General features: G+C 40.1%; 1 protein-coding gene and 1 long non-coding RNA gene across 2 annotated transcripts; one reads left to right on the top strand and one right to left on the bottom strand.

The window, feature by feature from the left end:
• Window positions 1-12,374: 12,374 nt before the first annotated feature.
• On the bottom strand, window positions 12,375-101,763 carry LOC133097457 (uncharacterized). The gene is made up of 3 exons (XR_009702011.1): window positions 101,712-101,763; window positions 97,561-97,706; window positions 12,375-13,232 (listed from the first exon to the last, which is right to left on the bottom strand). It is a non-coding gene; the product is annotated as an uncharacterized LOC133097457 (long non-coding RNA).
• A 3,882-nt stretch (window positions 101,764-105,645) lies between these two features.
• LOC133097366 (NUT family member 2G-like) lies at window positions 105,646-113,067 on the top strand. Its single transcript, XM_061199227.1, has 7 exons — window positions 105,646-105,661; window positions 107,581-108,295; window positions 109,250-109,378; window positions 110,427-110,566; window positions 111,052-111,347; window positions 111,745-111,861; window positions 112,348-113,067. Exons 1-7 carry the CDS (start codon window positions 105,646-105,648, stop codon window positions 113,065-113,067), a joined length of 2,133 nt encoding a protein of 710 aa, XP_061055210.1.
• The last annotated feature ends 3,385 nt before the right edge of the window (window positions 113,068-116,452 follow it).

Genomic DNA, 116,452 nt, shown 5'->3' with positions numbered 1-116,452 from the left:
TTCTTCATGACCTTTTTTTTTTTTCCCTTAGATTCCATATATATGTGTTAGCATACTGTATTTCTTTTTCTCTTTCTGACTTACTTCACTCTGTATGACAGACTCTAACTCCATCCACCTCATTACAAACACCTCCATTTCATTTCTTTTTATGGCTGAGTAATATTCCATTGTATATATGTGCCACATCTTCTTTATCCATTCATCCGATGATGGACACCTAGGTTGCTTCCATGTCCTGGCTATTGTAAACAGAGCTGCAATGAATATTTTGGTACATGACTCTTTCTGAATTATGGTTTTCTCAGGGTATATGCCCAGTAGTGGGATTGCTGGGTCGTATGGTAGTTCTATTTTTAGTTTTTTAAGGAACCTCCATACTGTTCTCCATAGTGGCTGTATCAATTTACATTCCCACCAACAGTGCAAGAGTGTTCCCTTTTCTCCACACCCTCTCCAGCATTTATTGTTTCTAGATTTTTTGATGATGGCCATTCTGACCAGCGTGAGATGATACCTCATTGTAGTTTTGATTTGCATTTCTCTAATGATTAATGATGTTGAGCATTCTTTCATGTGTCTGTTGGCAATCTGTATATCTTCTTTGGAGAAATGTCTATTTAGGTCTTCTGCCCATTTTTGGATTGGGTTGTTCGTTTTTTTGTAATTGAGCTGCATGAGCTGCTTGTAAATCTTGGAGATTAATCCTTTGTCAGTTGCTTCATTTGCAAATATTTTCTCCCATTCTGAGGGTTGTCTTTTGGTCTTGTTTATGGTTTCCTTTGCTGTGCAAAAGCTTTTAAGTTTCATTAGGTCCCATTTGTTTATTTGTGTTTTTATTTCCATTTCTCTAGGACCTGGGTCAAAAAGGATCTTGCTGTGATTTATGTCATAGAGTGTTCTGCCTATGTTTTCCTCTAAGAGTTTGATAGTGTCTGGCCTTACACTTAGGTCTTTAATCCATTTTGAGTTTATTTTTGTGTATGGTGTCAGGGAGTGTTCTAATTTCATACTTTTACATGTACCTGTCCAATTTTCCCAGCACCACTTATTGAAGAGGCTGTCTTTTCTCCACTGTATATGCTTGCCTCCTTTATCAAAGATAAGGTGACCATATGTGCGTGGGCTTATCTCTGGGCTTTCTATACTGTTCCATTGATCTATATGTCTGTTTTTGTGCCAGTACCAAACTGTCTTGATTACTGTAGCTTTGTAATATAGTCTGAAGTCAGGGAGCCTGATTCCTCCAGCTCCATTTTTCGTTCTCAAGATTGCTTTGGCTATTCGGGGTCTTTTGTGTTTCCATACAAATTGTGAAATTTTTTGTTCTAGTTCTGTGAAAAATGCCAGTGGGAGTTTGATAGGGATTGCATTGAATCTGTAGATCGCTTTGGGTAGCAGAGTCATTTTCACAATGTTGATTCTTCCAATCCAAGAACATGGTATATCTCTCCATCTATTTGTATCATCTTTAATTTCTTTCATCAGTGTCCTATAATTTTCTGCATACAGGTCTTTTGTCTCCTTAGGTAGGTTTATTCCTAGATATTTTATTCTTTTTGTTGCAATGGTAAACGGGAGTGTTTTCTTAATTTCACTTTCAGATTTTTCATCATTAGTATACAGGAATGCAAGAGATTTCTGTGCATTAATTTTGTATCCTGCTACTTTACCAAATTCATTGATTAGCTCTAGTAGTTTTCTGGTAGCATCTTTTGGATTCTCTATGTATAGTATCATGTCATCTGCAAACAGTGACAGCTTTACTTTTCTTTTCCAATTTGGATTCCTTTTATTTCTTTTTCTTCTCTGATTGCTGTGGCTAACACTTCCAAAACTATGTTGAATAATAGTGGTGAGAGTGGGCAACCTTCTCTTGTTCCTGATCTTAGTGGAAATGGTTTCAGTTTTTCACCATTGAGGACAATGTTGGCTGTGGGTTTGTCATATATGGCCTTTATTATGTTGAGGAAAGTTCCCTCTATGCCTACTTTCTTCAGGGCTTTTATCATAAATGGGTGTTGAATTTTGTCAAAAGCTTTCTCTGCATCTATTGAGATGATCATATGGTTTTTCTCCTTCAATTTGTTAATATGATGTATCACGTTGATTGATTTGCGTATATTGAAGAATCCTTGCATTACTGGAATAAACCCCACTTGATCATGGTGTATAATCCTTTTAATGTGCTGTTGGATTCTGTTTGCTAGTCTTTTGTTGAGGATTTTTGCACCTATGTTCATCAGTGATATTGGCCTGTAGTTTTCTTTCTTTGTGACATCTTTGTCTGGTTTTGGTATCAGGGTGATGGTGGCCTCGTAGAATGAGTTGGGGAGTGTTCCTCCCTCTGCAATATTTTGGAAGAGTTTGAGAAGGATAGGTGTTAGCTCTTCTCTAAATGTTTGATAGAATTCGCCTGTGAAGCCATCTGGTCCTGGGCTTTTGTGTGTTGGAAGATTTTTAATCACAGTTTCAATTTCAGTGCTTGTGATTGGTCTGTTCATATTTTCTATTTCTTCCTGGTTCAGTCTTGGCATGTTGTGCATTTCTAAGAATCTGTCCATTTCTTCCAGGTTGTCCATTTTATTGGCATAGAGTTGCCTGTAGTAATCTCTCATGATCGTTTGTATTTCTGCAGTGTCAGTGGTTACTTCTCCTTTTTCATTTCTAATTCTATTAATTTGAGTCTTCTCCCTTTTTCTCTTGATGAGTCTGGCTAATGGTTTATCAATTTTGTTTATCTTCTCAAAGAACCACCTTTTAGTTTCATTGATTTTTGCTATTGTTTCCTTCATTTCTTTTTCATTTATTTCTGATCTGATCTTTATGATTTCTTTCCTTCTGCTAGCTTTGGGGTTTTTTTGTTTTTCTTTCTCTAATTGCTTTAGGTGCAAGGTTAGGTTGTTTATTCGAGATGTTTCCTGTTTCTTGATGTAGGCTTGTATTGCTATAAACTTCCCTCTTAGAACTGCTTTTGCTGCATCCCATAGGTTTTGGATCGTCGTGTCTCCATTGTCATTTGTTTCTAGGTATTTTTTGATTTCCCGTTTGATTTCTTCAGTGATCACTTCGTTATTAAGTAGTGTATTGTGTAGCCTCCATGTGTTTGTATTTTTTACAGATCTTTTCCTATAATTGATATCTAGTCTCATAGTGTTGTGGTCGGAAAAGATACTTGATACGATTTCAATTTTTTAAAATTTACCAAGGCTTGATTTGTGACCCAAGATATGATCTATCCTGGAGAATGTTCCATGAGCACTTGAGAGAAATGTGTATTCTGTTGTTTTTGGGTGGAATGTCCTATAAATATCAATTAAGTCCATCTTGTTTAATGTATCATTTAAAGCTTGTGTTTCCTTATTTATTTTCATTTTGGATGATCTGTCCATTGGTGAAAGTGGGGTGTTAAAGTCCCCTACTATGATTGTGTTGCTGTCGATTTCCCCTTTTATGGCTGTTAGTATTTGCCTTATGTATTGAGGTGCTCCTATGTTGGGTGCATAAATAGTTACAATTGTTATACCTTCCTCTTGGATCGATCCCTTGATCATTATATAGTGTCCTTCTTTGTCTCTTGTAATAGTCTTTATTTTAAAGTCTATTTTGTCTGATATGAGAATTGCTACTCCAGCTTTCTTTTGATTTCCATTTGCATGGAATATCTTTTCCCATCCCCTCACTTTCAGTCTGTATGTGTCTCTAGGTCTGAAGTGGGTCTCTTGTAGACAGCATATATATGGGTCTTGTTTTTGTATCCATTCAGCCAGTCTGTGTCTTTTGGTGGGAGCATTTAATCCATTTACATTTAAGGTAATTATCGATATGTATGTTCCTATTCCCATTTTCTTAAATGTTTTGGGTTTGTTATTGTAGGTGTTTTCCTTCTCTTGTGTTTCTTGCCTAGAGAAGTTCCTTTAGCATTTGTTGTAAAGCTGGTTTGGTGGTGCTGAACTCTCTCAACTGTTGCTTGTCTGTAAAGGTTTTAATTTCTCCATCAAATCTGAATGAGATCCTTGCTGGGTAGAGGAATCTTCATAGTAGGCTTTTCTCCTTCATCACTTTAAGTATATCCTGCCACTCCCTTCTGGCTTGCAGAGTTTCTGCTGAAAGATCAGCTGTTAACCTTATGGGGATGCCCTTGTGTGTTATTTGTTGTTTTTCCCTTGCTGCTTTTAATATGTTTTCTTTATATTTAATTTTTGACAGTTTGATTAATATGTGTCTTGGCGTGTTTCTCCTTGGATTTATCCTGTATGGGACTCTCTGTGCTTCCAGGACTTGATTAACTATTTCCTTTCCCATATTAGGGAAGTTTTCAACTATAATCTCTTCAAATATTTTCTCAGTCCCTTTCTTTTTCTCTTCTTCTTCTGGGACCCCTATGATTCGAATATTGGTGCGTTTAATGTTGTCCCAGAGGTTCTGAGACTGTCCTCAGTTCTTTTCATTCTTTTTTCTTTATTCTGCTCTGCAGTAGTTATTTCCACCATTTTATCTTCCAGGTCACTTATCCGTTCTTCTGCCTCAGTTATTCTGCTATTGATCCCATCTAGAGTATTTTTAATTTCATTTATTGTGCTTTTCATCGTTGCTTGGTTCCTCTTTAGTTCTTCTACGTCCTTGTTAAATGTTTCTTGCATTTTGTCTATTCTATTTCCAAGATTTTGGATCATCCTTACTATCATTATTCTGAATTCTTTTTCAGGTAGACTACCTATTTCCTCTTCATTTGTTAGGTCTGGTGTGTTTTGTTTGACCCTGCTCCTTCATCTGCTGTGTGTTTTTCTGTCTTCTCATTTTGCTTATCTTACTGTGTTTGGGGTCTCCTTTTCACAGGCTGCAGGTTCGTAGTTCCCGTTGTTTTTGGTATCTGTCCCCAGTGGCTAAGGTTGGTTCAGTGGGTTGTGTAGGTTTCCTGGTGGAGGGAACTAGTGCCTGTGTTCTGGTGGATGAGGCTGGATGTTGTCTTTCTGGTGGGCTCGTCCACGTCTGGTGGTGTGTTTTGGGGTGTCTGTGGCCTTATTATGATTTTAGGCAGCCTCTCTGTTATTGGATGGGGCTGTGTTCCTGTCTTGCTAGTTGTTTGGTATAGGGTGTCCAGCACTGTAGCTTGCTGGTCGTTGAGTGAAGCTGAGTCTTGATGGTGAGATAGAGATCTCTGAGAGATTTTCGCCGTTTGGTATTACGTGGAGCTGGGAGGTCTCTTGTGGACCAGTGTCCTGAAGTTGGCTCTCCCACCTCAGAGGCACAGCCCTGATGCCTGGCTGGAGCACCAAGAGCCTTTCATCCACACGGCTCAGAATAAAAGGGAGAAAAAATGGAAAGAAAGAAAGAAAGAGGATAAAATAAAATAAAATAAAGCAATTATAATAAAAAAGAAGAAAAAAATTATTAAGAATAAATTTATTAAGAAAAAAATTTTTAATTTTTAAAAATAGATTTATTTTTTATACTAAAAATAAGAAAAAATTATTAAGAAAAAATTTATTAAGAAAAAAAATTTTTTTAATTTTTTAAAATAAAAAATATGAAAAAACTTGTTAAAAAATTTTTTTTAATTTTTTAAAAATAGAAAATAAGGAAAAAATTATTAAGAAAACATTTATTAGGGAAAAAAAATTTTTTTAAGTAAAAAACAACAACAACAACAAAAAAAACGGACAGACCTAACCCTAGGACTAACGGTGAGAGGAAAGCTATACAGACAAAATCTCACCCAGAAACATACACATATACACTCACAAAAAAAGGAAAAGGGGAAAAGTTAATATATCCTGCTCCCAAAGTCCACCTCCTAAATTTGGGATGATTCGTTGTCTATTCAGGTATTCAACAGATGCAGGCACATCAAGTTGTTTGTGGAGCTTTAATCCGCTGCTTCTGAGGCTGCTGGGAGAGATTTCCCTTTCTCTTCTTTGTTTGTACAGCTCCCGGGGTTCAGCTTTGGATTTGGACCCGCCTCTGCATGTAGGTCGCCTGAGGGCGTCTGTTCCCCGCCCAGACAGAACGGGGTTAAAGGAGCAGCTGATTCGGGGGCTCTGGCTCAGGCCGGGGGGAGGGAGCGGTACGGAGGAGGCGGGGCGAGCCTGCGGCGGCAGAAGCCGGCGTGACGTTGCAGCAGCCTGAGGCGCGCCGTGCGCTCTCCCGGGGAAGTTGTCCCCAGATTACGGGAGCCTGGCCGTGGCGGGCTGCACAGGCTCCCAGGAGGGGCGGTGTGGAGAATGACCTGTGCTCGCCCACAGGCTTTTTGGTGGCGGCAGCAGCAGCCTTAGCGTCTCATGCCCGTCTCTGGGGTCCGCGCTGATAGCCGCGGCTCGCGCCCGTCTCTGGAATTCGTTTAAGTGGGGCTCTGAATCCCCTCTCCTTGCACGCCGTGAAACAAAGAGGCAAGAAAAAGTCTCTTGCCTCTTCGGCAGCTGCAGACTTTTTCTCGGGCACCCTCCCGGCTAGCTGTGGTGCGCTAGCCCCTTCAGGCTGTGTTCACGCAGCCAACCCCAGTCCTCTCGCTGGGATCCGACCGAAGCCCGCGCCTCAGCTCCCAGCCCCCGCCCGCCCTGGCGGGTGAGCAGACAAGTCTCTCGGGCTGGTGAATGCTGCTCGGCGCCGAGCCTCTGTGCGGGAATCTCTTCGTTTTTCCCTCTGCATCCCTGTTGCTGTGGGATCCGCGCTGATAGCCACGGCTCGCGCCCGTCTGTGGAGCTCGTTTAGGCGGTGCTCTGAATCCCCTCTCCTTGCGCGCCGCAAAACAAAGAGGCAAGAAAAAGTCTCTTGCCTCTTCGGCAGCTGCAGTCTTTTTCCCGGACTCCCTCCCGGCTAGCACCGAAGCCCGAGCCTCAGCTCCCAGCCCCCGCCCGCCCCGGCTGCTGAGCAGACAAGCCTCTCGGGCTGGTGAGTGCTGGTCGGCACCGCTCCTCTGTGCGGGAATCTCTCCGCTTTGCCCTCCGCACCCCTGTGGCTGCGCTCTCCTCCGTGGCTCTGAAGCTTCCCCCCTCTGCCACCCGCAGTCTCTGCCCACGAAGGGGCTTCCTAGTGTGTGGAAACCTTTCCTCCTTCACAGCTCCCTCCCACTGGTGCAGGTCCCGTCCCTATTCTTTTGTCTCTGTTATTTCTTTTTTCTTTTGCCCTACCCAAGTACGTGGGGATTTTCTTGCCTTTTGGGAGGTCTGACGTCTTCTGCCAGTGTTCAGTGGGTGTTCTGTAGGAGCAGTTCCACGTGTAGATGTATTTCTGATGTATCTGTGGGGAGGAAGGTGATCTCCGCGTCTTACTCTTCCGCCATCTTGCCCCTCCCTTGATCTAATAAACATTTTAATTAAGAAAAGGAAAAGCTGTTAAACTCATGGTATGGTTTATTACAGTGAAAGGATGCAGATTGAAATCAGAAAAGGTAAAGGGCACATAGGCCAGAGTCCAGGAGAAACCATGCAACAAGTTTCCAGTTGTATTCTCTGAGTGGAGGCTATGGACATCGTTTAATTACCCCAGCAATGATGTGTGACAATACGCATGAAACCCAGGAAGCTTACCTAAGCCGTGGTATCCAAGGTTTTTATTGGGGGTCAGTCACATAGCATGGAGCACCAAGTGACTGACCTTAGGTACTCAGTCCTCAGCCCCCCCAGAGATGACATTGATACCAAGTGGCCCAAAGACCCCCATCATAAATCACATTGTTAGCATAAGCTTCCTACCATACCCAAAGGCCCCAGGTAAACAAAGCCGCCATTATTATCAGGCTTATAGGGATATTCCAAGGGCTTAGAGGTTATCTCCCAGAAGACAGTCACGGGCCAAAACTTTGTTTTGGGGGTTTTTTTTCATCTTTATTGGAGTATAATTGCTTTACAAGGGTGTGTTAGTTTCTGCCTTATAACAAAGTGAATCAGCTATGCATATACATATATCCCCATATCTCTTCCCTCTTGCGTCTCCCTCCCCCCACCCTCCCACCCCTCTAGGTGGTCACAAAGCACTGAGCTGAACTCCCTGTACTATGAGGCTACTTCCCACTAGCTATCGGTTTTATATTTGGTAGTGTATCTATGTCCATGCCACTCTCTCACTTTGTCTCAGCTTAACCTTCCCTCTCCCCGTGTCCTCAAGTCCATTCTCTAGTAGGTCTGTGTCTTTATTCCTGTCCTGCCCCTAGGTTCTTCATGACCTTTTTTTTTTTTAGATTCCATACAAATGTGTTAGCGTACAGTATTTGTTTTTCTCTTTCTGACTTACTTCACTCTGTATGACAAACTCTAGGTCCATCCACATCATTACAAATAACTCAATTTCGTTTCTTTTTATGGCTGAGTAACATTCCATTGTATATATGTGCCACATCTTCTTTATCCATTCATCTGTCGATGGACACTTAGGTTGCTTCCATGTCCTGACTATTGTACATAGAGCTGCAATGAACATTGTGGTACATGACTCTTTTTGAATTATGGTTTTCTCAGGGTATATGCCCAGTAGTGGGATTGCTGGGTCATATGGTAGTTCTATTTTTAGGTTTTTAAGGAATCTCCATACTGTCCTGCACAGTGGCTATATCAATGTACATTCCCACCAACAGTGCAAGAGGGTTCCCTTTTCTCCACACCCTCTCCAGCATTTTTGATGATGGCCATTCTGACTGGTGTGAGATGATATCTCATTGTAGTTTTGATTTGCATTTCTCTAATGATTATTGATGTTGAGCATTCTTTCATGTGTTTATTGGCAATCGGTATATCTTCTTTGGTGGAATGTCTATTTAGGTCTTCTGCCCATTTTTGGATTGGGTTGTTTGTTTTTTTGATATTGAGCTGCATGAGCTGCTTGGAAATTTTGGAAATTAATCATTTGTCAGTTGCTTCATTTGCAAATATTTTCTCCCATTCTGAGGGTTATCTTTTCGTCTTGTTTATGGTTTCCTTTGCTGTGCAAAGCTTTTAAGTTTCATTAGGTCCCATTTGTTTATTTTTGTTTTTATTTCCATTTCTCTAGGAGGTGGGGCAAAAAGGATCTTGCTGTGATTTATGTCATAGAGTGTTCTGCCTCTGTTTTCCTCTAAGAATTTTATACTGTCTGGCCTTACGTTTAGGTCTTTAATCCATTTTGAGGTTCTTTTTGTGTATGGTGTTAGGGAGTGTTCTTATTTCATTCTTTTACAAGTAGCTGTCCAGTTTTCCCAGCACCACGTATTGAAGAGGCTGTCTTTTGTCCACTGTATATTCTTGCCTCCTTTATCAATGATAAGGTAACCATATGTGCGTGGGTTTATCTCTGGGCTTTCATTCCTGTTCCATTGATCTACATTTCTGTTTTTGTGCCAGTACTATACTGTCTTGATTACTGTAGCTTTGTAATATAGTCTGAAGTCAGGGAGCCTGATTCCTCCAGCTCCGTTTTTCCTTCTCAAGATTGCTTTGGCTCTTCGGGGTCTTTTATGTTTCCATACAAATTATGAAATTTTTTGTTCTAATTCTGTGAAATATGCCAGTGGTAGTTTGATAGGTATTGCATTGAATCTGCAGATTGCATTGGGTAGTATAGTCATTTTCACAATGTTGATTCTTCCAATCCAAGAACATGGTATATCTCTCCATCTATTTGTATCATCTTTAATTTCTTTCATCAGTGTCTTATAGTTTTCTGCATACAAGTCTTTTGTCACCTTAGGTAGGTTTATTCCTAGGTATTGTATTCTTTTTGTTGCAAAGGTAAATGGGAGTCTTTCCTTAATTTCACTTTCAGATTTTTCATCATTAGTGTATAGCAATGCTAGAGATTTCTGTGCATTAATTTTGTATCCTGCTACTTTACCAAATTCATTGATTAGCTCTAGTAGTTTTCTGGTAGCATCTTTAGGATTCTCTATGTATAGAATCTTGTCATCTGCAAACAGTGACAGTTTTACTTTTTCTTTTCCAATTTGGATTCCTTTTATTTCTTTTTCATCTCTGATTGCTGTGGCTAAAACTTCCAAAACAATGTTGAATGATAGTGGTGAGAGTGGGCAACCTTGTCTTGTTCCTGATCTTAGTGGAAATGGTTTCAGTTTTTCACCATTGAGGACGATGTTGACTGTGGGTTTGTCATATATGGCCTTTATTATGTTGAGGGAGGTTCCCTCTATGCCTACTGTCTGGAGGGTTTTTAACATAAATGTGTGTTGAATTTTGTCAAAAACTTTCTCTGTGTCTGTTGAGATGATCATATGGTTTTTATCCTTCAATTTGTTAATATGTGTATCACATTGATTGATTTGCGTATACTGAAGAATCCTTGCATTCCTGGGATAAAGCCCTCTTGATCATGGTGTATGACCCTTTTAATGTGCTGTTGGATTCTGTTTGCTAGTATTTTGTTGACGATTTTTGCATCTATGTCCATCAGTGATATTGGCTTGTAGTTTTCTTTCTTTTTGACATCTTTGTCTGGTTTTGGTATCAGGGTGATGTGGCCTCATAGAATGAGTTTGGGAGTGTTCCTTCCTCTGCTATATTTTGGAAGAGTTTGAGAAGGATAGGTGATAGCTCTTCTCTAAGTATTTGATAGAATTCACCTGTGAAGCCATCTGGTCCTGGGCTTTTGTTTGTTGGAGGATTTTTAATCACAGTTTCAATTTCAGTGCTTGTGATTCGTCTGTTCATATTTTGTATTTCTTCCTGGTTCAGTCTCAGAAAGTTGTGCATTTCTAGGAATTTGTCCATTTCTTCCAGGTTGTCCATTTTATTGGCATAGAGTTGCTTGTAGTAATCTCTCATGATCCTTTGTATTTCTGCAGTGTCAGTTGTTACTTCTCCTTTTTCATTTCTAATTCTATTGATTTGAGTCTTCTCCCTTTTTTTCTTGATGAGTCTGGTTAATGTTTTATCAATTTTGTTTATCTTCTCAAAGAACCAGCTTTTAGTTTTATTGATCTTTGCTATCGTTTCCTTAATATCTTTTTCATTTATTTCTGATCTGATCTTTATGATTTCTTTCCTTCTGCTAACTTCGGGGTTTTTTTGTTCTGCTTTCTCTAATTGCTTTAGGTGTAAGGTTAGGTTGTTCATTTGAGATGTTTCTTGTTTCTTAAGGTAAGATTGTATTGTTATAAACTTCCCTCTTAGAACTGCTTTTGCTGTATCCCATAGGTTTTGGGTCATTGTGTTTTCATTGTCATTTGTTTCTAGGTATTTTTTGATTTCCTCTTTGATTTATTCAGTGATCTCTTGGTTATTAAGTAATGTATTCTTTAGCCTCCATGTGTTTGTATTTTTTACAGATTTTTTCCTGTAATTGATATCTAGTCTCATAGCATTATGGTTGGAAAAGATACTGATACAATTTCAATTTTGTTCTGTTTTGATCTGTCCATTGGTGAAAGTGGGGTGTTAAAGTCCCCTAGTATGATTGTGTTACTGTCGATTTCCCCTTTTATGGGTGTTAGTATTTGCCTTATGTATTGAGGTGCTCCTTTGTTGGGTGCATAAATATTTACAATTGTTATATCTTTTTCTTGGATTGATCCCTTAATCATTGTGTAGTGTCCTTCTTTGTTTCTTGTAATAGTCTTTGTTTTAAAGTCTATTTTGTCTGATATGAGAATTGCTACTCCAGCTTTCTTTTGATTCCCATTTGCATGGAATATCTTTTTACATCCCCTCACTTTTAGTCTGTATGTGTCCCTAGGTCTGAAGTGGGTCTCCTGTAGACAGCATATATACAGGTATTATTTTTGTACCCATTCAGCCAGTCTACGTCTTTTGGTTGCAGCATTTAATCCATTTACATTTAAGGTAATTATTGATATGTATGTTCCTATTGCCATTTTCTTAATTGTTTTGTGTTTGTTATTGTAGGTCTTTTCCTTCTCTTGTGTTTCCTGCCTAGAGCAGTTTCTTTAGCATTTGTTGTTAAGCTGGTTTGGTGGTGCTGAATTTTCTTAGCTTTTGCTTGTCTGTAAAGGTTTTAATTTCTCCATTGAATCTGAATGAGATCCTTGCTGGGTAGAGGAATCTTCATAGTAGGCTTTTCTCCTTCATCACTTTAAATATGTCCTGCCATTCCCTTCTGGCTTGCAGATTTTCTGCTGAAGGATCAGCTGTTAACCTTATGGGGATTCCCTGGTGTGTTATTTGGTTTTTTTCCCTTGCTGCTTTTAATATTTTTTCTTTGTACTTAATTTTGGATAGTTTGATTAATATGTTTCTTGGCCTGTTTCTCCTTGGATTTATCCTGTATGAGACTCTCTGTTCTTCCTGGACTTGATTAACTATTTCCTTTCCCATATTAGGCAAGTTTTCAACTATAATCTCTTCAAATATTTTCTCAGTCCCTTTCTTTTTCTCTTCTTCTTCTGGGACTCCTATAATGCGAGTGTTGGTGTGTTTAATGTTGTCCCAGAGGTCTCTGAGACTGTCCTCAATTCTTTTCATTCTTTTTTCTTTATTCTGCTCTGCAGTAGTTATTTCCACTATTTTATCTTCCAGATCACTTACCCGTTCTTCTGCCTCAGTTATTCTGCTATTGAGCCCTTGTAGAGAATTTTAAATTTCATTTATTGTGTTGTTCATCACTGTTTGTTTGCTCTTTCGTTCTTCTAGGTCCTTGTTAAACGTTTCTTGTATTTTCTCCATTCTATTTCCAAGATTTTGGATCATCTTTACTATCATTATTCTGAATTCTTTTTCAGATGGACTGCCTATTCCCTCTTCATTTGTTAGGTCTGGTGGGTTTTTGCCTTGCTCCTTCATCTGCTGTGTGTTTCTCTGTCATCTCATTTTGCTTAACTTACTGTGTTTGGGGTCTCCTTTTCACAGGCTGCAGGTTTGTAGTTCCCATTGTTTTTGGTGTCTGTCCCCAGTCGCTAAGCTTGGTTCAGTGGGTTGTGTAGGCTTCCTGGTGGAGTGGACTAGTGCCTGTGTTCTGGTGGATGAGGCTGGATCTTGTCTTTTCAGTGGACAGGTCCACGTCTTGTGGTGGGTTTTGGGGTGTCTGTGGCCTTATTATGATTTCAGGCAGCCTCTCTGCTAATGGATCGGGTTGTGTTCCTGTCTTGCTAGTTGTTTGTCATAGGGTGTCCAGTACTGTAGCTTGCTGGTCGTTGAGTGGAGCTGTGTCTTGGCGTTGAGATGGAGATCTGTGGAAGATTTTTGCCGTTTGATATTATGTGGAGCTGGGAGGTCTCTTGTGGACCAGTGTCTTGAACTTGGCTCTCCCACCTCAGAGGCACAGCCCTGACGCCTGGCTGGAGTACCAAGAGCCTGTTATCCACATGGTCACAATAAAAGGAAGAAAAGAAAGAAAGAAAGAAAGAAAGAAGATAAAATAAAGTAAAATAAAATGAAACAAAGTTATTAAAATAAAAAATAATTATTAAAAGAAAATTTTAAGTAATTAAAAAAAAAGAAAAAAGAGAAAGAAAGAAGAGAGCAACCAAACCAAAAAACAAATCCACCAATGATAACAAGTGCTAAAAATTATACTAAAAAAATAAAAAATAAAATTATTCACAGAACCCTAGGACAAATGGTAAAAGCAAATCTATACAGACAAAATAACACAGAAGCATACACATACACACTCACAAAAAGAGAAAAAGGGAAATGATATGTATATATCATTGCTCCCAAAGTCCACCTCCTCAATTTGGGATGATTCGTTGTCTATTCAGGTATTCCACAGATGCAGGGTACATCAAGTTGTCTGTGGAGATTTAATCTGCTGCTCCTGAGGCTGCTGGGAGAAATTTCCCTTTCTCTTCTTTCTTTGCACAGCTCCTGGGGTTCAGCTTTGGATTTGGCCCTGCCTCTGCGTGTAGGTTGCCAGAAGGCATCTGTTCTTCACTCAGACAGGACAAGGTTAAAGGAGCAGCTGATTCGGGGGCTCTGGCTCACTCTGGCTGGGGGGAGGGAGGGGTACAGAGTTCAGGGCGAGCCTGCGGCAGCAGAGGCTGACATGACGTTGCACCAGCCCGAGGCATGCCGTGTGTTCTCCCGGGGAAGTTGTCCCTGGATCACGGGACCCTGGCAGTGGTGGGCTGCACAGGCTCCTGGGAGGGGATGTGTGGATAGTGACCTGTGCTTGTACACAGGCTCCTTGGCGGCTGCAACCGCAGATTTAGCATTTCATACCCATCTCTGAAGTCCGCGCTGGTAGCCGCGGCTCGCGCCAGTTTCTGGAGCTCGTTTAGGCGGTGCTCTGAATCCCGTCTCCTCGTACACCAGGAAACAAAGAGGCAAGAAAAAGTCTCTTGCCTCATCGGCAGCTCCAGACCTTTTCCCGGACTCCCTCCCGGCTAGCTGTGGCACACTAGCCCCCTTCAGGCCGTGTTCATGCACCCAACCCCAGTTCTCTCCCTGGGATCTGACCTCTGAAACCGGAGCCTAACTCCCAGCCCCCACCTGCCCCAGTGGGTGAGCAGACAAGCCTCTCGGGCTGGTGAGTGCTGGTTGGCACTGATCCTCTGTGCAGGAATCTCTCTGCTTTGCTCTCCGCACCCCTGTTGCTGCGTTCTCCTCCATGGCTCCGAAACTTCCCCCCTCCACCACCCACAGTCTCTGCCCGAAGGTGCTTCCTAGTGTGTGGAAACCTTTCCTCCTTCACGGCTCCCTCCCACTGGTGCAGGTACCATTCCTATTCTTTTGTCTCTGTTTTTTCTTTTTTCTTTTGCCCTACCCAGGTATGTGGGGAGCTTCTTGCCTTTTGAGAGGTCTGAGTTCTTCTGCCAGTTCAGTAGGTGTTTTGTAGGGGTTGTTCCACATGTAGATGTATTTCTGATGTATTTTTGGGGAAGAAGGTTATCTCCACGTCTTACTCTTCTGCCATCTTGAAGCTCCTCCAGGCCAAACCTTTGTTTGGAATATGTAGGCTTTGGGTGAGCCAGGCCTGCTGAGTTAGTCCTTCACTGCACAGAATCTAATAAAACAAACAACTTAAATGTGATTTCTCCAAACCAAAATGTTTTATAATGTGTGCTAGAACCAAGACTCTTGCTACTCAATTTGTGACTTCTAGAAGTAAATTGTCAGATTAATAAGGATACCCCCATCACAATTTGTAACTCAAAGAATTAGGAATGGGAGAAGAGAGACAGGCAGAAGTAGGTGAAGACTTATGCATGCTATCAAAGCGCAGACAGTCTAATAGGAGAGACATGATAATAACACTGGCTACCATTTAGTGAGTGATTGGTGATAAGTGATTTATATATTACCTTTCATCTTCATCTTAACTTTATAAGGTAGGCATTTTAATCTTCATTTACATATGGAGAAAACCAAGTGAGGTATATTTAGAAATTTACCTTTGCTTTGCTGCCAGTAAATGGTTAAACAAGATACAAGTCTTGGTAGTCTACTGCTGGTGGGAATTTAGGCTGGTAAGCCCTTTCTGGAAAGAAATCAGGTAATTCTTATTGATGTTACTATACATTGCTGAGCAACCAAACAAACCATACTTATGTATCTCAGAGAAATTCTCACATCAACACATAAATGGATAGTGGCAGGAATTTGTATTGTACCATTATTTGTGGGACGAGGGTGTTGGAGACAATCTAGGCCTCCATGGATGGATAAATTTAATGTGACAGATGCATACTATAGAACACTATGCAACAGTGAGAAGTAAGAGACTATATGCATACAAAAATTTTTGAGAGACACTTCTATATTAAAAAGAAACTAAAGGTACCTAACAACCAAATATAAACAACCTTTATTGGATCCTTAGTTAAAAAAATAATAAATAAAGGCAGCAATAAAATATATTTTGGGGAGAAAATATGTAACATAGAGGGCAGTGAAAAGGTTAGTATCTGTATTTTACTAAGAGTTCTATATATCAATTTTAAAAAGACACATAATCTTCTCTTCCCCCCAAATGAGCAAAGAATCATGAACAGCGCAATTTCAAAATAAGAAATACAAACTGTTAAAAAACATAAAAAGATATATTCACTCTGATTAGTAACCAAAGAAATGTAAATTAGAATAATGAAACATCACTTTCCATTTTAAGAAGAGCAAAGATTAAACAGAATAATAATAATATTCAAAGTTGGTGAAGGTGTAAATACTGGTGAAGTGTAAATTAGTTCAACTTTTTGGAGGTAATGAATTAGACAATATGAGCAAAATTTTGCATAAATATTCCTTTGACCTACCTATTCTACAAGTTTAACAATTTGTAGAATCTGCCCAAAGGCAATAATTAAACAAATGGATAAAAAATCTTTTGGTAGCTTTGTAGGCAAGAACAGAAGGAAGAGAACCAGGTACAGGGCTACTTCAATAGTCCAGGTAAGATATGGTGGTGACTTGAATAGGGGTGATGGCAATGGGGATGGAGAGAAAAGGACGGATTGGAAACAGGACCAAAAGGCCTTGCTTATGGACTGGATGTGGGAGCAGTTAATAAAGTGCACTTAAAACAGTCAGATTGCTCAGCTCTCTATGTAGAAGTGGAACACCTAGAATGGTGAAATTTTCACTGAGGCTAAAGTCTGTGAACTGTTTACTAAAAACACTGGGCTTCTGGTAGATTCATGGGGCTTGAAAGAGAAATAGAGAAATTGTTGAAGTTCTGTGAGTGAAGTGCCATGGCAGACATTAAGAAAACAAAAAGTAAAAGGAACTGTACTTGGAAGTGCAGGAGTGAAACATACTAGGATTCCACCACCACTGTAAGCCTTACTTACTTTGATATCCCAGCATTCCTTCCCACTCCCCATTACCCTCCCCTTAACAAACACATAAATATAAACATGTCCAAAAGAACTTCTTCAACCACATACACAGACCTGCAGTATTCCTTCTAGGCAGCTCCTAGAAGAGCTATTCAAAGACAAGGATCCTGGTAAAACACCAGTGCTAAAGAAATTTGTCATATCTACCACATCTCTTCTAAGAAGAATTATAGAATCAGCCATCCAAGTTACACAAAGAAATCCTGCTTTGGTTTTTTTTTTTTTTTTAGAGGTACAAAGGATTATTATTAAATATAGATCTATTCTCATACAGAATTAACATTCCTCGAACTTCAAACATTGGTTGGTTTGCAAATAGCAGTAACATTTTATTTTTTTGTGGCTTAATAGCTCTTTTTCTATTTGAGTTTTATTTTATTTTTTTATACTGCAGGTTCTTAGTTATCTATTTTATACATATTAGTGTATGTATGTCAATCCCAATCTCCCAATTCATCCCACCAACCCCCCGCTACCGCTTCCCCTCCTTGGTGTCCATACATTTGTTCTCTACATCTGTGTCTCTATTTCTGCCTTGCAAACCGGTTCATCTGTACCATTTTTCTAGATTCCACATATATTCATTAATATATGATATTTGTTTTTCTCCTTCTGACTTACTTCACTCTGTATGACAGTCTCTAAGTCCATCCATGTCTCTACAAATGATCCAATTTCCTTCCCTTTTATGGCTGAGTAATATTCCACTGTATATATGTACCACATCTTCTTTATCCATTTGTCTGTCAATGGACATTTAGGTTGAGTCCATGACCTGGCTATTGTAAATAGTGCTTCAATGAACATTGGGGTGCATGTGTCTTTTTGAATTATGGTTTTTTCTGGGTATATGCCCAGTAGTGGGATTGCTGGGTCATATGGTAATTCTTAGTTTTTTAAGGAACTTCCATACTGTTCTCCATAGTGGCTGTATCAATTTACATTCTCACCAACAGTGCAAGAGAGTTCCCTTTTCTCCACACCCTCTCCAGAATTTGTTGTTTGTAGAATTTCTGATGATGCCCATTCTAACTGGTGTGAGATGATACCTCATTGTAGTTTTGATTTGCGTTTCTCTAATAATTAGTGTTGTTGAGCAGCTTTTCATGTGCCTCTTGGCCGTCTGTATGTCTTCTTTGGAGAAATGTCTATTGTGGTGTTCTGCCCATTTTTGGATTAGGTTGTTGGTTTTTGTGATATTGAGCTGCATGAGCTGCTTGTATATTGTGGAGATTAATCCTTTGTCTGTTGATTCATTTGCAAATATTTTCTCCCATTCTGAGGGTTGTCTTTTTGTCTTGTTTATGGTTTCCTTGGCTGTGCAAAAGCTTTGAAGTTTCATTAGGTCCCATTTGTTTATTTTTGTTTTTATTTCCATTTCTCTAGGAGGTGGGTCAAAAAGATCTTGCTGTGATTTATGTCAAAGAATGTTTTTCCTATGTTTTCCTCTAAGAGTTTTATAGTGTCCGGTCTTACATTTAGGTCTTTGATCCATTTTGAGTTTGTTTTTGTGTATGATGTTAGAGAGTGTTCTAATTTCATTCTTTTACATGTAGCTGTTCAGTTTTCCTAGCACCACTTATTGAAGAGACTGTCTTTTCTCCATTGTATGTCCTTGCCTCCTTTGTCATAGATTAGTTGACCATAGATCCGTGGGTTTATCTCTGGGTTTCTATCCTGTTCCATCGATCTATATTTCTGTTTTTGTGCCAGTACCATAGCTTTGATTACTGTAGCTTTGTAGTATAGTTTGAAGTCAGATGGAGTTAGTAATATAATACAATATCTAAGATAAAAAGTACACTGTATGGGATTAATGACAGTTTCGACCTGGCAGAAAAGATTAGTGAACTTGAAAACAGCAATAGAAGCTATGCAAAATGAAATACCGAGTGAAAAAAAGATTGGAAAAAAGTAAAGAGTGCCTCACTGTGTGACAATTTCACACACACTGGTCTAATTTATAGTTTGAGTCCCCAAAGGAGAATAGGGAGGGGCATAGAAAGTATTTGAAAAAATAATGACCAAAATTGTATAAATTTAATGAACCCTATAAACCCATAGATCCAAGAAGCTCAATAATACATAAGCACAAGAAACATGAGGAAAACAACATCAAAGTACATCATAATCAAATTGCTTAAAACTAATTGTAAACAGAAAATCTTAAAATCAGCCCAAGTAAAAAAACACATTATGTACAATTATGTACAGAGGAACAAAGTTAAGAATGAGACCATATTTTTCACTGGGAACAATGCAAGGTAGAAGACAGTGGAGCAACATCTTTAGAGTACTGAAAGAAGAAAAAAAGTCAACCTCACCCTAGAATTCTATCATTATTTATTTTGTTGTTCAAATTGTTCCATCTTTGGCCATTGGGGGCTCTTTCAGTTTTTCTCCTGTGTCCTTTTGAGAAATCTTTTTTTTTTTCTTTAGAACTTTGTTACTTTCTGACACTACAGGATGCTCCAGGTTCCTTTAGTATGTTCTCAGCCCAGCCTTAGGATCAGCCATTTCTGGTTTCTTTTATTACAGAATGATTCTTAGAAACCAAGATTTGGGTGGTGGGTGTGCTCATTGTCACTGAGGTGTCAATGCTTTTAGGTCATTTCATGTAGACACAAATCTATATTTTTGTATTTGTCTGTTTGAAAGGATTCACTTTAGTTGGCTTTTTTTCTCATGGAGAACTATCCTTACTTAATCTTTTCAATTCCTTACATTCCATCCAGCAAAGCATTCTATTTGGGAAATTTGGCTAAAAGGCAAATGTGATTTACCTTCTGAAACAAAAATGTTATGCTGTTATGCATACTAGGATGATTCAGAATCAGATCGAGTGAGCAAACATTCCATAAGGAAGGATGGAATTTTGAGTAATCCAGGCAGACAAAGAGTTTATTCTACAATGTATGTGAACTATGCAAAAAGTTAGAAATTTAAAGCCTTTTCCCCTTGCCCTACTTCTATGTGTTTCACATGCTAGATATTTGTGTTCCTGCCACCTGATACAATTCTATGCCTCAAGCAGTAATTATTGCTGATATGGGTCAGCTCCTCCTGCTCCTTGCCACCCCCTCATAATCAATTATCAAATGTTACCTATGCATTTTCTCACCTCCTATCTCTCTTTCCCCACCCCCACATCGAAGCAACGATCGTGTCCTATTTATTCTGTATCGCAAATCATTCTGCACCTGCTCGTTCCTACTGACACTGCCACAGTTCATAACCTTCTCATCTCTCAGTAGTTTAGTGTCTTTATCTTTGGGTTTATTTCCACCTATGCATGCTCTCCTCAAACAAAATTGGTCTTTATAATACAAATCCATCTTATTATGTCACTTTGTTGCTAAAAATTCTTCAAGGTCTCCTGTTTTTATGCAAGACAAGGCTCCAACCCATTAGCATGATATGCATGGCCCAGGATAGCTTTTTCCCACCTCTCAGCCTGATCATCTAGTACATTCTACAACCATGCCACTGTGCTCCCAAATCTGAGGCTCTTCCTGTGTAGAAGAGCCTCCTTTTCTCCCTCAACTCAGGTATCATCTCTACCAGGTCTTCCTCATATGTCGTCTTCTGTATCACATACACTTTCCTTGCAACTTGTTTGTACTTTGTGTATACTTTTTCTGTCAAAATGTAATTCTCTAAATGTTAAAACATAATTCTCATGCTAATATTTCATTATCTCATTATTAAGGGAACCCATAAAATGAGTTCAAAGAGAATTTGAAAAACTGATTGTTACAATGAATGAGAACGAAAAGGAATAATGAATTAAGATTGCTAAATTAGATGCAGCCCTACTTTATGTCCTATAGGGTAATTAAATGTAACATTTGGGCTTATCTTATTTTCCCACCATTAAAAAGAAAATCGTCTCGTCAGTTTCTTATGGGATAACTTCTAACTTTGCAGGGCTGCAAAATATCTGGGCTTAGTCAATAATAAATAGTTAAAAATAAATAATCAAACTTTTCCCTAAAGAGTCAGATGACCCTTAGATGGACTTTTTCAACAATGTCTTCTAGCATGATGTATTGATATGGCATCTTCTTGCTTTATTTCCAAGTTTGGAATAATTTTTCTTAGTACTGTTATTGACTACTTTGATAGTGTACTTTTTAATTCATTCAATCCTGACACACACGGAACTTGAGGGAACTTAGATTATTGTTATTCAGACTAGGATATGTGTACCCCTTGTGATATGGGAAGACTTTCCAGGGGTTATATGGCCATTGATAGTTTTAAATACCTAATTTCCAGATTCTCACCTTAGGCAGGTACTCTTTACTACAGATAGCTTGTTCCAAAAAGTGTCACTGCTTTGCATATTCTTCTTTCCCACATCCCCTTCCATAGTCATCCTTCACCCACTTCACTAAAGCCTCTCCACCCATTCCAAATCTGATCACAGACCCTGGTTTCAAATACTTCCAAGGGCCAAACAAGGGGACAGTTTGAGAAAGCTTCATCCCTGAGAGAGTGACATTTCATTTAAGCAACAGGCTCTTGTCAAGTCTTAAGTCACAGAGACTCCTAACACCATGTTTATTTGAATTAAACAGTAAAATAAGAATTTTTCTGTCAGAATGTGAGTTGGATTTGGCTGACTTGTTTGATAATGAGGATTAGTTTTGGCAAATAAGTCAAAGCGTGTTTATTTTCCATAAAGTGAAAAAGCCAAATTGACCCCAAGAACTTTACAAAAAATTTTAAAATCCTGTCTGCAATATCCTGGAAAATATATCCTTTGTATCTGTAAACTAATGACCCCAAGAACTTTACAAAAAATTGACCCCAAGAACTTTACAAAAAATTTTAAAATCCTGTCTGCAATATCCTGGAAAATATATCCTTTGTATCTGTAAACTAATGATAAAGCAATTTAAATGTCAACCTAAAAATGTATGTGAGGTTGAATAGGTTTTATTTGTTTGTTTGTTTAATATTGTTTTAAGAGGCAACAAGCAAAAAAATGAAGACCACTGCCTAGGAAGAAAATTCTGGACATCCGAACTCCAGTTGAAGCCACAGTCAAGACCCTCATCTTTTTGTTGTTGACTCGCTGAGCATAGTGGTGCCTCCCTAGTTTAGTGCTGCCTCTCCCTTCAGCCTGGTCAGCTGATATTTTTTCCACTGATTTGATTTTAGCACTCTGAAAGTTGGCTCAAAACTCACATATCTGTCCCCATTACTTAATGCCTCTAGTTGAATGGGTGGAAAGGTCCTAAAACCTGATCTCATCCTGGCTTCCCGTGGTATGTGTTTGGGAAGTGTAGGTCAACCAAGGTAGCTTGGATTATATTACTATTGATATAAAATTTAGATTTCCTGGCCACTTTCCCTGTGTCTGCTACATTTTTCCTTGTGCACACTTCTTTTTTATTGTCCTTATTACAATTATTTTTGTACCAAACAGCCTCTCTTTCTTTGTAGAGTTTTATATTTTTGAAAAAAATACTTTGTGTTATTCATCTATTAACAAATAATTGAATTAAAATAAACTCAACTGACCCAAATAAATCCAAGTAGACTAGAAGCATCTTGAGGACAAATCTGTGTCTTAGTCACAATTGCCAGTGTTAACAGAAAGAATAATAGCACATTTATTGATAGCTAACTGAAAATCAGGCTTGTACCAAGCCCTTTCATACACAGTTATTGGTGCATCAGGATAAACCTGTAGGCATTGTCTGCATTTTAAATGCAGGGAAACAGAAATAAAGAGATTAGTTATGACACCAAAAGCCACACAGCCAATGAGTGGTGGTGCCAGGATTCAACCTGAGGGAGAATGACCCCAGAATTATTGACCACAGGTTGATATTATCTCACAAATTTGATTTGTAAAATTGGATGAGTAATGAACCAAAATAGCCTTGTGCTACTGACATGGTTTCAATAGACTTTGGGAGGATCAGGGACCAGATGACCCACCTTGACCTGGAGTGAGAGAGGAACATTCTTCCCATCTGGGGGCTATGGGGCAACAGGGAGGCTGAGCCTCTACAACTGGGCTCAAAGGGCATGAGAACATCACAGCGAAGGACGCCACCACCAGAGAGAGGCCCAAGAGTAGGAGAGGCTTGCATTTGAGTCCACTGATGTGCCTTTGGGGACTTATCCACAAGAGTGGGGGGGAGTTTGGTAGGGACTGAGTGCCAGCATATGTAGATGTGTATGATTGTGGTGGCAGGGAGCTCAGAGCTGTGAGATTATAGCATTTGTGTTCATGTGGTAGCACTGTTAGTAACAGGCTGAGAAAGCTCGGGATAATCTTGTTTCACTATGATTCTTTAAGGAATTATGAAAATAGGGCTTCCCTGGTGGTGCATGGGTTGGGAATCCGCCTGCCAATGCAGGAGACACGGGTTCGAGCCCTGGTCCGGGAAGATCCCACTTGCCACGTAGCAACTAAGCCCGTGTGCCACAAATACTGAGCCTGCGCTCTAGAGCCCGCGAGCCACAACTACTGAAGCCTACGTGCCTAGAGCCCATGTTCTGCAACAAGAGAAGCCACCGCATTGAGAAGCCCGTGCACCGCAGCGAAGAGCAGCCCCCACTCGTTGCAACTAGAGAAGCCCGCGTGCAGCAACGAAGACCCAACGCAGTCAAAAATAATAATAATTAAAAAAAGAAATTATGGAAGTATTCCACAGTTCTCTTAGTGCATCAATCTTATTTACTCTTATTTTAAATCTTTTGCAAAAAAATAATAAAGTGCTGAATAAAGTTGTCTCTCATTTCCCCTTAGAACGTTTTTGCTGTTAAGTTTCTGAAGTCCTTGCCCTCATACATTGACTCAGCAGTTTGAAATCAGATTACAACACCATTGTAAAGCTCCAACAATGCTCCCATTGTTTTCCAATTCCCACAGATTTAGCCACTAAAACCAGTGTCACTTTGACCGAAATACTTCATCTCCATGGGACACAGTGTCCTCATCTACTGTATTAAACATGAACTGTTTTCTACTCTCCTTTCATAATCTCAAAGACAATGACAGCATGACTCTTTAAATGCTCAAAGTGGGATACTGTAGTATTTTTGCCTTTAAGACATTACTTACCGGGTTATCACTTACTTGCTGTTAGTCAGGTTTTGGTCTGAGTGCAATTTAAACTTTAGCTTTATTTCCATAGAAATGCAACTACCATGACCTGAATTTAGACCAACGGCCAATTGTACCCTGTGTGAAAAGCTAGGGCTTCTTTTAATCCAACTTGAGAACCACTGACCCATAAAACAGAGAGGATAAACTCAGAGGAAAATGCAATCTAAATCACCAAAGCAGACAGATGTGCAATACATCAATTAATGAATACACTTCAACCAAATTGATGTATTGGAAGATTACACATAATAAAATATTGAATGATCGAGAAATTATCAGGGATTTTATCAATTTATCAAAGAGTGATACAGTTTCATTGGCACTGCAGTATAAGAAATATAACAGCCAAAAGATATTGTCTCCCACCTCCCCTGTCCAAAAAATTCTCAGTCATAGAATTTCATAGTAAGTTTTTAGAAATAGTATGTGGAGGATAAAATTCTTTGTACAAATGTTTTCATGGGAGTGTATTAAAAATATTTCATCACTTAGTGATCTAATAGTAGAGACAAAAATGAAAAATCATTGTGATATTTGGTGTCATTGTATAATGGAAATAAAGTTATCATGCAGACTATATATAGTCCCATTTAATTACCAAATATGAGCAACCTATTAATTCAGTGTCTGCCTTTCTTATAGAAATTGTCAGGTATATTAAACAGCATCTCATAATATCAGTGTACAGGGAGGGAAGGTGATGCAAAACCCATCTCCTACCTCACAACCTCTAATTAGGTGACCAACTGGCCTGGTTTGCCTAGGATTGAGGGTTTCCCAAGACATAGGACACTCAGTGTTAAAACCAGGGCAACCCTGGGCATACTGAAATTGTTGGTCTATTATACACCTCTAAGTTCTTTTAAAATGTATGGAAGATTTGTACATCTTTATCCTGGGACTTTTCTGCTTGCTTAAAAGGCTCTCCCAGGCAGTCACAGGGCTACATGGTGAAGAGTCATGCCTCTGGGACATCCTGCTCTTGCACTGGAGTTGTCTTGAACTATAACCCCAGGTGACCTTGCTTCATGAGGACTGGAGGAGGCTGAAGCTGGGCAGCTGGGGCAGAGATTTCCTGGTTGACTTTTGTCTTCGGTACTCTTTCCCTTCCCTGTTGACACCCCTCACCTCCTATCCCTGCACCCTCACCTCTATTTCCTGTGACTCATGCCCATGGACAGTCCATACAGGGATTTGCTTGCTCTCAGCATGATGTTAACTGGTTGACAACAATGCCAAATACTGAAGTTCTAGGTATGACCTCTTCCAGGGGTGTTGAGATTTATATCTGATCACCCTGACCTGCCTTCAGTAGGAATCTTGTTAGGTTGGTTAAGACAGAATCCCCTCTTACTGAGGTTTCCTCTCAGTAATTTTCTATCCACTGAGCTGCTTTGTGGCTATAAATTCCCACTTTTCCTTGTTGTATACTGAGTTGAGCCCTATCTCTCTCCCCTACTATAAAACCTCATTGTAGTAGCCCCCTTGAATAAAGTCTTCCTTACTATCTTTAACAAGTGTCATAAATATTTTTTTCTTTAATAACACACACACACACACACACACACACACACACACAAACTCACACATGCTCAGTTTTATGCATGTGAAAAACATTTATCACTATGTGTGCATTCTTACAATGGACATTTTTCTTTTTAGTTTACAGTCCTTTCCTCCCCCTTATCTCTCCTGCCCACTCTGTGCTCAGGGAGACCAATTTGATCACTTTGGTGTGTTATCTTTTTTTCTTCCTCCGTGTATTGATTCCCTATTGTGAGCTGGGCATTGTTCTAATCATAAGCCAGAGTCCTGCCTATAAAGATTCATATTGTGCCAAAAAGATAGGGAATAAACATTTAAACAAACAAGATCATTAAGGATATTGATAATTACCATGGAAAAGATAAAGTAGAGAATTTGTGAGGGTGGTTTTGCCTGATGTTTGAGGTATATCCTCTCTGAAAAGCAGACATTTTAGTTAAGATCTGAATGATGATGAGGAAGCAGCAATGGGGAGATCTGAGAGGCAAGCAGTCAGAACAGAAGAAACAGCCTGTGTAAAAGGCCCAGAAAGGAAATGAGTTTAGGGTGGTTGAGAGGCAAAGGCCAGTGTGACTGGAGCATCATAACTAAGAGCAATAGAGAGAAAGATGAAGCCAAGAGGTGTAGCCTCCATGAGGCAATGTCAATGTCCAAATGTGCTGGAGGCCATCAAAGGTTTCAAGAGCAACACAATGATTTTTGTTTTGCAATGATTTCTCCAATTCTAGTACAGTGAATAGAGTGTAGGGGCCAGAGTGGACACACAGACCAGTTAGGAGGCTGTTGCCAGAGTCCAGATGAGAAGTGGTAGTGGGGATTGTGAGTGGCTGAATTCTAAAGTGTTGTGAAGGAAAAGTTTGATGGATGGGGTATGAGGCTGAGACAGACCAAAGCAGAGTACATGAACAGAGCTTGTGGATATGCGTTGTATGAGGATACTGGGATCCTGTGATATGACAAAGGTGAGCAGGACATGAGGGACAGTCTGGAGGTCAGAGCAGGATGGTCTCAGCAAGGAAGCAAGCACCAAGTTATCTGAAAGCCTGGTGAAGTCATTACACTTTCGACAGCAAGCCTTGGGCAGCCAACATGGCCCCAACCCATTCTTGGGAGCCTCCACATATCTCACAGTCTGCATAGATCATGACTGACTCATCTTTCTCCTGTGGATAGGCATTAACTTATTTTCAATTTGTTTTTCATCTTTTATTTTGGGGTTTTTTTTTGTGGGGGAAAGGACAAAATCAGTAAGGCTGCACATACATTTTTAGAGTGCCTGAAATGGATGGCTGGGTATAAGGTTATGTTATCAGTTATAATTAATTAACAGTGTCAAGTTACCTTCCAAAAATGTAGTCATGGAAATCTTATGGATTTACCAATATTCTATGTACAATGTTTAATAATAAAAATGTAGATATTTTGGCTGAGAAGGGAGCAGAGGATGTTTTGGAGCAGAATATGACACAGAATCCCATATCCTTGGATGCTAGAAGCTGACACACCACACTGTCTGGTGCATGAGTTTCACCTTTGACGTCAAAGAGGACTTAGCTCCTTCATACTATCTAAAGGAATTTCTCAACCTCCTTGAAGGTCCCCTTCATGTGAAAATTAGGGCTAATCCTATGGGGTTGTACTAAGCTCATAGCACTTGGTACCTACTGAGAACATTTTGTCACACTTTTGCCTTCATGGTGTGTGGCCAGTCAATCCCACAGCTGGAACTTATCCAACACTTAAAGTAAACTCTTGTTGCACCTTGTGGAGTATACTAGAAACTGCTAGAAGGGGACACACATAGTAAAACTCCTTAAGCCATATTTTTCTGATTCCTATATTTTTTGTGTGTGAGGGAAATTTTTATGGACTTAAATGACAAACAAACTGAATCTGAATTTTGAGAGATTTCTATCTTAAAATAGAGGTGCTACACACAAAGCAATCCAAAACAACTTGAGTGAAGGAACTGCAGTGATGATCCCCATTTTGGGTTGAGATGGAGTTGGGTTCTTTCTGACTTAGGAGCTTTCTTTTTAGTGTTTCTACATAGGAGGTTGTTTTTTTTGTTTGTTTGTTTTTGGTTTTGTTTTTTTTTAAATGAGGTCTTTTAGTTTCTAGCTGGGATCAATTCCTCTTCCCTACCTCTCACTCATTCAGATACATACAATTATTTTTTTCAGCTACTATGTGCCAGATAGTGTTCTCAGCACTAGGAACACTGCCATGAACAAAGCCAATGACCTATCCACATGGGGTCTGCGTTTCATGTGTCTCCCCAACTGTACTTTGGAGTCATCATCAGAAGTCCTGGGCATGTTGTCAAACCCAAGATTGTGTGCCCCACTCAGAGTGAGACCAAACTGAAACATCGGCGTTTGGAGCAGAAAAAGTTTTATTTCAAGGGCCAAGCAAAGAGAACAGGCAGCTCTTGCTCAAAAAGCCCAAACTTCCCTAATTGGTAACTGGTTGAATCTGCCCTTTGGAACTCAGGGAAGGTCTAGGAGGCTGACAGACCTTTTGCTACAAACAAGAAATGGGGGAAACGTAAAGGCTTTTGTATCCATGAGGGACCCACAGGGTCCTGCTTGGTTTCAGGCACTGGAGAGTTTCATGTGCCTGGTGCTGGGACAAGCTGTCATCCCATACTTGCCTCCAACCAGAACAAATGACAGTTTATACCAAGCCCCCACCTTCCCAGGAAACTCCTGTTGTGACACTTTTTGTACCATTTTCCCTGCAACTTTTAGGATTTCACCCTGTACCCACAAGTGCCATCAATAGGCAAGGATGGTTAAGCCAGATTTGGAGAAGTTGCTCTGACCTTTATGTGAATTCCCTTCCCTGGGTGTTATGGGAGAGTCCTTGCCTAGATAGAGAATTGACACTCTTTCAGGATTGGCAGGTGCTGTGCCTGCGAGCATGCATTATGTTTTGGGCCATGATCTTTTCCAGAATTCCACTTCACAGGAAAACTTCTGTATATGTGTTTTTCAGTATAAACCAGATGACCTCAGCTTCTCTAGTCTTTAATTTCTATATAACAAGAGTTTAGCCCCCTTGAGTGAATGCTGGAAGTCTAGCCCTTTATCAGGCCCTGAAATTGTGCTTGTCCCACAGGTCTTTCCTGAAGGTTGCCTAAGCTCTCTTTTGCTCTGCATTCTTGCTCTCAACTTTTGCTCCATTTGCTGCATATCACTTCTTGCTCCCTATTCCCCAGTCTGATGCTGTTTGCAACACACAGTTCCTTGCTGTGGTTTTCTAAGGATTTTGGTTCTGAAGGTAAGATATTGGTTGCAATATTTAAGAAAACATTAGTATAGGCTTGCGGATAACACTGGTACTTATGACAAGAAAATAACAAAATAAAACCAGGGTTTTGGATAAGGATGACATGGTCAATAACTGTGCTATTAAGGAAGGCTGGCCGGTCAAGCTCCTAGCCTGTACACCTGCATCACTTGCATTGCATTGAAAGTCTCTTTTTTTCCCTCTTTTTCATGATCTGCACACTGGTCTACAGGCCTTTGCTAACCCTGAAGGTGCCTTACCTGCATTTAAAAAAAATTGAGGTGAAATTCACGTAACATAAATTAACCATTTTAAAGCATACAGTTCAGTGGCATTTAGAACATTCACAAGGTTGTGGAACCATCACCTCTATCTATTTCAAAAACCTTTTGTATCACACCAGAGGAGACCCCCATATCCATCAAGCAGTCACTCCCTAATCCCTCCTCCCCAGCTTCTGGCAATCACAAATCTGCTTTCTGTTTCTGTGGATATCCCTACTTGATATTGCATATAAATGGAATTATGCAACATATGACCTTTTGTGATTGACTTCTTTCACTTGTCATAACATTTTCGAGGTTCATCAACATTGTAGTATGTAGCATACTTCGTTTCTTTTTTTTAAATTGTGATAAATATACATGAAATAAAATTTTATCATTTTAACTATGTTTACAGTTCTGCACCATTAAGTATTTTAGCATTTCTGTACAACCATCACCACCATCCATCTCCAGGACTTTTTCATCTTCCCAATGAAAGATGAAACTGAAACTCTGAATCCACTAAACAATAACTCCTTACTTCTCCCTCACCTCAGTCCCTGACAACCACCATTCTACTTTCTGTCTCTATCAATTTGACTACTCTAGGAACCTCATGTAAGTGGAATCATACAGTATTTTTTTTGTGTGACTGGTTTATTTCACTTAGCCTAATATCCTCAAGATTCATCTGTGCTGTAGCATATTGCAGAATTTTCTTCTTTTTTTAACTGAATAATATTGTATTGTATGTATACCGTACATTTATTTATCTGTTCATTTGATGGGCATTTGGGTTGTTTCTACCTTTTGACTGTTATGAATAATGCTGCTATGAATATTTGTGTACAAATTGTTGGAACACTTCTCAATTCTTTTGATTTTATACCTAGGAGTTCAATTGCTGCATCATAATTCTATGCGTAACTTTTTGAGAAACTCTCAAACTGTTTTCCCCAGTGATGAGACCATTTTTACATTTCCACCAGCAATGTAGGAGGGTTTCAATTTCTCCACATCCTTGCCAACACTTACTTTCTATTTTTGCTTTGTCTTGTCACAGTTATCATCTTGGGTGTGAGGTGGTAACTCTTTGTGGTTTTGACTTGAGTTTCCTTAACAACTAATGATGTCGAACATCTTTTAGTGTTTATTGGCTGTAATCTTCTTTGGAAAAATATCTATTCAAGTCCTTGGCCCATATTTTGATTAAGTTGCTTGTCTTTTTGTTGTTGAGTTGTAAAAGTTTTCTTTTTTTAATTCTTAAAAAATGATTTTTCCAGAGTTGACATATATATTGTGTAAATTTAAGGTGATGATTTGATGCATGTATATACTGCAAAATAATTGCCATTTTGCTGGATCAGTTAACATCTCCATCACCTCACATGATTACCTTTTTTTGGTGAGAGCATTTAAAATTTACTCTATTAGCAACTTCATGTATATAAAGTGGTATTATTAACTGTTATCATCATGCTTTATATTACATCCCCAGAATTTACTCATCTTATAAATGGAAGTTTATGCATTTTGACAAACCCTCCCCATTTCCCACACCCCTTGACCCTGGCAGCCACTGTTCTATCCTGTAAGAGTTCTTTATATATTCTGCATACTAGACCCAGGATCTCCCTTTAAAGGAGATCTTCGACCACATGTTCCTCCTCAGGAGTCCAGACTTTCCAAGGGTCTTCACAAGGCCTGATAAAAGGAGAAAAACTTTCCTTTCATTCATAAAATCTTAAGACAAGACAGAGTCTTGGTAGAGTCCCCCTCCTTTTCCACAGAAGTCTTGGTTGCCTTGACTTCTTCTGAGAGTGGCTAGGAAATACAGTCTAACCATCCACAAATGTTAGCTAGATGGTAAGCCCACAATTCTGGATAATGAGCCTGATTACTAGGGAAACAAAACCAACTCCAAATATATTTTAGACTGTATCAAATTGTCCTCTGTTACAGCCTTTGTTACCTTAGATACTGGTGAAGCTCACAGAACTGGGACCCAGAGAAACCTGTTGAGTCGGAGGCCCAAGACACTAGCCCCTCCACACCTTTTGCATTGCCTAACTCTGCAGAGGCAGGGAAACTTCTTCCTGATGCTGCAATCAATCCTGGTCACAATTTCATATGCAGATCACTAAATGTCATTCTTAGATAAGCTGCTTATTGATTCTGTGAAGTTTCTGAGGAAGTAAAACTGTCTGAGTTACAGACTGTAAGTGGCTTCTAAGCAGAACTGTTCTTCCCACGTACCATTGCAGTTATGACCAGAAATGGGGTATGGAAACATCTTTTCAACAAAAGTGGGTCACTTGTTACAAGGAATTCTATTATGCAGTGAAAACAAGAAATGACAATGCTAAAGTTTTGACAGCAAATCATTAATATTCTTAATCTCATCTAATGAAAATGATAAATGAAATATTGCCTGCCATATCAGTAAACAAAGGATGTTGCAGCAATTGCAGCCACCCAAAACAGTGGGCTCTGAGGGAGTTCAGGATGGCAACAAGGAATGCCCACCATCTTGCAGCCATCAGACTGCAGCCACCCCTGATGGTGCAGCCTGAGGAAACTTAGGATGAGAAAACTCAGGATACTGGCCCCAGATAGCTGAGGTGCATATCAAGGGAATGATTTCAGTGAGCCTAGACTCTTGCATCTTCCCATACATAGAAAAGCAATAAATTCTTTAACTTGAGATATCTAGTTTTGTTTTTATCAACAGTAGCCTTTTATTCTGACTATGTGGTATTGTTGCAAAAACTCCTATATATTCTGGCCTCCCCCCTTTCTCTTCGGAACAGTTTTCTCAGCATTTATCTGAGAGGCTCTCTTCAGGGCCTGAAGTCCTAAGAATGTCTGCTGAATAAAACATAACTCTCAACTTTTAGGTTGTGCTTTTTTTTTTTCAGTTGACAGTTATGGTGTTATGGCAACCATGAAGGGACCAGAGCAGACTTCTCTCCTTTGCCTGAACTCTATGAGGATCCAGAGCCTTGGTACCAGCAGAGGCCTCTTGGGCCCATCCACTTCCTTCCATGAATTTGGGTGAGTCTCTCCTGGTTCTAGGATCAACTAGATCTCCTAGGTGGATGATCTTAAGTTTTATTCAGTTATGTTAAACTCCTCTCTGGGGGAGTAGGTCTTCCTTGAAACTTAGTGTCAAGAAGAGGTACCTGGTTTATCCTCAGTGTAAGAGACAATGGGAAGATTTTTGCTTAGTTTAGACACTGAGTGGGTTATCCTCAGTGAAAGGCACTGGGAAGGTTTTACTCAGTTTAGACACTGAGTGGTTTATCCTCAGTTGAAAGACGGGGAAGACTTTGCTCAGTTAAAGGCTGAGTAGTGTTGAACTGGGTAATTAGGGGGAAGACTGGCCTGTTGTTTTTCCTTGAATTGGCTATACTAGTGATGGTAATTCAACAAACCAACCTCTGAATGGGGTATAAAAGTTTTCAAAGAAAAAGAAAAAGAAAGAACAGATTGCCAGCCTCCAACTAACACCCCAGTCAGGTTTATGTATGTACAAAACTTAAACTTACAAGTACTTACTTAGTTGGGAATTAAAGGAAATCTCACTCTAAAAATGAGGGGCCTCTTTTATTGCATACACAGTTAAGTTAAATTAAATCAAGTTTAATAAGCTGGCTTGATAAAAATTTCTTTTCAAAATTCTGACTTTAAACGAAGGCCTTCAAGGGGGAACTTACATTTCTCTTTCTGTGTCTTTGAGATGTAAATGTTCTACCTGATGATCTTCTTAGGGTGTTCTGTTTGTGTGTGTATGTGTTTTGAAAACTTGATCTCTGCCATACTATTTTTGGGAGTAAACTTTCTTATTAAGGAGGCATTCTCCCCCATCCTCTTATGGGAAAGACTTTTGCATCTTATTGGTTTGAATCACTATTAATATATATTTCATTAATGGCCAAATGACGGATGGAGCCTTGAAATTGGAGAAACTTCTAAACAGGTAAATTTTTAGAGAGCTCTTATTATAAACAGCTGTTTTATTGGTACCTATATTTTTAAAAAATCAAATTAAATGTGGAAAAAAGAATTATATCTAACGGTTAACCTAAGAATACCTTTAGATTAAAACAAGCAAGAAAAACCAGTTTGGGAAGCTTTATTTGTTGTCTTTGTTTCCCCTCAATGGGTCTTATGGATGCTAATAAAAACATTAGAGTAATTAATGTTAATAGGAAAAAAAAAAAAACCTGTAAGGAAAGTCTAGATACTTTTCCCAACAAGATAAAAATTTTTAAAAAGACTTATCTCAAATAAATAAAGAAATCTTCAGATGGTTATTTAAAATGGAATAAATAAAATGGACATGTATGAGATTAAAACACAAGGTTTTGATATTACACTACCTAAGGTTAAATGGGCCAGAAGGGACCCCCTACTGGTCCCCAATACTAAAAGTCAAACAATTTCACTCTATTTACTCCAGTTTTTAAAACTATATATTTAAGGGGCTGGAAAAAATTTTACAATGAGATACCTGACCAGCTATTACTTGGGGCAATAGTTAGGCCAAGGGCCTGAGTTCCTTGGCTCAAACCCCCTCTGGGGATCCCTGAACCTTTTATATAAAAATAGGTAAATTGGACAAGGAATAAAAAGAAAGAAAAACTTCTAGAACTCCTCCTGTAAGATCAAAACTTGTTGATTGGATCCTAATGAAGGTTAAAGTTAAAGGTATAAAAGTAGATAGGATTGAGATAAAGTATATAAAAATTCATATATATATATATATATCAGTGGGCTTTATATAAGATGGTTATATCTCTTTTGTTTAATTATATTGCAAGATAGACATGTTTCATGGGGGAATGCTTCCTCTGCATGGTATTATAAGACAAGGCATATAGATCTGCCCCTGAGGAAATATGAATTAAATTACATTCTAAAGGAAACCATTAGGGTTACCTAAGCCATACAAATAAGTAAAAACTGGGAACTAACATTCAGGGGTTAAGAAGAATAAAAACAGTGATTTTGCTCCAGGTTTAACTTGTAAACTCATAAAGGTCTTTGCTGAATGCCGTATACAAGATTTTGAATGCATGATAAATTAAACTTTAAAGTTCTAGAACATAGAACTCATAAATTTCAGTTTAGTTAGACATCTTCTCACTGATATAATATATAGTGGGCAAATCAATCTTTTAACATCATTTAGATGACAGACCAGTTCTTTGGGGGAACTAGAAGCAACTGTCTTTCTCTTGCAAAGCTCTACAAAACAGAAATGTAAATATAGGCCACAGGACCTGAGGCTGAGCTTAATTAGCTCAATTAGGCAGAACCTGAAACCAAGGGAAAAAAATGACAGAGTGGCCATTTTAAAATTCAAACCACTCTGAATGCTCCATCTGCCAAGATTTACAAATAATAGAACCTTAGTCATCTGAGCAAGCAACTTTAATGTATTCCAATTGTTCACTGTAAACTAGTAAGTTTATATTGTAATACCTGATTCATAACTAAGTTTTTTTTTTTAAGTGAAGCCATGAGATCTTTAGTTTTTCCTGTTCATATGTCTGTGTACACATTATATATATGAGATATCGCTACCTCTGGAAAGTATTATCAAAATTGAAGTTATAAAGAGCTCAATTTAATTTAAAAGTAAGCACTTACAAATTAAACATAAGAGAAACCAGCCAAAATGACTTTCAGGTTCACATTAACTGGGAAATATTTAATATAAATTGACACCTGGTATTAAAGTTAGTTTGTTGATGTAATTAATGTAGACATGTCTTTAGGTTTAATAGAAGTCAAATAAGACTTATTATATCTGTTGCAAGGAAAATAACTTGATATGATGAAACTTTAAAGTAAATGTAAATGAGATAAGAGCTTTGGGTAAACTCTTTAAAAATAATTACATTTTAGAAATGCCTAGTTAAAATGATCTCTCTAGATATTTGGTAACTTAAAGTGCTAGAGTTGTGCTAATATAAGTGATGGAAGTTTATTGAATAACTAGGTCATTCCCAAATAAAATAAGATACTGAGACATCAGTTACTAAACAGAGAAACTAAAGGTATTTAGGACTATCAATGAATATGTTTGGTGCCACCCTGAGATGTTCTCTATAAGAAAACAAATGTTTTTAGAAATTATCACTGGTATTTATGTTCACCAATCTACAGAATGCTAACAGTTCATAATTGCTTATTTCTTAGTTTTCACTAGAAATGAAGGTTTTTAAGAGTTGAGGATTCTAATTTAAACATGCAGTTGACGCTAGTAGAGGGCTTCCCTCATGGCGCAGTGGTTAAGAACCCTTCTGCCAATGCAGGGGACACGGGTTCGAGCCCTGGTCCGGGAAGATTCCACATGCCACGGAGCAACAAAGTCCATGCGCCACAACTACTGAGCCCATGTGCCACAACTACTGAAGCCTGCACACCTAGAGCCCATGCTCCACAACAAGAGTAGCCACCACAATGAGAAGCCCGCACACAACAATGAAGAGTAACCCCTGCTCGCTGCAACTAGAGAAAGCCCACACGCAGCAACAAAGACCCAATGCAGCCAAAAATAAATAAAAATAAAGCTAATAGAAATAATGAGGAAGCATTTCAGTATACAGTAGGAAAGTACAATGTGTGTTTTCAGTAAAGAAGGTATGAGGAATGGAATTGCATTTTATTGAGGGAAAAGAAAGAATGTCTTAGAGCTGGTTGTTTTTGGATGGAAAAATAAGGGACAAAGTAATGTGGATTCAGAAGGTGATGAAAGGTTGTGGAAAGGAACCCTAAGGGAAAAAAAGTTTTACCATGGTCAGGGTTAACCCTGGTTAACTAAACCAGCGTTTAGTTAACCCTGACCATGGTAAAACATTTTTTCCCTCAGGGTTTTAGATTGAAGTTAATTTAGCAAATGAATTTTGTTGTTAAGTAGACTAGTACAAGACTGGAGTTTGATTTCTCTCTCTCTCTTTAAGAGAAGTTCCTTAGAGTGCTCCTTTTTGGTAACAGATTGTGTGAGTTTCTGTGTCTTTAAGTGATCTGTATTGGTTTTTTGAAATCATTTCATGACTTTGGTTAAATGAATAAATATTGTTTCACAGTGACCTAAATATCAAAATCTAACTAAAGTTTTTTTTTTGGCCCTACCGTGAAGCATGCAGGATCTTAGTTTCCCAACCAGGGATTGAACCCATGCCCCCCGCAGTGGAAGTGTGGAGTCTTAACCACTGGACCACTAGGGAATTCCCTAACTAAAGTTCTTTTAGCCTCCAGCTAACTCTGGGATGCTTCAAAGGAATCCTGAGACACCTCAGAGAGGAATGTTAAACAATTAGGTTTATTTGGTATTCTAAATTACTTGAGAAACATTGTCAAGTGATTGGAGATGAACTTTAGGTTATAGTGTATGTATAAATGTCATTAATATAAATATTCCAAAACTTATATGAAATTACTAAAATCTGATATGCCCTGATATAATGTTGTCAGTCATAATTCTAGTTATTATCTTAAAATGTTATGTGTCTTGTTTATGGTTTCTTTTGCTGTGCAAAATCTTTTAAGTTTCATTAGGTCCTATTTGTTTATTTTTGTTTTTATTTCCATTTCTCTAGGAGATGGGTCAAAAAGGATCTTGCTGTGATTTATGTCATAGACTGTTCTGCCTATGTTTTCCTCTAAGAGTTTGATGGTGTCTGGCCTTACATTTAGGTTTTTAATCCATTTTGAGTTTATTTTTGTGTATGGTGTTAAGGAGTCTTCTAATTTCATTCTTTTACATGTAGCTGTCCAGTTTTCCCAGCACCACTTATTGAAGAGACTGTCTTTTCTCCACTGTATATTCTTGCCTCCTTTATCAAAGATAAGGTGACGACATGTGCGTGGGTTTATCTCTGGGCTTTCTATCCTGTTCCATTGATCTATATTTCTGTTTCTGTGCCAATACCATACTGTCTTGATTAGTGTAACTGTGTAGTATAGTCTGAAGTCAGGGAGCCTGATTCCTCCAGCTCCGTTTTCCTTTCTCAAGATTGCTTTGGCTATTAAGGGTCTTTTGTGTTTCCATACAAATTGTGAAATTTTTTGTTCTAATTCTGTGAAAAATGCCATTGGTAGTTTGATAGGGATTGCATTGAATCTGTAGATTGCTTTGGGTAGTAGAGTCATTTTCACAATGTTGATTCTTCCAATCCAAGAACATGGTATATCTCTCCATCTATTTGTATCATCTTTAATTTCTTTCATCAGTGTCTTACAATTTTCTGCATACAGGTCTTTTGTCTCCTTAGGTAGGTTTATTCCTAGATATTAAAAAAACAAACAACCCAATCCAAGAATGGGCAGAAGACCTAAATAGACATTTCTCCAAAGAAGATATACAGATTGCCAACAGACACATGAAAGAATGCTCAACATCATTAATCATTAGAGAAATGCAAATCAAAACTACAATGAGATATCATCTCACACCGGTCAGAATGGCCATCATCAAAAAATCTAGAAACAATAAATGCTGGAGAGGGTGTGGAGAAAAGGGAACCCTCTTGCACTGTTGGTGGGAATGTACATTGATACAGCTACTATGGAGAACAGTATGGAGGTTCCTTAAAAAACTAAAAATAGAACTACCATACGACCCAGCAATCCCACTACTGGGCATACACCCTGAGAAAACCATAATTCAAAAAGAGTCATGTACCAAAATGTTCTTTGCAGCTCTGTTTACAATAGCCAGGACATGGAAGCAACTTAAGTGTCCATCAACAGATGAATGGATAAAGAAGATGTGGCATATACATACAATGGAATATTACTCAGCCATAAAAAGGAATGAAACTGAGTTATTTGTAGTGAGGTGGATGGACCTAGAGACTGTCATACAGAGTGAAGTAAGTCAGAAAGAGAAAAACAAATACCGTATGCTAACACATATATATGGAATCTAAAAAAAAAAAAGAAAAGAAAAGATAAAAAAAGGGTCAGAAAAACCTAGGGGCAAGACAGGAATAAAGATGCAGACCTACTAGAGAATGGACTTGAGGATATGGGGAGGGGGAAGGGTAAGCTGGGACAAAGTGAGAGAGTGGCATGGACATATATACACTACCAAACGTAAAATAGATAGCTAGTGGAAAGCAGCCGCATAGCAGCAGGAGATCAGCTCGGTGCTTTGTGACCACCTAGAGGGGTGGGAGAGGGAGGGTGGGAGGGAGGGAGATGTAAGAGGGAAGAGATATGGGGACATATGTATATGTATAACTGATTCACTTTGTTATAAAGCAGAAAATAACACACCATTGTAAAGCAATTATACTCTAATAAAGATGTTTAAAAAAAGTTATGTGTCACAGATATATCCAAGTTTCTTGCCAATTGCCTTGTACTAAAATCTTTAACCATGCTATTTTAAGTTTTGTCTTTTATAGACAATCATTATTTTACACTGATGCTTTTACAAAATGAAGATCTTCAAGAAGACTCATAAAGAGGACTATTTTAAAAAACAAATATAAGTTTCTGATAGCCTTTAGATAATACCACTGAACTGGGTAACAAATGACAAAACTCTAATGGAAAACCTGATGACTTCATCAGGATCAACAGGAATTAATTACATCAGACTGAATGAACTGATAAATATAATTTATAACTTTATGACATTTGGGGAAATATACTGGCTTCTTTGTTTTCCAGAAAAAAAACCTTTCCTCTTATGTTATGACCTACAACAAGTTGATAAAGTATACCTTTGTAAACAAAGATGAAACATTTATTTATTTTTCTCTCTCTACCTGATCCTTCCAGAATTTGGCTACTCAAGCTGGCTCTCCTGTGGACTTGGTGGTTTACTGCAACTGGATTGCAACTAGTTATATTAATCATTTTTTTAATTTGTTCTTTGTTTCCAAATTGTTTATGCATTGTGTTTCTGCTTTGTGCTGCACTATGACTTTGTCAATGTTACTGTTCCCTTATTATGATAATCTCCATGTCCAACCATGTTGTTGCAAATGGCATTATTTCATTCTTTTTAATAGCTGAGTAATATTCCATTGTATATATGTACCATATTTTCATTTTCCATTCCTCTGTCACTGGACATTAAGGTTGCTTCCATGTCTTGGCTATTGGAAACAGTGCTGCAATGAACATTGGGGTGCATGTATCCTTTTGAACCATGTTTTTCTCTGGATATATGCCCAGGAGTGGGATTGCTGGATCATATGGTAGCTCTATTTTTAGTTTCTTAAGGAACCTCTATACGGTTCTCCAGAGTGGCTGTACCAATTTACATTCCCACCAACAGTGTAGGAGGGTTCTCTTTACTCCCACCCTCTCCAGCATTTATTGTTTGTAGATTTTTTTTTTTTTACAAAAGCCCTAAAGCAGGAGCTTATTTTTATTTATTTATTTATTTATTTATTTATTTATTTATTTATGGTTGTGTTGGGTCTTTCCTTTCTGTGCGAGGGCTTCCTCTAGCTGCGGCGAGCGGGGGCCACTCTTCATCGCGGTGCACGGGCCTCTCACTATCACGGCCTCTCTTGTTGCGGAGCACAGGCTCCAGACGCGCAGGCTCAGTAGTTGTGGCTCACGGGCCTAGTTGCTCCACAGCATGTGGAATCTTCCCAGACCAGGGCTCGAACCCATGTCCCCTGCATTGGCAGGCAGATTCTCAACCACTGCGCCACCAGGGAAGCCCTGTTTGTAGATTTTTTGATGGTGGCCGTTCTGACTGGTGTGAGGTGATATCACATTGTAGTTTTGATTTGCATTTCTCTAATAATTAGTGATGTTGAGCATCTTTTCATGTGTTTGTTAGCCATCTGTATGTCTTTTTTGGAAAATGTCTATTTAGGTCTTCTGCCCATTTTTTGATTGGGTATTTTGTTGTTGATGTTTTTTCATTGTTATCATAATTATTTTACTTTAAAAAACTGGGGAACAATCTCAAAGTTACAAAAAAGTTCAAAGTAGAGTGCAAAAAACTTCATTTTCCTTATTGTTTGTTTTTTATTTTTGGTATTGAGCTGCATGAGCTGTTTGTAAATTTTGGAGACTAATCCCTTGTCAGTCGCATTGTTTAGTTTTGTTTTTATTTCCATTACTCTAGGAGACAGATTGGAAAAGATATTGCTGCAATTCATGTCAGTGTATTCTGCCTATGTCTTCCTCTAAGAATTTTATAGTATCCAGTCTTACATTTATGTCTTTAATCCATCTTGTGTTTATTTTTGTGTATGGTGTTAAAGAAGGTTCTAATTTTATTTTATTTTTACATGTAGCTGTCCAGTTTTCCCAGCACCATTTATTGAAGAGACTGTCTTTCCTCCATTGTATAGTCTTGCCTCCTTTGTCATAGATTAATTGCTCATAGGTGCGTGGGTTTATTTCTGGGCTTTCTATTCTGTTCTGTTGATCTATATGTCTGCTTTTGTGCCAGTACCGTATTGTTTTGATGACTATAGCTTTGTACTATAGACTGAAGTCAGGGAGGCTGATTCCTCCAGCTCCATTTTTCTTTCTAAAGATTGCTTTGGCTATTTGGGGTCTTTAGTGTCTCCATACAAATTTTAAGATTTGTTCTTGTTCTGTGAAAAATGACATTGGTAATTTGATAGGGATTGCATTGAATCTGCAGATTGCTTTGGGTAGTATAGTTATTTTTAACAATGTTGATTCTTCCAATCTAAGAACATATTTTAACTTTCCATCTGTTGGTGTCATCTTCAATTACTTTCATCAGTGCCTTATAGTTTTGGAACAGGTCTTTTGTCTCCTTAGGTAGGTTTATTCCTAGTTATCTTATTCTTTTTGATGCAATGGTAAATGAGAGTGTTTCCTTAATTTCTCTTTCAGATTTTTTTGTCGTTAGTCTATAGGAATGCAAGAGATTTCTGTGTATTAATTTTGTATCATGCAACTTTACCAAATTAATTGATTAGCTCTAGTAGTTTTCTGGTGCATCTTTAGGATTTTCTCTGGATAGTATCATGTCATCTGCAAACAGTGACAGTTTTACTTCTTTTCCAATTTGGATTCCCTTATTTCTTTTTCTTCTCTGATTGCTGTGGCTAGGACTTCCAAAACTATGTTGAATAATAGTGGCGAGAGTGGACACCCTTATCTTGTTCCTGATCTTAGAGGAAGTGCTTTCAGTTTTTCACCATTATGAATGACGTTTGCTGTGGGTTTGTCATATATGGCCTTTATTATGTTGAGGTAGGTTCCCTCTGTACCCTCTTTCTGGAGAGTTTTTCTCATAAATTTGTGTTTAATTTTGTCAAAAGCTTTGTCTACATCTATTGAGATGATCATATGGTTTTTATTCTTCAGTTTGTTTATGTGATGTACTACAGTGATTGATTTGCAAATATTGAAAAATCCTTGCACCCCTGGGATAAATCCCACTTGACCATGGTGTAGGATCCTTTTAGTGTATTGTTGGAATTAGATTGCTAGGATTTTGTTGAAGACTTTTGTGTCTACGTTGATCAGTGATATTGGCCTGTAATTTTCTTTTTTTGTTGTATCTTTGTCTGGTTTTGGTATCAGGGTGATGGTGGCCTCATAGAATGAGTTTGGGAATATTCCTTCCTCTGTCGTTTGCTGGAATAGTTTTAGAAGTATAGGTGTTAGCTTTTCTCTAAATGTTTGATAGAATTTGCCTGTGAAGCCATCTGGTCCTGGACTTCTGTTTGTTGGGAATTTTTAAATCACAGATTCAATTTCAGTACTTGTGATTGGTCTGTTCATATTTTCTATTTCTTCCTGGTTCAGTCTTGGGAGATTGTACCTTTCTAAGAATTTGTCCATTTCTTCCAGGTTGTCGATTTTATTGGCATATAGTTGCTTGTTATAGTCTCTCATGATCCTTTGTATTTCTGTGGTGTCCATTGTAACTTCTCCTTTTTCATGTCTAATTTTATTGATTTGAGTCCTTACCCTCTTTTTCTTGATGAGTCTGGCTAAAGGTTTATCAATTTTGTTTATCCTTTCAAAGAACCAGCTTTTAGTTCATTGACTTTTTCTATTGTTTTCTTTGTTTCTATTTCATTTATTTCTGCTCTGACTTTATGATTTCTTTCCTTCTAGTAACTTTAGGTTTTGTTTGTTCTTCTTTCTCTAGTTGCTTTTTGTGTAAGGTTAGGTTGCTTATTTGGGACTTTTCTTGTTTCCGGAGGTAAGATTGTATTGCCATAAACTTCCATCTTAGAACTGCTTTTGCTGCATCCCATAGGTTTTGGATCGTTGTGCTTTCATTTTCATTTGTTTCTAGGTATCTTTTGATTTCCTCTTTGATTTCGTCAGTGATCCTCTGTTTGTTTAGTAGCATATTGTTTAGCTTCCAGGTGTTTGTATTTTTTGCATTTTTTTCCCTTGTAGTTGATTTCTAATCTCATAGTGTTGTAGTTGGAAAACATGTTTGTTATGATTTCAATTTTCTTAAATTTACTGAGGCTTGCTTTGTTGTATAGCATTTATTCAATCCTGGGGACAGATCCATGTGTACTTGAGAAGAATGTGCATTCTGCTGCTTTTAGATGGAATACTCTATAAATATCATTTAAGTCCATCTGGTCTAATGTGTCCTTTAAGGCCTTTGTTTCCTTATTGATTTTCTGTGTGGATGATCTGTCCATTGATGAAAGTGGGATGTTAAAGTCCCCCACTATTACTGCGTTAGTGTTGATTTCTCCTTTTATGGCTGTTAGTATTTGCCTTACATACTGAGGTGCTCCTATTTTGGCTGCATATATATTTACAATTTTTATATCTTCTTCTTTGAATTATCCCTTGATCATTATGCAGTGTCTTCTTTGTCTCTTGTAACAATTTATTTCAGTCTATTTTGTCTGACATGAGTATTGCTGCTCCAGGATTCTTTTTTTTTAAGGTTTTATGTATGTATGTATGTATGTAATTATTTTAATTTTTGGCTGTGTCGGATCTTCATTGCAGTCAGGTCTTTCATTGCAATGCGGGCTGTTCATTGCTGCGCATAGGCTTCTCTCTAGTTACGGCATGTGGGTACTCCAGCGTTCTTTTGATTTCCATTTGCACGGAATATCTTTTTCCATCCCCTCACTTTCAGTCTGTATGTGTTCCTAGGTCTGAAGTGCATCCCTTGTAGACAGCATATATACAGGTCTTGCTTGTGTATCCATTCAGCCAGTCTATGTCTTTTGGTTGGAGCATTTAATTCGTTTACGTTTAATGTAATTGTCGATATGTATGTTCTTATTGCCATTTTGTTAACTGTTTTGGATTTGTTTTTGTAGGTGTTTTTTCTTCCCTTTCTCTTTTGTTCTCTTCTCTTGTGATTTGATGAGTAACTTTAGCATTGTGTTTAGATTCCTTTTTCTTTTTTGTGTGTGTGCATCTATTGTACATTTTCAGTTTGCAATTACCATGACGTTTTGATATAGCAATGTATAAATAAAGAAGATTATTTTAATTTGCTAGTCTTTAATTTCAAATGCACTTCCAATAGCCTGCATTTGTACTCTCCTCACAATTGCTGGTTTTGATATCACATTTGTGTGCACAAGATTTCCTACCTTTACTGTATGTTTGCCTTTACCGGTGAGCTTTTCTATTTGTAATTTCCTAGTTTCTAGTGTGGCCTTTCCTTTTCCACTTAGAGAAGTTCTTTTAGCATTTGTTTCAAAACTGGGCTGGTCCACCCATCAACAGTCAAGTGGATTAAAGTTTTACTAAGCTCTGACCACCACAGCAACAGGCAGCTCTACCCACCACCAGAGCCTCCCATCAAGCCTCTTAGATAGCCTCAACCACCAGAGGGCAGACAGCAGAGGCAAGAAAAACTATAATCCTGCAGCCTGTGGAACAAAAACCACATTCACAGAAAGATACACAAGATGAAAAGGCAGAGGGCTATATACCAGATGAAGGAACAAGATAAAACCCCAGAAAAATAACTAAATGAAGTGGAGATAGGCAACCTTCCAGAAAAAGAATTCAGAATAATGATAGTGAAGATGATCCAAGACCTCAGAATAAGAATGGAGGCAAAGATCGAGAAGATGCAAGAAACGTTTAACAAAGACCTAGAAGAATTAAAGAACAAACAGAGATGACCAATACAATAACTGAAATGAAAACTACACTAGAAGGAATCAATAGCAGGATAACTGAGGCAGAAGAATGGATAAGTGACCTGGAAGACGGAAAGGTGGAATTCACTGCTGTGAAACAGACTAAAGAAAAAAGAATGAAAAGAAATGAAGACAGCCTAAGAGACCTCTGGGACAACATTAAGCACAACAACATTCGCATTATAGGGGTCCCAGAAGGAGAAGACAGAGAGAAAGGACCAGAGAAAATATCTGAAGAGATTATAATCAAAAACTTCCCTAACATGGGAAAGGAAATAGCCACCCAAGTCCAGGAAGTGCAGTGAGTCCCATACAGGAGAAACCCAAGGAGAAACATGCCAAGACACATAGTAATCAAATTGGCAAAAATTAAAGACAAGGAAAAATTATTGAAAGCAGCAAGGGAAAAATGACAAATAACATACAAGGGAACTCCCATAAGGTTAACAGCTGATTTCTCAGCAGAAACTCTACAAGCCAGAAGGGAGTGGAATGATATACTTAAAGTGATGAAAGGGAAGAACCTACAACCAAGATTACTCTAACCGGCAAGGATCTCATTCAGACTTGATGGAGAAATCAAAAGCTTTACAGACAACCAAAAGCTAAGAGAATTCAGCACCACCAACCAGCTCTAAAACAAATGCTAAAGGAACTTCTTTAAGTGGGAAACACAAGAGAAGAAAAGGACCTACAAAAACAAATCCAAAACAATTGAGAAAATGGTCATAGGAACATACGTATTGATAATTAACTTAAACGTGAATGGATTAAATGCTCCAATCAAAAGACACAGGCTTGCTGAATGGATACAAAGACAAGACCCATATATATGCTGTCTACAAGAGACCCACTTCATACCGAGGGACACATACAGACTGAAAGACGGGATGGAAAAAGATATTCCATGCAAATGTAAATCAAAAGAAAGCTGGAGTAGCTACACTCATATAACATAAAATAGACTTTAAAATAAAGAATATTACAAGAGACAAGGAAGGACACTACATAATGATCAAGGGATCAATCCAAGAAGAAGATATAACAATTATAAATATATATGCACCCAACATAGGAGCACCTCAATACATAAGGCAACTGCTAACAGCTATGAAAGGGGAAATCAACAGTAACACAATAATAGTGTGGGACTTTAACACCTCACTTACACCAATGGACAGATCATCCAAAATGAAAATAAATAAGGGAACAGAAGCTTTAAATGACACAATGGACCAGATAGATTTAATTGATATTTATAGGACATTCCATCCAAAAACAGCAGATTACACTTTCTTCTCAAGTGCGCACAGAACATTCTCCAGGATAGATCACATCTTGGGTCACAAATCAAGCCTCAGTAAATTTAAGAAATTTGAAATCATATCAAGCATCTTTTCTGACCACAATGCTATGAGATTAGAAATCAATTACAGGGAAAAAAACGTAAAAAACACAAACACAGGAAGGCTAAACACTACGTTACTAAATAACCAAGAGATCACTGAAGAAATCAAAGAGGAAATCAAAAAATACCTAGAGACAAATGACAATGAAAACACAATGATCCAAAACCTATGGGATGCAGCAAAAGCAGTTCTAAGAGGGAAGTTTATACCTATACAAGCCTACTTAAAGAAACAAGAAAAATCTCAAGTAAACAATCTAACCTTATACCTAAAGGAACTAGAAAAAGAAGAACAAACAAAACCCAAAGTTAGCAGAAGGAAAGAAATCATAAAGATCAGAGCAGAAATAAATGAAATAGAAACAAAGAAAACAATAGCAAAGATCAATAAAATTAAAACCTGGTTCTTTGAGAAAATAAACAAAATTGATAAGCCATTAGCCAGACTCATCAAGAAAAAGAGGGAGAGGACTCAAATCAATAAAATTAGAAATGAAAAAGGAGAAGTTACAACAGACACCGCAGAAATACAAAACATCCTAAGAGACTACTACAAGCAACTCTATGCCAATAAAATGGACAACCTGGAAGAAATGGACAAATTCTTAGAAAGGTATAACCTTCCAAGACTGAACCAGGAAGAAACAGAAAATATGAACAGACCAATCACAAGTCATGAAATTGAAACTGTGATTAAAAATCTTCCAACAAACAAAAGTCCAAGACTAGATGGCTTCACAGGTGAATTCTATCAGACATTTCGAGAAGAGCTAACACCCATCCTTCTCAAACTCTTCCAAAAATTGCAGAGGAAGGAACACTCCCAAACTCATTCTATGAGGCCACCATCACCCTGATACCAAAACCAGACAAAGATACTACAAAAAAAGAAAATTACAGACCAATATTACTGATGAATATAGATGCAAAAATCCTCAACAAAATACTGGCAAACAGAATGCAACAACACATGAAAAGGATCATACACCACGATCAAGTGGGATTTATCCCAGGGATGCAAGGATTCTTCAATATACGCAAATCAATCAATGTGATACACCATATTAACAAATTGAATAAAAACCATATGATCATCTCAACAGATGCAGAAAAAGCTTTTGACACAATTCAACACTGATTTATGATAAAAACTCTCCAGAAAGTGGGCATAGAGGGAACCTACCTCAACATAATAAAGGCCATATATGACAAACCCACAGCAAACATCATTCTCAATGGTGAAAAACTGGAAGCATTTCCTCTAAGATCAGGAACGAGACAAGGATGTCCACTCTCACCACTATTATTCAACATAGTTTTGGAAGTCCTAGCCACGGCAATCAGAGAAGAAAAAGAAATAAAAGGAATACAAATTGGAAAAGAAGAAGTAAAACTGTCACTGTTTGCAGATGACAGGATACTATACATAGAGAATCCTACAAATGACACCAGAAAACTACTAGAGCTAATCAATGAATTTGGTAAAGTAGCAGGATACAAAATTAATGCACAGAAATCTCTTGCATTCCTATACACCAATGATGAAAAATCTGAAAGAGAAATTATGGAAAGACTCCCATTTACCATTGCAACAGAAAGAATAAAATATCTAGGAATAAACCTACCTAGGGAGACAAAAGACCTGTATGCAGAAAACTATAAGACACTGATGAAAGAAATTAAAGATTATACAAACAGATGGAGAGATATACCATGTTCTTGGATTGGAAGAATCAATATTGTTAAAATGACTATACTACCCAAAGCAATCTACAGATTCAATGCAATCCCTATCAAATTACCAATGGCATTTTTTACGGAACTAGAACAAATCGTCTTAAAATTTGTATGAAGGCAAAAAAGACCCCGAATAGCCAAAGCAGTCTTGAGGGAAAAAAACGGAGCGAGAGGAATCAGACTCCCTGACTTCAGACTATACTACAAAGCTACAGTAATCAAGACAATATGGTACTGGCACAAAAACAGAAACATAGATCAATGGAAAAAGATAGAAAGCCCAGAAATAAACCCACGCACCTATGGTCAACTAATCTATGACAAAGGAGGTAAAGATATACAATGGAGAAAAGACAGTCTCTTCAATAAGTGGTGCTGGGAAAACTGGACAGCTACATGTAAAAGAATGAAATTAGAACACTCCCTAACACCATACACAAAAATAAACTCAAAATGGATTCGAGACCTAAATGTAAGACCGGACACTATAAAACTCTTAGAGGAAAACATAGGAAGAACACTCTTTGACATCAATCATAGCAAGATCTTTTTTGATCCACCTCCTAGAGTAATGGAAAGAAAAAGAAAAATAAACAAATGAGACCTAATGAAACTTCAAAGCTTTTGTACAGCAAAGGAAACCATAAACAAGACGAAAAGACAACCCTCAGAATGGGAGAAAATATTTGCAAACGAATCAACGGACAAAGGATTAATCTCCAAAATATATAAACAGCTCATTCAGCTCAATATTAAAGAAACAAACAACCCAATCCAAAAATGGGCAGAAGACCTAAATAGACATTTCTCCAAAGAAGACATACAGACGGCCACGAAGCACATGAAAAGATGCTCAACATCACTAATTATTAGAGAAATGCAAATCAAAACTACCATGAGGTATCACCTCATACCAGTTAGAATGGGCATCATCAGAAAATCTGCAAACAACAAATGCTGGAGAGGGTGTGGAGAAAAGGGAACCCTCTTGCACTGTTGGTGGGAATGTAAATTGATACAGCCACTATGGAGAACAATATGGAGGTTCCTTAAAAAACTAAAAGTAGATTTACCATATGATCCAGCAATCCCACTACTGGGTGTATACCCAGAGAAAACCATAATTCAAAAAGACACATGCACCCCAATGTTCACTGCAGCACTATTTACAATAGCCAGGTCATGGAAGCAACCTAAATGCCCATCGACAGATGAATGGTTAAAGAAGATGTGGTACATATACACAATGGAATATTACTCAACCATAAAAAGGAATGAAATTCAGTCATTTGCTGAGACGTGGATGGATCTAGAGAGTGTCATACAGAGTGAAGTAAGTCAGAAAGAGAAAAACAAATATCGTATATTAACGCATGTATGTGGAGCCTAGAAAAATGGTACAGATGAGCCGGTTTGCAGGGCAGAAGTTGAGACACAGATGTAGAGAACAGATATATGGACACCAAGGGGGGAAAACTGCAGTGGGGTGGGGATGGGGGTGTGCTGAATTGGGCGATTGGGATTGACATGTATACACTGATGTGTATAAAATTGATGACTAATAAGAACCTGCAGCATAAAACAAACAAAGAAAACAACTAATAGTATACTTTCATTGGGTTATTTGTATGGAAATATGTTAATATAAATGTTTCAGACAGTACATGAAATTTCTAAAGATCTTGTATGTTCTGGTATAATGTTATAAGTCATAATTCTAATTATTCCCTTAAAATGTATATCTCAGAAATAACTAAATTTCCTTGTCAGTTGCATTATTATGAACTTTCATCAAATCTTTAACCGTGGTCATTTTTAAATCTTTTGTCATTTACAGACAGTTCTGGGTGTACTGTGATGCTTTTGCAAATATGTTCCTATAAAAGCGTTTCATCTTCAAGGAATTCATGGAAAGGACTCTGACAAGTACAGGTTTCTGGTAACTGACTGTACTGCTGAACTGAATGAATAAGCATTTTCAGAACTCTAATGAAAAACTGATGAACTCATAAAAGTGCTAACAAAAGATCAAGATGAAAAAAAATTAATTACATGGGACTGAGGGAACTGATGATTATAATTTTTGTGACTTTCTGTTTGAATTAAAAAAAAATCCCACAAGGACTCAGAGGCAAAGAATATACAAATCAATTTTTCACTGCAAAGTAAAGGAGCTGTTACAGTGGAGGATTACTGGACTAAATGTCAATATTATGACATAGCATGAGTGTGTTTCGTGTTTGGTAATTGCAATCATTGTTGCTTTTGTTGTGGTCATCCATTTACAATGCTTGGTGTCAGTCTATTTATCTCTTGTAAAAATAAAATACAGTGTGTGTGTGTGAAAAAAAAAACTGGGCTGGTGGTGCTGAATTCTCTTAGCTTTTGCTTGTCTGTGAAGCTTTTGCTTTCTCCATTAAATCGGAATGAGAGCCTTGCTGGGTAGAGTATTCTTGGTTGTAGGTTCTTCCCTTACATCACTTTAAATATGTTATGCCACTCCCTTCTGGCCTGCAGAGTCTCTGCTGAGAAATCAGCTGATAACCTTTTGGGAGTTCCCCTCTATGTTATTTGTTGCTTTTCCCTTGTTGCTTTTCATATTTTCTTCTTTGATTTAAATTTTTGTCAATTTGATTACTATGTGTCTTGACATGTTCCTCCTTGGGTTTATCGTGCCTGGGACTCTCTGTGCTTCTTGGACTTGGATGAGTGTTTCCTTTCCCATCTTAGGGTAATTTTCAGCTATTATCCCTTCAAATATTTTCTCAGGTCCTTTCTCTCTCTCTTCTCCTTCTGGGACCCGTATAATGTGGATGTTGGTGTGTTTAATATTTTCCCAGAAGTCTCTTAGGCTGTCTTTTTTTTTCATCCTTTTTGCTTTATTCTGTTCAATGGCAGTGATTTCCACCATTCTGTCTTCCAGCTTACTTATCTATTCTTCTGTCCCAGTTGTTCTGCTATTGATTCCTTCTAGTGTATTTTTCATTTCAGGTATTGTATTGTTCATTTCTCTTTGATTGTTCTTTAGTTCTTCTAGGTCTTTGTTAAACAATTCTTGTATCTTCTTAATCTGTCTTCCATTCTTTTTCCAAGATCTTGAATACTTTTCACTATTATTACTCTGAATCCTTTTTCCAGTAGATCCCCTATCTCCACTTCACTTATTTGTTCTTTTCGGGTTTTGTCTTGTTCCTTCATCTGGGACATATTCCTCTGCCATCTGATTTCTGCAGGCTGCAGGATTGTAGTCCTTGCTTCTGCGGTCTGCCCTCATCTTGTTGTGGCTTTTTCTTTGTCTTTGGTTGTAGGGTATCTTTCTTGGTAGGTTCCATCATTGTTTTTGTTGATGGTTGTTCAGCAGTTGGTTGTGATTTTGGTGTTTTTGTAAGAAGGGGTGAGCTCACATCCATCTACTTAGCCATCTTGAGCACTCTCCTTCTAACCCACAGTAAAATTGATCTTCTTTTCCCCTGTGTACTGTCTATACATTCTTAAATATATAGACTCATATAGCCACCACAACAATCAGGATACAGAACACCTCCATCATACTGGGAAACTCCCTCATATTGCTTCTTTGTAGTCACATTTTCCCCACAAACTTCACTCCTAACTCCTGGTAACCACTGATCAGTTCTCTATCAGTATAGTTTTGTGAGAAGTTGGAACCCTTGTGCAATGTTTGTGGGAATGTAAAATGGTGTAGTCACTATGGAAAATAGTATGGCATTTCCTAAAAAAATTAAAAATAGAATTACCAGCAATTCCACTTCTGGATAGATACCCAAAAGTATTGAAATGAAGGTCTCAAAGAGATATTTCTATATCCATGTTCATAGCAGCATTATTCACAATAGCCAAGAAGTGGAAGCAACCTGTGCCCATCAACAAATAAAGGGATAAACAATATGTGTTATATACATACAATAGAGTATTCAGCCATAAAAATGAAGGAATTTTGACACATGCTATTACATGGGTGAACCTTGAGGACATTATACTAAGTGAAATAATTCAGTCTCTCTTTCTCTCTCTCTCTCTCTCACACACACACACATGCACACACACACACAGACAAACTGTATGACTATACTTATATGAGGCATATTCGGTAGTCAAATTCATAGAGACAGAAAGTGGAATGGTGGTTCCCAGGGGCTGGGTGGAGAGGGAAATGAAGAGCTGTTGTTTAATGGGTGTAGATTTTCAGTTTTACAAGATAAAAAAATTCTGGAGATTGGCTGCACAATAATATGAATATACTTGATACTTTATGATTAAGATAGTAAAGTTTATGTGTACTTTACCACAAGTTAAAAAAATCACTTGGTCATATTTGTGAGGGTCTGTGTCAGGACTCTACCCTTTTCCATTGATCTCTATGTTTATCTCTTTGCCTATCTTGATTACTTTTCTCAACACTATCTTGATTACTGTAGCTTTACAGTAAATCTTAAAATTGAACAGTGCTTATTTTTTATTTATAGAAAGAGTGAAGTTAGATAGATAGCTGTGAGCAGAACCACTAGTGTTATATATATATTCTAAAATAAACATGGTGGACACTTCTGGATAGATACCCAAAAGAATTGAAATGAGGGTCTCAAAGAGATATTTGTATATCCATGTTCATAGCAGCATTATTCACAGTAGCCAAAAAGTGGAAGCAACCCATGCCTATCAACAAATAAATGGATAAACAATATGTGGTTGTTTATATAAGATAGTTATAGATGTTATAGTCTTATAACAATATAAGACTGTAAGAGTCTTATAGACCTTATGTTAAGGAAGAAGGGACCATGTTATAGTCATCTTTTTCTCAGTGCTCAGAGCAGTGACTGCATTGGAGTAATCACTCAATAAGTTTTTGACCAAGGAATGGAGATGCTGCTTTGGCCTTGCAGCCTAAAATGCAAGAGAAACTCAGAATATTAAAATAGACATTTTGAAACAAATAAATTTAATTGCAAGGGATATTTTCAAGTATACACTGCAAAGAATATGCAGTAAAGAAAAAATATATAGAAATGTTACTTAGAATGGGGCAATACCCCAAAGAACATTAAAGTGAAACGAAGAAGCATGACCTGAAAATTCTCTTACAAATTCTCATTTGAGTGTGCCACATTTGGGAATGGCAACTTCCCTAAATTTGTCTTTTCATACTGACCTTGTTCACACTTATAAAGAGCCACTTCTGACAGTGATTCTGATTCTGATGATGACAATGGGGATATTGTAAGAACATTTTAAAGTATTTTCTTTCCTCAACTTCATAGTATTTACAGGTAGCTTGATATTTCAAGGTATATATTCTTTCTTTCCATAGACCTTACATTAATATGAAAAAAAAATTCTAAATACTGTCTGATTGACAGATAGGCAGAATTCAGGATTCTACCTGATATCTAGGAAATCAGAATGTGGCTTGGGCAATTCATCTCTCTTCCAGACTCTTTTGTTTTTTTTGTCATACATGAAAGTAAGATATTACAAGATATGTTACTCTTTCTGGGCATATTAGAAAATTTCGTAAGAAAGGCTGCACAGCTGATTTCTCAGCAGAAACTCTACAATCCAGAAGGGAGTGGAATGATATACTTAAAGTGATGAAAGGGAAGAACCTACAACCAAGATTACTCTAACCGGCAAGGATCTCATTCAGATTCGATGGAGAAATCAAAAGGTTTACAGACAAGCAAAAGCTAAGGGAATTCAGCACCACCAAACCAGCTCTACAACAAATGCTAAAGGAACTTCTCTAAGTGAGAAACACAAGAGAAGAAAAGGACCTGCAAAAAAAACCCCAAAACAATTAAGAAAATGGTCATAGAAACATACATATCGATAATTACCTTGAACGTGAATGGATTAAATGCTCCAACCAAAAGACACAGGCATACTGAATGGATACAAAAATATGACCCATATATATGCTGTCTACAAGAGACCCACTTCAGACCTAGGGAAACATACAGACTGAAAGTGAGGGGATGGAAAAAGATATTCTATGCAAATGGAAATCAAAAGAAAGCTGCAGTAGCAATACTCCTATCAGATAAAATAAACGTTAAAATAAAGAATGTTACAGGAGACAAGGAAGGACACTACATAATGATCAAGGGATCAATCCAAGAAGAAGATATAACAATTATAAATATATATGCACCCAACATAGGAACACCTCAATACATAAGGCAACCGCTCACAGCTATAAAAGAGGAAATCGACAGTAACACAAGAATAGTGGGGGACTTTTACACCTAACTTACACCATTGGACATCGTCCAAAATGAAAATAAATAAGGAAACAGAAGCTTTAAATGACACAATATACCAGAGAGATTTAATTGATATTTATAGGACATTCCATACACAAACAGCAGATTACACTTTCTTCTCAGGTGCGCACACAATATTCTCCACAAATCAAGCCTCAGTAAATTTAAGAAAATTGAAATCATATCAAGCATCTTTTCTGACCACAATGCTATGAGATTAGAAATGAATTACAGGGGAAAAAATGTAAAAATCACAAAAACATGGAGGCTAAACAATATGTTACTAAATAACCAAGAGATCACTGAAGAAATCAAAGAGGAAATCAAAAAATACCTAGAGACAAATGATAATGAAAACACGATGATCCAAAACCTACGGGATGCAGCAAAAGCAGTTCTAAGAGGGAAGTTTATACCTATACAAGCATACCTCAAAAAACAAGAAAAATCTCAAATAAACAATCTAACTTTACACCTAAAGGAACTAGAGAAAGAAGAACAAACAAAACACAAAGTTAGCAGAAGAAAATAAATCATAAAGATCAGAGCAGAAATAAATGAAATAGAAACAAAGAAAACAATAGCAAAGATCAATAAAACTAAAACCTGGTTCTTTGAGAAGATAAACAAAATTGATAAACCACTAGCCAGACTCCTCAAGAAAAACAGGGAGAGGACTCAAATCAATAAAATTAGAAATGAAAAAGGAGAAGTTACAACAGACACGGCAGAAATACAAAGCATCCTAAGAGACTACTACAAGCACCTCTATGCCAATAAAATGGCCAACCTGGAAGAAATGGACAAGTTCTTAGAAAGGTATAACCTTCCAAGACTGAACCAGGAAGAAATAGAGAATATGAACAGACCAATCACAAGTAATGAAATTGAAACTGTGATTAAAAATCTTCCAACAAACAAAAGCCCAGGACCAGATGGCTTCACAGGTGAATTCTATCAAACATTTAGAGAAGAGCTAACACCCATCCTTCTCAAACTCTTCCAAAAAATTGCAGAGGAAGTAACACTCCTGAACTCATTCTATGAGGTCCCCATCACCCTGATACCAAAACCAGACAAAGATACTACAAAAAAAGAAAATTACAGACCAATATCACTGATGAATATAGATGCAAAAATCCTTAACAAAATACTAGCAAAAAGAATCCAAAAACATATTAAAAGGATCATACACCATGATCAAGTGGGATTTATCCCAGGGATGCAAGGATTCTTCAATATACACAAATCAGTCAACGTGATACACCATATTAACAAATTGAAGAAGAAAAACCATATGATCAACTCAATAGATGCAGAAAAAGCTTTTGACAAAATCCAACACCGATTTATGATAAAAATTCTCTAGAAAGTGGGCATAGAGGGAACCTACCTCAACATAATAAAGGCCATATATGACAAACCCACAGGAAACATCATTCTCAATGGTGAAAAACTGAAAGCATTTCCTCTAATATCAGGAAGAAGACAAGGATGTCCACTCTCACTACTATTATTAAACATAGTTTTAGACGTCCTAGCCATGGCAATCAGAGAACAAAAAGAAATAAAAGGAATACAAATTGGAAAAGAAGAAGTAAATATGTCACTGTTTGCAGATGACAGGATACTATACATAGAGAATCCTACAAATGACACCAGAAAACTACTAGAGCTAATTAATGAATTTGGTAAAGTTGCAGGATACAAAATTAATGCAAAGAAATCTCTTGCATTTCTATACACTAATGATGAAAAATCTGGAAGAGAAATTAAGGAAACACTCCCATTTACCATTGCAACAAAAAGAATAAAATACCTCGGAATAAACCTACCTACGGAGACAAAAGACCTGTATGCAGAAAACTATAAGACACTGATGAAAGAAATTAACGATGATACTAACAAATGGAGAGATGTACCATGTTCTTGGATTGGCACAATCAATATCGTGAAAATGACTATACTACCCAAAGCAATCTACAGATTCAATGCAATCCCTATTAAATTACTAATGGCATTTTATACAGAACTAGAACAAAAAATCTTAAAATTTGTATGGAGACACAAAAGACCCCGAATAGCCAAAGCAGTCTTGAGGGGGAAAAATGGAGGTGGAGGAATCAGACTCCCTGACTTCAGACTATACTACAAAGCTACAGTAATCAAGACAATATGGTACTGGCACAAAAACAGAAACATAGATCAATGGAACAAGATAGTAAGCCCAGAGATAAACCCATGCACCTGTGGTCAACTAATCTATGACAAAGGAGGCAAGGATATACAATGGAGAAAAGACAGTCTCTTCAATAAGTGGTGCTGGCAAAACTGGACAGCTACATGTAAAGAATGAAATTAGAACACTCCGTAACACCATACACAAAAATAAACTCAAAATGGATTAAAGACCTAAATGTAAGACCGGACACTATAAAACTCTTAGAGGAAAACATAGGAAGAACACTCTTTGACATAAATCACAGCAAGATCTTTTTTGATCCACCTCCTAGAGTAATGGAAATAAAAAGAAAAATAAACAAATGGGACCTAATGAAACTTCAGAGCTTTTGCACAGCAAAGGAAACCATAAACAAGACGAAAAGACAACCCTCAGAATGGGAGAAAATATTCGAAAATGAATCAATGGACAAAGGATTAATCTCCAAAATATATAAACCGCTCATGCAGCTCAATATTAAAGAAACAAACAACCCAATCCAAAAATGGGCAGAAGACCTAAATAGACATTTCTCCCAAGAAGACATACAGATGGCCAAGAAGTACATGAAAAGCTGCTCAACATCACTAATTATTATAGAAATGCAAATCAAAACTACAATTAGGTATCATCTCACACCAGTCAGAATGGGCATCATCAGAAAATCTACAAACAACAAATGCTGGAGAGGGTGTGGAGAAAAGGGAACCCTCTTGCACTGTTGGTGGGAATGTAAATTGATACAGCCACTATGGGGAACAGTATGGAGGTTCCTTAAAAAACTAAAAATAGAATTACCATATGATCCAGCAATCCCACTACTGGGCATATACCCAGAGAAAACCATAATTCAAAAAGACACATGCACCCCAATGTTCACTGCAGCACTATTTACAATAGCCAGGTCATGGAAACAACTAAATGCCCATCAACAGACGAATGGATAAAGAAGGTGTGGTACATATATACAATGGAATATTACTCAGCTATAAAAAGGAACGAAATTGAGTTATTTGTTGAGACGTGGATGGATCTACAGACTGTCCTACAGACTGAAGTAAGTCAGAAAGAGAAAAACAAATATTGTATATTAACGCATGTATGTGGAACCTAGAAAAATGGTACAGATGAACCGGTTTGCAGGGCAGAAGTTGAGACACAGATGTCGAAAACAAACATATGGACATCAAGGGGGGAAAACCGCGGTGAGGTGGGGATGGTAGTATGCTGAATTGGGCAATTGGGATTGACATGTATACACTGGTGCGTATAAAATTGATGACTAATAAGAACCTGCAGTATAGAAAAAAAAAACAACTAATACGAAACTTTCTTTGGGTTATTTGTATGGAAATATGTTAATATAAATGTTTCAGACAGTACATGAAATTTCTAAAAATCTTATATGTTCTGGTATAATGTTGTAAGTCATAATTCTAGTTATTACTTTAAAATGTGTATCTCAGGAATAACTAAATTTCCTTGTCAATTGCATTATTATGAACTTTCATCAAATCTTTAACCGTGGTCATTTTTAAATCTTTTGTCATTTACAGACAGTTCTGGGTGTACTCTGATGCTTGCGCAAAAATGTTCCTATAAAAGGGTTTCATATTCAAGGCATTCATGGAAAAGACTCTGACAAGTACAGGTTTCTGGTAACTAACTATACTGCTGAATTGAATGAATAAGCATATTCGGAACTCTAATGAAAAACTGATGAATTCATAAAAGTGCTAACAAAAGATCAAGATAAAAAGAAATTAATTACATGGGACTAAGTGAACTGATGAGGATGATTATAATTTTTGTGACTTTCTGTTTGAATAAAAAGAAAAATCCCACAAGGACTCAGAGGTAAAAAATATACAAATCAATTTTCACTTCAAAGTAAAGGAGCTGTTACAGTGGAGGATTGTTGGACTGAATGTCAATATTATGACATAGTATAAGTGTGTTTCGTGTTTGGTAATTGCAATCATTGTTGCTTTTGTTGTGGTCATCCATTTACAATGCATGGTGTCAGTTTACCTCTTGTAAAAATAAAATACAGTGTGTGTGTGTGTGTGTGAAAAAAAAACTCAGCAAATTATGTATAGATGTAATGTACGTTATCACAATAACGGCCATATATGATAAGACTACAGCTAACATCACATGCAACAGTGAGAAGCTGAAGCAAGGAGCAGGATCATCTAAGATCAGGAACAAGACAAGGATGCGACTCTCAGCACCTTTATTCACCATATGACTGTAAGTCCTAGCCACAGCAATTAAGCAAGAAAAACGAATAAAAGGCATCCAAATTGTAAAGTTATAAGTAAAATAAGTCTGTTTGCAGATGACATGATATTATATGTGGAAAACCCTAAACACACTGCAAAAAAAAAAAAAAAACCTGTTAGAATAACTGAATTCTGTAAAGTTTCAGGATCAATATACAAATATCAGCTGCATTTGTATATCAACGAATATCAACTAACAATGAATTATCAGAAAGAAAAATTAAGAAAATAATCTCATTTACAATAGTATGAAAAAAAGTAAAATACTTAGGAACAAATTTATCTAACAGGGTGAAAGATCTATACACTAAAAACCATAAAACACAGATGTAAGAAATTGAAGAAGACACAAACAAATGGATAGATATTCTGTGTTCATGGATTGGAAGGGTTAATATTGTGAAAATGCCCATACCATCCAAAGTGATCTACAGATTCAATGCAATCTCTATCAAAATTCCAAAGCATTTTTTAGAGAAATAGAAAAAAAATCCTAGAACTCATGAAACCACAAAAGACTCCAAAGAGCCAAAGCAATCTTGAGAAAGAAGAACAAAACTAGAGACATCACACTTCCTGATTTCAAACAATAATACAAAGCTATAGTAATCAAATAAGTACTGTATTGGCAAAAAACAGAAACACAGAGCAACAAAAAGGAATAGAGAGCTCAAAAATAAACCCATGCTTATATAGTCAATTAGTTTTCAAAAAGGAAGTCAAGAATAAACAATGGGAAAAGGAGCGTCTCTCCAATAAACGGTTTTTGGGGAAACTGCATAGCCACATGCAAAAGTCACATTACACCAGACATAAAAATAAACTCAAAATTAATTAAAGACATAGCACCTGATGCTTAAAATTCTTAGTAGAAAATATAGGGGGTAATCTCCTTGACATTAATCTCATCACTGTTCTTTTGGATTTGACACCAAAAGCAAAGGCAACAAAAGCAAAAATGTACAAGTGGGACTACATCAAATGAAAAAGGTTCTGAACAGCAAAGGTAACCATTAAGAAAAAGAAAAAACAACCTATGGAGTGTGAGAAAATATTTATAAATCACGTATCTAAAAAGAAGTTAATATCCAAAGTATACAAGGAGCTCATACAACTCAGTAGCAAAAACACCATATAACACAATTTAAAAATTGGCAAAGGACCTAAAAAGACATTTTTCCAAAGATGACAAACATTTGGGGAACAGGTATATGAAAAGGTGATTCACATCACCAATCATCAGGGAAATGCAAATCAAAACCACAATGAGGGCTTCCCTGGTGGCGCAGTGGTTGAGAATCTGCCTGCCAATGCAGGGGACACGGGTTCGAGCCCTGGTCTGGGAAGATCCCACATGCCGCGAAGCGACTGGGCCCGTGAGCCACGGTTGCTGAGCCTGCGCGTCTGGAGCCTGTGCTCCGCAATGGCAGAGGCCGCGATAGTGAGAGGCCCGTGCACCGCGATGAAGAGTGGCCCCCATTTGCCACAACTGGAGAAAGCCCTCGCACAGAAACGAAGACCCAACACAGCCATAAATAAAAATTAATAAATAAAACTTAAAAAAAAAAGTCTTTAAATGCTAGAGAAGAGCTTTCAGTAAACGGTTCACAGACAGTCTTGGTTCACTAAAAAAAAAAAAAAAAAAAAAACCACAATGAGATATCACCTCACACCTGTTAGTATGTGTATTATGAAAAAGACAAGAGATAAATGCCAGTGAGGATGTGGAGAAAAGGGAATCTGTGTGCACTGTTTTGGGGAATGTAAATTGGTACAACCAGTACTGAAAACAGTGTGGAGATTCCTCAAGAAAATAAAATTAGAATACCATGTGATCCAGCAACTCCACTTCTGGTCATATAGCAAAAAGAAACAATATTTTTTTAGGAGTTCCCCAGCTGTCCAGTGGTTAGGACTTCGTGCTCTCACTGCTGAGGGCAGGGCCCGGGTTCAATCCGTGGTTGGGGAACTAAGATCCCACAAGCCACGTGGTACGGGAAAAAAACAAAAACAAAAACAAAAACAAAAACTTTGAAATGTTATTCACAGTAATGGTATGGAAAGAACCTGCCTGTCTCTCACAGATGAATGGATAAACAAAATCTGATACACACACACACACACACACACAAATATACATACATAACATACACAATGGGATATTATTCAGCCTTAAAGTAAACCCTTACACTTGCAAGAACATGAATGAGCCTGGAGAACCTTATGCTAAGTGAAATAAGCCTGATGGAGAAAATACAAATGTTGCATGGTATCACTTATGTGTGGAATCTAAAAAAAAAGTTGGAATCATAGAAACACAGAGCAGAAATTGTTGCCTGCAGTTGGGCATGGGGGGAAATGGGAACATGCTGGTAAATGGATACAAATTTTCAGTTATAACATGAGGGATAAAATGAAGGAATAAGGTCTGAGGAGCTAATGTATAACATGGGGACTAACTGATGATGCTGTATTCTGTAACAAAATTTCTGAGAGAGTAGAATTTGTGTCCTCACACACAAAAAGTAAATATATGACAGGTGATGGGTATGTTAATTAACTTGATTGTGAGAATCCTTTCACAATATATACGTATATCAAATAATCACGTTATACGTTTTAGATATATTACAGTTTTGTCAGTTATGCCTCAAAATAGCTGTAAAAAGAGGAAAATGATCAACAAAATTGACAAAACTAGTTAGATTGACTACTAAAAAAAGAGATAAGAACAAAATATGTAAAATCAGAAATGAAGAAAGGGACATTACTACCAATTTTGTAGAGATAAAAAGGCTTACAATAGAGTACTATTGACAGTTGTATACCAACTAATTTGATAACTTAGATGAAATGAACACATTCTTAGAACCACACATCCTACCAAGAAATACAAAATCTGAACAGATCTAGAAGTTAAGATATGGAATCAGTTATCAAAAATCTCCCAAAAACTGAACGCCCAGCACCAGGTATCTTCATGGTGAATTCTACCAAAAACTTAAAGAAGAATTAACACCAATCCTTGTCAAGTTCTTCCAAACAATTTAAGAGGAGAGAATGTATCTTCACTCATTCTATGAGGTTAACATTACATCAATTACAAACCTAAAGACACTACAAGAAAAGTACACTACAGTCCAATATCCCTTATGAATACTGATGCAAAAACCCTTTAAAATAATAAGAGACAGAACAGCCCATTATAAGGATTATACATCATGACCAAATGGGATTTATTCTTACAAGGCAAGGTTGGTTCAACATATGAAAATCAATCAATGTAGTATAGCACATAAACAGATTGAAGGGACTAAACTCCATGTGATCATCTTAATTGATGCAGAAAAAGCATTTGACAAAATTCAATGCCATTTTATGATTAAAAAAAAAAAACAAAACTCAACAAACCAGGAATACAAGTTGATGACTTCAACATAACAAAGGTCACAGATAGAAAACCAACAGCTATTATATTCAGTGGTGAAATCTTTCTCCCTAAGATCAGGAACAAAGGAAGGATGCCTGTTGTTACCACTTCTATTCAGCAAAGTACTGGAATTCCTAGCCAAATAAATAAGGCAAGAAAAAAAATAAAAGGCATCTAAATCGGAAAGGAAGAAATAAAATTGTATTTGTTCAGAGACAACACACATGCACCAAAAAAAACCTGTTAGAATTAATAAATGAATTTAGAAAATTTGCCAGATACAAAATCAACACTCAAAAATCAGTTGTTTCTCTATACACTAAGAATGAAAAGTTTGAAAAGGAAAGTTAAAAAAAAAAACCATTTAAAATATCATGAAATATAGTAAAAGACGAGGAATAACTTAACCAGCGGGACAAAAGACATGTACATTGAAAACTAGAAAACGTTGCTGAAGGAAATTAATGAAGACACCAATAAATGTAAAGGCATCTTGTGTTCACAGATTGGAAGACTTAATGTTGTTAATATGTCAACACAACTTAAAGGGATGTACGGATTAAAAGCAATCTCTTTAAACATCACAGTGAGGTTTTTTTCAGAAGTAGTAAAATTCATCCTAAAGTTCATATGGAATTTAAAGGGCCTGAATAGTCAAAATAATTTGTAAAAAGAACAAAATTTGAAGTTTCAAATTTCTTGATTTCGAAACCTACTACACAACCACAGTAATCAAAATAGTACTGGCATAAACACACATACAGGACGGAGAATAGGCCAGTGGAACAAAATAGAAACCCAGAAGTAAACCCGTATATACATCACCAAATGATTTTCAACAGGAGTGCCAAGACCACCCTATGGGGAAAGGACAGCGATTTCAACAAATGGTACTGGAAAAACAATATCCACATTCAAAAGAATGATGGTAGACCCTTACCTTACACCACATACAGAAATTAACTCAGTGAATCAAAGACCTAAATGTGAGACCTAAAGCTATAAAACTCTTAGAAGAAAGTTCTGGGAAGAAAACTATGACATGAAATTTGGCAAAGAGTTCTTGAATTTGACACCAAAAGTGGAGGTAATAAAAGAAATAGATAAACTAGGTATTCAAAATTTAAAAATACTTCTTTCATCAAAAAATAAAACGAACCTGCTGAATGGGAGAAAATATTTGCAAATCCTATAGCTGATAAGGTTAATATCCAGTATGTATACATTTGTACACTGTTGGTGGGTGTGGAAAATGGTGCACACAGAAAGGAAAACAGTATGGTGGTTCCCCAAAACATTAAAAATAGAATTACCATATGATCCCATAATTCGAGTTCCTATTAAATACTCAAAAAGAATTGAAATTATGAACTCAAAGAGTTATGTGTTCACCCATGTTCATAGCAGAATTATTCACTATAGGCAAAAGGTGAAAAAACTCAAGGGTCCATTGAGGGATGAAGGGATATACAAAATGTGGCCTATACAAACAATAAATCAATATTCAGTCTTAAAAAGGAAGGGAATTCTGACACATGCTACAACATGGATCAACCTTCAGGCATTACGCTAAGTAAAATAACCCAGTCACAAGAGGACAAATACTGTATGATCCCACTTATATGAAGTACATAGAGTAATCAAATTCACAGAGACAGAAAGTACAATGGTGGTTTCCAGGGGTGAGGGGGCAAGGGAAATGGAGAGTTGTTGTTTCATGAGTACAGACTATTATAGTTCTGCAAGATGAAAAGTTCTGTGGATGGGTGATGGTAATGATAGCACAGCAGTGTAAATATATTCCATGCCTCTGGCCTGCACTCTTAAATTGTTAAGATGATAAATTTTATGTTATGTATATTTTACCAGAATTTTTTTAAATAAAGGAAAATTAAGACATTCATATAAAGAAACACTGATGAAGTTCATTACTAGTAGATCTGCTCAATAAGAACTGTTAAAGGAATCCTTCAGGCTGAAATGAAACGTAACTTGAAACCATATGAAGAATTAAAGAACAATGGTAAAGGTAACTACACTAAGTTTAAAAGGCCAACACATTTGCAGTTAGGGTTTGTAACGCCTCTTTTCAAAATGTGATTTAAAAGACATATATAAAATAGTTATTATAAGACTATTAATGGGCACACAATACATAAGGATGTCATTTGTGACAAGTGCAGTGTAGACGAGGATGCGGGATGTAAATAAGCAGAATTTTTGTTATTATTAAATGAAAATGTTATTACTTCAAATTTGTTTTTTCATAAAATTAAGATGTTTACTTTAACCCCTAGGATAAGCACTATGAAAACTACCTCACAAATATACAGAAAAGAAATAAGAAGAGAATCAAAATGGTAAACTGGGAAAAACATCAACCACAAAAGAATGTAATAATGAAGGAACTGAAGAACAAAAAGGATATAAGATATCTAGAAAATAAATAGTGTAGCAGAAGTAAGTTCAAAGGGCTCAATATAGGATCAACACAAAGAAGACTAAACGCAATCACGTTATAATCAACTTGTTAAATGTGAAGTACAAAGAGAGAATATTGAAAGGAACAAGAGAAAAGTGACTTGGCACATATGAGGGAACTCCCAGAAAATAATCTGTGAATTTCTCAGCAGAAACCTTACAGGCCAGGAGAGAGTTGGATGATATATTCAAAGTACTGAAAAAAAAAACCTGTGAGCAAAAATGACCATACCTAGCAAAATTATGCTTTAAAAATAAAGGAGAGATAAAGTCAACAAAATCAAAGTGAGTTCATCACTACTAGACCTGCCTTATAAGAAATGCTTAAGGGAAAAAAAAAAAAAAAAAGAAATGCTTAAGGGAGATCACCTTGAAATGAAAACATGTTAACAGAAATGCAAAAGCAAACAAAAGCATAAATTTCAATGGTAAACTCATACACACACACACACAAATATAGCATAATAACACTGTAGTGGTGCTGTATAAAGGACTTTAACCCTGATATAAAAGTTAAAATTTGTTAATAATTTAAAAAGAAGGAAACTGACTATAAGGACACAAAGTTTGGGTGGGAGTAAAAGAATAGATGTTTAGAACTACAAGATTTCTATGTAGCCTTCAGCTAACCACAAAGAAAAGGCCTATTATAAATAAACAAAAGATAAAGAGAAAAGGATCAAAGTAAATCACTACAAAAAAATAATCAAACAACAATGAAATAAAGCTACAGAGAAAGAGGACAGAACAGCTGCAAAACACACATAAGACAATTAACAAAACACCAATAGTAAGTCCTTACTGATCGATAATTAGTTTAATATAAATGGATTAATCTTCCCGATCAAAAGGCATAGAGTGGCTGAATGGATAAAAAAACAATATCCAACCTTATGCTGTCTACAAGAGACTCATTTTAGATTAAAAGACACATATAGGCTCAAAGTGAAGGGATGGAAAAGATACTCCATGCAAATGGCAACCAAAACAAAGTGAGAGTTCCTATATGCATAACAGACAAAATAGACATTAAGTCAAAAATTGTCTGTATAGACAAAGAAGGTTTCTATATGATAATAAAAGAGTCAACTCAACAGGAGGATATAACAATTATATATGCATCCAGCATCAGAGCACATAAAGCTCTAAAGGAAATATCTAAATTAAATGGAGAAATTGATTGCAGTACACGAATAGTAAGGGACTTCAATAACCCAGTTACAATAATGGATAGAACACCCAGACGGAAAATCAATCAACAAACATGACTTGAACAACACTATGGACCATATGGTCCTTACAGACATATACAAAACATTTCATCCAACAGCAGCACATACACGTTCATTTCAAGTACACACACAACATTCTCCAGAATAGATAATATGTTAGGCCACAATCAAGTCTTAACAAATTCAAAAAGTCTGAAATAATTTCAAGTATCTTTTCTGATCACAATGGTATGAAACTAGAAATCCCATAATAGTAACAAAACAGGAATATCTGGACGTCCCTGGTGGCACAGTGCTTAAGAATCTGCCTGCCGATGCAGGGGACATGGGTTCAATCCCTGGTAAGCAAAGATCTCACATGATGCAGAGCAACTAAGCCTGTGCACCACAACTACTGAGCCTGCGCTCTAGGGCCCACGTGCCGCAACTACTGAACCCGAGTGCTGCAACTACTGAAGCCTGCGTGCCTTAAAGCCTGTTCTCCGCAACAAGAAAAGCCACTGCAATCAGAAGCCCGTGCACCACAACAAAGAGTAGCCCCTGCTCACTGCAACTAGAGAAAGCCTGCATGCAGTGACGAAGACCCAACACAGCAAAAAATTAAATTAAAAACAAATTTTTAATAAAGAAAAGAAAACAAGAAAATTTATCAATATGTGGAAACTAAACAATATATTCTTTTCCCCTGTTCCACTTTTATTGAGATATAACTGCCATAGAGCCCTGCATAAGTTTTAGGTGTACAGCATAAAGATATGACTTATGTACATCAAGAAATGATTACCACAGTAAGTTTAGTGAACATCATCTCATATGGCCACAAAATAAAAGAAAAAGAAAAAAATGTTTTCCTTGTGATGAGGACTCTTAGGATTTACTCTCTTAACCTTCATACATAACACACAGCAATGTTAATTATATTTATCATGTTGAATAATACAGTCTTGAGCAACCATTGGGTCAAAGAGAAAATCAAAAGGGAATTTTAAAAAAATCTTGACACAAACTAAAATGAAACACAACACACCAAGATTTATGGGATGCAGCAAAAGCAGTACTACAGGAGAAGTTTGTAGTGATAAATGCATACATTAAAGGAGAAGTAAAACCTCAAGTAAACAATCTCACTTTATGCCTCAAGGAACTAGAAAAAGAAGAAAAAAGTAATCTCAAATTTGGCAGAAGGAAGGAAATAGTAAAGATTAGAGCAGAAATAAATCAAATAGAAAATAGAAAAACAATAGAAAATAGAAACAAAACTAAGTGGTGTTTTTTGGAAAGATAAATTTGAAAGACTCTTGACTACACGAATTAAGAAAAAAATACAAAAGACAACTCAATAAAATCAGAAATGTAAGAGGAGACAATACAAGTGATGCCTCAGAAATAAAGGAATCATAAGGGTCCATTATCAATTATGCCAACAAATGTGATAATGTAGAAGAAATGGATAAATTCCTACAAACATACAACATACCAACACTGAATCAAGATAACATAGAAAGTCTGAACAGTCCAATAACAAATAAGGAGATTGAATCAATAATTTTAAAAAAAGCAAAATAGAAAATCCAGGACCAGATGGCTTCCCTGGTGAATTTTGCCAAATATTTGAAGAATTACTACCAATCCTTTTCAAACTCATCCAAAAAATTGGATAGGAGGGAACACTTCCAAACTAATTTTACAAGGCTAGCATTACCCCGATACCAAAGCCAGACACAGACACTACAAGAAAAGAAAATTACAGCCAATATCTTTGATAGACATAGATACAAAAATCCTTGACAAAGTATTAGCAAACCAATTTTAACAATAAATTTAAATTATCATACCCCATGCTCAAGTCAGATTTATTCCTGGGATGCAAGGATGGTTCAACATACACAAATCAACCAATGTGATACACCACATTAACAAAATGAAGGAAAAATCATATGATCATCTCAATAGAGGCAGAAAAGGATTTGACAAAATTCAACATACTTTCATGATAAAAACTCAAAACAAATTAGGTGTAGAAGGAATGTACCTCAACACAATAAAGGCATATGAAAAAGAAAAGACCACAGCAAACATCTTACTCAACAGTGAAAAACTAAAAGCTGTCCCTCTAATATCAGGAAGAACACAAGAATGTCCACACTTAACCACTTCTATTCAACATAGCACTGGAAGACGGAGGAATTAGGCAAGAAAAAGAAATAAAATGCATCCAAATCAGACAGGAAGAAGTAAAATTACCTCTGTTTGCAGATGACATGATCATACATGTAGAAAATCCTAAAGATTCAACAACAACAGCAATAAAAACTGTTAGAGGGGCTTCCCTGGTGGCGCAGTGGTTGAGAATCTGCCTGCCAATGCAGGGGACACAGGTTCGAGCCCTGGTCTGGGAAGATCCCACATGCCACGGAGCAAATGGGCCCGTGACCCACAGCTACTGAGCCTGCGCGTCTGGAGCCTGTGCTCTGCAGCAAGAGGCCGCGATAGTGAGAGGCCCGCGCACCGCGATGGAGAGTGGCCCCCGCTCGCCGCAACTAGAGAAAGCCCTTGCACAGAAACGAAGACCCAACACACCCAAAAATAAATAAATAAATAAATAAATAAAAACCAAAAAACTGTTAGAACTCATAAGTGAGTTTAGTAAAGTTGCAGGATATAAAATCAGCATATAGAAGTCATTATACAAAAGGAATGACCTACCCAAAAAGGAAATTAAGAAAACAACCCCATTCTTAATTTCATTACAAAGAATAAAATACTTAGGAATAAATTTAGCCAAAGGGGTGAAAGATCTCCACATTGAAAAGTATAAAAAATTGATGAGGAAAATTAAAGATGACACTGATAATATGGAAAGACATCCCATGTTCATGAACTGGAGGATTTACTATCATTAAAATATCCATACTACCCAAAGTGATCCACAGATTCAATGCAATCCCTATTAAAATCCCAATGGGGGACTTCCCTGGTGATGCAGTGGTTAAGAATCCGCCTGCCAATGCAGGGGACATGGGTTGGAGTCCTGGTCCAGGAAGATCCCACATGCCGTGGAGCAACTAAGTCCACATGCCACAACTACTGAGCCTGTGCTCTAGAGCCTGTGAGCCACAACTCCTGAAGCCCGTGCACCTAGAGACCGTGCTCTGCAATGAGAGAAGCAACTGCAATGAGAAGCCCGTGCACCACAACAGAGTAGCCCCCACTCGCCTCAACTAGAGAAAGCCCACGCTCAGCAACAAAGACCCAACGCAGCCAAAAATAAATAAATAAATAAAATAAATTTATTTTTAAAAATGGGCAAAGGACTTGAATAGACATTTCTCCAAAGGAGGCATATAAATGGCCGACAGATGTATGAAAAGGTGCTCAACATCACTAACTGTCAGAGAAATGCAAGTCAAACCACAATGAGATATCACCTCACACCTGTTACAATGGCGATTATCAAAAAGACAAAAGATAACAAGTGTTGATGAGGATGTGGAGAAAAGGGAACCCTCGTGCATTTTTGTTGGGTATGTAAATTGATACAGCCACTAAGGAAAACAGTATTGAAGTTCCTCAAAACATTAAAAATACAACTACCTTATGACTCAGCAATCCCACTTCTGGGTATACAGCAAAAGGAAATGAAATCGGTATCATGAAGAGACATATGCACTTCCATGTTTACTTTTCACAGTAGCCAAGATATTGGATCAACCGAAGTGTCTGTAGATTCATGAATGGATAAATAGAGTGTGGTATATAAACAGGCATATCTCGTTTTATTGTGCTTTGCAGATACTACGTTGTCTACAGATTGAAGGTTTGTGGCAATCCTGCATTGAGTAAGTCCATTGGTGCCATTTTCCCAATTAGCATTACTTTAAAATTAAGGTATGTACATTGGTTTTTTAGACATAATGCTATCGCACATTAACACACTATAATATAGTATACACATAAGTTTTATATGCATGGGTAAACCAAAAAATTCATGTGGCTTGTTTTGTTGCAATATTTGCTTTATTTTGGTGGTCTGGAATCAAACCTGCAATATCTCCAAGGTATGCCTGTATACGATGGAATATTATTCAGCCTTTAAAATGAAGGAAATGCTGCTATTTGTGACAACATGGATGAACCTGAAAGAGATTATGCTAAGTGAAATAAACCAGATACAGAAAGACAGCTACAAACACTTCATGATGCTACTTTTATGTGGAATCTGAAATAGTCATAGATGTGGGGTGCAGAACAGTGGTTGACAGTAGATGAGGGGATGGGAAAATTGGCAGGTATTGATCACGAGGTGCAAAGTTTCAGTTATGCAACGTGAATAATTTCTGGAAATCTAGTGTACAACAATGTGCATATAGTTAACAATGCTGTATTGTGTACTTGTAATTTGCTAAGAGGGTAGATCTGAAGTGTTCTCACCATAAAGAAAGAAAAAAGAAAATGGTAATTATATGAGGTGATGGATATGTTAATTGGCTTGATTGTGGCAATTATTTCAAAAATGTATATGTATATCAAAACATCAAGTTGTATATCTTAAATATATATTTTTATTTCTCTATTATACCTCATTAAAGATGGGAAGAAGAAAGAAATGAGGTAATGATACATACTACAATATGGGTGAACCTTGAAAATTATGCTATGTGAAAGAAGCCAGACATAAATGGTCACATACTGTATAATTTACACTTATATGAAATATCCAAATAGATATATCTATAGAGACAGAAAGCAGATTGGTGACTGCCCAGGAGTTAGGTAGAAGAAAGCATGGGTAGGTTTTCCCTTTAAAGCGATAAAAATATTTTTGAACCACATAGAAGTAAGGGTTGCACAACATTGTGAATGTACTAAATGCTATTGAATTGTGCGAGTTAAAATGGTTAATTTTATCTCCGTAAAAAGTAAAACTTCTCCCCAAGTTACGTTTAGTTAATTTACTGTGTCCTGACAAGTTTTAATACGAATCATATCGTTAAGAAGAAACAGCCTCAATTCACACCAAATAAACATTCAGTTTAGGAAGGTATCTGTTTTCTAATGGTTTTTTTAATGTCCTAACTTTAGCATACTACCCCATCCCTATTGTTGTGGTAGAGCAAATGGCATGAACCAGAGGTGGAAACCTAAATCAGACCTTAGAACTCTAACTGAATTTTTGAGACAATGCAACGGGGGGGGGGGGGGGGGTTATGTGTTTTTGCTTCAACATGTTTGTACCTACAATTTCTTATCTTGTTCTACCTGACTTTTTAAATTTTTATTTATTTATTTATTTATTTATTTATTTATTTATTTATGGCTGTGTTGGGTCTTCGTTTCTGTGTGAGGGCTTTCTCTAGTTGCGGCAAGTGGGGGCCACTCTTCATCGCGGTGCGCGGGGCCTCTCACTATCGCGGCCTCTCTTGTTGCAGAACACAGGCTCCAGACGCGCAGGCTCAGTAATTGTGGCTCAAGGGCCTAGTCGCTCCGCGGCATGTGGGATCTTCCCAGACCAGGGCTCGAACCCGTGTCCCCTGCATTGGTAGGCAGATTCTCAACCACTGCGCCACCAGGGAAGCCCTACCTGACTTTTTTAAATCTTTAATTCATTTATCTTAAAATATGTAAATGGTTTATAAAAAGCAAGTCAATATCTATGTATTGCTAGAAAAGAGATAATTTAATGATGAGTTTTCTTTATTAGTCATATTTTATACTGTTAGAAGAATGAGGCTATCAACTGAATTCTGTCCCCCCAAAATTCATATATTCAAGCTCTAACAAAGTGATGGTATTTGGAGATGAGGCCTTTGGCAGGTAATTAGATTAAATGATGTCATGAGGATTAGGCTCTATTAGTGCCCCTATAAGAGGAAACCAGAGAGTTTTTTCTGTCTCTCTCCACCATGTGAGGACACAGTGAAAAGACAGTTGTCTGCAAGCCAGGAAGAGAGCCCTCACCAGGCACTGAATTGGCCAGCACCGTGATCTTAGACTTCCAAGCCTCTAGAACTGTGAGTTGTTAAAGTCACCAAGCCTACAGTATTATGTTATGGCAGCTTGAGCTATAAGAGTACTAAATGGAAGAGACATGGAGGAACCCTAAACACATATTGCTAAATGAAAGAGGCCAAACTGAAATGGATACATACTGTATGATTTCAGCTATATGACATCCTGGAAAAGGTAGGGCACTTAAACGATTCTGTATGATACTGTAATGGTCAATGCTTGTCATACATTCGTCAAAACCCATAGGATATACAACAGAGTAAACTGTAATGTAAACTATGGATATTAGTTAATAGTAATGTATGAACATTGGCTCATCAATTGTAAAAAATGCCCCACACTAATGCAAGACGTTAATAATAGGGGAAACTTTGGTTTGGGGAATAGATGTGAGGGGGTGTATGGGAACTCTATACTCTGCTCAAATTCTCTTTAAACTTAAAACTACTCTAAATATAGTCTACCAATTTATTTAAACAAAATAAATCTAAATTGCCTCATCATATTGTGAGGTTATTACCATCTTACAGTTTTTCTATTTGACCTACTTCTTTAATGTTCATTTCTATCTTCTTTTATCCTTGTAAAAAATATATCAAATGTTCTGTACTATTTCACCTCCCAGCCTATTATCTTTTTAGTTATATGTCTTTCACAAACTTTCATTGGAAACTACATTAGATATCCTTGACTTATTACACTCTATGCCCATTACTATTTTCACCACCTCCCTAGTAATGCTTGAACCTTGGCTATGACCCATTGTCACCTCTGGACAAATAGTTTCTGCTCTATTTTCTGTCTTCTGTCCTTCTGGGCCACTTCTATCTACCATCATTACCCAAAGAACTGACTTTACAGATTCTATATGCCAGTGTGTAAGACTTGCAGTGTTTTAAGAAGTATCCCAACTTCATGATGATGATTTGGGGTCATTACCAAAGCACTCGGGATCATACATATTATTTTAAGGTAGTTTTATAGGACAACGCACATTGGCATTTTCCTCCTATTAACAGAGTAGGAAATTGTGGGTTGATATGCAGTTATTTTGATTAAGAAAGCAGGATATGAACTCTGCTTCTTTGCTGGGGTACTTGGCACTGCTCCTTCTCTTGCTGGGACATATTTTGCGCCTTTACAGCCTGGCATCTAGGCGTACTGATCAGACTAATGTTTGGCTTTATTGGATACGTTGACCAGTCTGATTGATATTCTGGTACATACAGCGTACTTGGTCATGGTTGCTCACCTCTGAACCTCAGCTTCATCACCTGCAAAGTGCAACTAATAGCACATCCGCTTTGTGGGGTTTTTATGGATTTGGCAAGCGTCATAGTTCCTGGCACGTGCTAGAGACTCGGGTGATGCAGTAATTACCCAAATTTGCATTTTCAGTGGATCCTTCCCACCTGGAGAAGGTGACTCACAGCCTTGGGGGAGGAAGAGCAGGACAAACAGCAAGGGCAGCATGGGCCAAGGCAAGGAGGTGAGACCTGACATGCAGGGGGGGCCTCATGCTGGTATCACCAGAGGGCCCAGAGTGAGCCAGGATGTGGGGAGAGACTGGCCGGTCAGTAAGACCAGGCCAAGAAGGGCCGTGTGATGGGGCTTAGCTTTTACCTTGTGGTAGAGGCCATCCAAAGGAGAAAGTGGAAGATGGGTAGGTATAGACCTCTCCCTTAGGAATTGTCCTCGGGGTCTGTTTATCTCCTGGCAGGGTCCGTTCAATGAGTTGGCCCCTCCAGCACATTCTAGAGAGGACTGGCCATGTCTGACCCTCTGGAGATACAGCCCTGACCTCCTGGCCACCTCACTGAGGAGAGGGCTCATGGGGGAATCAGCCTCACTCTGCATCTGTCCACCAGTCCTGCACCCTGGACTCCAGGACCACTCACTTGCAAGAGACACATCCAGCTGCCAGAGGAAGTGACATTTCCTGACTCATGTGGCTAAGAATGAGCAGAGTATTGCTGACCATTCCAGGGGAGGAGCTGCCACAGAAGATCAGGATGGGTACAAGCCATAGAAGATCAGAAGGAACAAAGGTCAGTCCACGTGGGAATTCACATGGGCGCCTCACAGTCACCAACATGCCCTCGAGTTTCCCTTCCAGCCCAACACACACTCCACCTGCCCACAGTCGCCTGTGCCACCATCACACAGCCCCACAGAGCTCCAAACATCCTCAAACACACAAACTCCCTACCTATAAGCAGATGCCTGTGTGCCCAGAACCCTCCTGCTCCAATATACATGCACTACAAACCCCAATAAAATCACAGCCACAGTCTTGAATACAAAAACACACCCCCAACGGCCCCCGATAATCAAACACCTAAATCCTCATATCCCACAAAAATCCACCCAACCCCATATAACCCCCCAATGCAAACACACAAACCCTTCAACAATAGCCAAATACATTCAAACCAAACTCACATACTTCTTAATATAAGACACAACCCCCAAAATCCAAATAGAACACATACAGTCCCCCCACAGCTGTGAACATCCATGTATGTACAATGCCTCAGAAGCTGAGACAAACACAAAATACCATCAGAGAGATACAATGTTTCCAACCTTCTCCTAAATACTCCCCCCACAACACATGATGAACTCACACCCCCAATACAAACATACACCCATCTCCCTCTTGAGATACTATAAACAGCCTCTGTCACATCCCCTGATTATACACACACAGCTAGCAACTCCAATTTACACTGACAACCCCAATCTCTGCAAATTCCTCCACACCAAAAATACACTCCCTAAACTCTTACCCTACAGAATGAGCATATGTATAACCCCTATACTCTGAATACACACAGATCCAACACACAAAGCATTAAAATGCATACCCCTACGTCTTCTCAAATGCCTGCACACAGAGCCTCAAAACACCCAGAACCAGCCCCACCACCCAGCCGCACCATGCTACACCAACCGTACACTCATAAAGGCACTCAGGCCCCTCATCTCTCCCTAGATCACACATACACAGTCTCTACACAGCTTTACTATTACCCCAAAGCATCCTATACCCCAAACATACATCCATGAGTTCCCCACACAGCCCTCACCCATGATAGAGGCAGCTCTACCAGGGGCATCATGGCACCCCGAGCAGGCAAATGCCGCTGAGGTAAGTGCCTCCTATGTTGCTGCAATTCTTGCTGCTGTTGCAAATCATCCCTTGACCCCACCGAGGCTGACTGGGACACCCTAAATAGGAAGTGGCAGCATATGAGTCAGGGAAGAGGAAAACTCCATTCCAGGTATTCCCTGTCACCATCCATTGCACCAAAACATCGGATGACCAGCATGAACAAGAAACAGACATGTAACTATACCATGATAGAAATGCAAATTTTTCTAGAAAAAATTTGTCCAAGGGAAGGAGGAGAACTGTGTTCCCCCTAATTATAAAGCCATGTTGTTACAATTCAAAGAAACATCAGATACAGTACAACAGGCATTGGACTGCATCCATGTTGTAGCTAGATATGAAAAAGATAATTTTTCTGAAGCCCCAAATCTCGCTTGCCAGTAAAGGCACATGGGCCCCGCTGCCCCATCGGCCAGGAACCCAACAGAGGACCCTTAAGGGATATAGGGACTTCTGGGACCCTTATTGGTCTCCACCAAGGGGTGGTGCTTTCACACAGCTCCATCCTTCATGAGATGACTAACAGACCTCCCTGTATTGGCAGCGCTGGAGATCGGGGTCCCTAATGATGTAACCTTGGGACAGCCCAAGCACAAGTTAGAAATTTTTGCTCAGGCGTTACAGGCTCTTCAGCAGACTGGAGTGATGGGCAGCTGTCACCTCTCCGAATCCTGTACCCTGACCTCTGCCAAGGCATCTGTCTTAGAGACCTGGCAGATCCCTGGAGCGTGGCCCTCCTCTGGGACAATTGCCCATATACTTCTCTAATTATCCTTGGGACACACATAAACAACTTTTCTCATGGCTCTCATTGACAACTGGAGCTCAAATTACAGTGCTTCCTGGGAAAACCTCCAATTATAAGCAAGGGCCACACGTTAGATTACAACGCATAATAGTCAGGGTAGTAGAAAGCATTCAACTTCCATTGAATGTCACTACTGAAGCAATCTTTATTAAAAATCTTTTAGTGGTGGTAGCCCCTTTGGCCCTACCCTTTCCCGTTACAGCTATGGATGCCTTGATGTACTGCAATGCCATTTGGAACAAACCCAAATTCCTGGTCTTCCTGGTGGAAGCTGAATATTGGGAGCCCATAAGACTGCCACCTAAGACAGTAAATATCCCCCAATAACATGTATGACAGGGGGCTGTGGGATTGCAGCCCAAAATTCAAAATTTATGACAAGAAGAAGTCATTAAACACACCATTTCTCCTTTTCAATTCCCCCATTTGGCTGCTATTAAAGCCTGCTATTAATGAGTGGTGCCTTATAAGCAACTACTGAAATATAAATGCTGATCCCCACTATTAAGGCTCCCATTTCCAACATTGTCCAGTTAATTAAGGATATCCAAAGGGCTCCAGGGAATTACTTTGCTGTGACAATCTAGCTATTATGTTCTATTCAGTACCAGTTATTGAGGAGTCCCAGCTGCAGTCTACTTTTACTGCAGAAGGCACCCAGTATGTTTTAACCTGTCTGCCTACTGGCTATCTTAACAGCCCAGCTATTGCCCACAGTCTTTGCTGGCAAGACCTGGTGTCCCCTTGCACCGTCTGGCACTATACTGATGTTCTAATCCAGAGCCCCTCAGGAGATTGGTGCACGAGGCCCTAACATGGTTGGTGACCCATCTATAACATACAGGTGGGCTACTGCGCCACAGAAAATTCAAGGGCTGTCCACAACTGTTAAATTTCTGGGCATTAACTGATCCTCTAAAAGCCAGGAAATTCCTCTTGCAGCTAAACCTCAGCTGTTAACTATTCAGCCCCCCAACACACTATAGCAAGCCCAACTCATCTTACTTAGGTCTCTTCACACTTCGGAGGCAACAAATACCACACTTGTCCATCATTCTTAGACCCATTTATGCAGCCACGTACAAACCCTCCATATTTTACTGGCGAAGAGCTAAACAATAAGCTTTATAGCAGGCACAAAGGTCAATTAGTCAAGCCCTCCCACTGGTTCCCCCTGGCTGCTCCTTCTGGGCTGAGAATGGACTATGTGTCCCGGAGCCTTTGGACTAACACAGCTCCTCCTAGCTGCCTGTGGGCTTCTGGGCCAGACGGCTGCTCTCTACACCACTACACCCCCTCAGAACTGATTTGGGAACTGGTTCGTTGGTTTTGGTCTTGGTTTTGTGTGCACTGATGCCAGAATTTGCTCGCGTCTTTTGCGTTTTGGTGTACAAAATGGGAAATACTCCATCTACCCTGAAGGAGAGCCCTTTGGGGCCTGTAGTAGATAAATGGGTGAAACATAGCCCTGAGCCTATGACTAAGAAACACATGATATACTATTGTAATAGGGTGTGGACCCAAAATATAGGATCAGAAGGGCGGTAGCCCCTGAATGGCTCACTCAATTTTTATAGGATCTCGCAGTTAGAAATGTTTTGCAAAACAGCAAGCTGCACCGGCAGTTGTTCCAATTGCCCACCCTCCCCCCATGCCGCCATCATATTCACCACCTCCTGTTTCCCCTACCCACGGGGATCAAATAGAAGTTTCTGTGTTAACCCCCAGAGCACAGGAGCCTGGTGTAGTATCACCATCTAAGACTCCATAGGCCACCCAATTTGGACCGGGAGCCACTTCCACAGCAGGGCAATTTCCCTTGTGCTGACAACCTATAAGAGGCCAGGCGACGCCCTTGGACTTGAGGCTTCCGATTCTAATTTCTCCACAGGAGCCCCAGGGAACTTTGACAGTGGGGAACGAGTTGATTGATTCTCCAATAGATACCACTCTCCAAACCCTCCCTGTTTATCTCAAGAGGCTTGTAAATATTAAAGGGGGAACAAAGTCATCCTAGGAAAAACTTGCCTGTATCTTTGAGATGCAAATGTCCTTTCTGGTCTTCTCAGGAACCCTCATCTCTGCCATCTTTTTAAAATGCATCTTTTTAAAAGAGGGTAAAGTAATTTAGAAATTGACGTATCAAGGATAAATAAAAAACCTAAGTGTCTTTTCTGTAAAAATTCAGCCATCTAGACAAGTGAGTTTGATTTTTTCCATCTGCCAGAAACCTAATTTGAATCCAACCTCTTTTTGTAAACTGATGGGTTTCACATGGCTGTACCTGACTCCATGCTGAAATCTGGAAATGACAACTATGACGTCTCTGTATGTTTGTGTCCTTGTATGTGTCTTTGTCTTTGGATAACATTGCTGAGGTTGATTTGTGGATGAGCTCTATTTAATTGGCTTAAAGAAAAGTGAGCACTTACAAACCAAACTATTCTAAATACAAGAGAAATTGAGCTAAATGAGCTTCAGGTTCATGTGAACTGGGAAATATTCAGTATTAATTAAGACCTGGTATTAACGTTCGTTTGTTGATCTAATTAATATAGACATGCTGTTAGAGTCATCAACATTAAGTATAATACTTTTATTGTGCCTAGGTTTCATATAAGCTAAATAAAATCTTGTTATATCTATTGCAAATTTGTCAGCAAGGAAATAACTTGATGTGAAGAAACTTTTAAGGAAAGAAAATGCAAATGAAATAAGAGCTTTAGGTGAACTTTTTAAAATACTTATCTTTTAGGAAGGTCTATCTAAAATTAGTCTCTCCAGATATTTGACCACTTGAAAGTCAGAATTGTGCTAAAATAAGTGACAGAAGGTTTATGGAAAGTGGACCCTGAAAAAAAGAGTTCTGTACGTGGTCAGGATTGACTAAGTTTAAAATAAGTTTAATTGAGTAAATAAATTTTAAAAGTAAGCTGGTGCAAAACTTGAATTTCGCTTTCCTCTCTGTTAAGAAGACAAGGTTTCTTAAGATTTTGGACTGCCTTTGATACCAGATTTTAAGTTTTTCTACCTTTTAAGAGATCTGTTCTGTACTTGCCTTTGAAATCTTTTATTGTTACTTTGGCTAACTGAATAACTATTGTTTCACAGTGACATGTGATCCTATCTGACTGTTTGAAACCCTTTTCTTATTTTTCGTACAAAACTTCCCAAATCAAATTATAATGAAGTTCCTTTGACCTCTAGCTAACTTTGGGGTGCTTCAAAGGGCCCCTGAAACACCCCAAAGAGAGATATTAACTAATTAGGTTGACTTGGTATGTTGAATTACACGGGAAGTGTTGTCAAATAAGCAATAAATCTTCTTAGGTTATATTGTATGCCAAATGATACAGGTATTCTACAGATTATATGGAGTTCCTAAAATTTGGTATGTCCTGGTAAAATGTTACCAGTCAGAATTCTCTTTGTTATCTGAAAGTGTTGCATGTCACCGCAGTAACCACGTTACTTTGTCAATTGCATCGTAATCAGATTTAAACGTGCCTTCTTAAGTCTTTCGTCATTGTACACAGTTATGGTTTCACTCTGATGCCTTTGCAAAAATGCTTCCTCTTCAAGAAGATTTATAGAAGGGACCTTTGGATAAATACAAGTTTCTGGTTTTCAAACCATAAGGATGAACTGGGTAAGAACTTGAAGAATTCTAATGGGAAACCTGATGGCTTCATAAAGCTGTTAACAAAAACGATTAGTTGCACATGACTGGGTAAACTGGTGACTATGGTTATAATTTTTATGGTTTCTATCTGAAAAATAACTGTTTTAAATCTGTGTTTTCCAGGTGTAAGCAAAACTCTCCCCTTAAACTAATTATGACTTACAGTAATTTGTTAAATTATACCCTTGTAAGCAGAATTGAAACATTTATCTTTTTCTCTCTACCTGGTTGATCCTGCCAGTAGCGTATGCTTGTCTCAAAGATTAAGCTGTGCATGTCTAAGTACGCACTGCTGGTACACTAAAACAGCGGATGGCTCACTAAATCAGTTATGGTACCTCTGGTCGCTCGCTATTGCAATTGGATTACAAGTAGTTATACTGATCATTGTTCTTTGTTTCCAGATTGTTTGCTCTTTGTGTCTCCCTGCTGCACTGTGTCTTTGTTAACGTTACTAGCTGCATTACTTATATCCTGTCTATTTTATAAGATTGGTGTCTCTTACAGTACCCAGTATGTAACCAGGCCTCCAACAATACTTCTATGGCTAAACATCTTGAGGAGACAGATCACATTTATAACATAAAATAATTGTAATAGTGTGATTCTAGGTATGGGAGGAAGCAACAAGGGAAAATGTCTCCTGGATCATAATTAGATAGAGGATCCAGAGGATCTTTAATTATCAATAGGGCCTAATCCAAAAACTAGCACCTGGAGTGGCATATCAAGAATTCTCCCCTGACCTGGGATGAGTCTCCCAGCGCCGTGGGACAAAATTTGATCCTGAAATGTCTCCCAAATATTGGTCAAAATCCTGACCAAGAGGAGGGGATCTGAGAAATGGAATATTTCCTGACACATCAGTCATTAGCGATTGCAGCCCTCCAACGTGAGCCGGTGAGCCCTGACGAAACTCAGGATGTGAGAATATAGGATACAGGCCCCAGATAGCTGAGGTACATATCAAATGAATGATTTCAGTTAGCCCAGACTCTTGCATCTTCCCATACATAGAAAATTGCTAAATTCCTTAACTTGAGATACTGCTTCCCAGGCTTGAAGCCCTCAAAATTCCCGTCAAATAGATAATAATTCTCAGCGTTTAGGCTGAGAATATTTTTTTAAGGCTACAGGTGTAAAGGAGACACTTTCCAGAGAGGAACAAAAAAAAAAACAACAACGTTTGGAACACTGGCACCGATGGTGGACACTCCCGGAAAGTTCCATCTGACGAAGCAATTAGAAGGGCCGTCACCCCTTTTTCCACAAGACCGTGGAATGGACATTGACAGTAGGGAATTGTAACAGGGAGGAGCCAAATCTGACTACAGTTTGGATGTGTTTCTTTTACTTTAACCTTTGCCTTCCGCTGCTTTTGTTCACTAAAAGGATACTGTCTGTACATAATGGCCTGCCTCGGGGAACCCTGTTCCTCTGCCTGAATGTTAAAACAAAGTGCCTTTGTTCAGGGAAACATAAGGACTCTGTCCACCTGTGGATGGCTGCAATTAAGAAGAAATTAACACATCCCCTCCCTGAGGCTGGCCATTCCAGGGGATATTCGCAAAACTGATGGCCATTTTACTTTACCTGCTCATCTCCTCCCCATCTCTGTGCTATAAAAGAAACTGGCATCCAAACCCCGATAAGATGGTTACTTTGAGACTTTAGTCCGCCATCTTCTCAGTCTGCTGGCTTTCCGAATAAAGTCATATTCCTTGCCTCAACACCTCATCTCCGATGTATTGGCCTGTCGTGCGGCAAGCACAGCAAGCTTGGACTTGGTAACATCTTTACTCAGGACACGGTGTCACAAAATGGGACATTGTTTTCTGTTTGTTTGTTTTGTTTTTGTTTTTTGTGTTTGTTTTTGTTTTGGGCCGCACCACGTGGCTTGTGGGATCTTAGTTCCTCGACCAGAGATCGAACCCGCGCTCCCTGCAGTGGAAGCTCGGAGTCCTAAGCAATGGATTACCAGGGAATTCCCATGGGACACTGTTACCTTGCAGTCATGGTCCTCACCTTTGTGAGACAGAGGTAGTAGTGTAGCAGGATTGAGAACGTTGTACAGTTTAAGATAAAGATTAAGTGGTGAAAGCAGGATTTCACAAGAAGTGAATCTAGCGATACTTGCAGTGAAATGTCAATTCAGAGTTAAGAAGACTGTGGACAATGTGTGGAGTTTGCGAATAAACTTCATTTTCTAGAGTCAAATCTGCCAAGGCTTCCACTAAATTTGCAGTTGTGGCTATAACGTTAAGACAACTCAGATAGGCATAAGCAACTGAATCAAGTTGCATGCTATAATAGGCAATAGGCCTATGTTTAGTACCATGCTCACATAGTTCTGCGGGGCCTGATTATGCCATTCATGCACAAATAAAGTAAAAGTTTTCGAATAACCTAAAGTTAATCTATTAGGTAGAGATCTCTTTGCTAACTTAAAAGGGCTAATATATTTTGCCTCCAGTGGAGATCTCACCTTAAAGTTTCCGGATCAACCTGAACCTGATCATTTGGGTAACCCTAAGGCAGGCAGCTCTTGCAGTGCTTGTTTTAGCCTTACAAAAGCCTGCTTATGTTTATCTTCCCAAACAAAGGATTCAGGAACTAAATCTTTAATAAGTTCATAGAGGGGAAGAGGTAACAGAGAAAACTTTGGAACCCAGAGCTTGCAATAACCAGCTAAACCTAGAAATCCACAATGCTAGCACTTAGTTGTGAGTCTAGGAAGTTCCTGTATCAGCCTAATTCTCTCTGGAGATAGCTGAATTCCTTCAGTGCTTAGATTACGTCCTAGGTAATGAACAGTATCTAGAGATAATTTTAACTTTTCCTTTGTGTTCTTTCTCAGCTAACTGTTGCAGCAAATAAATGGAATCTTTTATGCATGCCTTATGGAATCTTTACAGTAGCTGAGTACAGCAGGAGGTTATCTCCATATGGTAAAAAGGTTGATTTCTCAGGGAACTAGAGGGTACTTAAATCTTGGTGAAGTACTTGGGAGAAAAAAGAAGGGGTCCCAGTGCACACTTGAGGCGTAAAAGTGCAGGTATATTGTTGATTGTTCCAAGCAAAGGCATATAGATATTGGCTGTTGGGTCTCCGGAATGCTGAAGAAAAGTGAACAAAGGTCTCCAACAGTAAACCATTTCAAGTCAGTTGAAACTTGTGACAGAAGTGTGGCTAGGTTTGGAACAACAGGAAAACAGGGAATAACTATTTTTATTAACAGCTCCCAAGTCCTGGACAAATCGCCATCCTGCCAGGTTTCCAACCAGGCAAGATTGGCATGCTGCAGGGACAAGTACAGGAATGACTACCTCCCGGGAAATTAAGTCTTCTACAATAGGTGTGAGACCTTGTATGACCGCAGGCTTTAATAGTTGTTGAGGAAACCTAGGGAGAGGTTTAGCTACATCTATCTGAATCTTTATAGGTTTGCATTTTTTTATTCTTCTGATGTTAACACTGTCAGAAGTAGCCCCCAAATTTGCAGGCATCTCCATCAAATTAGAGAACTTGTGCTGAACTTCCTCTTTTATGTCCAGGACAGATTGTAAGGAACATAAATAATCCGGTTCAGGTTGATCAGGAAATTTTAAGGTGAGATCTCCACTGGAGGCAAAATGTACCGGCCCTTTTAAGTTAGAAAAGAGATCTCTACCGAATAGATTAACTGGGGCTATATTGCATAGCAAAAAGGAATCTTGGTTGAGATAAAAATTCTCTCTGAACTTTATTAGGTACTCCCACTATGGAAACATCCTCTTGACTCAGAGGGACCTGTTGTTCTTTGAAGGTGGGATTTAGAGTAGAAAGCACAGCTCTGGTTAGGGCTAGGGGTAGGGTGTTAAAGGGTTAGGTAATTATGTTTACAGTTAGGGTTAGGATTTAATGTAGATTTCAAAGTAAAATATGAGAGTGGGGTTTAAAGTAGAAAGCATAGCTCCAGTATCAATTAAAATTTGGCACTTTTTCAATCATTTTCATTATATTTTCCTCTGGGCTGTTTAAGGTAATTGCTGGTAATAGTTTACCAGAGAACCTCTGGAGTTCTGCCAACTAGGGGAGAGGGTCAAGGGGAGGCCCTCCCTTTGAGACAGATATGAGAGCATTTGTGAAGAGTTTGCATAGGACCTTTGAGGACACCTTTTTTTCCAGTGTCCTCACTGATTACAAATGAAACATCAACTTTGGGTCATCGAATTGATCATGGACCCCTAGGAGGTTGTAATGGGGGAGGCCCAGGTGTTATTTTGTGTCTCTTGCCTTAGAGCTGTTGTAACTGTAAGGCTATGAGCTTGGTGGATTTCTGTTTGTGATCTTGCTCCAAGGTCCTTTCAAAATGCTCAGCTATAGTCAGGAGTTCAGTCGGGCCTACAGCCTCCCAGCCTATTTTCTGCCCTTTTATCAATCCATTAATCTCAGAAGATAATCCATTTACAAAGAGGGCAGTAAAAGTAGGCTGAGTGGCCTTTTTATTGCTTGGAACCCCAAATGCTGTAAAAAGAGAGCCTACAAACTGGCTCTAAAGTCTTCCACAGATTCACCCCTCTTTTGTTTGTATGAGTGAATAATAGACCAATCATTATTAGGCCAATTAATAATAGACCAAGTGTGAGCAGGGAAGATTTTAGGAATAGCTTATAAAAGGTTAGTTGTTATTCTGCAAGCCTTTTTAGGTTGAGGATCTTGAATATCATCCTAGGGATTATGTCATTTTGCTTCCCACGTCCATTCTGGGGCTTCCCCCAGTCCTACCAACATGTGTACAAGCGGATAAAGATCTAGCAGTTTGGGGACGTAGGCCATGACAGTGACTCTAAATTCTTCAAAAAATGTTGTGGGTTCCTCCCTAGGTTTAGAGAATTCTTTGACTATAGCTCTCAGTTCAGTCTTTGACCAAGGGGTAAAGGACACCTGAGGGGGCTCACCTGCAACCTCAGGTAGTTTTACTTTAAATGGCAATTGTTAAATAGTCTCTTTGGAATAGAAAAGTATTTCAGACAGAAAATGAGTAAAACAAGAGTACTCAGGTGAAAAAGGAAAGGGGGGGACGGTAGGAGTTAAATCTGCAGTCACATCCGTCCTATGCTCTTTTGTTTCAGGTACCTTTTGTCTCTTTAATTTTTCATTAGCTTTTTGTTCTAAGTCTCTAAACGAAGCTATTTTGGAATCTTGAAACCTTCTGTAAACTTTTACATACCAATTAAAGCAGGCATCTCATTCTCCCTGTCCAATTTGGGAACCCTTGCTCTCTAGTGTTTTCCTTAAATGAACAATCTTGTCTAACTGGAACATTCCCCACAATGACCATTGTAATTCTAGATCAATATTAGTATAATTTTGCCATCTTTCTAAATATCTACAGCCTCCAGGACCATAGTTCTCAAATATAAAATAAGCAGGTGTGCCAGAAGCTGGCATTCTCAACTCTTTGGTGATAAAGGATCTCATTTCCTTAGCTAGCCTTTGTCAACCCAAAAGAACACACAAAAAAAGTGCGCCTTAATATATCAGCAGAGAGAGGAGAAGATGGCGGAAGAGTAAGACGCGGAGATCACCTTCCTCCCCACAGATACATCAGAAATACATCTACACGTGGAACTGCTCCTATAGAACACCCACTGAACGCTGGCAGAAGACGTCAGACCTCCCAAAAGGCAAGAAACTCCCCACATACCTGGGTAGGGCAAAAGAAAAAAGAAACAACAGAGACAAAAGAATAGGGACGGGACCTGCACCAGTGGGAGGGAGCTGTGAAGGAGGAAAGGTTTCCACACACTAGGAAGCCCCTTCGTGGGCGGAGACTGCGAGTGGCAGAAGGGGGAAGCTTCGGAGCCACGGAGGAGAGCGCAGCAACAGGGGTGCAGAGGGCAAAGTGGAGAGATTCCTGCACAGAGGATCGGTGCCGACCAGCACTCACCAGCCCGAGAGGCTTGTCTGCTCACCCGCCGGGGCAGGCGGGGGCTGGGAGCTGAGGCTCGGGCTTCGGTCGGATCCCAGCGAGAGGACTGGGGTTGGCGGCGTGAACACAGCCTGAAGGGGTTAGCACACCACAGCTAGCCGGGAGTGAGTCTGGGAAAAGGTCTGGAGCTGCCGAACAGGGAAGAGACTTTTTCTTGCCTCTTTGTTTCCTGATGCGCAAGGAGAGGGGATTCAGAGCGCCACCTAAACGAGCTCCAGAGATGGGCATGAGCCGCAGCTATCAGCGCGGACCCCAGAGACGGGCATGAGATGCTAAGGCTGCTGCTGCTGCCACCAAGAAGACTGTGTGCAAGCACAGGTCACTATCCACACCGCCCCTCCCAGGAGCCTGTGCAGCCCACCACTGCCAGGGTCCCATGATCCAGGGACAACTTCCATGGGAGAACGCACGGCGCTCCTCAGGTTGCTGCAATGTCACGCAGGCCTCTGCTGCCGGCAGGCTTGCCCCGCACACATACCCTTTCCTCCCCCCGGCCTGAGTGAGCCAGAGCCCCTGAAGCAGCTGCTCCTTTAACCCCGTCCTGTCTGAGAGAAGAAAAGAAGCCCTCAGGTGACCTACACGCAGAGGCAGTTCCAAATCCAAACCTGAAACCCAGGAGCTGTGTGAACAAAGAAGAGAAAGGGAAATTTCTCCCAGCAGCCTCAGAAGCAGCGGATTAAAGCTCCACAAACAACTTGATGTACCTGCATCTGTGGAAGACCTGAATAGACAACGAATCATCCCAAATTGAGAAGGTGGACTTTGGGAGCAAGATACATTATTTTTTCCCCTTTTCCTCTTTTTGTGAGTGTGTATGTGTATGCTTCTGTGTGAGATTTTGTCTGTAAAGCTTTGCTTTCACCATTTGTCCTAGGGTTCTGTCCATCCATTTTTGGTTTTTATTTTTTTAAAATAAAAAGTTTTAAAATAAAAACTTAAAAAGTTTTTTTCTTTTTTTCTTAATAATTATTTTTTACTTTTTATTTTAATAACTTTATTTTATTTTATCTTACTTTATTTTATTTTATCCTCTTTCTTTTTTTTCTTTCTATTTTTTCTCCCTTTTATTCTGAGCCTTGTGGATGAAAGGCTCTTGGTGCTCCAGCCAGGCATCAGGGCTGTGCCTCTGAGGTGGGAGAGCCAACTTCAGGACACTGGTCCACAAGAGACCTCCCACCTCCACGTAATAACAAATGATGAAAATCTCCCAGAGATCTCCATCTCAATACCAAGACCCAGCTTCACTCAACGACCAGCAAGCTATAGTGCTGGACACCCTATGCCAAACAACTAGCAAGACAGGAACACAGCCCCATCCATTAGCAGAGAGGCTGCCTAAAATCATAATAAGGCCACAGACACCCCAAAACACACCACCAGACGTGGACCTGCCCACGAGAAAGACAAGATCCAGCCTCATCCACCAGAACACAGGCACTAGTCCCCTCCACCAGGAAGCCTACACAACCCACTGAACCAACCTTAGCCACTGGGGACAGATACCAAAAACAACAGGAACTACGAACCTGCAGCCTGCGAAAAGGAGACCCCAAACACAGTAAGATAAGCAAAATGAGAAGACAGAAAAGCACACAGCAGATGAAGGAGCAAGGTAAAACCACACCAGACCTAACAAATGAAAAGGAAATAGGCAGTCTACCTGAAAAAGAATTCAGAATACTGATAATAAAGATGATCCAAAATCTTGGAAATAGAATAGACAAAATGCAAGAAACATTTAACAAGGACCTAGAAGAACTAAAGAGGAACCAAGCAATGATGAAAAACACAATAAATGAAATTAAAAACATTCTAGAAGGGATCAATAGCAGAATAACTGAGGCAGAAGAACGGATAAGTGACCTGGAAGATAAAATAGTGGAAATAACTACTGCAGAGCAGAATAAAGAAAAAAGAATGAAAAGAACTGAGGACAGTCTCAGAGACCTCTGGGACAACATTAAACGCACCAACATTCGAATTATAGGGGTCCCAGAAGAAGAAGAGAAAAGAAAGGGACTGAGAAAATATTTGAAGAGATTATCCTTGAAAACTTCCCTAATATGGGAAAGGAAATAGTTAATCAAATCCTGGAAGCACAGAGAGCCCCATACAGGATAAATCCAAGGAGAAACAGGCCAAGACACATATTAATCAAACTATCAAAAATTAAATATAAAGAAAACATATTAAAAGCAGCAAGGGAAAAACAACAAATAACACACAAGGGAATCCCCATAAGGTTAACAGCTGATCTTTCAGCAGAAACTCTGCAAGCCAGAAGGGAGTGGCAGGACATATTTAAAATGATGAAGGAGAAAAGCCTACTATGAAGATTCCTCTACCCAGCAAGGATCTCATTCAGATTTGATGAAGAAATTAAAACCTTTACAGACAAGCAAAAGCTAAAAGAATTCAGCACCACCAAACCAGCTTTACAACAAATGCTAAAGGAACTTCTCTGGGCAAGAAACACAAGAGAAGGAAAACACCTACAATAACAAACCCAAAACATTTAAGAAAATGGGAATAAGAACATACATATCAATAATTACTTTAAATGTAAATGGATTAAATGCTCCCACCAAAAGACACAGACTGGCTGAATGGATACAAAAACAAGACCCGTATATATGCTGTCTACAAGAGACCCACTTCAGACCTAGGGACACATACAGACTGAAAGTGAGGGGATGGGAAAAGATATTCCATGAAAATGGAAATCAAAAGAAAGCTGGAGTAGCAATTCTCATATCAGACAAAATAGACTTTAAAATAAAGACTATTACAAGAGACAAAGAAGGGCACAACAGAATGATCAAGGGATCGATCCAAGAAGAAGATATAACAATTGTAAATATTTATGCACCAACATAGGAGCACCTCAATACATAAGGCAAATACTAACAGCCATAAAATGGGAAATCGACAGTAACACAATTATAGTAGGGGACTTTAACACCCCACTTTCACCAATGGACACATCATCCAAAATGAAAATAAATAAGGAAACACAAGCTTTAAGTGATACATTAAACAAGATAGACTTAATTGATATTTATCGGACATTCCACTCAAAAACAACAGAATACACATTTTTCTCAAGTGCTCCTGGAACATTCTCCAGGATAGATCATATCGTGGGTAACAAATCAAGCCTTGGTAAATTTAAGAAAATTGAAATCGTATCAAGTATCTTTTCTGACCACAACACTATGAGACTAGATATCAATTACAGGAAAAGATCTGTAAAAAATACAAATACATGGAGGCTAAACAATACACTACTTAATAACGAAGTGATCACTGAAGAAATCAAACGGGAAATCAAAAAATACCTAGAAACAAATGACAATGGAGACACGACGACCCAAAACCTATGGGATGCAGCAAAAGCAGTTCTAAGAGAGAAGTTTATAGCAATACAAGCCTACCTCAAGAAACAGGAAAAATCTCAAATAAACAAACTAACCTTGCACCTAAAGCAATTAGAGAAAGAAGAACAAAAAGCCCCAAAGTTAGCAGAAGGAAAGAAATCATAAAGATCAGATCAGAAATAAATGAAAAAGAAATGAAGAAAAGAATAGCAAAGATCGATAAAACTAAAAGCTGGTTCTTTTGAGAAGATAAACAAAATTGATAAACCATTAGCCAGACTCATCAAGAAAAAAAGGGAGAAGATTCAAATCAATAGAATTAGAAATGAAAAAGGAGAAGTAACCACTGACACTGCAGAAATACAAACGATCATGAGAGATTACTACAAGCAACTCTATGCCAATAAAATGGACAACCTGGAAGAAATGGACAAATTCTTAGAACAGCACAACCTTCCGAGACTGAACCAGGAAGAAATAGAAAATATGAACAGACCAATCACAGCACTGAAATTGAAACTGTGATTAAAAATCTTCCAACAAACAAAAGCCCAGGACCAGATGGCTTCAAAGGTGAATTCTATCAAACATTTAGAGAAGAGCTAACACCTATCCTTCTCAAACTCTTCCAAAATATTGCAGAGGGAGGAACACGCCCCAACTCATTCTACAAGGCCACCATCACCCTGATACCAAAACCAGACAAAGATGTCACAAAGAAAGAAAACTACAGGCCAATATCACTGATGAACATAGATGCAAAAATCCTCAATAAAATACTAGCAAACAGAATCCAACAGCACATTAAAAGGATCATACACCATGATCAAGTGCAGTTTATTTCAGGAATGCAAGAATTCTTCAATATACGTGAATCAATCAACGTGATATACCATATTAACCAACTGAAGGAGAAAAACCATACGATCATCTCAATAGATGCAGAGAAATCTTTCGACAAAATTCAACACCCATTTATGATAAAAGCCCTGCAGAAAGTAGGCATAGAGGGAACTTTCCTAACATAATAAAGGCCATATATGAGAAACCCACAGCCAACATCATCCTCAATGGTGAAAAACCGAAACCATTTCCACTAAGATCAGGAACAAGACAAGGTTGCCCACTCTCACCCCTATTATTCAACATAGTTTTGGAAGTTTTAGCCACAGCAATTAGAGAAGAAAAAGAAATAAAAGGAATACAAATTGGAAAAGAAGAAGTAAAGCTGTCACTGTTTGCAGATGACATGATACTATACATAGAGAATCCTAAAGATGCTACCAGAAAACTACTAGAGCTAATCAATGAATTTGGTAAAGTAGCAGGATACAAAATTAATGCACAGAAATCTCTTGCATTCCTATACACTAATGATGAAAAATCTGAAAGTGAAATTAAGAAAACACTCCCGTTTACCATTGCAACAAAAAGAATAAAATATCTAGGAATAAACCTACCTAAGGAGACAAAAGACCTGTATGCAGAAAATTATAAGACACTGATGAAAGAAATTAAAGATGATACAAATAGATGGAGAGATATACCATGTTCTTGGATTGGAAGAATCAACATTGTGAAAATGACTCTACTACCCAAAGCAATCTACAGATTCAATGCAATCCCTATCAAACTACCACTGGCATTTTTCACAGAATTAGAATAAAAAATTTCACAATTTGTATGGAAACACAAAAGACCCCGAATAGCCAAAGCAATCTTGAGAACGAAAAATGGAGCTGGAGGAATCAGGCTCCCTGACTTCAGACTATACTACAAAGCTACAGTAATCAAGACAGTATGGTACTGGCACAAAAACAGAAACATAGATCTATGGAACAGGATAGAAAGCCCAGAGATAAACTCACGCACATATGGTCACCTTATCTTTGATAAAGGAGGCAAGCATATACAGCGGAGAAAAGACAGCCTCTTCAATAAGTGGGGCTGGGAAAACTGGACAGGTACATGTAAAAGTATGAAATTAGAACACTCCCTAGCACCATACAAAAAAATAAACTCAAAATGGATTAAAGACCTAAATGTAAGGCCAGATACTATCAAACTCTTACAGGAAAACATCGGCAGAACACTGTATGACATAAATCACAGCAAGATCCTTTTTGACCCAGCTCCTAGAGAAATGGAAATAAAAACAAAAATAAACAAATGGGACCTAACGAAACTTAAAAGCTTTTGCACAGAAAAGAAAACCATAAACAAGACCAAAAGACAACCCTCAGAATGGGAGAAAATATTTGCAAACGAAGCAAGTGAGAAAAGATTAATCTCCAAAATATATAAGCAGCTCATGCAGCTCAATAACAAAAAAACAAACAATCCAATCCAAAAATGGGCAGAAGACCTAAATAGACATTTCTCCAAAGAAGAGATACAGATTGCCAATAAACACATGAAACAATGCTCAACATCATTAATCATTAGAGAAATGCAAATCAAAACTACAATGAGATATCATCTCACACTGGTCAGAATGGCCATCACCAAAACATCTAGAAACAATAAATGCTGGAGAGGGTGTGGAGAAAAGGAAACCCTCTTGCACTGTTGGTGGGAATGTAAATTGATACAGCCACTATGGAGAACAGTATGCAGGTTCCTTAAAAAACTAAAAACAGAACTACCATATGACCCAGCAATCCCACTACTGGGCATATACCCTGAGAAAACCATAATTCAGAAAGAGTCATGTACCAAAATGTTCATTGCAGCTCTGTTTACAATAGCCAGGACATGGAAGCAACCTAAGTGTCAATCATCAGATGAATGGATAAAGAAGATATGGCACATATATACAATGGAATATTACTCAGCCATAAAAAGAAATGAAATGGAGTTATTTGTAGTAAGGTGGATGGAGTTAGAGTCTGTCATACAGAGCGAAGTAAGTCAGAAAGAGAAAAACAAATACAGTATGCTAACACATATATATGGAATCTAAGGAAAAAAAGAAAAAAGGTCATGAAGAACCTAGTGGCAAAACGGGAATAAAGACACAGACCTACTAGAGAATGGGCTTGAGGATATGGGGAGGTGGAAGGGTAAGATGTGACAAAGAGAGAGAGTGGCATGGACATATATACACTACCAAACGTAAAATAGATAGCTAGTGGGAAGCAACCACATAGCACAGGGAGATCAGCTCTGTGCTTTGTGACCACCTAGAGGTGTGGGGTGGGGAGGGCGGGAGGGAGGGAGATGCAAGAGGGAAGAGATATGGGAACATAAGTATATGTAAAACTGATTCAATTTGTTATAAAGCAGAAACTAACACACCATTGTAAAGCAATTATACTCCAATAAAAATGTTTTTAAAAATGTATATATATATATGTGTGTGTGTGTTTATATATATATACATACACATTGTCCACACAATGTGGACATACACATATACACATTGTCCAGGCATTAAAAAGACTTTAAATCACTCTCTTAAATATTCCCATAGAACTCAATGAAATTTTGGACAAAGAACTAAAGGAAATCAGGAAAATGGTGCCTCACCAAGCAACGAATACTGATAAAGAGAAAGAAATTACAAAAAGGAATCAAATATATATTCTAGAGTTGAAAAGTGCCACAACTGAAATAAGAAAGTCATTAGGGGGATTCATTAGCAGATTTAAGCAGGCAGAATAAAGAATTGGCACATTTGGAGAAGAACTGATGGAGACAATCCACTCTGAGGGGTGGAAAGAGGAAAGAGTGAAGAATAACAAGCAGAACGTAAAAGACCTACAAGACATCATCAAGTATGACAACATATCCATAATAGGAATCCCACATGGAGAGAAAGGGATAGAAAGTCAGGGAAAATATTTGAAGAGATAATTGTCCCAAACTCCTCAAATATGATAAAATACATGAAAGTACATATCCAAGAAACTCAATGAACTCCAACAGGAGATCTACACAAAAACACTATATTAAAATTGCAAAAACTAACAACAAAGAGAATTTTGAAAGCGTCAAGGGAGAAGGCTGGTGGATTTCATATTCACGTGTTGAAAGAAAAACACTATTAACCAAGAATTCTATATCTGGTAAAACCATCTTCCAAAAATGAAGGACAGCAGTGATATAGGTAAGATGGCAGAATAGGAAGCTCCAGGTATGTAACCCCATGAAAACTCTGAACTAAACAATAGAATAAAAATAGTTTTGTGGGAGCTGTAGAAACCAGTCAGTAATCTGAAGCAACAAAGTGAATGCCCAGTAAAGAAAGAGTCACTCTCAAAATGAGAGCAAATTTCGTGACATTTTTGCTCACTCTTATCCTAACCTATTCCTGACTCAATATGGTGCAGTAGAGTGAAAGCTGCCCAATTACTGGTCCTCCATTGGGAGAAAAGTAAAAGAGTGCAACTTGATTGCAATGTGTGGCATGCCAGGCAATGTCTGAGAGTCTGATTTCTGTCTCACAGGACTCAGAGCTGAGATAGGAATAGTGGAATATTTTGTATATCAGATTGGTGGCTATGAAAGCAATGATGGATTCAATGGCCCATGAAAACTTCATGGCAACTGTAGACCTGCACACACCTGGAGGGCAGAGATTACTGACAGAGGAATACAACAGAACATTTAAGGGCCAAGAAGCCAGGGGTGAGGCTCTTGGAGAAATGAAACATTTAAAAGCAGCTGTGTGTGTGGCAGAATTAGGGGGCTGTGGCTAGGCTTCACACACAGGCCCAGTGAAGGCACATCCTCAGAAAAGATCTGAGAAGACCTTAAGTCTTTACACCAGGCTGATTAGTGAAGGTTTTCCTCTGCAAGTATCCAGTCTACAAGGCTGGGAGAGGTGGCTGTTTTTTTTCAATATGCAATTTTTGACAAAAGCTCACAAAACACAGAAAAAAACAGGGAAATGTGGCCCATTCAAAGGAACATAATAAATCTCTAAAAGTGACACTAAAGAAACATAGGCTTCAGAGTTGCTAGATGAACTCTTGAAAAAAACTGCCTAGGAAATCAGGAAGATGATATATCAACAAAGTGAAAATATCAACAAAGAGACAGAATTTATTTTAAAAAAGCAAATGTGGAGCTAAAAGTGTAACTAAATTGAAAATTTCACAAGAGGGGTTCAAAAGCAGACTGAAACAGGCAGAGGAAGGCATCAGCAAACTTGAAGACAAATCATTTGAAATTATTAGTTCTCAGAGAAAAAAGAAAAATGAATGAAGAAACGTGAACAGACCCTAATGGAATTATGGGAATCCAAAAAAGAAGACATTATGAGAATCCAGGAAGAAAAAAGAGTGAGAAAACAGCAGAAACCTAGTCTGAAGGAATAATGGACAAAAACTTCCCAAACTGTGAAATACTTGGATAGAAAAATACAAGTTAAATGAACTGTAGGGTAAAATCAAATAGACCCACACTAAAACACATTATAATCAAACTGACAAAAGTAAAAAACAAAGAATCTTGAAAGAATCAATCAATACATCTGAGTCATCATGTATTAATGATCCCAAATAAAATTTTTAGCAGATTTTTCAGCAGAAACCTTGCAGTCCAGAAGGCACTGGGATGATGTATTTTAAGTACTGAAGGAAAAAAAAAAAGCCTTATAAACTGAAAATCTTATATCGGCAAAACTGTACTTCAAAATAAAGGAGAAATTAAGGCATTCCAAGATAAACAAACCATGGAGGGAATTACTATCATTAGACCTTCCCTACCAGAAATACTAAAGGGAGTCCTTCAAGTTGAAATGATAAAATGCTAGACAAGTAGCTCAAAGCTAGAAGAAAATAGAAAGTTCTCTGGTTAAGGTAAATAAGTGGGGAAATATAAAAAACATGAGTATTGCAACGTGGGTTGGTAATCACACTTTTTATATATTATAGGATTAAAAGTAAAAAAATTAAAAATTAACATAATTTCTATGTTAATGGATACACAATATATAAGGATCTATTTTTTAACATCAGTAACAGACTAGAGGAGTGGTGCTGTGAAGGAGTAGAATTTTTGTATGTTATTCAAGTTAAGTTGTTGACAGTTTAAAACAGATTGATATGACTTTAGGATATTGTATGTAATCCCTGTGATAAACAAAAAGAAAATATTTACAAAGTATACAGAAAAGGAAGTGAGAAGGGAATCAAAATGTGTCACTCCAAAAAAAAAAATAAAATCAAATAAACACATAAGAAGGCAAAAAGGAAGGGACAAAAATTTAATGAAGCATACAGAAAACAAATATCACAAATGGCAAAAAAAGTCCTTCTGTATCAGTAATTACTTTAAGTATAATGGATTATACTCACCAATTAAAATGCATAAGCTGGCAGAATGGATAAAAAACAGAATCCAACTATAAGCTGTCCATGCTGTCTACAAGGGATTCAGTTTAAATTTATGGACATACACAGGTTGAAAGTGAAGAATGGAAAAATATCCCAGGCAAATAGTAAGCAAAAGGGAACAAGGTGCCTATACTAATATCAGACAAACTAGACTTTAAGTCAAACCTCTTACAAGGAACAAAGAAGGAATTTATATAATGAGAAAAGGATCAGTTCTCTAAGAAAAAATAAAAATTATAAATATTTGTACCAGAGCGCCTTAACAGATGAAGCAAACATTGATGGAAGGGAGAAACAGTTAAGAGTTGGAGACTTTGATAGCCTTCATTCAGAAATGGGAGAGAACAACCACACAGAAGATCAGGAAGGAAAACAACAGTATAAACCAAATGGACCTAACAGACACATATATACACAGCTCTCTACCCAAAGATAGTAAGTTACAGATTTTTCTCAAGTGTACATGTAACATTTTCAGAATAGGCAATATGTTAGGCCACAAAACAATTCTTAATAAAAATGAAAACTCTTGAAATCACACAATAAATCTTTTTCTATCACAATGGAATAAAAGTGGAAATCAGTAACAGAAGGGAAATGAAAATTCACAAATATGTGGAAATTAAACAGCACGCTTTTAAACAACCAAGGGGTCGAGGAAGAAATTACAAGAGAAACTACAAAATACCTTGAGACCAAAGAAAAAAAAAACAAAATACCAAAACTTACGGGATGGAGCACAAGCAGTGATGAGAGGGAAATTTATAGCTGTAAAGGCTTACATTAAAAAAGAATAAAGATCTCATAACCACAATCTAACATTTTCCTTAAGGAAGTAGAAAAAACTTAACCCAAGGCCAGCAGGTGGGGAAAATAATAAATATTACAGCATACATAAACAAAACAGAAAAACAATATGGAAAGTCAATGAAACCTGGAATCGGTTATTAGAAAAGATCAACAGGTACACAGAAAAGACTCCTGAATTTCCCTCCTTCCATGGATGCACTGAATATACAGCTACACACAGATCAATTCCTTCTGAAAGATATCAAGAAACTAACTTTAGTGACTCCTACACATTGGGAAACTGAGAAAATACCCACAAGGAAATATGTAGGAAAGGATGAGACACACTCTTACTATAAACCCCACCCAAGAACAGTGCCTTATAATTTTTCTGAAACCACCAACTCCTAGCCTCTTCCCAGTTAGCGCAGTGTTTGCACCACATTTCTAATGTCCCAAATTTTAAGGCTGCCGCCTGAGGGATGGGCCCCCAAATCGTCTAGCTCTGAGAGCCAAAAGGGCTTCCCTTCACAAGTCCCATGGTATTAGAGCAAACAAATAAGCAGTTTTTACAAGGTGCTTGAGCACTCCCTCTGGCTATCTCCCCAAGCTCAGAGCAGAGGGAACACACACAAATGCTTATCTCCCAATTTCTTCCTGGAGGGTGTTGGACTACATACTTTAAATATAAAATATAAAATAAGCAGGTGTGCCAGAAGCTGGCATTCTCAACTCTTTGGTGATAAAGGATCTCATTTCCTTAGCTAGCCTTTGTCAATCCAAAAGAACACACAAAAGAACTGCGCCTTAATATATCAGCAGTAACAAAGAGATGTTACTATGTCCTGGCCAAAAGAAGGCCTGGTATGCACCACCACCAATTCCCAGGGATCCCTGGACTGAGGAAAAAGATCCAACCAGCAAATCCCAAGGAATGGGGACTGCAAACTGATGCCAAACAAAATGGAGTACTATAGCCACCACCAACAGTTCCAAGCATGGAAACTGAGGGCTGATTCCAAACAGATGGGGAAGTGCAGACTACACTGTCAGCAGTGCCCAATGTGGAATCCAGGGAACAAAATTAGGGGCTAGGGTTTACCACTCAAAAATATACTGGCAATAACCAAGAGATATTACTGTGTCCTGGGAATTTCCATCTGAAAGGCTAGGGGTTTGGCCTCAGGGAGAATCCTCTACCAGCCAAACTGACCTGCCCTGTAAAGGAAAGCCAATTAGATTGCGAGCACAAACTCAATCAAAGAGAATGGAGCTCAAACCAAGAGGAGCTTACCAACAACCTTCAGGAATGGCAAGAAAGACAGTGAACTCAAAGGAGTTGTGGGCACCACACCTGTTTCTCCTTGTCCCAAATGTTATCAGAAATTCGCTTCAGATCCCATCACTGCCACCAATATATTTGTCTTTTTCTTTTTAAAAAGATAAGCATTTAATCATAAAATCATCCTGTTAGCAGGAGGAATTATAAGAGTGGATTTTAGAAAAGTGCACATACATATTTTTATACAGAACATTTCTGGAGGGATACATATTAAACTGTTAGTGGCCACCTCTGAATGCCACCAATGTATTAAAAAACAAGATTTAACTGAGTAAATTTGAAGATTTACTTTGAATTTTGAATAAATTGGCTTTATTAAACGATTCATGAATCAGGCAGCATCTCATCTGATAGAAAGGGAGATACTCCAACGGGTTACACAACATGGAATGCTTTTTGTTTTTTGGCCACGCCACATGGCATGTGGAAATCTTAGTTCCCTGACCAGGGATTGAACCCATGCCCCGTGCATTGGAAGAGCACAGTCTTAGCCCCTGGACCACCAGGGAAGTCCCAGAAGGCTTTTAAAGTAAAGAGGGTGGGACAAGGAAAGAAAGTCATCATCAAGGGAAAAAATGAAAGTTCACTGGAGGAAAGTGAAACTTCAGGTGACAATGGCTTCTCATTGGCTAAACTGCGGAATTTTCTATTAGCTATTTCTATTTTCTATTTCTTGTTGCTGGCCAGGAAGGAAGTCTTCCCTCCTCCAGCTGGGGTAGTGAAGTGGTTGCACTTCCTGTTTGGGGTCAGTAAATGACCTCTTCCTGTTGGGGTAATTGATGATGAGTGACACGGCATGAGAGCTCCCTCTACGGGCCTTCCAGACTCCAATTCTAGTTGAGGTTTCCTTTTGTTAACATTCACAGCATGTTTTATTGGCAGGAGGATTCACAATGAGGGAGAAAAGGCCACAAGACTCACCATAAAGAAGGCTCAGAAATTCCTGGATGGGCCCAAGGGAGGCAGAAGGTGGCTGTGGGGTCAGCTGGCGGCCACAATGATCACATGGTTCCATCTGATGGGTTTGCAGCTCCATGTGGAATAGTGAATAAAAGGGTCAGTTCATCCTATCAGAGAAACATGAAATTGAGATAAGCTTCCTACTGCTAGAAGCATCTTGAGCCTTCAGAAAAGAACAGAGAACATGTCTAAAGGGTTTGGGAACATCAGAGCCATATCTCCTCAGAGTGGGACTCCCCAGGCTCTCCAGGTCTCAGTCCCCAACTCTCCCTCAGGGACAGAGCCTCCCCACCTCTGTCCTTGTCAGCTCACTGATCCCTAGAGGTCCTGCCTATCCCTGAGGACTTAGATTTCCATGGAGACAGGTTGGTTGAGACCTAGTGATACAGTTGACCAGCCTGATACACAACAGTTCCCACCACCCTGGGGCAGTTGGGCTCAGGGACACATGGCTCTGGACCCCATGTGGAGGGTGTCCTTGCACGTCAGCTGTGCCCCAGAAGAGCCAGTAACGCCTGTAGCTGTCCAACTGATTCTCAGGGTATTTTCCTGGGAGAGCCCTTGGTCATCTGACCTCCTACCCAGGAAGTCCCATGACTTTCTGACTGCTGCCTGTCACGCCAACAACACACCTGTGAAGGTTCTGCTCTGCATGGCCATCTGTCCACCAGGCCCCCCCTTCTAGGGACCCAGATGCCAGGACCACACAAATGCTGAAGGAGTGTCCACCTGCCTAAGGTACAGACACCCCTGTATCCATCTGCATGATTTCTACTGGGAATCAACAACATTTATGGGGATTCTTTGGCCCTAAAGAACAGACCAACCTGATAGGAGCAATGCAATGATTCACAATTACCAGGGTCAATGCACATATACAGGGGCCCATAGCCACAGATGCCCCACTCACAATTCACATGGGTGTCCCATACGTACCCACCGATGCCCAAATATTCTTGCTTCATACATACATACATCCAAACACGCACATCAGTGGTGTGCTGGTAAGTGCTAAAAAACTCCCCAAGAAAGGTGGGAAAGACTTCACCTATGCTATCTGCATGGTATAAATATTCCCAGCATGACCAATTTCAAGCTACCCACCTGACATCACTGAACACAAAGCTGGGAAGAGATATGCACCATTGACTATCCCAAGATAGTATGAACCAGTTCCAGAACATCCCATACCTTTTCCTATGAATTCGTGCACACAATCCACTTACACCCCAAGTAGAACCCTCAACTCCCACCACAGATATATAACCAAAAGGATACCACATATACATATGTGTTTGTACATATACATATATATATATATATATCCTGAACACACACGTACATTTCTACCCTCACCCTGAATAAATACACAAACAGACCACCTCTTACTACCTAAATTTTTACAGACGAAACCTTACTCACCCTGAATATTCACATTCCACTCTCACAACTATATATACACACACAACATGGGCCTGAAAACAAACATGTGCAACCAATATGCCATCCAGATGTACACACTGACTACCTAAACACACAGGCTCACCAAGTACACAACTGTCTCATGTGCAACCCAAAAAAGACCCATATGCAATCCCACAGCCCTAAAATACATATACTCCAGGATTCCTGCACACACACATAACCTACACCGTCTACTGGTTTCCAAACACACAAACTAAACTCTCACATCCCCCAGAATACATACCCCAGAAGCCCCAGGAACTCAAAAACACACACAGCCACAAATAACCTATACTTATCAAATACAGCTGACCCTTGAACAACTTGGGGGTTAGGGCGCCAACCCTCCATGCAGTGGTTCTGCATCCATGGAGCGTGTAGTAGTCCTGTAGTATTTACTGAAAAAAAAATCCACTATAAGTGGACCCGTGTGGTTCAAACGTGTGTTGTTCAAGGGTCAACTGTACATATAAGTCCACCTCACTAATACTGAGAACACACATACAAGCAACACCACTAAATTCTTCAGGCTTTACATTTTGAAATAGACACATAGAGGACTCTAAGCCTCCTGATATACTCACAAATCACAAATACACACACCCACAAACTACTCATGAGTATACACCCCAAATGCTCAGACACACTCAAAACAGAAAAACACCGACAACCTCTGCAGTCTTACTAATATACATACACAATTCTCACACACCTATGGACACACACATGCAAATATTCCCAAGCCCTGAACATACAGATCCCCTCCCAAACACTATACATTATGCTACCTCTCCAGAATACAAGCTCCCCACCACTACCCCAACATATAAACTGTATATGTGTGTGTGGGTGTTTATATATATATATTTCTACCCTCACCCTGAATATATAGACAGACCACCTCTTACTCCTACCAAACACATGTATAAACACCCTAGCATTCTCCAAAGAAATACACTTTGAATACTCCTAACAACTCCATACCTTATGAACAAACTTTGATAATGCATGAACCTGATGATGGACACACACACAGATTAGAATACACAAGTAAGATACATGGAAGTATCTCCAGCAAACCATTTATGAAACAACTTCCATATATCAAATTATCCCTAGCTATTAGGAGCCAGCTCACACATATGCAAGTACTAACAAATACCCGTATCACATATTTCTAATACATAGAAATGCAATTGTCCAACTTCCCTGTAGAAACATAGAACCCCACCTCTTTATCAGATACACATATACTCACTTCCCAAAATACATAAGCTTAAGAGGCTCCTACTGAAAATTACAAATGCACAGCCTCAGCAAATATTCCTCCAAGTGGCCATGCCCCTTGAATACACACACAAACTCATTTAACACATAACTCTCCACAAGTCCCAAATAGAACCACAATTACCCAGTACACTACAAATATGCAATAATATCACCCTATATGCCCTTTGTTCCAAATACACATACAGTACCACACTACCGGCATATACATAACCCCGCATTCCCAACCTCTCACACAGAACTAACTCTGCCATCTTGCAGAATACAGAATCATACAAACACAACATACCTACATATACAACATCCACCAGTCCCATAAAATAGTCACAGACTTGCCCTCTACACATCCAAATATACATAGACAGCTCCTGAAAATGCACACACACAAACACCCCATAACCATACAACATGCCCTGAATACACAAATGATCATCCTACATTCCCCAAAGATACAAAATAAACAGACTGGACACCCAATTAATATACACCACTACTTTTCCTGACATTGCCCTTATGCATATGCAGATAATCCTTCCAAATCCACCATTAGACACACATAAATCCCCAAATTCATGGGTGAAAAAAACACATGGAAACATATTCCCCAAACACCAAATTACAAACACCTAACCACCAACTCCTTGAGTATGCCTGCGTCACATCTCAACACCCTCCAAGTACAACACTCACTCTTACACACTCTCACAAAAACACAGGCATGACCTCCCTTCAGACACAAACATCCACAGACAAAACCAACCCACACATTTGACTACATATCAGATTCCCACCAACCAATTAAATATGTACAGACCCCATCTATGCTTGCAAATCAATCATGATTTGACATCAGACTACAAATACATGTTTATTACCACATTCAGCGAAGTTGCTCCCATCATTGACAAAAGAATGCAGTTTGAACATAAGTGTTGACTGATGTTTTTATAAGAAGGAAGACACTAGTGAAACCATGAGTGTGTTCCTTCGATCTTCACTCATTTTCCAATCACCTGAGCTACACCTTTGGAACCAGATGAGGGTTTTCAACTCGCAAGAACGTCCCTCTAACTTCTGTACTCTTCAGAACGCGCAGCCTAGAACGGCACCTGTTTAATAGCTCACACACACTATTTACCCCCCACTGTAGGCCCCGCAATCACTGAACCCTTCATGCAGCCGGCTCCCCAGTGGTGCCAATAACCCTGGGGTAAACCCCTCAAGGGAATCGAGCTCTATGGGGGCGTGAATCCACATTGTGGGGAGTCTCCTTACACGGACAAGGGCACAAATAACCCACAGGGTGAACAACAGCGCAGAGCGGTGACACCTGAGGGGTGAAAAGTCCCCGTACCCCTTACCTCAGGGTTCCTAGAATTGACTCTCGAGGCCGCCATGACAGGCCCCGCCCCCGCCGGACGGCCGTTGGGGCCCCACCCTCCGCGCTCGCGCATGCGCTCCTGTCTTCCGGAGCCGCCTGCCCCAACAGACGCCAGGAGCCGTTGGAGGACGGCGGTCCGCGTGCCCGAGACCCCGCCCCAGTGGGCGTGCGCAGGCGTGCAGGCGCGGGGCGCGTGGGGATCTGCTCCGGCAGGTCTCTGCTGGAGAGGAGAGAAATGGAGTGTCGGGGCACGCTGCGGAGCGTCTCTGGCGACGCTCCTCGCCGGGAACTTTCGTGATGGTCTCTTCTTAAAACCAGCTCTTGTGAGATGTGGACTCGTGATTTTTATATTGCACACGTGAAACCCATGCACTTAGCTACAAAGAGTTCTGGAGAGCTCCGCTCTAAGCACAGTAGCCTCAAATTGGGGCAAGTGCTTTCATGCCCTTTGGACTGCAGTTCCTTGGTTCTTGTTTATGCCTTTCAAAAAACAGTAGGTCCTTTTTCCTAGCAAGCCTGAAGTTTCCGTTAAAGAACAATTCTAGCAAAGAATTCAGACCTGGGAAACACTCTTAAGATACTCTCTCCTGACTCCGTTCCTAGAGTTTTTCCAAACGCATTTACTCTACTAGAATATTTTTTCTCAGTGTATTTAATACATGGAGGTTTTTCAGTAAATGTTGATTCACAGGTGTTTCCTTTGTACGGTTTTTTTTTTTTTTTAATAACTTTGAGAGAGAGTGGGCAATCTGGGCCAATTTCAACACAGCAGGTAGTATGGGAACAATTTTACTTTCCCTCCCTCCTTTTTTGTAATATCTTGCAGACTTTCAGTTGGCATTAAAAACAACAACAACAACAAAAATAGTAGCGGGATCAACTTACTGACCTGACTTTGTAATACTTCCCAAAGAAACTTCAATCATCAGATCCTCTTTCTGGTCAATTGCAAGATTAGAGCATTTCTCACTCAACAGGATGCCTCTGAAGACCCCTCACATCTAACAGCACTAAGCGCCTCCAAGTGCACAGACTTGAAAACTCCACAAGACACAAACATGGTATCTCTTCATTTCTTTAATGTTTCGTGATTGAGTGGAAGATGAACTGTCTTCTGAGGCTTGTGATGCATGTCCAGAGTTGTTTTTTCTCAGTAGTCAATGCCTGCCCCCAGCCTCTGTGCAGGAATAGTCAGAGATCATGATCCAAAGGACTTTTAGAGACTCCCTACTGTGACTGGTCTTCCCAAATTACATTTGGGCTAATTTGATTATCTGTGTCTCTGGGGTGTAGGATTTTGAAGTGGTACAAAAGTGATTGCAGAATTGGGACTGGCTAATTTTTGCACAGTGCAATTTTTGTATCAGTGGCCTTGAGAAGAGTCCTTCAAATACTGTATCAGAATTATGAGTGAGAATCTTGTAAATAATTGGTTGAATGACTGAACAAAGGGAGGAAGCAACAAGGAAGCCTGCCTTTCTCGAGTGCCTGGGTACAATATTTTGCCTCACCATCCCTCTAGTATGAAGTTATTGGTTGAAAATCATATGAGTTTTCCTTCATTGTAAAAGCTCCAGTACTGAGCGATATTCCCAAACTGTTTATTTTTTTCAGTCCCCAACAGGAGTTTCTTTAGATATAAAGTTCACCATGATGTTGCTTGAAATATTCTCACCTTATCTTCTCATCTTCTTCTGAGTCAATTTTTCCTGACAAGGGGCAAGGAACTTCTTAAGCCCCAACAAGAGTCTTTTTCACACTGTGGAACAGTCCTTCTAAACCTCTGTTTCCTTCCCCAACAGCCCACAATCAGTTGGAGTTCTACTGCAGCTACAGCAGTGAGTGAATCTCGTCTCCCAAGAGATTTGGTTGCCATCCTCTGAGGTTTTCAGCCTTCATCTCCCTTGACAAGTTTCCGAACAGTCCTCTCTTCTCACAACACAAAACACGAATACTCTTTCATATCATTTTGATAGTGGTAAACTGACTGACATGGATTCTCAATATGAAAATAATAATCAAACAAGTTTTGTAAAAGGAATGCTATCATGATTCCCATGCAGATGGGGCCATATGCAATGATGAGCCTAGATTCTAAAGAGCAAGGGTATGAAATGCAGACAGGAAATTAACAAACTTGTAAGCAGGGCTTGCAGGCTAGGATTTAGATGGAAGTGGGCTTGTATGAATGGGGATTGGACACTGGTGGATAAACTCTTGGCATTGTGTCAAGGTGCACATCCATCTCATGGGTAGTGGACTTTTAACACCTAGAAAAACCAGGGCTCTAGGATGTTTAGTCCCTTTAATATAAGGAAAGAGAAGATTTTCTGCCTTCTTGTTCCTTACTTCTGTCCTTACCCCTACTAAGCAAAGATGTTCAGTGCTATATGATGGCTCTTCCAAATCCATTTCATCCAAAGAGCCTGCAGATTTTGTGTATGTTTACAATTTGGTTTCTGTTGGAGCCAAGATGCACACTTGAGTCTCGTCACTCCAAGTTCTCTTTCTCATAAGGATGAGTAACTGATAATAGCTTAGTATGTTCTAATTTTTTGGTAGTGTTGCCAGATAAAATACAGATTTCGAGTTAAATGTAAATTTCAGATAAACAGGGAAAGAATTTGCAGTAAAGCTATGTCCAAAATGTTGCATGGGACAAAGTTGTACTAAAAATGAATTCATTATTTATGTGAAATTCAAAAGTCAAATTCAGTTAGACATTTGTTACTTTTCTTTACTAGATTGAGCCACCCTATTCTTTCAGGTGCTTTGAAATTTAAGAGACTGTAGAAATTCTTGTTCTAGGAATCTAGTGCAGAAACAGAGGAGCCACGATACCCGTACAAAGACAATCATTGGAAATATCCTCAGATATATTGGAACATATATGAATTTTCAACTAGAAAAAAAATGAAGGCATTTTTAAAAATGAAAACAGATTGCCTTCGTGTTTAGTTGCATGACGTATCTCTGGGAAGATTTTAATGAAAGAGATAACACTGGTTTCCTCCGGGAAAGAGGATTGGGTTGACAGGGGAAAGAGGTGGGAAGAGGACTTGCCACTGCATATTCCATTTTGCACAATTTAATTTTGAACCATGAGAAGGTGTTACTCGCTTAAAATATTATACTAAAATCATTTAAAAGGTAAAAAACTAAATCTTTTACAACCATGGAATACTATGAGAAAGACATTTAGTGAATTCTGGTCTTGGACCTGGGGGCTGCATGACAGTTTTTTGATGGACGGGGGCTTTCCAGCACAAAGGATCATTAGTAAGGCTGGTCCTGCTGGATGTTGGTTGGAGCACAAGGACCACTCCCTTAGGAGTGATGTACATACAGCAGTCAAAGACACTGGATCTGCTGAGACAATCCTAATTTCAAATACTCAGTTCCATGTGGCCATAAATACCCAAGTGTTTATCAGACTAACAGTTCTGAATTTTGTTCAGAAAGTCTAGTCTCTGTTGAAGTAAGTCAAGAGCCAGGTAGGAAGCAGAGTGTGTTGAGGGACACAAAACTAGGTGGATGGAAAAAGAAGTGAAAGGAAGGGACAGTCAAGTCCAACCTCAGTGCCGTAAATCACAAAAACAGTCTATAAACTGCGTAAAGATGCACACGCCAATTGTGTTGCCACTGTGTGAGGTGGAAGGAACTTCCGGTTCTTGCCTACCTGCCAGAGCCCTCGTGGAATGTCTCCCCACCCCCACCCTAACCAGACCCACGTGCCCTCTGCCCCTCCCCCACTGCAGAATGTTTCAGCCCACATTCTACTGTTTAGATTCAAACCTGTCCCTCCTTCACTTGGATCCTGAGCATTTGCTGAAGCAGGTCACTCTCTGGGTCCTGGTCTTGACTTTTCTCATTGAGGCTACCAGGCAGCAGTAGTCCGTGCCCAAGCCTGCAGGATGGCTTCAGAAGGAGGTAAGCCTATAGGCTGGGGGTGTGTTCTCAGAGGCCCTGCCATCCCTCACATCCTTCAGGTTCACACGTGACACTTCACTGTGGGCACATAGTTGGACTGAAGTAGAGGGCGAAGAGAGCACTGGACGCACAAGGACATTTCACCTGGGGAGACTGGGGAGCCTGAAGAAACCTGAGACTGCACTGGGGAGGAGGGGTCATTGGAGGTGGATCAAGAGGAATTGCCCTGGCTATGGAGAAAGGATGGCAGCAGGCAGGTTGATTCTTTCTAGAAGGGAGACAAGCCACTTTGAAACGTGTATGTAAGGATGTGTGTGATGTCCTGGTGGTGACACAGGGAGGGTCATGAGGAAAGCCTAGACCTGTATTGTGTTCCTGAGGCACCTGAGGCTTGCCTCACCGTATCTTTCTAAGGGTTTTGAACAGGAGCATACTGTATCTAAGGGGGCCGTGGGGAGAGATGGTCTTGGTGAGAAAACTATTCAATGGGGCTGTGTGTGGCCACACCTGCAGTGAAGTGTCCTCTCCGAGAGCTAGGCAGGAGGTTACTCTAACAGCCGCAGCCCACACCTCATCCACTCCTCCCAGCCCAGAGCTCACTTCTCAGTTCAGGTAACTGTTGCTTTGGATTCAACAGGGGATGGGCAACCGTGTAACTTCAGCCAAGAGAGGGCTCAGATTCCTGAGTTGCTCTGAATTGTTCTTCCTTTTGTGGAATCGCAGTACTTCAGACCTACTTCATCTTGTCCAGTATCTCATGGTGGACCCTCAGGCTGCCTTGAGAGGAAGAGTTTGTTCATATTTCATGTCACTCCTTCATGGACAGGGAACAGATGTGGAGTGGGGTTGTTTCGGGTGGAATGTCTGTGAAGGCTGCTTCCTCTTTTAAAGGGGGAAGGAGTGTAGCCCAGGGGCAGGAAGACGATCTTCTGTGTTATTATTAAACATCCTATGACACCTGTTCTGGTTAATTAGGTGCACCGTGGTGTGTACCTTGTTCTCCTGAACAGGGATGTGTTCTAGACAACTTGATCGCCATGGCAACTGGCTTATGCCTGCTTCTCAGATTGTCTTTCCATTATTGGGAGCTGGAAGGGGAAGGACCACAGGCGGTCTCTACTCCCATGACCAATGTAACATGACAATTCCCTGGCCCTTGTTTAATCTAAGGGACACGTGCCTACTTCTCACACACCACCACCCCCACCCCCGCCTCCTAGGAACAGAACTCCTTAGTGATGACAGTGACTCTGGGCACTGGGGAGGGGGTGGCAGGACCTGGCCCATGTTACGTGTCTGCTGTGGGTTGTTCTGAGATGCAGGTGCATTCTGGGCCAGTGTTATGGGTTTGTATCAGGATTCCATTGGAGTGATATTTTCCAGCATTTTGTTTTGTTTTGTGAGGCTAGGAAAGAAAGAGGGGATTTATACTGAGCATCAGGAAAAGGAGGACTGAGGAGGAGGTGGGGCCCTAATATTTTACACAGTGCCTGTCCACAAAGGGCCTTTGGGTGCCTAGAACTTACCTTGGAGGAGGTCCGTACCTGCTAGTACGCCGGCTGAGGGGCATTTCTCACAGAGCGGATGTCCACACAGTTCCAGGTCTTGGGAGACAGCCTGTGAGGCTTAGGTGCCAGGGGGTGCCTCAGGGAGGCTCTCCAAGTCAGTGCTTGCTGAGGCGATTTCTTCTCGGCAGACAGGGGTCAGGGACCTTGGTGGATGGGCGCGGGGTCACCAGTGGAATAATTCTCAACTGGAGGTCAGGGCATGAAAATCACTTGAAGACATTTGCACGCTGCACAGTTTCCCTTGTCCAAGTGTCCCTCACCTGTGGAGATTTACACTCTGATGCCACAGAAAGCCTCAGTCCCACTTGCCCATTCTCCTCCTCCATTCACTCCTTTCCTTTGCCTCAACAGCATCTCCAGTGCTGGGAACGGATGTGACCATGAACCCTGGTGCCTCCTTGTCTGCTTTCACGGCAGTGCCCTTCCCTCCACCCATTCCTGGCGCCCAGCACCGGCCACCCTGGCAGCAGCACCTGCCACGTCCCATCACCCCAGCATTCCCTCCTGGCAGCAGCCTGCTGCTGCCAGCTTTCCCCAGGACGCCTTTGGTGGCTAATGGTGGCCGTGGCCCCAGTGCCCCTGGGGCTTGCAACCTCACTGTCCAAGTCAGGTCACAAGGGAGGCCAGTGGAGGCCCCCCAGACTCAGACCTTTGTCGTTACTCAGGCCCCCCTCAACTGGAGAGCTCCAGGGGCCCTCAGCAGGAGTGCTGCATGTCCTGCACCCGTATTCTTAGCAACCCCTGTGTTGGAGACCGTTGTGACTGCTCCAGCTGTTGGAGTTAGTCAGGCTGGCAAGGGAGGCTGGACCCCAGGCTTTCCTCCTCAAGCTCCACCACCAGCTGCCCAGCTGGCCCCTATCATTAGCCCAGTGAACTCTGGGCCATGGCCACATGGCACTTCCAGGGAGGGCTGCCTGGCCACCAACCAGTCCAACACCTCGCAGGATGGCTCCTCTAACCCCCAGAGCGTGTACAGTAACTTCCGACGTTGGCAGCACCTCAAGCCCCTGGCCCGGAGACACTTTTGCCTGAGTCCTGATGCAGAAGCTCTTTCCTGCTTTCTCATGTGAGTGAACGCTCAGGGGGTCCTGAGCTTATTGGAGCTTTTAGATAAAGAGGAACTGGGGATGGACTCGCACGTTAGGTTTCTAGGGATACTGGAAGGAAGGTGTGAGGGCGATGTCCATGCTATGAGAAGGCACATTGTCGGTCACATGGGTGGGCCTGCCAGTCCATGACATCATGACTGAAATGTGCCCTATCTCAACTGACCCCACCACCCTGTGAGTCTAGCCAGCTTGCTCTTCCATGATTCTCATGGTAATATGGACTGAAGACTTGCAGTCAGAGAGGGTCGTGGTGTAAGGTGAGGAGCCAAGGAGTGGATGCCGCACTCTCCTGTGGTGCCGTCTCCTTTCATACAGGACTTGAGTGTACATGGCCAGGGGAGGTCACTTCAGAGGAGGGGGTGGAGCGCGGGGCCCAGGAGAGCGCTTTATGCATGCCTCCACTTCGTTGTGGAGAATTCCACTAGGAACAGGGTGATGGTAGATCTCTCCTAAGGGCGTGGGCTCTCTCCCACTAGAGTTGTGAGCCTGGCAGGCATTTCCATCCTAAACCTCCAGTCCCTCGTAAAAAGGGGACAATTACACCTCACTCAGAGGACTGTGCAGAAGACTCCTTGGGCTAATCTATGAAGTGTTAGCAGATTGCTTGGCACATGCCACGCCTCATTGATGATAGTGATTTTTATTATGAAAATGCAGCCTTGAAGAGGAAAAGAGCTCCCCAAGGCACAAAGTCCCAGCTCTAGCCTGGGAGTGGATGGTCATCCTTGAGTGAGTGTGAGGCGGTGACAGCAGTGGCCGGGAAGGCTTGTCTTTGCCCTCCCAGACCCCCGCCTCTCACCCTCCTGTTGCTCAGTCATGCTGTGTTGAGTGATGTGTGGTCCACATTGGCGGGTGGGGTCAGGCAGGTGGGGGCTGGGCTGGGCCCGGAGACTGACCCCGAGGGCTTACAGCCCAGTGCTTCGATCCCTGGCCGGCCTGAAGCCCACCATGACACAGGAGGAGGGACTGTGGAGGGCCGTGCAGGAATGGCGGCGCAGAAGCAACTTTGACCGGATGATCTACTACGAGATGGCGGAAAAGTGAGTCAGCGTCCTGGGCCCAGGGGCTGCGTGGAGGGTGAGGCGAGTGGGTGAGGGCAGGATCTGGCCATGGGGGTGCTCATCAGAGAGGACAAAGGAGAAGGGCTGTCACCCAGCACAGGGTCCCCGCAGCCCAGGGGCCCTACTGTCCTCCAGAAACCCCTCCCTCAGCTTGAGAGTTTGAGACTTCTGTCCTTCCTCCACCAGGAGCTCTGCCTTCCCCTGATTTTGACCTACCCTTGCCTTGACATGAAAGGTCTCAGGACGGGGCAGGGTGAAGCTGTGAGTCCAGTAGCGGTCCAACTCCGGCCATATGGGCTGGGCCGGGGAAAGAGCTCCACCCACCAGCCTGCTGCTTCCTTAGTGGTGGGTGGCTGGCGGCCACTGACATAGATTTGGGACCACCTCTCCTCATGAAAAGTGCCCTGAGTGGGTACCCTGGAATCCCTGAAGAGGTTGGGGAAGCCAGCTGTCGTCAGCCCAAGGGTCTCCGGCCCTTCCAATGTTTGCTCCATGGTAATCCCCTTGGTTTAAGAAACAAAACCAAACAAACGAGCGCCTCTCAGAGGAAAGGAAGGCCTCTCCTCTAAGCTCAGCATCTACATCGTCCAGCCTCTCCTGGGCCCTGTCTCCAGGTCTATGTTCCAGGACTCTCAGTCCCAGCCCAGAGTCCTGGATTCGGGCAAGGACCCCTGTGGGGAACACATGCCTGTTCCAGCCTCTGGCTGTCAGCCCTTCATGTGGTTCTGGATGGGGACGGGGGGCATGAGGAGGGTGCCCCCTGGGTCAGCCATGTGTCCCGTTGACCTGGTTCAATTCAGCGACCTGGGTCTATGCTGTTGAATGCCCTCCAGTGCTAGTGAGGCAGGAAGGGTCCCAGATCTTGTTATCACTTCCAGGAGCAGCTCTCTGCTGTGGACAGCACCTCACAGGGCCTTGACGGCCCCAAGGCACATCCTCTCCCAATGTCTCATTCTTGGCTGCCTTTGTTGGGCTCCAGAACCCAGGCCTTTTTCTCAGGGTGGCCTGTGCCTCGGTCACCCCCCAGGTTCATGGAATTTGCGGCTGAGGAGGAGATGCAGATTCAGAATTTGCAGTGGATGCAGCGCGCGCAGGACCTGCCTCCTCCAGCCCCACCGAAGCTGGATCCTCGGGGGCCCCCAGCCCCGAAAGTGGGCCTTCAGCCAGGCACCCAGCTTCCCACTGGAGTTGAAGGCACAGGTAACAGGGGCCTAGGGTTGGCCACTGTCCCCATGTGGATCCTTTTCCTTCAAGACAGGGGCATTGGTCTTTCAACCAAAACAGCCACCGAGGCGGGGAGTGGGGGGTGGGGTCTCAGCTGCCCTTTGTCACTACGGGGTATTGACTTGGTCAGTTTTGTAACTCCTCTCACACCTCCCTGTCAAAGGACCCCACACTAAGTCTGCCTAAGAAGTGGGCTTGATGGGGAGACCCCTAGAAAATTGGAGGTTCCCCACTTCCTTACTTGTGACTCTCTTAGATGACCCCCTTACCTCCCCTCTCCAACTGTGCATGAGGCTTCAGATGGTCCTGACCCCTCCCACACCCACATCAATGTCCCCCAAACAATGCCGTCACCAACGTGCGCTCGGTGGTCAGGAGGTGGACCGGGAGTCCCTCACCTTCCTTCCCTTCCTTCTGCTCTGCCTCAGCCTGTGCTCCCAGGATGTCCGGCCCCAGGGCCCAGCCCTCGCACCCGAAGCCACACAGATCCCAGCAGACCCCGGAGCCCAAGGCACCCAAGGAGATTGCCCCTGAGGCTGTGAGGGAGTATGTGGACATCATGGAGGCGCTGGTTGGGCCCGTCCACTCAGCCACAGGCGAGTCAGATGCAGAATGTGGAGAGGACGGAAATGAGCTGAAGCAGGAAGAGGACGGCACCTACTCGGACCCGGGTCTCTTGAGCTACATTGACAAGCTGTGTTCCCAGGAGGACTTTGTCACCAAGGTAGGCTGGGCTTGGAGCCTGGGGTCTACAAGATGCCAGGGCATGGAACTCTCAGCCCCCAAGATCTGGGTTCTGCTCAGGCCGATGGGACTTAAGCTCAGCTCCTTGTTCCTGAGCCTGGTGTTAGGGGAGGTGTATCAAGATGTATGTGTGTACATGTTTGTGTCTGTCTGTGTGTATGCCTTTGTGTGTCTGTGTATGTGCATCTGTATATGTGCTCTTTTGTGTGTGACTGTGTATGTGCATGTTTGTGTGTGTGTGTGTGTGTGTGCTGACCATCCCTGCCTTGTGGAGGAGAGTGGGGGTGGGTCTCTGCTTTTCACTTTCGCTCCTGGTCTTCTTGTCTCACAGGCCACTCCTGGCCAAGGATGATCACAGCCTCTTCTTTCTGTCCGAGGTGGAGGCAGTCATTCACCCTCGATTCCTGGCAGAATTGCTTTCCCCAGACCCACAGCTGGATCTCTTGGCCCTTGCTGAGGAGCTGGAGCAGGAGGAAGGACTCACCCCTGAAGAAGTGAGGCAGGGGAGGGAGAAGGACACTCAGGGAGCCAGGGGACCCCATGGGAGGGGGGGCCCCAGGGGATCCAGGGGACAGGGCAACCCAGATGACCCAGGGGAGTCAGAGGAGGGAGGGATCCCCGGTAGAACAGGGGAGACAAGGGACACCCAGGAAGACCAGGGCATGGAGGGACCCCAGTTAGCAGGGGAGAGGTAGGGCCCCAGAACAGGAGGCCCACATGGCTCTGTCCATCCCTTCTCTGGGGTGGGTGCAGTGCAGGGTGATAGGAAGGAGAGGATGGGGAGCCGGGAGCGGAGGGAAGGACACAAAGCTGGGAATAAGGTGCAGGAGGATGGCAGGAATGCCACTGTGTCTGTATTTGGAGTCTAGTCCTGGGGTCACCCGTCCCCTCCTCCCCCCCAGGGCCATTGTCCCACTGCCCAGTGCTCCTCCTCTCACACGTGCGTGTGGAGCCGTCACTGTCCTCCTCCCTCCTACCAGCTGGTGCAGAAACGACTCCTGGCCTTGAAAGAGGACGAGGGTGGGCCGGCAGCCCCGAGTCACAGTGCACCCGGAATGGGCTCAAGTCCTTCTGAGTCCGACGCCGGCCAAGGTGCCCAGAGGCACGACCAAGACCGCCATCTAGGGGTCAGTGATGAAGCCTGCCCACCAGAGATTGATTTTGAGGCTCTTCATAGGCTCATCCGAACAGACACTGGCCTGTTCAGGCCCAAAGTCTTTGTTCCCTCTCGAGGACATCAGGAGGTCTCTCCATTCCGGGCCGGACGGCCCTCCCCTTCCCAGGGTCAAAGGCGCACTGGCCCTCTACTGGGACCGAGGGATGCGTCTGTCCTCAGAGAGGCCTCTCCTGTTTGGGAGGCCCGAGGGCCCAGGGACGCGTCCAGTGAGGACGAGGAGGAGCTCCCCAGCCTGGCCTTCCTCTTGGCCTCTCCGCAGAGCCTGCTGCCTTGCGGGCTGTCCCAGAGTCCTACCCCTGCCTCAGGCCTGGCCTCCCCTGGAGGTTGGGGGGCCCAGAGTGCTCTCCAGGCCCCCTCCCCTCAGAGAAGAGGCCTCAGCCCAGCTCCACCAGCCGCTCCCAAGTCGAGGAAGCGGGCTTTGTGTGGGCGCCCAGCCGCTGCTGAGAAGCTGCCCATCCCCGGGGCTGGCCACGGGGTCTCTGGGGCTGGCTCGCCCCTCACAGCCGAGAAAGAGAAAGCGTGACCCGTTTGTCACAGGGAAGAGGAGGAAGAGGAAGAGGAAGCACTGCAGCCAGTAGGGAACAGCCGGGCCTGCCCTCCAGGGCGAGCCCCCCAGGGCGGCCCCCAGGGGAGCCTAGGGGCTCCTCCTCACCCCAGTGCTGATCCTGAATGATGTGGGGGGAAGGGAGGGAGGGCAGGACCACCAGGGCGGGGAGGGGGAGTGGGATTGTGGGGGGTTAGGGAGGTGGGGGAGGTGGGTGTGGGCAGGACCTTTGGAGTGATGTATGTAAATTGTGAATAAAGATAGTTTTGGTGGGAAATGCTCTCAGGCCACTGTCATCTTGTTCGTGTGGAGCTGCTCCATAGAGAGCGATCCTGAGAGGAAGGAAGGGTGAGGGAGGTCACAGGAGCTATGGATCTACAGGTGGCCAAACCTTTCCTCCACATAGACAAGGACTCCTCAGGCTGCCCCTGGGAACACAGCTCTCACTTTCCCCAGGGCCCCCCTCATCATCCCCTTCTCTAAAGCCTGCTTGGCTAGGGGCCTTCCGGGGCATCTGTACCATCTTCTGCATCCCTGAACCGTCTGGGGAGGGAGAGCTGCTTTTGTGCCTCTCAGCCCTCTGGACACTAACCAGTTTCTAGGACGGAGCCTGGAGACAGCCCTTGTCTTTATGGAGCTTCTCTCTGCTTCCCTGAAGTGGCCAGGCGATGGCGCTGGGATGACCCTCCTCTCATCCAGGGTTTCCTGTGTGGGTGGCCTGACCAGAGAGGAAAAGTCTTGGCCATGGGGACAGGACTGTCTGCCTGGTCGTAGCGGGAGCGTTCTCTAGTCCCACTGGGATTATTGCAATGTGGAGAGTGGTTGAGGCAGCTACCTCTTAATCCCAATGAGGATGCAACAAGGGGAATGGGTGCAGGGAAATTCATGGGGCACCCATTAAAGTTGTGTATAAGGGTAGTGACAGTTGGGCCCCTTTGTGGAACTTGTGGGATTTCTGTGCAGCAGCATCTCGTTCAACTGAGGGAGGAGGACCCATCTGGCTGTGGCTGTGGGGACTGGCCTTAGGGGCCTATGGGTGTGCAAAGACACCCCAGAACTACTGTCCCTTCCATTTCCACCCATGGCTAGACAATGTGTGTGTATTGGTATCAACACTGATTTGTATTCCCATATAAAACAGTTCCTCCTGACAAACTATGACCGTGTTTCACAAGAACAGCTTGCTCACAGGGGCAGCAGGGGTGGGGGAGAGGTGTCTGTGGCCCCAGATCTGGGTGGGAGCTGGGATCCACGCCGAGGAGTGTAGAGGCCTCAGTCACCATCCTGTGGTTGCCGGCAGAGACTTTGAATCATCAGAGCAGGGGAAATGACCCGCTCATAAGGGTGAGACGAACAAACAATGAGGGCCCCCCCCCCGCCGCAGCCTGCTTAGCCCCCGTCATGGTCTGTGCTGGCCCACCTCTGAAGCCCCTTCCTCCTAACGCACTCAGATGCTCTGATCCTTTGTGGACCCGCCCTGGGCCTCACCCCCCCTTCCCTGCTGGCCAAAGCCTCTTCTCCCAGTTCTGAGTTCTGATTCCTTCCCCAGGACCCAGGCGGGGGTTGGGACAGCAGAGACTCCCTAATTCTCCCTCCTCCTCCCTGAGATCTTGACAATCACCTTTGTATGTTTCTATGATTTTAACTACTGTAGATACTTCATGTGAGTGGCTATGATATGTCCTTTTGTGAGTGGCTTATTTCACTTAGCATAATGTCTTAGAGGCTTATTCATGTTGTAGCATGAGACATGGTTTCCTTTTATTTCAAGGAAGGAAATATTTCATTGTGTTTATAGACCCCATTATCCATTCATCTGTTGATGGACATTTGGGTTTCTTCACGTCTTGGGTATTTTGGATAATGCTACGACGAATGTGGGTGTGCAAATATCTCTTTGAGATCCTGCTTTGAATTCTTTTGGATACATACCCAGAAGTGGGACTGCTGGATCACATGGTAGTTATATTTTTAATTTTTTGAGGAAATTTCATATTGTTTTCCATAAGGGTTGTCCCATTTTACACTCTCACCAACAATGAGAAAGATAGCCACCATCAAGAACTTGGTATATATCCATCTTATAAAAATGTTTATGCTTTTAGCAGAGCTGTAGATAATCAAAATTATGTATAATAACAATATTTTTGGTTATATATGGTGTCATGTAAATCATATTGCCTTTGGCTTCTTCTTTCAACATTTTTACTTTAAGAAATATTGATATATTAGATGTTCTTTAATTTTTTAATTATTTATAATTTTGCATTGTATGCATACATTAAAAATAATTTATCAGTTCCCTTGTTGGTGAACTTTTATAAATTATAATGTGACAGGGTAATCAGTTCTAGAGGAAAAGTTTTTCCTTTCAGAACTTTGAATATTTATTCCATCGAATATGGCTTTTGTTACTGTTTTTTCAAATTATGCCATCAATACACCCTTTCATGGTGGGTGATCAGTTTCCTTGCTAATTGTTTTTTGTAAGATTGTCTGTTGTCTTTTGTGTTCTCCAGTTTCTTGACGTGTGATTAGTTTCAGGTTAAAAAAATTTATCCTCCATGTGATCTATTTTGCTTCATTAACTGATAATACACATTCTTCATATCATCTAGAACATAATATTCTCTTTTTCAAATGTTACTTCTACTCATTCTCTCCTGTCTCTACTTCTAGAACCCTGGATATATGTATATTAGACCATCTTATATATTCTCTATGTCTTCATCAGCTTGGACGGCTATAACAAAATGCCATAGACCTGGTGGCTTGAAAAACAGACGGTAATTTCTTAACAGTTCTGAAGGTTGGAAGTCCAAGATCAAGGTGCCATATTCAGTTCCTGGTGAGAGCTCTCTTCCTACTTTTCAGATGGTTGTCTTCTTACTGTGTCCTCACGTGACAGAGAGAAAGAGGGATCTCTCTTGTGTCTTTTCTTTTAAGGGCACTAAACCCATTATGAAAGCTCCATTCCCATGACCTAATTACCTCCCAAAGGCCCTATCCCCAAATACATTGAAGGGTAGGGCTTCAACATAAGAATTGGTGGGGGGGAGAATATAGTCCATAGCATTCTGCCCCTGGTACCCAAAATTCGTGTCCTTATTGTATGCAAAATACATTCATTCTATCCCAACAGCCTCAAAAGCCTTAACTCATTCCAACATCAACTGTAAAATTTAAAGTCCAAAGTCGGATCTAAACACCATCTAAATCACATATGGGTGAGACTGGAGGTACTATTCATCCTGAGGCAAAATTCCTCTGTAGCTGTAAACCTGTGACCCAAACAAGTTAAGTGTTTCCAAATACGATGTTGGGACTGGCATATAATAGACATCCCTACTCCAAAAGGAAGAAA

The sequence above is a fragment of the Eubalaena glacialis genome, chromosome 9 (genome assembly GCF_028564815.1).
Source record: "Eubalaena glacialis isolate mEubGla1 chromosome 9, mEubGla1.1.hap2.+ XY, whole genome shotgun sequence".
In the NCBI taxonomy this organism is placed as follows: Eukaryota; Metazoa; Chordata; class Mammalia; order Artiodactyla; family Balaenidae; genus Eubalaena; species Eubalaena glacialis.
This window is presented reverse-complemented; position numbering and strand designations above follow the sequence as displayed.

Bases quoted from the DNA above. Each gene is read 5' to 3' on its own strand.
- LOC133097366 (XM_061199227.1), top strand. The intron at 110,567-111,051 runs GCACCCAGCTTC...GCTCTGCCTCAG, and splicing joins GAAAGTGGGCCTTCAGCCAG to CCTGTGCTCCCAGGATGTCC. The intron at 111,348-111,744 runs GTAGGCTGGGCT...TTTCTGTCCGAG, and splicing joins AGGAGGACTTTGTCACCAAG to GTGGAGGCAGTCATTCACCC.